Source organism: Argiope bruennichi, chromosome 7 (assembly GCF_947563725.1).
Source record: "Argiope bruennichi chromosome 7, qqArgBrue1.1, whole genome shotgun sequence".
Lineage (NCBI taxonomy): Eukaryota > Metazoa > Arthropoda > Arachnida > Araneae > Araneidae > Argiope > Argiope bruennichi.
In genome coordinates, this window is record NC_079157.1 from 68,038,771 (window position 1) to 68,176,115 (window position 137,345).

Consider the following 137,345-nt stretch of genomic DNA (forward strand, 5'->3'; position numbering starts at 1 on the left):
AAATATTTCTTAGTTTTAAATCTGACTGAACAAAAGCTCGAATTAGACAATATTTTAACATAATGCCGATAAGAAATACCAGGATCTAAACAAATAAGAATTATCGACAAATTAACGAGGTTCCACCATACTTGGGGATTCTTTAAAAACTTCAAGTTTAATAACATATTAAGCTTGAACAGAACTTTCGGGGGAAAAAATTACAATTCAAGAAACGAAATTTATTTTCCAAAATTTAGCATCGTATTAAAATAAGTAGGAACAAACAAAGTGGTTTACCTAATTATTATTTCAAGTTTGAAGCGAAACTAGGTAGATTTCTTCGGTCTTAAAAGATATCAAAACACCAGAAAACTTAGCCAGTGCAACACTATCGCTCAAGTTCGTTGCTTGAATTAATAAGCAGTGCACAAAAACTTTTTTTAAAAAAATCTGTGAAAAATATCGACCAAGTTATATAAAAAAACACTAAGAGGAAAGTGCTACGCTTAATGGAATTGCTTTTTATAAGCTTGTCTTCCTTCATTCAAAACCCTTCAGTTCCTTCTTCCAAAAATGTTTGCAATTGGAAGGTGTACAGATAACAAAAAACACAAAAAAAAACCAAAACAAAAACCGAACATCCAGATTTGATTCCAGAAGAAGCGTACACCATGATACTGAAAGATGAAAAATATTTCAAAACGGGAAGAAATAGCATGAAAGAGAATATTTAAAAATATTTTAGCTATAAAATAAAATAAAAATAAATAAAATGATCCTCTTTCGAAGAAAAATAAAACGAAAGAACATCTAATTTGCAACACAAACAGCATATATAGAGGTGATCTCAAATGTTATCCTCGGGTTCTATTTCAGAAATAGAAGATACCGGTCCAGACGCATAGAGGCTAATGAAAAAAAAATCATAAAACTAAATTTGAACTCTTGTTCTCTCAGATTGTTTGTTACTTTAACTAATTCAAAATATAAAATGAGAAAATATTGCACTCGTCAAAAAATTCATCTCAACATTTTAATTAATCTCCTCGTTTCAAATCTACTTGAGTCCGATAACTGTGTTTATCTACACGTGGGTCTCTGAATACGACAGTTCAAAAACCGAAGGAACTAATGCCGTGGAGCTGGTGACAATCGCCTTTATATCAAAACAACATATTTATATTTCTATTTACTCGAAATCTGTCAGCAGGAAATCTATTCGTCCATCCACGTCCATGTAAATGCGGTATATAAAAACTAAAACAGCTGGATGGAGGAAATGAAAGCTCATGCAATGATAAAACATATTCTTATGATTTGGATAAAATATTTATTCGCACTAATACTTGAATTTTTCATCTGTTAAATATTGCTCTTTAACCCGTTAGCCAAAAAAAAAAATCATATAAATAATTTCCACCTCTGGTTCTTAATCCCAACACAGAAAATAAATCAATTTGACCTATGCAAGAATAGAAGTATTACATAAAGTTGAAAGAATGGAAGACTATTTGATATCTCTTGTTGTCAGATCGAACAATAAATTTCATAATCAACATAAAATTTAAAAGGTAAATCATATTGAAGCATTTGTATTATAGAATACTTACGTATTATCTATATTTGGAATTCGTACGAAAAATACATGAAATGACGACGAAGAAAGAGCTTTAGCGATATATATGAGCGAGGATAGAACCTGGGACCTTGTGGTTCGCAGTCCAGTAACATAACCATTATACCAAAACAATTGTTCGGGTAGAAGAGCTGTTGTTTTTCAATAAGATCCTGGTCATGGTTCTTTTAGACAGTACAAACATCGCAAACGTACAAATATATATAAAAACATATTTTAGCAGTTGTGTGGCCAAACAGAAGAAACTTTTAAAATTTTAAAAACTTCGATTTATTTCACCACGGGAGGCATAATTTGCTTGTAAGTAGTAAGTAAGTAAAAAATATGTCTATCTGTTTCGCGATTCAAGAGCGAGAAGATAGAAATTTTCCTCTTCGATCGTTTTACTATGAGATTTTGGTAGGGATTTCTCTGACTTCGGTAAGGGAATTTTAAGTATCTTTAACAGAATGTTGTAAGCATTTTGGATTTTTGTCTCTTTGCTCGGAGCGTGAGAAAATGCTGAGACCATCAGTTTCATAAAGCAAGTGCAGAATTAATTAAATAAAAAGTGGGAAATGGATAAAAAAAATAAAGGAACATTTTAGAATGAAATTAATATGGGCTGAATTAAAGATAAAAATTAGGAAATTTTTTAGGATTTAAATTAGATTACGAGATAACATTACATATATAGGAAAAAAAGATTACACAACAGTTCAGTATCATCAGCATACAGCTACAACTTCAAAGGTTTGTAGGGAGAAAGAATGTGAGCGAGAGGTAGGAGAGAAACGAATCCCATAGATATACATCAACACAAAAATGAAAGAAAAATAATTCACTTCTTTCATCCCAACACTCCCTCCTGTGATTATATGTTTTTAAAAATAATTTAGTATTAAATACACAAAGTATAAATGCACGTAAATATACAAAAATTATGAAATCAGAGAAATATTTTATATGGAATATTTTAAATTTCCATCGTTAACAGTCTTTGCAAACAGATCTGAAATTAATATTTCACTTTGAGCATATTCTGATTTAATTACATTGTCTTCCGAAATCTCTTTCACAAAATAAAAACGAAAATTCATATTTTTTATATATTTAAAAACCAAGCGCATATAATTCACCGAATTACTGCCTCACTATTTGAATTTAAGGTTACAGCATCATTTATATACTGTTCATATTTCAACTCAGTTAATAAATTAATACTTATAAAGGAATAAAGGAAAGAAGAAAGAAATTCAGAAATTGGATATGGCTCAATTTTAAATTTTGAGAGAATGGTTTTGTTTATGATATTTCCAAAAATTAATAAATTACTAAAAAAATTACGCCGCCACATACATTTTCTATATTTACCTATCATATCATTCTACATTTTTCATTCTACACTTTTACCCTACATATCATCCTACATTTTCCAATCATATTATTTATCAAAATTTTATGAAAATATCTTCAATAATTTAAATTTTTGTAGTTTATTTACTATGCACGATTTTCCACTTTTTTGAATACAAATTATAATAATTTTAATTAAAAAAATTTATTATTTTCTTTTAGAAATTATATTTGGTCTAAATATTCTGATGTCTGATAAAGGTATGTCTGTGTAATAAAGAGACTGACATAAATATGTACCCATATTCATTCTAATTCTTAGTGCAAAATCTTACTTTGTGAATTAAAATTGTTAATTAAAGTCTAAATATTCTACACGTAAATTTTTGAAATCGCACGTATAATTCTGAAATGAAAAATTTGCTATTTCACATCTGATTTGCAGCGTATTTTTTCTTAAACCCATTTTAAATCGAAAATCCCTTTTTTCCTTCTGAAAACCTATTACAATGGAACAAAAAATTCTCTCCTGAATCTTATCCGTAATTCGAAACACTTATTAAGCGAACAAATTTTCTCATTGAAATTCAAGTAAAGTAGAACATTGCGTTCTATTCCGAAAAAAAAAACACCCAAATAAATTTGTAATAATGTAATTTATTATTTATAATGCATGCTTTCATTCTTTCTCGTTCTGCGAAGCCCCATTAAGCGAGTCATTTTTTTTTACCTTTTGTTTCGCTTGTTCATTATACAATCTTATAAAAAATATCATTCGAAAGGAGTTGAAGTATTCTTAAGATTTTAGATCTAAAAATTTCATTAAAAAACCATCTATATAATGAAATAAGAACTAGTTTCACAATTTTCATTGGAAATATCCATTATTTGCTTTACCAAATTTCCAAAAGATATATATAACAAAAATTATTATTAGAAATCAAATTTTATTAATCCAGGCCAGGACTAATCAAAACGCGGCATTTACTAAGTTGACAAATAATTAATTTTTATCAAAAAAAAAATTAAGAATAAGATAAATCTCCAATATTAACTGGAGGTTTATTGAATGATCGTGAACATGAAAATTGTTTAACGTTACAATATTTTTGCTTACCTATAAATTCTCTCTTTTGATAGCAGCAATCGATCAACTTCCAGAATCGCGCATTCGAAAAAGAACATTCACTCTCACTGAATGGCGCGAAAATACCAAATGAGTCATCTGTTTCGCACCCACTCTGCTGTCTTAACTGTGTCTGAGTGAAGATCCATTTAGCGATGGACTATTCTATAACATCCGCAACTACGTGGTAAAAAAGAACCTGGTGTCAGTGAACGACCTTGAGAAGCAAAAATAGTTTTCTTTTTGCTCGCCTGCATATTTTCTCGAGTTTAGCTTATGAGATATTCAATGTTTAATGGAAAAGTAAACAGAATGAAAACATTGATGATACAGAAGTGAATGGACAGAATTTTTCCCAGTTGTGTAAATCCAACATTTGCTAAAATCTTTATGAGGGAGAAAAAAGAGCAAACGCTGGAAAAGAATTTCAGCAGGAAATGAATGTAAGTAGAACTACTTTTTTTAAACCTATTCAAGTCCAGAAATATCGTAACAACTACAGCTGAAGAAAACATGAAAAAGGCATTTATAAATGGCGATTTTGTGAAAAATTATTTCATTAATACTGACACTACCGAAACCGTCATTTTGAAGGTTTTCAAATTTCATGCTTTTAAATTTTAATATAATTTATGTATTGTTCTAGAACTTTATGATGACTTTAAATGAAATATGGGAATAATTAATTTCTATATTTCATTTCAATTCCATTTAGTTCATTTCAATTGAAATATTCCCATTCAATTTCCATTTAGCCATTTTAATTTCCATTATCTGTATGTCTGACCTATATCTATTTATACAAAAAAAAAAGCCTCGCAGTATGACTGTTTGAGCAATTTCAAAATTTATAATTTTTTATGGATCATCTATGCAATGGTAGAAATAAATACATATATTACATTTATTTATAGATCACTTTCAAACATTTTCTGGAAAGTTTTTGGCAGCCGTTATAATGGGATCTATTTTATTCAGATTATTATTGAGTTTAGAACTAAAATCTCTAAATGGATATCCTATAAATACAAGTACAAACTGTTTTTCTTTTTTTTTTATTATTATTATTATTATTAACTAGCTGGTACCGGCGCGTTGCTGCTGCAGAAGATAAAATTCTGGAAATATCGTTTGAAATTTCAAATAGATGTCTTGTTTAATTAGGAATGATAGAAAAATTGATATTTATTTTCTTATCATCAATGAATACATTCATTGAAATTGAATGATATATAAAGTAGAAGTACAAATAATATTTAATCATTTTTTTTGATTTTGTTATTCAAGTGCTTTAGAATAGACAAGATTTTTTTTGTTGTTGTTTTTCTGTCTTCAGCAAAAACAAATAAATTTCTTGTCTGTCCGACTCGTAAGCATCCAGCATACAATGACCATGTGAAAAACATGAATTTTGTAGGTTTAATCCGCACACTTGAAGTGATTTACTTTGAGTGTTTTGATGGTCATTGAGAATGTAAGTCAAATGGGGTGGTTTACTCTCCTGAAATCAAAAGGCTTATCGGTGGGAATAATGGGAATGCGTGGAATGGGCAATTCTTCTCCAATCGACTTTCCGTTAAAAATAGTTACCTCGCTTTTTGCCCCATATTGTTCTTTTGATTTTGATGCGCATGATCAGGTAGCATATAAACGTTGTCTTTCGATTCTTGCTGAATATTGATCTTGAGATTCTGATGCTTGTGAATTTATAATTCGTAAATCAACTGCTTCAATCCTCACTTGTCGTTCTCGTTTGTTTGAATGACAGTTGAAGTGGCTTATTCGAAGTGACCGATGAAGCACCAAGTATGAAAAATGAAATGGAAGATTTTGTCTTGGAGTTATTTCTTTTTTTGGCACCAATTTGAAACGTCATTGGGCGTGAAGAATTTTCAACCCCAAATGATAAAATGAATACAGGAATTTAAGGATCCTTAATTTCTATGCTGCTCATGATTGCTAATATACATTGAAAAGAAAATCTCATTTATCGCCCTATTATTTAAAGTGATAGTTCGTGAGAAAAAGTTTAGAGGGTTTTTTTGAAAATTATGAAATAATTACGATTAATTACACTATTGTTTTTATGTTAAATTAGACAGATTACCTCGCGTTTGCTCCTGAGAATTTGTTATTAAATACTTACATAAATTTAAAACAAACGAAATGAAGATTATTTTATTTTATTTATTTATTTTTTTTTGTTATGCATGATTTTACTTTAGATTTCTTAATTATATTTTTTTCTTCTTATGCAATCGTTAGACTTACAAATAATTATTCAGTTTTTTTTATTTGATTTGCTTTATACTTTGTATACATACGACAGGAGTGTAAGATATTTTCAATATTCCGAGTATTCAAATAATTTTCAGCTTAGCAAATTATTTTTTAATTTTTTTAATTAAGTGCTATAATAGCAAATATGGCTAAATTGGCGCTAACCGTGCCAATGTAAGAAATTTGAATGAATTTCTACATATACGAAATGAACTCTTCCTACTGTAACTTGTTTCTTTATCGACCGCCGTAAGCATAGACATTTGTTTGGAAGTGTTCTTGTGGTGGAAACTGTACAGTTTCTGCATATCAGTGGTCTTACTGAATGGATTATAACTGGCTGAGTGTAAACCCACCTTTAAAATTAACAGAATGTCATTTATTTGTCTTTTGAGTTTTAGAATTTTCTCGTTTACGTGCATGAAAAGTACAGACCAACAAACGGTTAATACCGTAACGGATCTGACTAAAGGTTTATTACATACCTACAGTACCCCCGGGGGGGCACTACGAAATGAGGATGAGATGCCTTCGATATGGTAGTTGGATCTCGCCACCTTAGTGGGTACATAAATAGGTGGGGGATCTGGCTTCTCCCATCGATGACGGGAAGTACTTCCTTCGGGAAGGGTTGTACCGTGGCCGGTGATGGTCGTTAGGACTCAGCCGCAGTTTCCGCCAATGTTGCTGTTGCGGCTGTCCGGTCATTCAGTATTCTTTATCTGTGTGCTTTCGGATGGGTCGGAGAGTCGGTGATATGACTTAAATACCTACACTTTAGATGCAGATTCTGTGTACCAAATTTTAAGTCACCAGCTGTCTTCGTTTTGTAGTTGTTGCATTAAATTATATTCAGACAAGCAAGCAGACAAACTTCCTTTGAACGGATTTCGTTCAAAATTTGATAGAAATCTACAAATGTGGAGCAGAGACCATATACTAAATTTCATTCTTCTAACCCAAAGCGATTTTTTTACTATCGTATTCACAGCCAGACAGACAACATTCCAAAAATGTATTTTCCGATTTTTGAGAATTTTATGAAGATTTGTCAAAAGCTGGAGTTTTGATTGTTTGACGATTACAATATTTTTTAGTTTTACAGTGTACAGGAGAAAGTAAAATTAAGAATAGATATGGATGTTGTCCAAATTGTGAATAAAATACTTGCAAAACTACTATATTATCTACATTTTTATGAATTTCTTGAAGAAATGCAGCTAATATACTTATTGATTTGCTTTTAGCTCAGTTGTACATTTCTGAAAAATGCATAGCAGCAATTTTATTGGTTTATGCTCTTGAGTTGATTATTCAAAATAGGTTTCTAAGATTTCATTCAGATATGTTATCAGATAAGGGAAGAAGGGGTGGAAGTTTTAAAACCGGTTTTTCTCATTTAAATGAAATTTTTTAAAGTCTATTTAGATCTATTTAAAATGAAAAGTCTATTTAAATTTTTTTTAAAGTCCAGATAGTATATAATAAGCTATGTAGCATAATAAGTGTTTAACTGAATCAAAAATAAATTTTAAAACATACTAATTTGAAATATATATGTTTAAAAAATTTTTTAGCTTTATTCCTGCAATGATATTCAGATATGTGATATATAGTATGGAGAACCTGTTAAAAATCTGCATTAATCTGCAGGTCAATATCTGCATTAATCTGCAGGTCAATATCTGCATTAATCTGCAGGACAATATCTGCATTAATTTTTGAAGAGCGAGACGTTTTTGGATAAAAAAAGAGTCGTCGAAAACATCTAAAATTCTTTCTTATTAGTCAGAAGTCGAGGACCCGCCAAAAGAATTATATTTTAAAATTGTTGCTGTACGATTTAAAATGACAGTGAAAATCAGTTGTGAAATTCACATTTTGTCACAATTATCATGCCTGAATTTGTTTTCTGAAGACCATTGAGGTCGCCAGTCCTATTTTTTAATATTTTAAGAGAATAAATGGCCAAAAAGAAAAACTTTCTTTGTTTGAAATATAATTTTTAATACTTTTTTTCTGAAGTTTTGATTCCATTTGAAAACATAAAACAACATTTTCTTTTAGTGGGATATCTTTTTTCAGTCCTCGAATTCTGATTGATAATAAAAAGATTTAAAGGCATTTCTATTCCTGTCTTATTCAAGAAAATAATACTAGTCTCTTTTCAAACCAGTAGGAGTGGTCTCACTCTAGTTTCACTCCCAAAACTTTCACGCGTACTCTCGAACCCCATAGGACGCCTTGCATGATATTGGCGCACAATAGCTACGAAATATTAAACAATTGGCGGGAATTTAGCATGTAGGATCTGTCGTGTATCAATCTTGGCGAGTGTTTTCGCGAGTAATTCTTGGCAAGTGTTTCATAGATCTAGAAATTAAATTTATGCTTTACACCCGTTTTCTCCAACCAACTGAAACAAAAATTTGGTACAGAACTATAATTGTAGTAAAAAAAAATCCCATGTCAAATTTGATGCATTTAAGTGTCTGCATTTTTCAGTTATCGTGTTTACATGTTTCTGAAAACACAGACCGACAGATGATCAAACCCTTGTTGGATTTGGGTAAAAATTTTATTAGTGCCAACTCTATAGAAAAATCTGTGTGACGAATTGTACCTATCTAGCTCTCTTCGTTTTGTGGTTATCATGTTAAATTATATTCGAACAACAGGACAGACAGACTTTCTCTGAAGGAATTTTGCTAAAAATTTGATAGAAACGAAGGTATTAGGTTTAAAGACCATGTACCAAATTTCATCTGTTTAGCTCAAAGCGTTTTTGAATTATCATCTGATACAGAGAGACAGACGGACATTTTCCAAATATGGGTTTTCGCATCCAGAGAGGTCTGAAACATGGACGTCAAAATCGCGAGTTCGAATTTTTTGACGATTACATTACTTTCTCTATACTTCGTATGCGAGAAAGTAAGAATAATCCACATATTAATCTGAAATTTTTACTTGTCATTCCCTTCAATGTGTGATGTATTTAAGTGATGTTATAGAAATTTTGCTTAAATAATAAGATTGAAGTATTCTATCAATGCGATGATGGAATTGCAACTTTACAGAACAGAACAACAAATGACCTGTGCATTGAATTCACGTCGTTGTATAAATGGTAGCAGTAGGTGAAACCTCCAGCGCCATTTCACTAGAAAAAACATTTTTTATAAGCATGCATTTCACAACCTGTATCCATATTTTTGTCCAATCCCTATATTTCTACAATTCCGATAATTAAATTTCTAGAGGGCAATAAGCTCTTAATTTTGAAACATGAAAAATACCAGCAGCTTTGTTTGCTTTTAGAAATTTGGTTTGATCCACCTACATGACAAATGTCTGAATCTTTACGGGAATTGAAAGGAACAGTAAGGCGCAACTCACATCAATGGTGGCAACATTCGGCGAAGAGTAAATAGGAAACTTGATCCACCTATATAACAAATGTCTGAATCTTTACGGCGACTGAAATAATGGTAAGTCGCAACTCACATCACTGGTGGCAACGTCCGGCGAAGCGGAGATAGGAAACTTGATCCACCTATATGATAAATGCCTGAATCTTTACGGTGAGTGAAATAATAAAAGTCGCAACTCACATCACTGGTGGCAACGTCCGCCGAAGCGGAAACAGGAAACTTGATCCACCTATATAACAAATGCCTGAATCTTTACGGCGATTGAAGTAATGGTAAGTCGCAACTCAAATCACTGGTGGCAACGTCCGGCGAAGCGGAGACAGGAAACTTGATCCACCTATATAACAAATGCCTGAATCTTTACGGCGATTGAAGTAATGGTAAGTCGCAACTCACATCACTGGTGGCAACGTCCGGCGAAGCGGAGCTAGGAAACTTGATCCACCTATATGATAAATGCCTGAATCTTTACGGCGATTGAAATAATGGTAAGTCGCAACACACATCACTGGTGGCAACGTCCGGCGAAGCGGAGATAGGAAACTTGATCCACCTATATAACAAATGCCTGAATCTTTACGGTGAGTGAAATAATAAAAGTCGCAACTCACATCACTGGTGGCAACGTCCGCCGAAGCGGAGATAGGAAACTTGATCCACCTATATAACAAATGCCTGAATCTTTACGGCGATTGAAGTAATGGTAAGTCGCAACTCAAATCACTGGTGGCAACGTCCGGCGAAGCGGAGACAGGAAACTTGATCCACCTATATAACAAATGCCTGAATCTTTACGGCGATTGAAGTAATGGTAAGTCGCAACTCACATCACTGGTGGCAACGTCCGGCGAAGCGGAGCTAGGAAACTTGATCCACCTATATGATAAATGCCTGAATCTTTACGGCGATTGAAATAATGGTAAGTCGCAACACACATCACTGGTGGCAACGTCCGGCGAAGCGGAGATAGGAAACTTGATCCACCTATATAACAAATGCCTGAATCTTTACGGTGAGTGAAATAATAAAAGTCGCAACTCACATCACTGGTGGCAACGTCCGCCGAAGCGGAGATAGGAAACTTGATCCACCTATATAACAAATGCCTGAATCTTTACGGCGATTGAAGTAATGGTAAGTCGCAACTCAAATCACTGGTGGCAACGTCCGGCGAAGCGGAGACAGGAAACTTGATCCACCTATATAACAAATGCCTGAATCTTTACGGCGATTGAAGTAATGGTAAGTCGCAACTCACATCACTGGTGGCAACGTCCGGCGAAGCGGAGCTAGGAAACTTGATCCACCTATATGATAAATGCCTGAATCTTTACGGCGATTGAAATAATGGTAAGTCGCAACACACATCACTGGTGGCAACGTCCGGCGAAGCGGAGATAGGAAACTTGATCCACCTATATGATAAATGCCTGAATCTTTACGGCGATTGAAGTAATGGTAAGTCGCAACTCACATCACTGGTGGCAACGTCCGGCGAAGCGGAGCTAGGAAACTTGATCCACCTATATGATAAATGCCTGAATCTTTACGGCGATTGAAATAATGGTAAGTCGCAACTCAAATCACTGGTGGCAACGTCTCGCGAAGCGGAGATAGGAAACTTGATCCACCTATATAACAAATGCCTGAATCTTTACGGCGATTGAAGTAATGGTAAGTCGCAACTCACATCACTGGTGGCAACGTCCGGCGAAGCGGAGCTAGGAAACTTGATCCACCTATATGATAAATGCCTGAATCTTTACGGCGATTGAAATAATGGTAAGTCGCAACACACATCACTGGTGGCAACGTCCGGCGAAGCGGAGATAGGAAACTTGATCCACCTATATGATAAATGCCTGAATCTTTATGGCGATTGAAGTAATGGTAAGTCGCAACTCACATCACTGGTGGCAACGTCCGGCGAAGCGGAGCTAGGAAACTTGATCCACCTATATGATAAATGCCTGAATCTTTACGGCGATTGAAATAATGGTAAGTCGCAACTCAAATCACTGGTGGCAACGTCTCGCGAAGCGGAGATAGGAAACTTGATCCACCTATATAACAAATGCCTGAATCTTTACGGCGATTGAAGTAATGGTAAGTCGCAACTCAAATCACTGGTGGCAACGTCTCGCGAAGCGGAGATAGGAAACTTGATCCACCTATATAACAAATGCCTGAATCTTTACGGCGATTGAAGTAATGGTAAGTCGCAACTCACATCACTGGTGGCAACGTCCGGCGAAGCGGAGCTAGGAAACTTGATCCACCTATATGATAAATGCCTGAATCTTTACGGCGATTGAAATAATGGTAAGTCGCAACACACATCACTGGTGGCAACGTCCGGCGAAGCGGAGCTAGGAAACTTGATCCACCTATATGATAAATGCCTGAATCTTTACGGCGATTACTTGGAAAATTAACCATAATCGTGCGTTACTTTTGCTAACAAATTCATTCGTTCTTTGCATACTTTTGCTAGCAAATATTCATGGTCCGTCAGATTTTAAAAAAAGCCTTGATATGCATTGCACCACCACAGCATTTCCGCCTCTTTTATATGCATAAATTTAATCACTTATTTAATATTTGCTCGTAAAGTCTAAATTCATCATCAAATTGATCTTTTTACCCATCCATCTGCAGTTAGGAAAAAAAATCAAGATTATTTAAGGGAATTTTTCCTTTCCATTGTTTCAGTGAATACCTCTTCGTGTACTGAGGTTTCCCTTTATTTTAATTCCTCCTGATTGAGCATGGATATTAACAATGCAGTCTCAATTTCTTTTATTTTTCTAATAAGGCATTTAATTAAAAAATGTACTTCTAGTCAAACAGCACCTGCAGTATTGAAATTGAGTTGTAATTATATTTCTATTGTTGAAAATTGGCTCGTAAGATGAAATTTGAAAAATATGTAATACGAAAATGAGGAAAAAATTAGGAAGACAATTTTAAAAAGTATTAAGAAGTAATAATTAAATTATAAATAAGTCATAAATTCTTTTTTGAAATCACTTGATTCCCCTCCCCCCCCACACAAGCACATAATATTTTTACTTTGAAATGACTGAAAAGAATAACTCGTAAAATTTTAGCAAATACAGCATTAGTTAGTATGATTTTAGTTTAGATCGTGAAGATAATGCTGTGACATAGATTAACTAACTACGGACGACTTCAAGGAATACAATTTCTTAAAGATTATCGAATGCTGCGGCTGAAGTGCCACATCTTATTATCTATTCAGAACAAACGACAAAAAGTTTGAAAATGAATGCAAATTTTTGCACATGATTAGATAGACATTGATCGTTATAGATCCATTCCAGATCGTTATAAATCATGAGATTTTCCGAAGCATGTCCGTTTAGAGCTCCTGGGAATAGATAGTAAAAATAGAAGTAAAAACGGCTTCATTTAAGTTATCCAGAAATCATCAATATAGAGTGTAGAATATTAAGTTACAGCAGTTGCACGGTGATGTAGCATGAAAAGCAAATGCCTTGAATTTGCATTAAAATAAATGTTATTTCCATTGAACATTGCATTATCTATTGGACACTGGGACATTTTATTTTTAAAATTTGAAAGTTGTAAATCTGTATCCTCTGGAATATTTGAATGTATATAAATCCTGTCTATTATTATTTCTATTATCTAAAATAGAAAAAGGATCAATGATTTTAAAATTTTCATCCTAAAAGAAAAATATATTCATTCTTCATGTAATTTCAAAAGTTAAAAGAGAGAAATGATTCAGGCAAATAGATAAAATATAAAAATGACAAACCAAATAATACTTCAATCAAGATTTTATTAAATTTGTACTTTAGGATATATTTCGTACATTTTATAAGCAAAATTATATTTTACCAAAAGCTTATGAAAAATATTGGCTAATGGTTTGAGTTGTCTGCCCCACAGAGTTGTAATCAACTGAACCAATATTAGCAGAGCCAAGAATTGCCACCAAGGCAGATACCAATTCCAACAATGCTTGTACAAGGACATCACATCCTGATAAGCCTGGATTACTTGAACTGATCTGAGACACCAAGCCATTCAAAGCTCCAGAAACCGCTGCACCATTGGAAGGTCCACTAGAAACTAATGAAGATACAGTGGATGACACTCTGGACGAGGCTGCAGGAGAAGATAAGCGAGAGGCTGCAACAGATACTGAAGCTGAAGCAGATGGGCCATAACCACCAGCACCACCAGGTCCAGATGGTCCTTGGCTTCCAGGTCCAGATGGCCCTTGGCTTCCAGGTCCAGATGGCCCTTGGCTTCCTGGACCATATCCTCCGGGTCCACTAGCTGCAGCTGCTGCGGCTGCGCTTGCTCCTCCAGGACCTTGACTGCCAGGTCCATAACCTCCAGGTCCAGATGCTCCAGGTCCGTATCCTCCAGGTCCAGATGGTCCTTGGCTTCCACGTCCAGATGGTCCTTGGCTTCCAGGTCCAGATAGTCCTTGACTTCCTGGTCCATATCCTCCAGGCCCACTTGCTGCAGCTGCTGCGGCTGCGCTTGCTCCTCCAGGACCTTGACTGCCAGGTCCATAACCTCCAGGTCCAGATGGTCCTTGGCTTCCAGGTCCAGATGGCCCTTGGCTTCCTGGTCCATATCCTCCAGGTCCACTTGCTGCAGAGGCTGCTGCTGCTGCGCCTGCTCCTCCAGGTCCAGATGGTCCTTGGCTTCCAGGTCCAGATGGCCCTTGACTTCCTGGTCCATATCCTCCAGGCCCACTTGCTGCAGCTGCTGCGGCTGCGCTTGCTCCTCCAGGACCTTGACTGCCAGGTCCATAACCTCCAGGTCCAGATGGTCCTTGGCTTCCAGGTCCAGATGGCCCTTGGCTTCCTGGTCCATATCCTCCGGGTCCACTTGCCGCAGCTGCTGCTGCTGCGCTTGCTCCTCCAGGAACTTGACTGCCAGGTCCATAACCTCCAGGTCCAGATGCTCCAGGTCCGTATCCTCCAGGTCCAGATGGCCCTTGGCTTCCAGGTCCAGATGGTCCTTGACTTCCTGGTCCATATCCTCCAGGCCCACTTGCTGCAGCTGCTGCGGCTGCGCTTGCTCCTCCAGGACCTTGACTGCCAGGTCCATAACCTCCAGGTCCAGATGCTCCAGGTCCGTATCCTCCAGGTCCAGATGGTCCTTGGCTTCCAGGTCCAGATGGCCCTTGGCTTCCTGGTCCATATCCTCCGGGTCCACTAGCTGCAGCTGCTGCTGCTCCGCTTGCTCCTCCAGGACCTTGACTGCCAGGTCCATAACCTCCAGGTCCAGATGCTCCAGGTCCATATCCTCCAGGTCCAGATGGTCCTTGGCTTCCAAGTCCAGATGGCCCTTGGCTTCCTGGTCCATATCCTCCGGGTCCACTAGCTGCAGCAGCTGCTGCTGCGCTTGCTCCTCCAGGACCTTGACTGCCAGGTCCATAACCTCCAGGTCCAGATGCTCCAGGTCCGTATCCTCCAGGTCCAGATGGCCCTTGGCTTCCAGGTCCAGATGGTCCTTGGCTTCCAGGTCCAGATGGTCCTTGACTTCCTGGTCCATATCCTCCAGGTCCACTTGCTGCAGAGGCTGCTGCTGCTGCGCCTGCTCCTCCAGGTCCAGATGGTCCTTGGCTTCCAGGTCCAGATGGCCCTTGACTTCCTGGTCCATATCCTTCAGGCCCACTTGCTGCAGCTGCTGCGGCTGCGCTTGCTCCTCCAGGACCTTGACTGCCAGGTCCATAACCTCCAGGTCCAGATGCTCCAGGTCCGTATCCTCCAGGTCCAGATGGTCCTTGGCTTCCAGGTCCAGATGGCCCTTGGCTTCCTGGTCCATATCCTCCGGGTCCACTTGCCGCAGCTGCGGCGGCTGCGCTTGCTCCTCCAGGACCTTGACTGCCAGGTCCATAACCTCCAGGTCCAGATGCTCCAGGTCCATATCCTCCAGGTCCAGATGGTCCTTGGCTTCCAGGTCCAGATGGCCCTTGGCTTCCTGGTCCATATCCTCCGGGTCCACTAGCTGCAGCTGTTGCTGCTCCGCTTGCTCCTCCAGGACCTTGACTGCCAGGTCCATAACCTCCAGGTCCAGATGCTCCAGGTCCATATCCTCCAGGTCCAGATGGTCCTTGGCTTCCAGGTCCAGATGGTCCTTGGCTTCCTGGTCCATATCCTCCGGGTCCACTTGCCGCAGCTGCGGCGGCTGCGCTTGCTCCTCCAGGACCTTGACTGCCAGGTCCATAACCTCCAGGTCCAGATGCTCCAGGTCCATATCCTCCAGGTCCAGATGGTCCTTGGCTTCCAGGTCCAGATGGCCCTTGGCTTCCTGGTCCATATCCTCCGGGTCCACTAGCTGCAGCTGCTGCTGCTGCGCTTGCTCCTCCAGGACCTTGACTGCCAGGTCCATAACCTCCAGGTCCGTATCCTCCAGGTCCAGATGGCCCTTGGCTTCCAGGTCCAGATGGTCCTTGGCTTCCAGGTCCAGATGGTCCTTGACTTCCTGGTCCATATCCTCCAGGCCCACTTGCTGCAGCTGCTGCGGCTGCGCTTGCTCCTCCAGGACCTTGACTGCCAGCTCCATAACCTCCAGGTCCGTATCCTCCAGGTCCAGATGGCCCTTGGCTTCCTGGTCCATATCCTCCGGGTCCACTAGCTGCAGCTGCTGCGGCTGCGCTTGCTCCTCCAGGACCTTGACTGCCAGGTCCATATCCTCCAGCTCCACCAGGACCAGATGCTCCAGGTCCATATCCGCCAGCTCCAGATGGTCCTTGGCTTCCAGGTCCAGATGGTCCTTGACTTCCTGGTCCATATCCTCCAGGCCCACTTGCTGCAGCTGCTGCGGCTGCGCTTGCTCCTCCAGGACCTTGACTGCCAGGTCCATAACCTCCAGGTCCAGATGCTCCAGGTCCGTATCCTCCAGGTCCAGATGGCCCTTGGCTTCCAGGTCCAGATTGTCCTTGGCTTCCAGGTCCAGATGGTCCTTGACTTCCTGGTCCATATCCTCCAGGTCCACTTGCTGCAGAGGCTGCTGCTGCTGCGCCTGCTCCTCCAGGTCCAGATGGTCCTTGGCTTCCAGGTCCAGATGGCCCTTGACTTCCTGGTCCATATCCTCCAGGCCCACTTGCTGCAGCTGCTGCGGCTGCGCTTGCTCCTCCAGGACCTTGACTGCCAGGTCCATAACCTCCAGGTCCAGATGCTCCAGGTCCAGATGGTCCTTGAATTCCAGGTCCAGATGGCCCTTGGCTTCCTGGTCCATATCCTCCGGGTCCACTAGCTGAAGCTGCTGCTGCTGCGCTTGCTCCTCCAGGACCTTGACTGCCAGGTCCATAACCTCCAGGTCCAGATGCTCCAGGTCCGTATCCTCCAGGTCCAGATGGCCCTTGGCTTCCAGGTCCAGATGGTCCTTGACTTCCTGGTCCATATCCTCCAGGCCCACTTGCTGCAGCTGCGCTTGCTCCTCCAGGACCTTGACTGCCAGGTCCATAACCTCCAGGTCCAGATGCTCCAGGTCCGTATCCTCCAGGTAAAGATGGTCCTTGGCTTCCAGGTCCAGATGGCCCTTGGCTTCCTGGTCCATATCCTCCGGGTCCACTAGCTGAAGCTGCTGCTGCTGCGCTTGCTCCTCCAGGACCTTGACTGCCAGGTCCATAACCTCCAGGTCCAAAACCTCCAGGACCTTGACTGCCAGGTCCATAACCTCCAGGTCCAAAACCTCCAGGTCCAGATGCTCCAGGTCCGTATCCTCCAGGTCCAGATGGCCCTTGGCTTCCAGGTCCAGATGGTCCTTGGCTTCCAGGTCCAGATGGTCCTTGACTTCCTGGTCCATATCCTCCGGGTCCACTTGCTGCAGCTGCTGCGGCTGCGCTTGCTCCTCCAGGACCTTGACTGCCAGGTCCATAACCTCCAGGTCCAGATGCTCCAGGTCCGTATCCTCCAGGTCCAGATGGTCCTTGGCTTCCAGGTCCAGATGGCCCTTGGCTTCCTGGTCCATATCCTCCGGGTCCACTAGCTGCAGCTGCTGCTGCTGCGCTTGCTCCTCCAGGACCTTGACTGCCAGGTCCATAACCTCCAGGTCCAGATGCTCCAGGTCCGTATCCTCCAGGTCCAGATGGCCCTTGGCTTCCAGGTCCAGATGGTCCTTGGCTTCCAGGTCCAGATGGTCCTTGACTTCCTGGTCCATATCCTCCAGGCCCACTTGCTGCAGCTGCTGCGGCTGCGCTTGCTCCACCAGGACCTTGACTGCCAGGTCCATAACCTCCAGGTCCAGATGCTCCAGGCCCGTATCCTCCAGGTCCAGATGGCCCTTGGCTTCCAGGACCATATCCTCCAGTTCCAGATGGTCCATATCCTCCAGGTCCAGATGGTCCTTGGCTTCCAGGTCCAGATGGCACTTGACTTCCTGGTCCATATCCTCCGGGTCCACTAGCTGCAGCTGCTGCGGCTGCGCTTGCTCCTCCAGGACCTTGACTGCCAGGTCCATAACCTCCAGGTCCGTATGGTCCTTGGCTTCCAGGTCCAGATGGCCCTTGGCTTCCTGGTCCATATCCTGCGGGTCCACTAGCTGCAGCTGCTGCGGCTGCGCTTGCTCCTCCAGGACCTTGACTGCCAGGTCCATAACCTCCAGGTCCAGATGCTCCAGGTCCGTATCCTCCAGGTCCAGATGGTCCTTGGCTTCCAGGCCCAGATGGTCCTTGGCTTCCTGGTCCATATCCTCCAGGTCCACTAGCTGCAGCGGCTGCTGCTGCGCTTGCTCCTCCTGGACCTTGACTGCCAGGTCCATAAGCTCCAGGTCCAGATGATCCAGGTCCGTATCCTCCTGGTCCAGATGGCCCTTGGCTTCCAGGGCCGTATCCTCCAGGTCCACTTGCTGCAGCGGCTGCGGCAGCGCTTGCTCCTCCTGGACCTTGACTGCCAGGTCCATAACCTCCAGCTCCTCCAGGTCCAGATGCTCCAGGTCCATATCCACCAGGTCCAGATAGTGCTTGGCTTCCAGGTCCATATCCTCCAGGTCCAGATGGCCCTTGGCTTCCAGGTCCATATCCTCCAGGTCCAGATGGCCCTTGGCTTCCTGGTCCATATCCTCCGGATCCACTAGCTGCAGCTGCTGCGGCTGCGCTTGCTCCTCCAGGACCTTGACTGCCAGGTCCATAACCTCCAGGTCCGTATGGTCCTTGGCTTCCAGGTCCAGATGGCCCTTGGCTTCCTGGTCCATATCCTGCGGGTCCACTAGCTGCAGCTGCTGCGGCTGCGCTTGCTCCTCCAGGACCTTGACTGCCAGGTCCATAACCTCCAGGTCCAGATGCTCCAGGTCCGTATCCTCCAGGTCCAGATGGTCCTTTAATTCCAGGTCCAGATGGCCCTTGGCTTCCTGGTCCATATCCTCCGGGTCCACTAGCTGAAGCTGCTGCGCTTGCTCCTCCAGGACCTTGACTGCCAGGTCCATAACCTCCAGGTCCAGATGCTCCAGGTCCGTATCCTCCAGGTCCAGATGGCCCTTGGCTTCCAGGTCCAGATGGTCCTTGACTTCCTGGTCCATATCCTCCAGGCCCACTTGCTGCAGCTGCTGCGGCTGCGCTTGCTCCTCCAGGACCTTGACTGCCAGGTCCATAACCTCCAGGTCCAGATGCTCCAGGTCCGTATCCTCCAGGTAAAGATGGTCCTTGGTTTCCAGGTCCAGATGGCCCTTGGCTTCCTGGTCCATATCCTCCGGGTCCACTAGCCGAAGCTGCTGCTGCTGCGCTTGCTCCTCCAGGACCTTGACTGCCAGGTCCATAACCTCCAGGTCCAGATGCTCCAGGTCCGTATCCTCCAGGTCCAGATGGCCCTTGGCTTCCAGGTCCAGATGGTCCTTGACTTCCTGGTCCATATCCTCCGGGTCCACTTGCTGCAGCTGCTGCGGCTGCGCTTGCTCCTCCAGGACCTTGACTGCCAGGTCCATAACCTCCAGGTCCAGATGCTCCAGGTCCGTATCCTCCAGGTCCAGATGGTCCTTGGCTTCCAGGTCCAGATGGCCCTTGGCTTCCTGGTCCATATCCTCCGGGTCCACTAGCTGCAGCTGCTGCTGCTGCGCTTGCTCCTCCAGGACCTTGACTGCCAGGTCCATAACCTCCAGGTCCAGATGCTCCAGGTCCGTATCCTCCAGGTCCAGATGGCCCTTGGCTTCCAGGTCCAGATGGTCCTTGGCTTCCAGGTCCAGATGGTCCTTGACTTCCTGGTCCATATCCTCCAGGCCCACTTGCTGCAGCTGCTGCGGCTGCGCTTGCTCCACCAGGACCTTGACTGCCAGGTCCATAACCTCCAGGTCCAGATGCTCCAGGCCCGTATCCTCCAGGTCCAGATGGCCCTTGGCTTCCAGGACCATATCCTCCAGGTCCAGATGGTCCATATCCTCCAGGTCCAGATGGTCCTTGGCTTCCAGGTCCAGATGGCCCTTGACTTCCTGGTCCATATCCTCCGGGTCCACTAGCTGCAGCTGCTGCGGCTGCGCTTGCTCCTCCAGGACCTTGACTGCCAGGTCCATAACCTCCAGGTCCGTATGGTCCTTGGCTTCCAGGTCCAGATGGCCCTTGGCTTCCTGGTCCATATCCTGCGGGTCCACTAGCTGCAGCTGCTGCGGCTGCGCTTGCTCCTCCAGGACCTTGACTGCCAGGTCCATAACCTCCAGGTCCAGATGCTCCAGGTCCGTATCCTCCAGGTCCAGATGGTCCTTGGCTTCCAGGCCCAGATGGTCCTTGGCTTCCTGGTCCATATCCTCCAGGTCCACTAGCTGCAGCGGCTGCTGCTGCGCTTGCTCTTCCTGGACCTTGACTGCCAGGTCCATAAGCTCCAGGTCCAGATGATCCAGGTCCGTATCCTCCTGGTCCAGATGGCCCTTGGCTTCCAGGGCCGTATCCTCCAGGTCCACTTGCTGCAGCGGCTGCGGCAGCGCTTGCTCCTCCTGGACCTTGACTGCCAGGTCCATAACCTCCAGCTCCTCCAGGTCCAGATGCTCCAGGTCCAGATGCTCCAGGTCCATATCCACCAGGTCCAGATGGTGCTTGGCTTCCAGGTCCATATCCTCCAGGTCCAGATGGCCCTTGGCTTCCAGGTCCATATCCTCCAGGTCCAGATGGCCCTTGGCTTCCAGGGCCGTATCCTCTAGGTCCACTAGCAGCAGCTGCTGCGGCCGCGCTTGCTCCTCCAGGACCTTGGCTGCCAGGTCCAGATTGTCCTGTCGTAGGTATAAATTTATTAACTAAGCGAGAATAAATTCTTTAACTGATTAAATCACATACTTCATCCTTAAAATCAAATGATTCCGAATGCATATAAAATGAATATTTCATTGAAAATCATGGTGGTTGAACACTGGATTTGAAACAGAAACAAAATTGAATGTAAGCATATCAGAATGAAGAATAATAAGGATGGCTAAAACAACAAATATAATGTAAATAGCGCAGTGAAAAGTGTAATAAATAGTAATAGGCATTAAAAAAGTAAGTACTTTAATATGCTTAATGAATATGCTTTGATATTTGCAATAATAGAAAAGATTGTGACAGGCACTCTGATCAATTCTCTTTAGTTCTTAGGAATTCTAAATTTGCCATAAAAGATCATTGGAATTTGAACTCATTTTTGCTGTTAACAAATTAAATTATATAATTAAATTCTTGTTGAACATAAAATTATTGTATTTTCTCAATAATATTAAATATAACATTAATTTCAGATGTAGGCCGATGATTCCGGAATTGATGATAATGTTACGACCGATCTGTACAGTTTAAAAAATAACAAACTTATTAGAATTCACTCTTTCATATTAACCATAATTATTTCTTGTTTCAGCTGACAAAAATATAATGTCTGGCTTTATTTTGGAAAATGGTATTAGAATCATCATTTTTCACAGGTTTTGATACGTCAACATTCGTTCGTTGATTTTAAAAAATATATCTTATTCCAAATTTATTAACGACATAAAATAAATAAAAATATAAATATATAATTATGCTTCTTACGGAAGAGTCAGTCTAGATGAAAGTACATGTCGATGTTCCGAATTACGAGCTAGGCGACAAATATGCTAAATCTTCTACAGTAAAAGAACCAGATGCCTTAACCTTATTTAAAAACAGAATTTTTAAAAAAACTTATTTTGAATGACTGGCAGCTGTAAAATATTAAGTCAAGATATATTTCCAGAATTGATATTTGTATTTTAACGTATTACAAGTAGTTATTATACAGTACACTTCCCAATATGCCACCCAATGTGGCGGAAGGACAGGTGGGTAACAAAAAAGCCGGAGTTATTTGAACTCATTTCTTGCCCATCAGTACCAGAAAACAAAGCTTTTACATCAAAATTCACTGTTACAATATGTATTTTTTCACTTTTTATTGAGTACTAAGCCCTCCGTTCATCTCAAGCTGAGTAAAATATGAACGCGACAAGGTGAAACATAGTAGCAATTGTTGGTAACTTGTCGAGTCAAAATATATTAATATAATGCACTGCAAGAATTTATTAGAGAAAAGTGAGTTAAAGGAAATAAACTGTTCACATTTTGACATGAATTCTGTTCAATTCACTGTGGCATAATTAAAAAATATTAAGTGTACCCAAAGAACTTTTACGAATCCTGTGTGAACTGTGCAGTTAAAATCAGGAACTGCGGCAACAATTGAGGTCCGTTACAAACTGACGAAACAATGAGCAACGAGCAGAATATTACTCTATTTCTGTAACAACTTGTATTTTGCACACGACACGTAGGAGGATCATAGCAGACGACCGCTTCCAATGCCTTGGCAATGATATCAATGCCTTTCTTAATTAATTGCGATGAAGAAAATTAAGTCAGATAGTCGCGAACCGGATACTCGGTAGTGTACTGTACTTTGTTTTTCACCATGGTCGTTTTTCTATTTATTTCCATAGATTCATGTTATATATAAGTAATCATTCATATTTCTGATGTGGTCAGTGAAACACCGACTACTTCCCTTTCGAATGTAATTTACACTAGTTTTTATCACCTCACTCGCTCCACTAATGAGTTTAAATCTTGTAGTTCCTTAGTGCATTCGGGAACGAGGAATCGTTGAGCAGGATAAGAAAGATTTGTGAAATGTCAGTGGATATTTGTGATGAAATTCAGAAAAGTATAGGGAATGATTTTTTTTTTTTTTTTGGATAAATAGTAAATTTCTTTGTTTTCTGGTCTTGCTTTGTCAGTCACCTTTTTCTATCTCAGTTCTGGTGGACATTTCATAGAAAGAGACAATTTATTAAAGTGACAATAATAATAATGTTCTGTATGGGTCTTATCTTTATATTTATATTCCGAATAATAATGACAGTCTGTTTCAGAGGACACATGCTATTCTTTTTTATTTTGTTACTTTCATTTTTTAATTTTATTAAAAAATGAAAAACGTTAAAATTCGTTTCTTGTTAAAAAAACCCAAAAAAACACTAATTTAACTCCCGTATTAAGTCTCCAAAAATTTAAGCATGGTTTACTTTTTGGATAATGGCTAATCATGGCTAGCTTTGATTGTTGACGATCGTTAAAGTGTAAGTATCGATAAACGAAATCTTCATTTTTTTATAAATTTTTGATTCTGAATCAAAACCTTGAATACCGAATGAAAGCATAGGAATCAAAACTTAATTCCCACATACATACCAAAATTCGCTAAACAATACCTGAAAATTGCTATTTGAATAGGCCATGAATATAAAGAAATAGTTAGTTATTTTAATTTTCATATTAATAATGAAAAGTGTGCCTTACGGATTAGCGAAAAAAGAAATAAAAAATTATTATCCTTATTCATAAGTTACCGTGAGAATAGCATTACAACAGAAAAAGCTTCCTTTACTAACTAAGTAATCATAAATCTTTTCTTATACTCAGCAGATAACAAATGCAGTAAAATCCTAAATAAGATTTAAAAGTAAAAAAAAATTGATAATATCTTTCTCTAATATAATAAAAGTATACAGAAATGTATTCTGACAAATACATAAACAAGAAACATTAAACAAATTGAACGAGCAAAACATTATTGTTAGTAGAATGACAACCAGTCTATAAAAAACAAATGCATGATCCCCTTAGTCATGAATTTCAAGAAATAACAACGAAGAAAGAGAAAGAAACCGTAAGTTCAATGAAAGAATTTTAAAAAAATCATGCAATTAAATTAAGCAGACGAAATATGATAATGTCTATTTAAAATTCGTTGATTAATCACAAAAAAGTTTAAACATACCTTGACTTTCAGGTCCATATCCTCCAGGACCACTTGCTGCAGCGGCTGCTGCTGCTGCTGCACCTGGCCCTAGTTGTCCTTGACTGCCAGGGCCGTAACCTCCAGCTCCACCAGGACCAGATGATCCAGGTCCGTATCCGCCAGGTCCAGATGGTCCTTGGCTTCCAGGTCCATATCCCCCAGGTCCAGATGGTCCTTGGCTTCCTGGTCCATATCCTCCAGGTCCACTAGCTGCTGCGGCTGCTGCTGCGCTTGCTCCTCCAGGCCCAGATGATCCAGGTCCGTATCCTCCAGGTCCAGATGGTCCTTGGCTTCCAGGTCCAGATGGCCCTTGGTTTCCAGGACCGTATCCTCCAGGTCCACTTGCTGAAGCGGCGGCTGCGGCTGCACTTGCCCCTCCAGGACCTTGACTGCCAGGTCCATAACCTCCAGCTCCACCAGGTCCAGATGCTCCAGGCCCATATCCGCCTGGTCCAGATGGTCCTTGACTTCCTGGTCCATATCCTCCAGGTCCACTTGCTGCAGAGGCGGCTGCGGCTGCACTTGCTCCTCCTGGTCCGTATCCTCCAGCTCCACCAGGTCCAGATTGCCGTTGGCTTCCAGGTCCAGATGGTCCTTGGCTTCCAGGTCCGTATCCTCCAGGTCCACTTGCTGCAGCGGCGGCTGCGGCTGCGCCTGGACCTTGACTGCCAGGGCCATAACCTCCAGGTCCAGATGGTCCTTGGCTTCCAGGTCCAGATGGTCCTTGGCTTCCAGGTCCAGATGGTCCTTGGCTTCCAGGACCGTATCCACCAGGTCCACTTGCTGCAGCGGCGGCTGCGCTTACTCCTCCTGGTCCTTGATTGCCAGGTCCTGATGTGAATTTAACTTTTATATAATTAAAGTTTTTTTTATTACTTTTCTCTATTTATGTTCGACTTTTTGTTTTGAATGAATGTAGTGTATTGAACCAAAAGAACGATACTATACAATATTTGCAACTTTTCAAGATATGTTTAGATTAATTTTCCAATTAATTAGAAGTTAATTCATAAATTTCTTTCCGCCTCTAACTTCAGGAGAAATTACTTGGTGTCAATCTTTTTACCTTTTCATAGAAGACAATCTTTTATGTTTCCGACGCTATATTGCATTTCTTTATTTCAAATTATCCTCACGGTCAAATTTTGTTTAAAAAAATTAACGCAGTTAGTATTGAAAAATGAAAGATACACGATTGCTGACAACGGTAACATTCGAATTATTCTGCCTTGATTTTTACTAATTTTTTGTTTTATTTCATTCATACCTTTTCACATCTTATTCCGCTGGTATTAATGTATTGATTTAAAAATGCTTAAAACTTATATAATTCAATCAGTCAAAGCGAAGTTAACTTGTTTGACTGCAGCGGCTTCAGATTATGTAAAATTAACTGAAATTTTGAATTTTTTTCTTGAAATTCAAAATTTTAGATAATTTCTCTATTTGTAATTCATGAGAACTATCATTGATTCAAACTACATAAATCGTTTTTTAAATTTATTTGTTAACTTCTTAAAAATGAGTTTCTTTTAAAAAGAATTTTTTTTCAACATGATGGCAACGCGTAGATAAAAGCTGATTTTTCTTATACACGCGTGGCATGCTCGTGTGGGCTAAATTTTATTTATATTTTATACTTAGTATCTGCTGGAAAATATGCTTGAATTATTTTTTGAAAATTAATTCTAATTAGAAAAAGATTCAATGTCAAAAAAATGGAATCATCGAAAGGATAATTTTCAATTCTAGAATAATGCAAAAATAAGTTTAGTGCTGTCATATATTTGGAAGTTATTACGGATAAACGCCAAAATTTTGAATGTTCGAATTAATTTTTTTAAAGTAATTGCTCGAGATGTACATTTATACTCTCCAAAGTAAATATGAGCCAATTGTCGCAACTCTAGGTAAAACGATTTTGTCTGTAGAATATCAGTACACACAAACAAATGGGTTTTAGCCGTTTGGCTAGTAATTACTTGTTTCAGACCTAAAGTCAAATAATTTCAAATGCATACAAAATATTTAATGTATTAAAATCAATATAATAAACGATGAAAATGATTGATATAGCTTTGTGGGAAGTCTTGGGAAGAATTTTTTTTACAAAGGTTCTCGAGATGATAAGATCAATGAAAAGAATTTATAAAAAACAGTTATTGCGATAAAAAATTTAAAATGACGAATTTACTATTGATATCTTTCCTAGTATTTTTACATATTTTATGACTATATTTGAAACTGTCTTTTACTCAGATTATAGAAAACAATTTCAAAATTTGAGTTAAACAAAACATTGAGAGAGATTTTAAATCAAAGAAAATATAATATCCTATAATAAATCTTAATTGACGAAAATGGAAATATCATAGAAGAAAATTAAAAATATGCTGTTGTTACTTATGGCACTTGCCATAGGCAAGCCCGCTAACGAAGTCGACGATTTAAGCCGAGTTTCTCAGGGTAAAGGCCCCTGAGCACCCGAGGGCAGACATCCGATTTGTAGCTCATATGAAGATGACATTCACACACACGCTTGCACAACCCCTTTTTACAGGGGAGGGGGGCACTTCCATAACCTCACAGATAGAGCAAGGATAAAGAACAACCATGCTTGAACCAGGACTCGAACTCGGGAAGCTCAGATCACGTGGAAGAAAACTTTAAAAGTAGATTATCCAAAATTTAGGTGAAAGAATATTTATTTTATACGTGCACAGTGTCAAGAGAGTTAGAAAAAAAATGTGATAACTTCAGGAGTTAAATTTAAAATGCAGTTCAAATATACGGTATTAAAAAAGATTAGATTAAAGAAATGATTAAGTTGAAATTAAGTTAAGTTGGGCAAGGTTGACTCAGCCTTTCATCTCTTCAATGAGTCGATAAACTGAGGACCAAGCTTGCTTGGAAATTAAACACTGAGAGTTCCATGTTAGGCTGAACACCTAACCGGACATATGCCTTACACCCCAGAGCCCTCGGTCAAGAAAGCAGATATGGGTACTGTAGGCCTTGGCCCACATGGGCTATTGCGCCACTGAATTTAATTTAGTTAAGTTGGAATTATTACATGTATATTAGCTTCACATTAATTAACAACTGGTTTTCAGGTTTACCTTGGCTTCCAGGTCCACTTGGTCCAGATGGTCCGTATCCTCCTGGTCCACTTGCTGCAGCGGCTGCTGCTGCTGCTCCTGGCCCACTAGGTCCGGATGGTCCTGTTATAGAATAATATTGAATAATAAAGAGCTAATTAAAAACTCGTGTAATTTAACTTAAATTAATCAAAACTCAACTTAAAATGTTCGGTGTTTTTTCAGTTCTAGATTTTTAGAAGCGGTTTTTAGATTTAAAAAATCGTACATTATATATAGAAATGATAATATGATGGAAAAAATAAAGATGGCTCATTTAATGTTGAAATTTTTTAAATATAATTTAAATATGATCTAAGCTGATGTATATTGGTAATGCTGTATAAATTTTAAAATTTTCAATAAATTAAAAAATAATATAACATTCTGAAAGAAGGAATGTAAGGATCTTTCTTTAAATAATTCTCACTTAATAAAGAATAGAATTTTCAAAATAACGTAAAGCGTTGGGAAATATGCATGTTTATCTGTATGTTTTTCAGATTTGGCTTATAATTTCCGGACATACCTTGACTTCCAGGTCCATATCCTCCAGAACCACTAGGTCCTGCTCCTCCAGATCCAGAAGGTCCATAGTTTCCAGGTCCTTGACCTCCAGGTGCGGCAGCAGCGGCAGCTGCACTAGATCCAGAAGGACCGTATCCTCCAGATCCAGATGGTCCGTAACTTCCTGGTCCTTGCTGTGCAGATCCAGCTCCAGCAGATGATGCACTAGCGGATATTGAACTCACAGAAGATGGTCCGTAACTTGAACCGCCATATCCTCCTCCTGCGGATGCGGAAGCGCTTGCTGACACTGAATTTGTATTTGCTTGAGCTATCATACTAACTAACGACGTAATTTCGTTTATGAATTGCTCATTTGAATATCCTGTTGTTTGAAGGAAGGCGCCTCTAAGAGCGCTGGCAATGGCGCTCGTTTTTGCACCTATACTTAAGCCACCTTCTTCCGTAGCAGCTATTTCAGCCATGGATGAAGCAAATGCCATATTCAGAGCTTGAAGCTTTGATTTCGAGATTCGTCCACTGCTTGCCAATCTATTGACAGAGTCGATCATGGTATCGCCAATGGTACTCATGTCATCGATTTGACTCGAAGAGAATACTCCACTGGTACCTATTCCATCCATGAAACTTTTCATGAAACTGTCTGCCAGGGCTAGAGAATCCCAAGGAGTCGTACCACCAGCAGCAGCAAAGAGAGCATGGGTACTGAGAAGAGCCAAAAAGGCTAGTACAAGACGAGGGCAACTCATTTTTGATGAGAATTGATCTCGTCGGATTGCTGTTTCTGTGAATTCCGTCCCTTTTTATACCATATTTTTGCGTGTTCCTTGACAGCTGGTTCAATACTTCGAACCTATTTTTTGCTTCTGGTGACGCACTAATGTTTCATAGCGTGAGAAACCTATTTTCCAGAAAGTTCTAGAATGAGTTGCGTAACGAAAAATGACACCTGCGTTCGTGACAGAGAAAAGAAATTTTTATCTCTATTTTTCAACAAAAAAAAAAATGTAACTTCAAGCTGTGATTGAATTCTTATTTATTTTAAAAGATATTTTAATGCAAGAGGTAAAATGTTAAAAAAAATATTATTCAGTGTTCTTCAGTTCACTCTACATTTTAGAATACAGACATGCTTCCTCGAAAATAAAATACATAATAAAATTTTGATTTAGAATTTTCGTTTAAGTAAATTCTTCGCATTCATTCGAAATCAGAACATTGACTTATTTATTAGAATTTTCATCTTAATAAATTAACGTTTGCTTGACGATTTTACAAAAACTTCATATTCTCCGAAATTGTAAGATAAATAATTTATTTTATTTTATTTCATAGAAGTAAACTAATATTTATTTCATTGATAAAGAATATTTTAACCTTAAAAGAACCCAAAATTTTAGTATGACACAGTCAGAAAGTAATAATAATAATAATATATATATATATATAGATTAATGCAACCATTTTAAATAATTAGTACTACGAAATTTTTTCTAATAAATAAATTGTTTGCTTTTTTCAGTCGTATGAATGATTAATATCACTTTATTTTTGTCAATTTTGCTTTTATCTCGATTTGTTTATAATTTTGTTATAGCTGCGATTGAATGATTAATACCACATGCTATATTTGTTTTAAATTTGAAAATAATGAGTTCTTAAACGTGAAAGAAGATGTTCTATGCTAAAATCCAAACTATACGAAGTATAAAAAAAGTATTGCAATCGTCAAAAAATTTAAATTTGAAATTATGACGAATTACTGCATTTCGGACTTTTCTGAGTTCGAGGAACATATTTTTGGCAATATGTGTATGTGGGAATACGAGAACTCAAAACCGCTTTGATCTAGATGAATGAAATTTTGATATACGGTATTAACAGTAAATTTATCAACTATTGTAAAATTTTGAACAAAGTCTATCTATGGAAAACCAGTCTGTTCAAATACAATTGAAGAAGATAATAGGAAAAAGTAAAAAGCATGATAAATTAAATTAAGTACACAAATTTTGCTTTTAATATTCAGGTTCTTATCAAATTTTGGACCAAATTTGTCAAAGAGTTGACAGTCTGTCATTCTGTACTTTCGCATGTATGTAAATTCAATAACTCATAAACACAATGACTGAAATTTGGTGACTAAAACTGAAATTTATCTTGTGACTAAAATTCTAGTTCCGAGCCCAGCTCCAGTTCTAATTATCAAAAAGGCATTCAAAATATATATTCGCAAGATAGATTCAGGCCAAAATTCTACATTTCTTAATTATTGTTCATCAATGCTACGCAAGGCATTTGCGGCTTTACAAAATGTCCATAATTTTAATGGGGAGAGGATCTTTTATAAGACCTTTATTGTAAATTAAACAAAGAAATTTCGGCAAGAGCACTCTTTCTGATTTATAATTGTACCAACAACAATGTAAATTTTTCATAAAAATTAAAAAATTGCATTATAGCAGTAACATATAATTTTGCTTCTCTATAATCAGAACAATAAATTATAACTTTTGAAAAAAATGCGGCTTATTTAATTATTTTTCCACGAATCTTGTTTTGCGATGACTCATAACCTTCAGATAACCTCCAAGTTACAAATTTAGTATACTTGAGGATCTTTGCGTGAGATTGTTAACGCCTCCTTCTGATATGAGCAACCAATCAACGATATATTTTTCCAAATCTGGAGCCAATGGTCTTCGATGTCAATAATACGTAATCATCTCATTTCCATATTGGAAAAACGATTTTCTTTATGACATAAGTAGTTTTGATAATCATCAAGCGCAGGTAACATCTTGCATCTTATTCCCTATTTGACTGTTCTGAAAAATATTTAAAAGGCAATGTGGTTGATGACAAATTTTTTTGCGAGCATTTCTTTTATTTTATTCCGTTTGTTCTTTTAAAGATGGGATTTTGTAATCGATTTTTTTTCCTGACCAAAAAAAAAAACGTGCTGGAATCTGATGCGCATATTTAGAGTTTCTGAATTCCAAAACAATATTTTCAGAAATATGTACCTTCATATGATTTGAATGGCTGATTTTAATTTGATTCTATAAGAAGGGCACTATTTAGTGATGAATTCTAGAAAAAGTGATTTAAAAAATTTCATAATTATCAGTGGCATATTCCCTATTAAGCAGATGCCTAGGCCGCTGAGTTGAAGAGGGTCCGCAGGCAAGTTAATTAAAAAATATTACTACCCTTAACTGTCAAAAAATTATTTTGTAAGAAATAAATTTTTTAATTATAAAATATTAGGACCTATCAAAGTGCATGCGCATTCAATTATTAAAATAATTTATTAAAGTTTAAATATAAACTTTCTTATTTTATACTTCAATATTAATTATTTATTAATTGGTTATGTTATATTCCACTCAATAATTCACATAAAATAGCAATGTCTAGTGTTAACATTTGTTTAAAATTTAATATTTTTTATAACTATTTAATTATAATTAAATTATTCTTTTTGTAAGTGAAGACATCATTAATTAATAATTATGGTTAATTTTTCTAGATTTTTATTACTTTAGTAATTTAAAAAATAATAATTTTCAAATAAATGAAAGCATATTTTTTCACAAATTCATACAAATAAAGAAAAAATCAAAATTGGCTAAAATGAGTAGTTAATATGTTGATTTAATTAAAACTTTGAAACTAAAACGATCAATTATTATTATTATTATTATTTATATTATGAGATTGAATAATACGCCTTTTATATGTCCTAAATTTAGAAAGCGAAATAGGATATCATACACGGAATGAAAAATTGAATAATAAATTATAAGGAAATTAAGTTACAATTAATTATAAAAAAATCTCTCTATGTATATTCAATAAAAATTAAAACATATTATGAATTTTATTAAAAATCTAATTCATTTAAAATATTATATCATGCTTTTAAAATTTTTGCTTTGACTTTCAGAGTTTTGATTAAAAAAAATATTTATTTACGCAATTTTAATATAGTTTAAAATGTAGATATATTTCTAAAGAAGAATTAATTTCAATTTGTTTTTTCCCTGAAACTATTCTACTGTACTCTCTTCTCGCAAATTCTCAGTATGAAGTAAGTCAAAGACTACCTTTTTACCATGTGTCTGACGCAGTATAGTCAGATATGGCTCTTGCGCCAATAAACGCCAAATTCCACTCCACTCCACTCCTCAGTATGAAGTTTTCAAATTTCATATAACTTTTATTTTTCTTCGAAGTCGCAGAAATGCAATCGATTCGATTGTCAAAACTGAATTCTAAGTATTGGCAGATTTGAACATTTTGCGATCCCGAGATTGTACATTATGATGATTTTCTTTTAATATTTAATTAATTTCATTTCATTTTGCAACAATTTTTTAAATAAACCTGTTAATATTTATTTTCATTTAATTCTTTATTTTTTTGTCAATTTAATTTCACTTTGCAATATTTTTAAAATAAAATTGTTAATAATTTATTGGCATTTAACTCTTTTTTTTTTGTTTAATTCTTTTATTGAAAAACTACGTCAAAATACTTGAAATCTTAATAATTAGTTAATGATTTCCTTATCTTCTTATAAATAAAAGCAAGTAATTATTAAAACTGAATTGTTAATTATTTATAGCAAAATAATAAGAGAAAATAAATATAAAATTAAAAATAATTATTTTACAAAGCGTATCAAGTGAAATATAATATGACCAATGAAAAGCATAATTTATAATCCAATAAACTTCATTTAATATTTTCTTTAATAATTCAATACATTTTTTAAAATAAAATGAAGTCATAGAATCTTATAATTCATCTAATCTATTTTTTTATTTTTTTTCAAATTTGCTTATTTCGCAACTGGAATAAAAATATTCTTAGCTGACTTGCCTGCATCCCCCTTCCCTTCCCAACCTAATGGAAATAAACCCCATTCTAAACATTAATATAAATTGCCGACATTCTAGTAACACATCGTATTTATATACGATATTAATCAATCACCACATAATAGTAGTATTTAATCACTATTTTAAAATCCATTACTTGTTCCTTCTCTGATATTCTATATGAATTTTACGCATTAAATAAAATCGCACATACATTCTTCTGACATGCAAAAATTTTCAAATGAATGTGACAACTAACCAATCATTCAATCGCACATACATTCTTCTGACATGCAAAAATTTTCAAATGAATGTTACAGCTAATCAATCATTCAATCGCACATGCATTCTTCTGGCATGTAAAAATTTTCAAATAAATGTTACAACTAATCAATCATTCAATCGCACATACATTCTTCTGATATGCAAAAATTTTCAAATGAATGATACAACTAATCAATCATTCATTTGTATCTCTCATTAAATCATGTTACAAAATTTAATGATAAACTAGATGATATACTAGTATACTAGCTACTATGCTGAAATGTTACATTTGACCATGATTAAAATATCTCCTTTTATGCTATTTTTAATGTAAATTATTTTTGTAAAAAAAAACATTTAAACAAAATCTATTTATTTTCTAAAACATTTTTTTAATTCAAATGAGAATATCAATTACACCAGATGAATTTTAAATCTCTCATTAAATCAAGTTTCAAATTTTAATGATAAACTAGATGATATACTAGTATACTAGGTACTATACTGATATATTACATTTGTCCATATATAAAATATTTCCTTATATGCTATTTTTAATGTAAATTATTTTTTTAAAAAATATTTGAACAAAATCCATTTATTTTCTGACACATTTTTTATTAAAATGAGAATATCAATTACACCAGATGAATTTTAAATCTCTCATTAAATCATGTTCCAGAATTTATTGATAAAATAGATGATATACTAGTATACTAGATACTATACTGATATATTACATTTGTCCATGCTTAAAATATACTATTTTATTACCTTATATACTATTTTAATGTAAATTATTTTTATCAAAACAATGTTTGAACAAAATCCATTTATATTCTGAAACAATTTTTTTAAAAATTAAAATGAGAATATCAGTTAAATCAGGTGAATTTTAAAAATCACTGTCATTTAACTTTTACATAAGTTCTTCTAGAAATTTGTTATTTGTGCTAGCTATAATTCTTCGTATGTATCCTTGCTTTTCAATAATAAAAAAATATTCTGACAAATTATATATAAAATTAATTTTGTAGAATTTATTAAAATGAGAGGAACAAAGTATATGGAAATAAAATCTGTATCACTGAAAAAATTCATTTTTTGAAGTATAAAATTCACATTTGTATTCGTATTCAGTATTTAAGTATGGTGTAAAAATGGTTTCTGAGAGATAATGTTTTCGAATGATATTGAGGAAAAGTGAAAGTTTTTAGATTTAATGAACTGAGGTTTGAAAAATTGATGGTGCTTTTCTTTTGTTTTGAAGGAAATTCTTCGAGATTGAGTAAAAATTGTATATTTGAGTAATTTTCTCGTATAGCTGAAATTCTTAATTATAATATTGTTTGTTAATTTACAGAATACGCAGGTATAGACGAAAAGATATTATAATGACAATTATTCTTTAACCAAATTATAAAAACTTCAAAATTCTTCTGAAACTAAAAAAAAATCCAAAAATATTTTTTAAAAATAAAACAGAAATATCCAAAAATAAAGATGCATCAGTTCAAAATCTCACCGTCAGGCTAGCAACAGAGTATTTGTTATTCAATTATTTTAAAATCATTGGCATCTGATAAATTATTTATTAAATTTTGAAAATGTAATAAAAAATTTAAGGAAACATTACATAGAAATCAAACTGATATCATTAAAAAAATTAAAATTTTGAATTTTAGGATGATATAAAAATATTTATTTCAAAATAATTTGCTACGAAGCTAGTGCAGAAAAACAACCGGTTGATTTACAATCAATAGAATAATTAGTTAATTGTCAAGCTGCGTAAAGTTGGCTTTCTTTTCACTTTTCTTTAATAAATGTGCAAAATTTAGTTGCCTTTGACCTGTTGTTTAGGAAATATAGGGAAATATAGTGTATATATATATATATATATATATATATATATATATATATATATATATATATATATATATATATATATATATATATATATATATATATATATTACAAATATAGTCACAATAATTATTATTTAATACATTAATATTATAATATCACAGGAAAATAGTTTCAGTAAAATCTGAAACATACACCGTTATTGAAATTACCTGACATCATTACGAATATCTAATACTATTACACAAAAGAGATTACTGTTACACAAACAAAAGTGTACATTTTAAGGAGAATCTCGTACTTCATATTTATTTCAATTAAATATTACAGAGAAGAATATAATTAGTTAGCTGTTTATATTACTCTGTATTTGTTCTTCTGTTTTTCCGCTGGCTTTTTAAGGAGAGAGGTTAAAATATTGTGTAATACATTATTATACTGTGGTTGTTTTTTCATAGCATCAATATGCCACGTAAGCCGAATAAATGTTCTTTCTCTTCAACACATGTATACTCAATATAAATTAACGGATAATATTACTTTTCATTTTTTAATTCTGTTTAGCAACTGGTTAAGAGAAGAGTTATTTAAATATTGTGTTATACTCCATTAATTTCGTTATCTTTCATAACACAAAAATGCAATTATCAGCAATAGAATAAATACAAATTAATTAACGATACCACTCTGCAATTTCAATTCTATTTAGCAACTGGCTGGATAAAGAGTAGTTAAAATATTGTGTATTATAGTCCTTTAATCTCGTTATCTTTCATAACGTAAATATGCAATTATCACCCATGGAATAAATGTAAAATTAATTAATGATACCACTCTGCAATTGCAATTCTATTTAGCAAATGACTGCATGAAGATTAGTTAAAATATCGTGCATCATGATCTTTCGTAATCTTTCATAGCATAAATAAGCAATTACGTATAATAAAATAAATGTCAATTAACTGACAATACTACTTTGCATTTTTAATTCTACTTAGCAAATGGTTAGGAGATGAATTATTAAAATATTGCGTAATACATTCTTTCAATTTCATTATCCTTCATAGCACAAACATTCAATTATCAGCCATGGAATAAATGTAAAATTAATTAACGATACCCCTCTGTAATTTCAATTCTATTTAGCAACTGGCTGGATGAAGAGTAGTTAAAATATTGTGTATTATGCTCCTTTAATCTCGTTATCTTTCATAACGAGCCATGGAATAAAAGCAATTATCAGCCATGGAATAAAAGCAAATTACTTAACGATACCACTCTGCAATTGTAATTCTATTTAGCAACTGGCTGCATGAAGATTAGTTAAAATATCGTGCATCAGGATTTATTAATTTCATAAGCTTTCATAGCATAAATAAGCAATTATGTATAATAGAATAAATGTGAATTAACTGACAATACTACTTTGCATTTTTAATTCTGTTTAGCAAATGGTTAGGAGAGGAATTGTTAAAATATTAAATTGTTAAAACACAAATATGCAATTATCAGCCATGGAATAAAAGCTAATTACTTAACGATACCACTCTGCAATTGTAATTCTATTTAGCAACTGGCTGCATGAAGATTAGTTAAAATATCGTGCATCAGGATTTATTAATTTCATAAGCTTTCATAGCATAAATAAGCAATTATGTATAATAGAATAAATGTGAATTAACTGACAATACTACTTTGCATTTTTAATTCTGTTTAGCAAATGGTTAGGAGAGGAATTGTTAAAATATTAAATTGTTAAAACACAAATATGCAATTATCAGCCATGGAATAAAAGCAAATTACTTAACGATACCACTCTGCAATTGTAATTCTATTTAGCAACTGGCTGCATGAAGATTAGTTAAAATATCGTGCATCAGGATTTATTAATTTCATAAGCTTTCATAGCATAAATAAGCAATTATGTATAATAGAATAAATGTGAATTAACTGACAATACTACTTTGCATTTTTAATTCTGTTTAGCAAATGGTTAGGAGAGGAATTGTTAAAATATTAAATTGTTAAAACACAAATATGCAATTATCAGCCATGGAATAAAAGCTAATTACTTAACGATACCACTCTGCAATTGTAATTCTATTTAGCAACTGGCTGCATGAAGATTAGTTAAAATATCGTGCATCAGGATTTATTAATTTCATAAGCTTTCATAGCATAAATAAGCAATTATGTATAATAGAATAAATGTGAATTAACTGACAATACTACTTTGCATTTTTAATTCTGTTTAGCAAATGGTTAGGAGAGGAATTGTTAAAATATCAAATTGTTAAAACACAAATATGCAATTATCAGCCATGGAATAAAAGCAAATTACTTAACGATACCACTCTGCAATTGTAATTCTATTTAGCAACTGGCTGCATGAAGATTAGTTAAAATATCGTGCATCAGGATTTATTAATTTCGTAAGCTTTCATAGCATAAATAAACAATAACGTATAATAGAACAAAAAAAAATTAAATGACAATACTACTTTGCATTTTTAATTCTGTTTAGCAAATGGTTAGGAGAGGAATTGTTAAAATATCAAATTGTTAAAACACAAATATGCAATTATCAGCCATGGAATAAAAGCTAATTACTTAACGATACCACTCTGCAATTGTAATTCTATTTAGCAACTGGCTGCATGAAGATTAGATAAAATATCGTGCATCAGGATTTATTAATTTCGTAAGCTTTCATAGCATAAATAAACAATAACGTATAATAGAACAAAAAAAATTAAATGAAAATACTACTTTGCATTTTTAATTCTGTTTAGCAAATGGTTAGGAGAGGTATTATTAAAATATTGCGTAATACATTCTTTTAATTTCATTATCTTTAATAGCACAAACATTCAACTAACATCAATGGAATACATGTAAATTAATTAACGATACCACTCTGTAATTGTAATTCCATTTAGAAACAGGCTGGATGACGAATTATTAAAAAGTCGCGTTATGATTTTTTTAATTTCGTAATCTTTCATAGTACAAATACGCTATTACCTATTATAAAATAAATGTGAATCAACTGACGATATTAGTTTGCATTTTTTATTCTGTTTAGGAACTGGTTAGGAGAAGAGTTATTAAAATATGATGTAGCACATTCTTTTAATTTCATTATCTTTCATAGCACAAATATGCAATTACCTATAATGAAATAAATGTGAACAACTGACGATATTATTCTGTGTTACCAATTCCATTTAACATCATTATGGGAGAAGAATAAGCAAAATATTTTGCATTACATTATTTAAATGTTTTTATCTTTAAGAGCATCAATATTCAATTATTCAAATGTAATAAATAAATTTAAGTTAATTTACGATACTACTATGAGTGTATAATTCTGTTTAACAGGTGGTTAGGAGAAGAGTAGTTAAAATATTTTCATAAATATTCTATCATATTAAATGGAATAAAAATTCTATTTTGGGAAATAAATATTCAATGTAAATTAAGTGACTCTGCATTTATAATTTTGTTTATTCACTGACTAGAAGAGAGAAAGTTAAATCATTGTGTAATATGGTCTTTTAATCAGTTGCCTTTCATAACAATAACATGCAATTTCTAAGGATGGAATAAATATGCCTTTACAGGAAATAAATATTCAGTGTAAATTAACTTATGATACTACTCTGCATTTGTAATTTTGTTTATTCACTGGTTAGGAGAAAGAAAAATCATAGTGTATTATGGTCTTTTAATCTATTTCCTTTTTTTGCATGAGTATGTATTTACCTATAGTGATGAAAATCAGTATGTACTTACCTATAAATGATGAAAATGAGTATGTACTTACCTCTATGATGCAATAAATAGTTTTTCGAAATGACACATTTAAATTTTAATCACTAATATTATGTTTATAATATCAGCAAATATTTATTCCAGATGTGAAATTCAACTACTGCTTTCTACGTAAATGAATTTCAATCTTTACATGTTGTTGCTTTATGCCGCAGGCTTGTCTTTCGCGTTTGTAAAATTATCGAAAATATTTTCAAATTCTCTACAATTGTTGGCTAATTTTTCTTCGATTATTTTTTCCGCTCGCACTGTTTTACGTGGTAAGAAGTAAAAACTATCATAACCATAAACCTGAAGATGTTAGTAAACATACCAAATTTAACATACGTAATCAATCAGCAAAAAAATGTTATAAGAGATGAGAAAATATTAAATACAGAAGAATTAAATCAAAATAATATTATACATTCTATATTAATTCAGGTAGTACAATAACCTGTCCAGTATTGGGTGATGTCTTGCAATATTATGCCATTATAAATGCTATACAATACCATATATTGCACAATATTTAGATGCTAACTGCGGAATTACAGTCAATGAAAATTCAGCTAAATGTGTTGTTGTTCTTTGCAATGAAATGCTAATCTTACTTCAGCGTCATTTTTTTTCTTTCTTTTTGCACTTGAAGAGGTGAAGTTATTTTTTGTTTTTCATAAATTATTTATCGTCTGCTCTCTGAGGCAACCGAATTTTATTTTAACTTCGTAATTTGGATTGTTCTTGCTTGCTCAACTCGGATTTTTTATTTTATTTTCTCAATTTGAATTGTGGTTTGAATTGTTTTATTTTATCAATTTATATTGCAGTCTGGATTCTTTTGCTGTCATAATTCTGATATTTCCGATTTTATACAATCTAGGATAATTGCCTCTTCCCAAATTTTGTTTTAGAAATCTATATAGTTTAGAAATTAATTATATATATATGATGAATATGATATAATGTTAGAATATAGAGCATCCTTGAATATATATAATTTAGATATTGTGCAGACAAATAAATATTACTTTTTTCTCTGTAAGCAAAAATAAATCTTTAAAGAATTAAGTTTCGCCGTCAAAAGGCTAAGAGCCTCTAAGAGCTTCACTGATATAAAAATTTTAGGATTAATTTTTGAATAACTCGGGAGCTTACCGAAACTTTTACGTTACAAAATCCGTTTTCTTTCTTTTCATCCCCAATTCTTGCAAATATGCATATTTCAAGTTCTAATATTTGAAAGGTTAAAATATTACATATTTTCAACAAAGGAAAAATCAAAATAATAATGTACAATATTTTACAAATTAGCACAATACTTTGTGCCACTAACATTGTCTACATCAACACGTCTTGCGTGTCATAGACTTTCAAATATTTACAAACAAAAATATAACTTGGGAAATACTGAGAATCTGCTTCTTTCCTAGAATTATCTATCCTGTTGGTCATACTGAATAAAATATTCTTCACAATGTAATATTTTTTATAAAAAAATTGCGCTCTTTTATAATAAATACTGTCTGATTTACGATACTCGATTTTAATTATTTTTAAGAAACCAACAGCCACCCGAAGCTAGTGAGATGGGCACTGAAATGATTTAAATGATGATGTTCAAAGCTTCATAGCTCAATCAGTGTCAGTCGCAGGAGAATGGAACTTTTTGTTTAAAAAAATTAAAAGTTCAAAAATATTTTACTAAATATGGCTAATAGAAAAAGGAAAACTGCATAAAAATTTAGACTTCGTAATTTTTTCGGCCGTATAGTTAATGACTCAGTTGGAAGAATTTGTCACTTTCTATTAACATAAATATTAGTTAGGCTAATAGTTTAGACATAAGCTATTGAATTAGAGTGAACATCCTGTAACAGAAAAGTAGAAAGAATTAGTCTTTTTAAAACTTAAGAATATCAATCGCATTTCTAAAGTAATTATACTGTTAAATAAAAAAAATCTTAGATAATTAAAACAACTTTTACATTATCTCAAAATATTGGCAAAATTTTCTTAGATTTGATGGAACATATCAATTTTTAGGCCACATTCTAACATCAATTTTTGCATATATTTGTAATAATTATATATGAGATTTTAACTTGATTAGTTTGGTCATCCGTTTTGAAATTTGAGAACAGTCTGCAGCAAAAACTATTCAGCAGAATTTCATGAATTTTGTAGACCAGTATAATGCTATATTGTGAATTTTATTCAGTACATTCAAAAAATTAGTTCAACAACTACATTTAGATAGTGTATAAACAAAATACAAAACAAAAAATTACAAAATTTACAAATATTTTACAGCATAAGTGAATCAATAACATAATTTAAAAGTTTCATTTTCACAAAATTTTTCACAAAATTTTCGATACGTTCCTATTTGGAAGGGTATTAGGAATCGAGGCTGGTTCCAGAATATTCAGCGTCCAGTGTGAAATTATTGTACATATCATATATGTACAAAGGGGGCTTTCCGTTCAGTACATATGCTTAACTTTCATAGAATCAAAGCACACACATATTTTTTTATGTAATATATTCCTTATCTGCAATAATGCTTTCTATTGTATTTAGTCGGCAGGCATATAACACGCATGAGATATCCAATTTATGATTCGAAATTGATGCCCCAACAAGCTCAGAGCTGGAACCAATACTGCAAAAAATAACATGTGCAAACTTTATAAACCGTTGAAAATTGAATTCCAGGCTGTGCATATTGTCTTTAAGGTCGAAGAGAGATGTTGTATAAGTTCCTGAAGTATCTTCTCAGTCATAAATCGCAAGGGTTCAATTTCGGAAATTTTGCTGACCAGGTCATGGCTGATGATACGTTCTTCAGTAAAATTTGAACAGAGTACCAGTTTCACATGATGAGTTATGCGTTGATGAATATCATTTTTATAAAAAAGATAAAATCCATCTCATTCTGCTTCTTTCCAAATTTCATAAAATTCTGAAGAAAAATTTTTGTCACGAGTTGCTTGCAAATTTCTAATTATGCAAAGTGAATTCAGATCTCACCACCATCAGTGTAACATACCTTCCAAAAACTGGCAATATTTGAATAATGTTGGCTGAATACACCGAATAGCTGATATAAAACTGAATATGCATTATTGACGATCAATTTCTATTTCAAGCTAGCTGCGTAGAATTCTTCAGATCTTGTCAAAATCAATATGACCTCTTTCTCGGGTATGTTAAATAATACCAAACATGCAGAACTGCTGATTTCATACTGAACATGCATTATTGATGATCAACTTCTATTTCGAGCTACTTATACCCTTCAAACAACCTTAAGCCACAAACAGCTTCTAAACTTTTTTTTTGCGTGTGTTGTTAACTCCCCTTTCTGACCTAGCTAACTCGGAATTAACCAATCAGAGCACTGCTGCCTGAATAAACCGTCCACAGATCTTGACGTCAATATTCAAATAAGCTCATTTCCATATTCAAAGCTGAATTCTTCGAGCAGTAGTTGAGAGTAGCATGCGGCGCAGGTAACATCTTTTTCAAAATTCTCCTTCTATCTTAAAAGTTCGTATTAAATGGAACTGATCCTAAGATTTAAAAATTGAATTTTCTTTGAAATATGTAAGCAAATATTTCTTAATAGGTATCGAATGTTATTTTTAATAACCTTACTTTTGAATTTAATATTACTACACTTTTAATGATTGTTTGTTGCTTTTTTTTAGAATTAGAAATTTTTTGCTTCATAAATCTTAGTCTTAGTTTCAATTCAGAAGATTCTAGGGAGATTGAACGAAATATCTATTGTTACTCAAGAATATTAATATAATTTTGGATATCGCGATTCCCATATTTAAAATTTCTTTTGAATTTTTTAAGCTGCATTCCGATTAGTATTAAATTTAAGAAAAGACTTTTTCTGTATTTGATTCATGTTTTAAAAATTGATTTATTGAAATTTATTATTCAAACTTTATTTTTTGTTAATTTTATTGTTTTAAATTAATAAATTAAATATTAAAAATTATCTTTCAATCAAAATATGTAAACAAATGCTTTTTAATAAGTATTGAAAACTTGCTCTTGTAAACTCAAATTTATTATTTCAATAGCCTGAACTATTATTTGAAAATTTTCGAAATTTTGTGTACTTTGTAAACAATATTAAGAATATAATTATCGATGTTGAGGTACCAGTATTTAAAATTCTCTTTGAATTCTTCGAGCTGCTCATTATCAATATCATAATTATTCAAAAATTCTGTTTTTATATTTGATTCCTATCTTAACAAATTACATTTAATAATTTACTTTTTTGAATTGAAATCCCCACTGTTTGAAATTTTAGATTTCATTTTTCATATAAAAGATTCGCGTTTTTCTATGAATCTTCAAAATTCAGTCGCTAATTTGGCTATATGTGATTTAACGAACTAACTGCTGTTCTTCAAAAAATATTCTAATGGTATTTTCAATGTCTGTAAAATTATGTAAACATTGCTCAATATACGGGATAAAGTTATGTTACGCATTTACATGTAACGATATAATGCTACATCTAATTTCTAAACAGCAATAAATATGTCTTCTTCTATAAATCTGAAATATTTTTTTCTTTTCAAAAGAATTACATTATTTCATTATAAAGAAAAGTCTGAAAGCAGCTTTTAATCTAAATTTTTAAAGATAAAATAATTGCAGTTGTACTTATTGCTTGAAAGGCATTTAATTGCAAATAATATAATAATTAAAAATTTGATTCATTTTCTATTGCTATAAATTCATTCTGGCTTCTTTTTTCGCTGTTAAATCTGAAAAGTGAAATACATTTTATTGTATTATATTGTCTTTGCTAAATATTCGATTTGGAGAACATATGAAGTTTCCCGTTTAAAATTTTGTTAAAGCGACCAATTTTGAATGTTTGTAAATTAAAGATTTTTTTTACTAATATAAAAGGTAGAATTTTTTTAAATTATATCTTCCTTAATTTATTCGTATTTGAGAAGTAACCGATTTTGTATTAGATTATTTTCTGTGTTATTTTTTTATATTATTCTTTGGTGAAAAAATGTCGTTTAAGAATATTATTAACTCTATCCATTTGTAAGTCAAGCCAGTTTCTTTTCTTCTTCTTCTTTTTTTTTTCTGCTATAAAATAACAGGAAAGATTAAATATATTTCATCCTCGTTTAATATATCTGTATTTAATTAAGTAGTGTTTAACATCTGTATTTAATTAATATCAATATTTAGTTAATAGCAGTGTTTATCTATTGCATTAAAATATATCCAACTTTAAGCAAAAACAGCAATTCATTTTTATTTTTTAAATTAATAATTTGTGTTGCATCTTTTACTGTTGAAAAGGCTGAAAAAATGTTTCCTCAATAATTTTTCAATTTATTCGTATTGATTTAGAATAAATGAAAGGAATTGAAATTTGTAAATAGAAGCAAAAATTAAGTTTTAAAAGTGTAATTGATTTTAGAGCTTACAAAATTTTTACCGTAAAAATATTGAAAACCAAAAGTAATTTTTATTATCACCATGTAATTGTATTTATATTTATATATAATACTCAAAAGTATTAATAATTTGAATAGACTGAGATTTCTATTTTAATTTGAAACGATGATTTTAATTAAATAACGCTTAAATAGCATATAAAAAAACTATTTGATCTTTACTATTCTACCACCGTTTCAATTTACATGCTTAGAACACATAAAAAAATCAGAAACTGATATACTAACTGTGTATATCTATAAGATTTACAACCCCAAACTTTTTCTGAAGAATATAGTAAAATGGACGTAATTACATAATTTTATAAATCATTCGTACTTATATAATACTTGTGCAATTAAAAAGATAAGTTCAAGAATTCATTTTGATTTGAAACCAGCAAATGTTCCCAATGGAATAATGTTTAAAAATCTAACAAAATGTTGAATGATATTTCTATAAGAACTAGGACAATTGCTTTAATATTTATTTGAATGTGAAATAATTTCTAATAATAATACAATTTATTCTGTTAATATGGAACAGTTAATTATAAAATACTCTTTAAAGTGAAAATTTAAATCTGTTTTAGTAAACAGTTTTTAAAAAATAAATAATAAATAAGTAAAACCTGTTTAAATAAATCTTATTAAGGTGTATACTTAACACGAAGTCTTTTATGTAGAAAAAAACTCAAAAATAGTCCTGTAATGGTTTTTCTTTAAACTCAGTGTAAGAAAATTACACCAGGAATTATTGTTGTTATTTTGTTTATTTTTTCCCCGAATGAATCCGTTCTGAAAAGTGCATAATCTTTATATTTTTAAAACAAGCGAAGTCTTATTAATACATTATATAATTTACAATTTTATCGAATTATTATCAAAAACAAATTTTAGAATATATTAATAAAAATGTGGAAAAAAAGGGTTTTATTTTCAGATTTTGTTGCATTAATGTCCATTCTTTTATTTTGTTGTAATTAAATTATGGAGCATTATTTTGTAGCAAAATAATTTCACGGAAAAATCAACATTATCATTAAACTGGATAGCACAAACTTTGTATTTTCCGAAAATTTTGATTTTTACATAAATAAAACTAAATTCCATTATCATTTTTACGTTTAACTTTCACACAAAAATCAATTAGATTTGAAGAAAAGTTTAAAAATTCTAAATAACATGGAAACTCACACAATGATTAACCTTGTTAAATTCGATGATCCGTCAGAAGCGTTTTTTCATTTTCTGATAAGGACATTTTATTTTTAATAAATATGCATCTTTTTTTTATGCAAAAGTTTTAAAGTTTAATTTCTTATACAGAAGCGTTATTTATTTTTGAAAACTGTTATAGAAGCTCAACAATATCTAAAATAAAAAGTAAAATAAAAAAAGTGGTTAGATAACAGTACCAAATAAGATAGATAATAATAATAAATTCAAATGACAACTTACAAGTTTCATTACAATTTCCAAATTTCTCTGAATCATCCTTTCAAGTAGCCAGTATGCATTTATTTCAATCTGAAAAGAAAGAGTATGTATTATATTTTCATAAGAAAACATCTTTTAAAATAATATTTGCACAGAATTCCTTTTCCAGGCTTTAATAAGAATCATATTTCTATGATGTTTATTATCATCTGTTAAACGTTTACATCTTTTGGCAGTAAATGATAAATACAAGACAATAAAAAAAAATTCTTTCCTTGTTTAGAGCCATTAGCAACTAAAAATAATGACTGGATAAAACGAAATTCCGTTTGAAGAATGTGAAAGATATGGGGATATAAATTATGCAAAAAAGAGAAAGGAATCGGATGTTGCAGTAGCAATACTTTATACATGCGAAAGTTCAGACATTATAAGACAGTAAGTGAAGTAAAGACAAGACTTTATACATGGGAAAGTTCCGATATTAAAAGATAGTAAGTAAAGTAAGTACATGGGCAAGTTCAGACATTAAAAGACAGTAAGTGAAGTAAAGACAAGACTTTATACATGGGAAAGTTCATACATTAAAAGATAGTAAGTAAAAAAAAGAAAGACTTTATACATGGGAAAGTTCATACATTAAAAGATAGTAAGTAAAAAAAAGAAAGACTTTATACATGGGGAAGTTCAGAAGACAGAAAATGTTATACGTGGCCCAGGGGATGTTAATAAATAAAAATTTATGTTCTGTGAATTTGAAACTGTACGTCATTTATTGTTGTATATATATTTTTTATCATTCGAACATTTGTGAAATTTTGAATTATCTATTTTCCGTGCGTTCAGTGAGACCTGTTTCCATTTCCATAATGCCAAACATACTTATTTTATCGGTGGTATTTGTAACTTTTTTTTTTAATTTATTTTTGCGGAATTCATTTTTGTATCCATTTAATAGTTTGTATAGGAAATTTGGTTTCATTCTGCTCATTAATGTTCGCTACTTCAGACGGAGAAATTTTCAAATATCATCAAACAGAGAAAATTATTTAATGATCGTCTTGCATATTCTGATATGAAAATCCAGCCACCGAATACAAATTCACATGAAATCGGAATAGTCAAGTCTAGTAAGTTTCATTTCCAAAAATTAAAACAAAATAGTGTGATATTTCTAAGAATTAAATCAAAATTAAATTTACTGTACTTTAAAAATAATAATTCCGTGTTATTTAAACTAAAATTGTTTTTTTACCACTTTATTTATATACATATGTAATCGATATTCTTTCCTAATTGTGGATTTCTTGCCTACGACCGCAGTTAGGTCGATTAAAAAATATTAGCCTATTTACCAAATAAACAATTTTGAAATAACCAAATTTATGAATTATCTTATTGCAATAATATCAAATATTTTGACAATGCTGCATGTTCACATTGACTTATTAAGTATTAAATATAAATTTAAGTACAATTAATTGCTTATTTATCATATGTTAAAGTATTAATTATTCATTTGATTATATTGTAATCCCGTCAATAAATCCCAGAAGGTGTATCAAAGTAACTTATATAATTTTGTATGCAATAATAAAAAAATAAAAAATGCATGACAATACGGTATGAAAAAAGTATTAGCGAATTGCGAGATGAAAAAAGTATTAGCGAACTTTTTTACCTAATTGCCATTCATGTTGAAGCATTTGTTCTAGCGCTCGATCAGTTTGAAAATCCCAGTTCAATAGAGCGCCGTCGACCCGCCTGAGATCTTTTCAAACTTCTAACAACCGAGGAACCTTTTCAAGGGTGCAACTAGCTCAGATGTTCAATTTTTCATCCGTTTGGATGCATGAAAACGTTTCTCGGCGGTCAGAAGTTTGACGACAACTTCAAACAGGCCATATGACAGTAGCTATATTCGCAACCGCCGATGTTTTCTATGAGATTTCATGTCCTCAAATTGATCCAGCGCTGAGACAAATGCTTCAACATGAAGGCAGTTAGGTTAAAAAGTAATAAATTAGTCATTCGCATTAGTTTCATTTTGCCATGTTTTGCATTTTTTGAAAATTATAATTGTGTTTAAAATTATGTGTTATTTGTTAAATCTAGTATCTTATAATTGGTTGATGCTTTTATTTTCTCATAATCTATGATAATAATTAAATGCTTTTATATGTAAGTTTTTCATATAGTTTTTTCTTTTCTTTCATATTTAGCAATTAATTTATAATCGTAGCTAATTTTTAAAGAATGTCTTATTTATTGGAATGTCTGTTATATATATATATATATATATATATATATATATATATATATATATATATATATATATATATATATATATATATATATATATATATATATATATATATATATATATATATATATATATATATATATATATATATATATATATATATATATATATATATATATATATATATATATATATATATATATATATATATGTAAAAATTGCATTTAATTCGCTTTGTGATTGTTAGCGAGTCCCTGATCCATGACATCTGAGATTTGTTTTACTAGTATGTTACAAATATTTAATGAAAATTATTATTAAGTCATAGTAAATACTTGTATCGCACTTGACGAAACAAGAAATTTAAGCTTTATTTAGCACCAAATGAATTTAAAATAATATTATTTGTTAATTCTACTTTTAGGCACACAGTTTGTGGCAACACTAAGGAATAACTTCCCAGCTTGTTTACCTTATTCGAGTAACTGAAATGCGGAAATAGTATTTTGGCTAACAATTGCCAGAATATCTAAACAATACACGTGTCAACTTTGCATTGTTTCTTTAAATAATAATAGGGCGTCCAGCGATGGCAAATGAAGAAAAAAAATGTGAGAAAAGACCGAGCGTGAATCCGACAATTTGAAAAGAAAACCTTATCGTGAAGCTGCTAAGTTGGTTGAAAAATGTGAGTGACTGATTCAATGTTTAGATATTGGAAAAATAAGCAAATAATGTTCTCAATGTCGGGATTAGAATCTTGAATCGGAAAATATATGTTCTCATCATGGAAAGACTAAACTTCCAGCACTGAACGAATGGGCAGCGGAGTTTGAAACTTGCTAACTGGAACTGCCGAACATCGCTTAAAGTATCGTGGTAGGACATCATCGGGGTAGGAGACCGAAAGTGAGCAGGAGTAAAGCCCCCAAGTGTGTGTGTGTGTGTGTGTGTGTGTGTGTGTGTGTGTGTGTGTGTGTGTGTGTGTGTGTGTGTGTGTGTGTGTGTGTGTGTGTGTGTGTGTGTGTGTGTGTGTGTGTGTGTGTGTGTGTGTGTGTGTGTGTGTGTTGAGTATCGATCAAACAATTTCGGATACAGGGAGATAAAAATGGAAATCAATATAGAGAAAATTCGGTTTACATTTATATTTTACAGGTTTTTCTTTGATAAAGGCAAAAATACAAGCCAGGCAGATGAGATTGTAAATAATGTTTATGGTACCGATAACCAGCCAAATTACCTGCAATTTTGGTTTCGTCGATTCCGCTGAGGTATTTTTAATGTTGCACCTCGCACAGGTAGGTCCGTCGTCGAAAAAAAAAATCACAGAAATAATATAAGTTGACCGACATATTAGCAGTCGAGCATCGTCCAGGAACTACAGATCGACCATAAAACAGTTTTAAACCATTTTCACAAAGCTGTATTCAAAAATAAACTTGATGTTCGGGTGCCACATCAATTAACACACACACACAAACACAAAAAAAAAAACATGATGGATCGAATTTCCATCTGCGAAGCCTTTTCCAAATGGAATGAAATCGACCCATTTCTTAAACGGATGGTGACTGGGTATCAGAAATGGGACACATACAACAACATTGTGCGAAAATAATCGCGGTCAAATTATCATTTGTAATGTATGTTTTTTTAACAAGAAAAACATTTGTTGCTAGGCTTCAAAATTTTCTGAAAATAAAACACAGTAATATCGTTAAATGAATTTTAGTGCGCATATCTATCTTCTGAATTAGGGTAGCACTATCTAATTATTGAATTTATATAAGATACAATAATTTCCTATGCTTCCAATATCTCCCTCATTTTGCTGGAATGTTGTTCTCTGCTGAGGCTATTATTTCCTCATCTCTTGACCAAAACGCACTCGTAATTTTTTGATATGATACAGAATGCAGCCCCGTAAGCTCCTCGGTAGTTTAGTATACGTTCTTCACTAACTCATCGATGTCGTTGCTATTGAGAAACACAATCTCGTCGATCAAGGCTTCATAGCCACTTGCTCAAAATCTCAAAGTTCTCGGAATCGCATTCGATAACGCAATCCGGCCAAAGTTTCTTCCACGCAGAAATATGGATTCTTTTCGAAGAAACTACCCAAGATACAGGTCAATCATGCGTCCTACGAAGCATCGCTCGGTAAGCGCATCACGTATTTATATTTTGTTTTGCTAATTGTGCGAATCATTCGCTTTACGAAGTGCTCGTTAAGCAAAATTTAAGTGCTATGTAAGTATAATTTAAAAAAATTAAAGATTAACTTTAAATAAATCATTAGTATTTCAAAAATGTATTTAAATGTGAAAATAAATTCAGTAGTTGTTTAATTTACTTAATGAGGAGCTTCATATTAAATTCTATCTACAGCCATCAGATGCCTAAATCTACTACTGCCGTAAACATAAATTTTACAATAGACAATAGATTTACTTTCCTCATCTAGAGTCGCTATCGCTGAATCAAAATAAAGAACGGAATAGCAATCGCTGGTTTTAAGTGCCCACTTCTACGAATGAAAATATACATTGAAAGTTTTAAGTTAATGTAATACTACTTTAATTATTTGATCGTTTATCCCAAATCACAGTTAAATGTGATTTAGGATAACTTTTGTGATTAATGGATTAAAAACCACTTTAATCGCAATAGTATTGAATCGATATTCGTAGATAGACGATAGCACTAATTCCGATGTTTTGTTATGAAACTAGAAGGGCTGGAAATTTAACTTCGTCTATAACACAAAGTTCGCATAAATGAATGAACGTGTATTAAAAATTTATTTATTTTCTTATTTATAATCTTTTTCTGTGTTGATTTAACATCTAAAGATCCAATATCCGTAATTCTTTATTGTATGGCGCATATTTTCTATCAATAAAGCATTCATTTCTTGAATACATTTAAAAATATTTACATACCTCTAGAATTTGAGATAACATTCTTCATGAATAAAATGCGAGATAAAATTCTTCTTAAAAATAAATTTCCAGTTATATTTTGATCTCGTATGAAAACTTTTAAAATAGACTGGTTAACTTTTTAAAAGAAGTAAGTCACTCATCATTTCCAAAATCCTCTGGTTATCTCTGAAAATATAATAAAAAATAACCAATTATACTTTAAATTCAACCTATGTTTAAAAAAATTAAAGTATTAAATAGATTTTGAATCAATTATTAAAGAGGATCATTCGTATGTCTTATGCAAATCTATGGCTTTTTTCCAAACTTGGTGACTTCGCATGTTACTTCACAAAAACAAAATTACCTTTCTAATGTTAATTTTATTTCTATACAATTTTTTTAGTAATTTTGATAAATTTTTAAAAGTGAAGTTGGTACATAATATATAGAAAGTTTTATACCAGGCATCTACAACACCAAATGCTTTACCTGGTATGGTAAACATGAATTCGACATTCGTTTCTGAGTAATAATTGAAATAAATTAATTAAATTTCTACGAATTAAATTAAAATGAATTAATCAAAATAAATGTCTTAGAATAGTTACATTAAAAGGAATTAATTCAATAAATGTCTTAGAATAGTTACATTAAAAGGAATTAATTCAATAAATGTCTTAGAATAGTTACATTAAAAGGAATTAATTCAATAAATGTCAAAGAATAGATAAATATATTATTCATAGCTTACTTAATTAGTATGCTCGTTCAAAATATTTTTACAACTTTTCATTAAATTATCAAAAAATAGAGGGAGATTTAAAATAATTGTTTTTCACATTAATAACTTGACAGCCGGAAAAGCCAATATTCCGGGCGACAATCTGGTCATCAAAGGAGGCTAGTATTAAATAAATATTAATTATTTAAATTAAATATTAAATAGATTTTGAATTGAGCTAATGAATATTTTTTATAATTAATATTTATTTGAATTTATGTTTCCATAAATTTCAATGAATCGAAGCCCCGTCTGGAATGTGACAAATGCAGATATGTAAAGCAAACTAAGTAAAGGAATTTTCAGGTTTCTAGAATATTTCTTTTAAATCTGTATATGTTCAAGTAACAATATTTTGAGATAAAATCCAATCTTCTAATTCATGAAAATTTAAATTTCGCTCAAGAGACATAAACACGAGATTTGTTCGATGAATCGTGTAAAATAATATGGAACAAAAAATTATAACTCCCCAAACATTTTAAGGATATCATATAAAATGTCATTCAGATATAACCGTATTTGGCATTAGTTTGAATCAAGTAAGTACTATTATTTCTATAAGATGAAAAATAATTTTGTTCATCATATTTATGCCCCATTTTGAAACAACCTGAGAGCTATTTTAATGCGAATCTTTTTATTTTGACCCGTTATCTAGTGACGAGTACGATATCTAAGGCAGCATTCCCACTCCAAGCTTCCTTGTCCCATTAGAAGGACCCTCAGCATGTACCACACCAGCGGGTTTCGGAATTGAATCTGTAATCTTAGCCGAGACCTTATCACCAAACCACAGCGGTTCAGAAGATGGATGAGAAAAAACTTCTTGTAGTAGCAAAACATTGTTTTCAGAAATGGAAAACGTCTTTAAAAAAATGAACGATTAACTTGATTAAAACAGTTGATAAGATATTTGATATCTTTCGAAGGTGTTATACCAGCACATGTGACGCTGAACGCCCAGAAAGCTCACGTTGAGACCACTGTTTAGGAAATTAGAGTAAAAATTGATGATGCCGTGGCTGATGAAAAACGAGGGTAAGTTCTGGAAATTGCTAAGTCAATGGGATATTCATATAGCTGCGTGCATAATATTTTCCTTGGATATATGAAAATTTTCTTCCCACAACATGAGTGTTGCGATTGCTCACTTTGGATGAAAGAGCAGTCATCAAGAAAATTTGAGGCCATATAAATCCAGGGAATATATTTGAATCTCAATGGACTCTTGAAAGTTGATGAAACTTAGATTCATCACTAAGAATGCAAGTTCCAATAAGAGAAAAAGACAATCAAAAGATTGGGCCTAAATGGAGAATCTACCACCTCTGAAAAGCCATTCCTTCTAATGGAAAAATTATGGTCACTGTCTCCTGGAATACTGGTGAAGTCATCTTTTATGAATTTTTTTAAAGGAGAAAAAAAGCTATTAACAGTCAGAATTATGCATCTTTGCAGGAATATTTAAATAATGAAATAAAAGAAAAATTTCCACAAGCGAAAAATATTTTTTTTTAAATCAAGATAACGCATCAGTTCCAACTTTGACAATTTCTAGCCCAAGGACATGTGATTTTCGCTATAGAGTCTTCTGCATTACTTCCATTCTCCCACTTTGGCTACAGTTTGCTACCTATCGAAAGCATGAAAAAAGAGCTTGTATGAAAAAAAAAAAATTGAAAGAAAATATACTTACCTTGGTGGTTTGAACAAATCTCATTACATGGACAGGATAAAAAAAATTTCGCGTAACATTGAATTAAATGTACGGCCTTCAAAGGAGATTATATTTAAAAAAAAATAAACATTGTTATTCCCGAAAAAAAATATGTCGTCATATTTTTTGTCCGGAAATATCGAATGATTCTCAACAGTAAATCAACAAGTTAACCCTTTAAAGGGCCATTTTTTTTCTAGTCATATTATGTTAAAATATTTTAGGCTTGAAATTAGAATAAGAAAAGGGATTCATTTAGCTTATTAGATAAATTTAATTTGATTGATTAATTAATTTGGTTAATTAATAATTAAGTATCAAATAAGTACACAGCATTTTGTGTAAAATAAAGAACTAAAGTATCTAAGTTTCTGTCTTTCTGAAAAAATTTGTCAGAACTTATACCAACCTACATAAATTCATACAAAGATTGGTAAATTTCGTGGGAAGCATACTTTCCATGGCCCTAGAAAGGGTTAACCGAGTTTCCTAACTAGTAGAACAAATTTAGTTAGGAAAAAGCAACTATTGCTAAAAAAAATTTCGATCTGAATTTTATAAATAAGGGTAACGGAAACAAGTAATGTAATATGGCAGAACTATAATGCCATCATTGCTTATATGGGTCAAATCCGCAATCTGAATTGCATCGATACGCCAGTTTCTATTATTACAAATTGTAACATATTTGAACAATTACTCTATCTAAATATTTACAATGCAACAAAATATTATTTTAATACGATTTAAGTATAAATAAAATTTCATAACAATTCACGTTTTGCGAACATTGATTTTATAGACACCAATTCATCATAATCAATCGAGCATTTATTGCATTCTTTTAATCAAAAATAGAATTATAATTAAAAGTAGTAATGAGAAGTAACATTTATAAAATTGTTTAAAATCAAATCTTTCATTTACTTTAATTTATTCCTATTGTATTCCTCCTCGTATTAATGGTGTTGGATTAATTCACTCTGGCATGATTATTGATTATTTTCGATGTAAAACGCTTTCGCAATATATCAAAATCGCTTTTAAAAGAAATGTTAAATAAGCAGAAATCGTGCGTTTTTGATGAATGAGCTTTAATGGTTTTGTATTTCTGTATTGTTCGCTCAAATTTGGAACTCTGCAGTTCTGTTTAGAGTCCTCACCAAAAATAGTTGTAGAATTCTTAAACAAGAGAAAAAATAAATACTTTTCTGGTTATGCAGAATTAATAAAAAAATTTTATGGATGTATTTTCTATTTATTATCGTAAAAATTACAAATTTCATAGTTTGCAATCATCGTATGTTATTTCCTTGTAAAATTATTAATAACACACCGAATAACATCTTGATGTTTATATACATGATTTTTTACGTTAAATACCCTTAACTTTTAAAATCTTCAACGATTATTGTGTTCTTATATTTGATACATCTATGTTTATGATTAATCTGTTGTTATTAATAATAATTGCGGTTAGATTATTAATAACTGATAATTATTAACAAATGCGATAAATGTGATTAATTAATTAATCATTTCTACTGGTAATTATTAAAAATTGCTGATTAATCACACTGACCCTATCATCTATATACAAAATTTAATGTCTACCTATTTGTTTATTTAAACGTTATTCAATTCCCTCATTCCTTTACGGACTCCAACGGCACATATTCCTTAGCATCTTGAAGGATTAACTAAATTAAGAAATTTGTTATGACCACTAAAAAAAGATAGTGAAATGAGAATTTAAAAAAATTTTATGTTGTAACTTTGAAGCATATCACTGCACAAAAACTGTATTCACAATATTGTAAAAAACCCAAAAAATTAGTTTTTTAGAGACACCAGTTCCATTTCAGAGACACCAGTTCCATTTCAGAGACACCAGTTCCAACTATTTCTCTCATTGTGAATCAATTTTTGAAAATTCATTTAAAAACTATTTGTAACCATTTCTTTCTTTTTTTTAAACGTTAGACTTATTTCTTTGTTTAATCACATTTATCATTTGCGCGCTTTTGCCAATGTTAATATCAAGTTGATATTATCTTTTTAACTTATTCACTTTTACTTATTTCGCAGCACAAACATATTTTATTATGTGCAGCAGCAATTTACCTTTAAACTCTATTTTTGCTTAAATGTTTGGGATCCCATTTCTTATTTAGCTTAAATTTATCCTATATTTTAACACAAATTTTATTGTATTTTGTATATATTTTTTTCTTTTGAGGCATTGTATTGGATATTTGTTTGTTTTTTTCTGATATGCGCATTTCCAAATAAATAAAATGGAAAACGCAGCAATGAGCGAGTTTGTGTTTTTTAAGAATATTTTTTTAGCTCTAATTTAGAACTAATCAGTTAATTATCATATTTTTTCAATCTATTCCTGTAAAATCTTTCATAATTTGGAGCTAAATGTAATTCACAATAGAGAGCAAACTTCTATCTAAATAATAATATCTAATCCACATAAATATCTAATAAAAATACAAATTACATACGGAGTTTTACCATACGTGGTCAGAAAAAGTATTCGAATAAGAATTGCCTCGTAAATAGCATGCTTTTCATTAATTTAAAAACGGCACATCTTAATATATTACTGTTTCGAAGTTTTATAATGCCGATAAAGAAATGAAATCACCATTTTAAGAACAAAATTCTTTAAAAATTTTAACAGTCTTATCCAATACAATAATATTTTACCTTAATTTCCAATTTCATTGCAGAGCCAAGTGTTTGCACCAGGATTGTTGCAGTTTACCATCAGCAGGCCTTAACAACTTGTATAAACAACCGGTCTGAACAACTACTAAGAAACTGAATCATTTTTTTCTATGGAATTTCTTTGTCCATTTTCAAACGGTAAAACCTTAAATTTTCCTTTTTTTTCCTGCTTATTTTAAGTGTTTTATTATCTATTAGTAAGTGTTTAACTTAATAATGATTCCATTTAATATAATAGACATTGTACAATGCTGACATCATATTTAATCACTATAATTGAAAAATAAACTGCAATGGATGGAGAATATGCAAAATGTAAAAATCTTGAAAATATTTTTAAATATTCAAACAGTTTTTTCTCCTGATTGTTACATCAACATTTACGAAACATTTATTTTCTTTCTACAGTTTCATTACATTTCTTTCTACAGTTCTACATTAGCTGATTTTGATGATCAATTAGTTCGCTGCAAATATTGATAATGTTTAGTTTTAATTAAATCTCCAACAATTTGTTCATAGTTCTGTTTTATTTTAATAACCTAATACATTTTCTGTTTATTACGCAAATGCACTTACCCACTGGAATTAATCCCATGACATCATAGCACTGCTAAAAGTTTAACGTCTAGGTAATTTTAACTTATTATCTGGAAATTTCAAATTGTATGTTGTCTTTTGCAATACTGAAATAAACTTTCTGATCATGCAGATACAACAGAACGGGTAAGTATTTCTATTTGAATAGAAGCTAATCTCCTTTCATAACCAACTTCTTTATTTCAATTTGTGGAACATGACATTAATGGGAAAAAAAAAAAAACAGGAAAATGTTTATATTATCTACTATTAATTTTTTTAAGAGCTTCTGCGAAATGTTGAATTTGAAAGCAAAAATAAAAATTCTTTAAGGAAACATAAAAAAATAGATATCAATCATTTTTCCACATTATCACAGTAATATAGTTTTAAATAAAAGTTAGTGCATTATTTCAAATGTTTTGTTCCCCCTTTTTTATCTTTCCTTTCTTTTCTTTTTTTCTTTCCTTCTTCCTTCATTGTTTTTTTCACTCATAAAAAGTGCAAAGAGTTTAAAAGTCTACAAAATATATGTACTTGACGCATAATTTATATTTTCTATATTACGTACGATATTTTTGGAAGACTATAATTTTTCTAATGATCAATCAAGTACATTAAATTACAAATATATAGTATATTCTATAAAAGTTTTTTTTCTTATTTTTTTAAAAAAATATTTAATTTTTTTTACATTTTTGTTTTTAATTACATTTATTTTTTAGTAATCTTGCAACAAAAAATGTTAAAAAAATATTTATTATTATTATCTAATATATTGTTATATTAATCATCGATCAAAGAAATGAAATTTTTGTTATGATATTTTAAAGCAACCAGAAGTACAGCACACAATTAAAATATATGTATATATATAGCAACAAACAGGGCAATTTCATCCCATTAACTATTTTATGTGTGTTTCTTAAGGACACACATAAAAATATAAATTTGTGCAATTTATTGAATCGGTAGCATAAAACATATTTCTCAGAAATATATACGAATTTTAGGCTGAATTTTACTTTTAGACAAAAGTTAATTTTGAGGATACACAAGGGCAATCTTGTGGGGATGGGATACTTCATCAAATGTATTTCTTTTCTCAGATACTGTATACTTTTTAAAAGAAGTATAACTGCAAGTTAATATAATTCATTGAGCCAGTAACATAAACAATACAAGAAAGAGGATTATATTTTTAAAAAATACAAATTTATATTTTAAATTTATTATTCATGATTTTTTTTTCCAATATTTTTTCCAACTTTTCTTTAGGGTATACAACTATAAATTAACAAAAATTTATTGAAACATTAACATAAACAAATACAAGAAAAATTATTGTTCTTAAACAAATTTCAATTCAGATGTTATATTTCAGTTCCAGATTTGACTATATATTATGGGTATTTTGGAGGGGATTTGATTTAAAGGTGAGTCGAAATTTTCCCATCACAGCAACATGTATAAAATATTTTAAATTAAATCATTGCTTGTAATTTTTCTTTTAATTTTAAAAAACATAAGTATTGCAACATTTTTGACATTTTTGGTGATTGCAACATTTTTGACATTTAAAACTGATATTAAAGAAATTCAACTTTTATTCATAAATAAAGTCTGATAAACATTTTCATACAGAAATGAAAAAAATTTTTAAAGATAATATATATATATATTAAAAAATTGTACTTGATATAAAATGTTCATCAGTATCTGTTTTTGTCTATTTTTTCACATTCTCCCAAAAACGTAGATAGGACGTTTTATTCGGACTTAAATTAAATTTTCAGATAAAATTAATGGTGCTATTTTAATTAACCAACGATTTCTTTTAAAAATAATCACTGAAAATAAATTCTACCCATACATTGTTTATTTTTTCCAATCGAATCAAAATTTGAATATAACTTTAATAAGAGTAAGCCCCTAATCTGATCTAGATATAAAAGCAAGAAAAATAATTAGAAATACCCATTCTTGTCACACGTTATGTTATAATAATAGTATAGTTGCAAAACAAAGTATTAAAGCATTAAAATATAGTATAAAATAATTAATAAATTCGCTTTTACATTTCAGACGGTCAAAACGAGAATTGATTTAAAAATATCTTTTGGACTGCTAATCTTTGCTCATATTTTGTGACTGTAATCAAATTTATATTTATTATTTGCAATATATAATCATAAGACTATACCTTGCATTATTGCGATCATTTCATAGGAAAGCATACTTTAAGTACTACAGCTCATTTATGAATTTGTAACTTATATTTCATTTACAAAGCTACAAATTTTGTTTATAAGTCGCGCAATAATAAAAATTACTTCAAATAACAGTATTAATGTTTAATTTTTCCCAAGTTAGATGCGGAAAATTGGCTGTTATTAATTTTTGAAGATATTATATATATTCTAGATATATATCTAATACATGGATGCAAAAAATTCAATTTACTCTCGATATTAAAATTAATTCTCCCTTCCATCCTCATCATTTAAATTCAAAGAGACTGTGGCGAATTGGAACGAGTGAGGATAGAACCTGGGACCTTGTGGTTCGCAGTCCAGTAACATGACCATGATACAAAAGCAATTGCTCGGGTAGCGTAGCTGTTAACTGGCTTATAAGCCATTCACTACAAGACAAACACTGCAATTTCTGAGTCCCGAGAGTGTTTGAAACATCTCTCAATATCTAATTACCAAACGTTTTAACAATCTAAGAGAGACTGACTTAGCATATCACAGAAAAATCAAAAGTCTCAAAGGTGCGCCGAGTTAGTTTTTATTTTATTATTATTAATCCTCTTTGATTGTGTGAAAATTAGAAATTTGCCACACTTTCTTTGTGCTTTCAAAAAAGTCTGTTTCAAAGAAAAGTCAATTCAAGTCTATTTCTTCAAAGAATATTTTGTGTGCGTGTGTGCGCGCGCGTGTCTCTCTCTCTCCCTCTCTCTCTCTCTCTCTGTGTGTTTATGCATGTCTGTGTGTATTGATTTTCTATTTTTGTTGTAGGAACAACTTTCATAAACATTATAGAAATACTATGGAAGAAAGCATTGTAATGCAATATAATGATATGGTAAGTATGAAAAATAGCATTACGTATATTTTATCTTATATACGTAAAGTGACAAATTTATATGTGGAAATGCATTAAAATATGATATAAACATGATGGATTTTACTAATATATAAATTTATAGTGTTATATTTCAAATAAGTGCCAACTTAAAAAAATAGAGAAAAATATAAGTTATCTAAACAAATAGAAAAAAGGTTATCTGTTGCTGAATAACACTGAAAATAATAAGAAAAATAAATCAACAACAAATTATAACCTATAAATGGCAACTCTTTTGGTTCAAAAAATACTTTTTTTCCCGCCCTTTTTTCTGACAGAGAAATAAAAATTCTTTATGCCATTTTTCTAAGAAAATATAATGAATATATATAGCTTAAAAAAATAGTGGAAAATAAATTATATAAGCAACTATAAAAAAAGATTATCTACTGCTGAATGACTCTGAAAATAACAAGTAAAATCACCAACAGATGTTAGCCAATAGATAGCAACTTTTCTGGTTTTAAAAGACTTTCTTTTCCGTCATTTTCATTGACAGCGAATTAAAACATTTTATATTATTCTTTATGCCATTTTTCTAAGAAAACATAATCAACAAAATATCGAAGTTAACAACAACGACATCAAAGATCCACAGGTTACAGATTAGAGACAGACTCAAATTGACTCTTCTTCTTCTGAATGAAAATGTGGATCCAGATTGTCTACGACCTACGTCTTCTATTACAAAGGTCAAGAAAATTAATCCGCTGTGTTTTAAAAATCATCTGCTGAATAGGAAACAGCAGATTATCCGCATTTGTTTTAAAATCTGTAAATACCATTTTCTAATATTCCTCTCCAAAACCAGAGGATGTGGTCTTTCCAAAACTTTCTTGCATAAGCTGCACAGAAACTCCTTATCCCACGGAACTCCTTGCATAGCATTAGCATACGATCTTTGGCGTGAATTTAGCATTGTTACTGAATCTATCGTGTGACCTTGGTGAGTTTTTTGGCGATCAATCCCTGGCAAAATCAATCTGTGATTAGTAGTACTCGAAAAATGAATTTGTGTTTAGACGCGTTTTCCCACACCGATTGAAACAAAAATTTGATACAAAACTACACTTATAGTCATAAAATCTCACAACAAATTTGATATATTTAAATCAATGCATTTTTGAGTTATCGCGTTTATATGATTCTGAAAGTACAGATCGACAGACGATCAACCTGTTGTTGAACTTAGATCAAAATTTGGTAAGTGTCTACAATATAGACAATATAGATGTTAAATCTGTGTAGAGAATTTTATCTATCTAGCTCTCTTCGTTTTGTAATTATTGCGTTATTTTAAGTTCAAAAAGCCGGACAAAGAGATTCCCTCTTTCAGGATTGTAAAATTTGATAGAAATCTGCAAATTTGGTGTAAAGACCGTATACCAAATTTTGTCCGTCTAGTTCAAAGCGTTTTTGAGTTATCTTTGTAAAAGCAGATAGAAGACATTTTCCAAAAATGAGTTTTTCGAGCTCAAGGAAGGCTGAAATGTGGAGATTCGTCAAAATCTCGAGTTTGAAATTTTTGAAGATCTATACTGTCTCTATACTACGCATACGAGAAAGTAAAAATGATAGAATTTTAATAGGAATGAGGGAGTCAAAATGACTTTGTCATTCCAAGATTAAAAATGGACCCACATGGATTCATTTGACCATCTTAAAAGTTTAAAGTATTTTTCATCAGTGAAATAAATATGCTTCAAGATTTAAATAAACATATAAACATAAACAAAGCTTTTCATCATTGCTAGATCTCTTTCATTTGGAAAATCTTTACATTTACAACATTGTTTTCTTTCTTAAATGGTTTGTTAAACAAACAGTTTAACAAAAATATTAATTATTAATTATTATACAAATACTACTATATTAAAGCATAACAAATTTTTCAAAAAAAAATTATTATTATATTCATCAAACTTTAATTTCTAGTAATGCTTTTTAAAAAGATTTAAACAACATTTCATTCCATAAAAATATACAAAGCTCTTACCTTTCACTTCGCGTCATATAAATGCATGAAAACATTTTGTTTTTCTTCATAGATAACAACTGTCCAAGTTTGAACTGATGAACTTCTCGCATTCACTAACAATTTTACCTGCAAAAGATAACATTTAATCAATGCCAATTGATGTATTTAAAATATTATTAGCATATGAAATTTGCAAATATAATTCTTTAAAATCTTTGTACGCTAATTGTTTAGATTACTGTGTGAATTTTTTTATGAACTCTAACTAACACTACACTACTTAACACCTAATTATATTATATATGAAATCAACGAAAATTCGACTCCATTTACAACTTTACTCTATCATATTCGCCAATTACGATTTAATAAATGGTCATTTAAATTTACAAAACTATTAAAAAAAGATTCAACGACATACACACTGTAAATCATGAAGCTTTCCCTGTACTGAGAACTATATTTCAGTTAAAGTTTCGGAGTTAAATCTATCTATATAGAAAACTGTAGAAAAACTGTATAGTAATTAAGCATGCATTTGATTGCCAGCAGAATGATTATTTTAGAAACAATTTCCGTGATTATTAAACAATGATTATTTTAGAAACAATTTCCGTGATTATTAAACAATGATTATTTTAGAAACAATTTCAGTGATTATTAAACAATGATTATTTTAGAAACAATTTCAATGATTATTAAACAATGATTATTTTAGAAACAATTTCAGTGATTATTAAACAATGATTATTTTAGAAACAATTTCAGTGATTATTAAACAATGATTATTTTAGAAACAATTTCAGTGATTATTAAACAATGATTATTTTAGAAACAATTTCAGTGATTATTAAACAATGATTATTTTAGAAACAATGATTCGCTATTGTTTCTTAATTGTGGTGCGCCGAAGTGTCATATTTAACAACCACAGAAGAAATTTCCGAGAAAACTCTCTGATGACACATGGAGAAGAAAAATTTAGAGCATTAAGAAAATATACGAAATCGCTCCGATATATTATCATTTATTTAAATTTCAATATCGCGATATTTAATTTAAGATTTAAATCTATAAGCATGAATTATTTCTGTTAGTTTTTAAATCTAATCAAGAATCTTTCTTCTGGACTTTTCAATGAAATAATTGTTATATATAGAAAAAACTATAAGTTGGGAAGAAGTAAAGAGGACAAATGTTACTTTTGTTTCCTATCAGATAAAAAGTGAATGTATTTAAGTCGGCCTCCTCTAAGGTGCAACAAGGTGGTCCGCATTTCTGCTGTTTGTTTTTCTCTGATATTTCAAAGTTTTACAAAAAAAAAAAAAATATCCCTGACTTTATTTGGATGTGTGGTGAAAGCTTATAAGCCAGTTAACAGCTATGCTTCACGAGCAATTGCTTTTGTATTGTGGTCATCCTACTCGGCTGCGAACCACAAGGTCCCAGGTTTTGTCCTCGCTCATACCAATTCTCCACAGATGTATCTAAAATCTTCAAAGTTATTTTGCTCCCTCTTATTTGCAACACAAAATGTTTTTAATAATACTGAAAAAATAATTCTGCTCTCTCCAGGGGTAGGTATAAAAGGAATACAGGGACGGATACAATATCCGTCCACCCCCAAAATCTTAGATCATATTTAATAATCTGAAAAAAAATTATTGTTTGGTAATAAAATTATGTGACTGTCTTAATCTGAGCTTTGATCGAAACTGGTTTTTTTAAAAGAATTGGAAAATTTATTTTTATAATTTATCATTTTGTGGTGTTAAATGTCCAATCTTTTTTTTAAAAAAAAATTACATAAAATTTTATTGATAAACAAGCAATTCGCTGATGGGGACTAATCTAAAATCATTGTTATGAACGCTAGCCGAAATACATTATGTCGAGTCAAAATGTCATTTCTGTAAAAGATTATTTAAAGCCGGCGACTGGCAATCCAGGAAGCGTTAAGTAACGATTTATATTAGTACTTCTTTTTATGCTCTACGAAATTAATTAGTAATTGATAATAAGCACTAATTTTGTATTTAAAATAAAACCACCATTAATAATGGCACAGTGTAATCCCAAACGCCTTTGGAGCTTTTTATTGATCTCCAAACCGCTCTAGAAAATGTCCATGTCCAGGACTGTATTCTTAAGCATGACTCCTCCCATAAAATATTGGTATGTATCCGCACCAGGCTCTGTCTCACTGAATCAATATAGAAACGGTAAAATTAAATGCTCAACGAGCAAAAACGCCATATTCATGCGATTCCTTTTTATAAGCATTTCCTCGATTTTTGTAAACATATTAATCAATGTGTAATATTTGGGTAATACTAGAAGGTGCGGGACAATTTGGACAGACTTTTCTCAGAATTGATTGTCACAGATTCACAAATGAGAGATGTTATATACAATCATATACTTATGTCTGAGTGCTTAAGAATGAAATAATCTTTTTTCTTTTAATAGAATCTCATGTATTTATGCTGTTTACCGAAACTCTAAGATCGAAAAATAATTCTACTGACAGTAAAAGACGAAATTCACAAAAGAATAACGACTAAAAGAAAATATTACCTATAAGAATTTACACTTTTAAACTAAAAGTGGAAGATAATATATTTAAAAAAAATTATTTAGTGACAACAAAATTGCATTAAATTTTAGAGCACCAACCGTATTAAAAGAATCTCTTATGATTGGCTGCATGTTTAACCATTTTGTATCACACAGAGTAAAGTTACAAAATCAGTTCTTATAATTATATTTTTTTTCCTTCATGTCTTAAATTTAATTCATTAATTTTCACTTAACATGTTCTAAATGTTTTAAAAATATTTAAAAACTCTGCATGCAGCAATAAATTTTGTAAATTTTTGTGGCGATCGATTTCATATGCTGTCTTAATTCGGAAACACGGGAACTTGCCTCACTACAGCGCATGGACCCGGAGATATTGTTTTAACCAAGGAGGAGATATTTACAACCTATTTAACAATACAGTAAACTCGATTATCAATGGAATTAGAAAACACCGCAACCACAAAATTGAACAACTCAAATAAGTAATGAGACTCCAGTTTTCGAATCAAAATAGTGCGTACCAAAATGACAAGAGGCGGAGGAAAAAGATGTGAAGAAAAAGCATCTAAAGGAACAAAGTTGGGAGTAACACAGAAATATGGAAATACGCTCAACCTGTTATTCACTGCATATTATCTCTCTGCAAGTTAGGATCATCAAAAAATGTAAGAAAAATGTTACATTTCCTTTTTATTTCTTTTTTTTAACAAAATTACAGGAGTAATATATACTTATTATGTACCAAATAAAGAATTTATATAAAATTAATGAGTTAACTATTATTTTAACTTGAGAAGAAATTTGCTTAATGTAGGAAGAATTTTCAAGATACACAGAATAAAAAAAAATTGCTGGGAGAAAGTATTAGCAATAATGTCTGTGCTACACTTTCAAGGTACCAAAATTAAACAAAAGATCCATATTTATGTTTCCTAACACTCGGAGAAAAAAAGAAAACCTAAAAGTTGCTAAAAGAAAATATTTGCAATAACATTCACTACTTCATAATTCAGCAAAAAGATAACCAATAAAAAAAAAGCTAATTAATTCTGGTTTAATGTCCAATATTGTTATCTAGAATTAATATTTACAAAATGATTATAATATTGGGTCAATATGTTAAATCTAATTTAATATAACTTTGAATATTAATAACATAAACTGAGGCTGCGGTGGCCTGGTGGTAAGGCCTCGGTTTTGGAACAGGAGGGTTTCGAGACCCGATTCCACCGAAAAACCGTCGTGTAAACGGACCCGGTGCATGCAAAGCGTCCGGGCCAAACGTCCTCCCGCTGGTGTGAGGAGGGGGGGGGGGTGCCAGATCAGGCGTCGCCCTCGTCATCTGACCGCGGTTCAAAATGACGAGGTCAGTCTCAAATTAACCCTAGTGTTGCTTTAAAACGGGACGTTAATATTGTTACAAATCTGTAATTTTGCTACCCCGTACGAATAGTGTCACACTGGGAAAAACCGTTAAAATCCTTTGTAAGATCTGTCCTGTGCGTCAATGACCTGAGAACTTGGCGGCCATTTGACGACTTGGCGACGACTTTGGCGACAAAATGGATCATACTGGAAAGTTCGAGAAGTTGCACGATCCATCCAGTAGGAACGGAGATACATCCAGAGATGCCCTGATTGGTCAGAAGATTCTAGCCCCGCCTCCCGGAACTATAAAAGACGGGCACTCTGAAGCTGTAGAGAAGTTGGTAAAAAGTCGTGTGTGAGAGCAGTCGGAGTCGACGACAAAATAAGAAATTGGAAAGGATTAGACAGCAAGCAAGCAAGCTGCTAAACTAGCGATTAAATGTGTTGCAATTGATTAGCGGTATTTGTAGAAGAAAAATTTTGTAACAATATAATTAAACTAATAACATAAAATTCACGCTTTCATTTTCATAACACAGTACGATCCACTTGACTTCTTCTCGGAACTTTCTCAGACGGCAACTTCCAAGACATGGAAGACACTTTGAATTTTTAACCTCGTTTTATTTCATCCCGGGAGGCATGATTTCTGTACAAGAAGAAGCGACGAGCACATACACACAACACAGAACGACACAAGAGCGAAATGAGGAAAAGCTAATGAAAATTTTATCCCTGTGAATATATACTGTGAGATTTTGGTAAGGATTTCTTACACGTGTCGAACTTAAGTAAGGGAATTATAGAGATCTTTTAAAAGAATTTGTTTAGATCAGCAATTTTTATCCCTTCACTCGGAGCGTGGGGATTATATATATATATATATATATATATAACTTTACTTTCAATTTAATTAATTTCCAAGGTTTTAACTTAATTTAGCCCATAGTAACTTCATTCTAAAATATTCTCTTATTTCGTAATCCAATTCCACTTTCTCTGCTTAATTAATTCATGAGAGCTTTGTAAAATTGTTGAATCAACTAAACGCCGACACATTCTCACGCTCCACGTGAAGTGGTAGAAAAATGTCCAATAAGCACATTCTTTTTTAAAGACACTTTGTTTCCTTACTTGTGAGTGACATGCGTCAGAAATCGCTATCAGAATCTTATTAATATATTAGCACTATGAAGAAATATTTTCTCTATCAAAATCTCAGATTATATGAGACGAGGTATAATTTATTTCTTTCTGTTTTGACTTCTGCTTTTGTGTCGCGCTGTGGCGGACGTGCCTTGTCCGCGTCTCTGCTTGTAAATAATTATGCTTTCCCGATGGATTAAAATTAATTTAAAAATGTAAAATGTCTCATCTATGTCTTCAAACCTGCTTTCTGCTTCAAACAAAATAATGATTACTATATACTTAATGTACTATATACTTATGCTTACTTAATAATATATGTATATATATATGTAACATTATTTGTTGTGAAGCATGATGCAGTTTGAAGACAATGAAGAGACTTTTTATCTTTTTAAATTCTTTTTAATCCATCGGGAAAGCATAATTATTTAGAAGCTGAAACGCGGACAAGACGTCCGCCACAGCGCAGCACACAAGCGAAAGTGGGGAAGAACGGCCGAAATAAATTATCCCTCGCCTTATATAATCTTAGATTTTGATAGGGAAAATATTTCTTCATTGTGCTAATATATTAATAAGATTCTGATAGGGATTTCTGGCGCATGTCAATCACATGTAAGGGAAACACGGGGATCTTTTAAGAAAGTTCCCTGTGCTTACTGGACATTTTTTACCCCTTCACGCCGAACGTGTGAAAGTATCGGCGTTTAGCTGATTAAGCGATTTTATGAAGCTTCTCTTGAATTAATTAAGTAGAGAAAGTGGAATTGGATCACGAAATAAGAGAATATTTTAGAATGAAGTTACTAGGGGCTAAATTAGGATAAAATCTTGGAGATTAAGTTGAAATTAAAGTTTAAAATATCATTACATATATATATATATAAAGAGGGGGAGAGAGAGGGGAATGATTTATTTAGCTTATATTCCTTTTGATAAGTTCAGTAAAACAATATTTTTTAAAGTCATATTTATTTGAAGCTTTTATTTCCTTATAACCTATTATAATATTTAAATACTTTTATTTCTATGTAAGAGATTTACTACTTATATACGGTTAATTTGTGAAGAGTTTTAATATTTCAATCTTTCTTTCCCACATAATCATAAAATAAATATCACAGTATCTTAAAAAATATTATATTATTGAAAAATAAGAAGTCATTAATATGTGTATTGTCTAAAATGTATTGAAATATGAAACTAAATTTATCAGTTAACAAAAGTAAAGCCTCATAAAGTGCAATATCCAGGATAGCAAAACCATCCAAAAACAGCAAAACCAACCATTGGAAATAACCTCTTAATTTCTAACGGTGACCAAACGAAACAAAATACCGCCACTCTCAAACTACTATAAAGTTTGATCGTCATTAATGTGTCATAAAGCTCATAAACACGGTGAATATTCGGCGAAAGCGTAGGATTCCTTGGCCTTGAAGCTACTATCAAGCCGCCACGAACTCATTAGTTTCTATAAGACATATTCAGCTAATTGATGCGATTAATGCAAAAGCGATTGCCCCAGTAATGTAACAACATAAAAAGGCAAATAGCACAAATATCAAACTTGTGCTCATCTCTCTCGCTGTATATACAGTGTCTCACAAAAGTAATGGCACACTTGTGCTTTACAAAAGGAAACTGTAATAAAATAAATAAATAAACATGTACAAAAAATTTTTGGGTGTGTTTCATATTTAAAGTTAGTAACAATTATTACATAACATGCATTTTGTCAAAATATTAAAATATTAATTTAATAAAAATACAATTGTTTAGAACGGAGCAAAAAATGGCTCACATAAGTGATGGGACACTTACTTTTCCATCAAATATTTATCCAAAAATTTTACTTTTTAAAAGGTTTTAATATTTTGTTGGATTTCCTTTTACTTTTAAAACATGATTTAATCTTCTTGGGATGGATTCGACTAATTTTTGTGTGATTTCTGGAATGATTTTACCCCATTATTCTTGAAGCACCGATTTTGAATTGTTGTTTTGAAGAAATGGTGTGTTTGCGAATTCTTGATTCCAATTCTTGCCAAATATTCTCTATGAGATTTAAGTCTGGAGATTGTAATGGTGTTTTTATTATTTCAGGACAGTTATACAGCAACCAGAGTCTAACATTCAAAGCAGTGTGCTTGGGATCATTGTCTTGGTAGAATTTAAAATCGTTATGAAGGTTCAATTTTCGTGCTGAAGATTTCAAATTTTGCTTTAAGCTGTCAATATACTTGTACTGATCCATTATACTGTCAATAAAAACAAGATTACACACTCCAGCGGACGACATACACCCCTATACCATAACTCCTCCTCCACTATGTTTTACTGTTGGCACCAAGTTCTGTTTGCAAAATTCTTCCCTGGGTTTTCTCCACACCAAAATTCTACCGTCAGAACCAAATATATTAAATTTACTCTCATCAGCAAATATAACTTTATTCCAGTAATCAGAATTCTTATTTATGTTGGATTTTGTGAAAGCTAGTCTAAGTTTTCTATTCTTTTCACTTACAAAGAATTTTTTCCTGGCTACACTACCGTGATATCCAGCAGATCGAATTACCTTTCTAATAGTCTCAGGATTAACAATTATTCCATATAATGCTTGTAAATCAGCCGCAACTTTAGGAGCACTCTTTCTTAGATTTTTTTTAATATTTCGAACAATAATTCGCTTTATTCCATTGGATAGCTTTGATGGTCGACCAGGTCTTCTTTTATCCTGAATAATATGATTTTTTTATATCGTTTAATGATATTTAAAACTTTTGAATGATTCAAGTTAACTGTTTCAGCAGTTTTTCTAATAGATTTTCCACGTTCAGTATGCAAATTAATACTAATTTTCGAATTTCAGGCGAAGTTTCTTTTCGTTTAGCATTCATGGCTGCACAGAGCTAAAAAACACAAAAATTCCAAAACAAACTTGAGAGAAATACTGCAGACGATTTTATAAATTATTGCCAATTACTTTTGAGTAAAAATAAAACCATCAAAAATATTTTTATTGCTTATTTCAGACGGTTTTTGTTGCATATCTAATGGTGTCTCATCACTTATGTGAGCTATTTTTTGCTCCGTTCTAAACAATTGTATTTTTATTTAATTAATATTTTAATATTTTGACAAAATGTATGTTATGTAATAATTGTTACTAAATTTAAACACACCCACAAAAAATTTGTGCATGTTTTTTTAATTTATTTTATTAGAGTTTCCTTTTGTAAAGCACAAGTGTCCCATCACTTTTGTGAGACACTGTATGTATATATATATATATATATAATTTATGTAATATTTTGCAACTAATATGATTTAAACATACAAATAATTTCAAAAAGATTGTTATATATGGACAGCCCTTAAATATGAAATGTGTTATAAGAATATTTTTAAAAAATTCGGGAAACAAATTTTGAAAAATGTTTTATGCTAAACTTACACAGATAATTTTTTTCCTATTCTAATTTGAATAATTTAAATGAGGTTCAAATAAAAAAAAATATTTGTTGTTAGTTAGTTAACCGCTTAACTGTTTTGCCCACATGTCATACATGCGTCGATTTATCTAATTTTGATACTTGTAAGCAAAAGATAAACCATTCATAACGATTATAATTCAATATTAAAATTACTTCGAATGCATAGATAAGTCAAGTATTCAATGGATTTCCATTTGAATCAAAATAAGGAAATATTCCTAAAATAGAAGGTGCCATCTTATTAGATAGTAAAAAAAATATTATATCATACTTAAAATAAATAAATATGAACTTTTCTTTTAATCCACCGAAAAGGAATATATATGTACAAATAATGAAAAGTAATATCACTATTTTATCCTTAAGCAATATATGGAAAATCTGAATACGGAAATTTAATCCTTTGTTAACACATAAAAATTATTCAAAAGTCTTTGTAATTAAGTTATTATCTATAATAATATGCAGAATTATTTCACACATTTCGTAGCATTTATCGATTTAAATTTTCAATTAATAACATTTAATAATATACCTAGCACTCTGTAACGAAGTTATAATACATTGCATGAAATAAAATAGGTATGCACTTACATAAAAACTCAAAGATTTGATTTAAAGATGAATTAAAATTAACACATTATTAATTTGGCTTTGACATGTAAAATTTGCTATAATTTTAGTAAAAATTATTTATATATATATAAAAAGCAATACATAATAAATAATAAAGACTTTAGTGTCGGGCATGTTTTAAATTAGCCTTATGATTCCGTTGAAATCCAGTTCATGCCTTAAAGAACTAAATCACTGTCTCTTTTTTTGTCGTCTGAAGCAGTGAGATATAAAAATATACGCTTCAGTTAGCTAAAACATCTTTCACTTGATAATGTTATCTTCAAAAGCATCAGCAGAGCTGCCTCACCTAATTTAAAAGTAAAGAATGAAATTTATGAATGTGAGTGTTATTAAAAATATCCAATTCATCTTCGATTATTATATCTACACCAGCTTAAATCCTGATACAGATATTTGTTGCTCATAATTGCAAAGATATATCTTTTTTTTTAATGAAAATTTTTCCGGGTTTCGCATTCAAAAGTTTTAATCCAAATTCCAAAAGATCAATTATTCAGAATACTTTTGATCTTTTTTCCCTGATTGTTTCGAAGAATGAAAATAAATACGAGCTTCCGAGCTTATTTACATCTAATCTGGCGCCAAGGTTTTACTCCCATCTCCTACTGACGCTCCTAATAAGAAAACCGGGAAATTTGTTTTATTATGAATACTATCCATTCATTATTTTACCTTGATATATATATCTCGATTATATCAATTAGAAATATATTTTCTAGTATTTATGATGCGACGTTCAGGAAAACTTTGTTACCGATCATCTGTTTTGCTGCTCAGAGATCTGAAAAACTACTCTTTCCTGAAACACATATCATATCCTTATTGAAAGATTTTGAAATTTATACAGTCTCAAGTTATGCTGTAGTCCATTTTCTTTGCTTCCGTGAAAATTGAAAAGAAAATCGATATTAGTCGGTTGTAAAGGCGGCCAAAATGCGCCAAGAAAAGAATTTCGCCAATTTGGCGATTTCAATCATCAAATTATATTGGACTGTATGCACTTGAGTATATTTTTATAATTTGGCGAAATTTTTTCTTGACGCTTTTTGGTCGCCGTTACCGAACTGTACCAGAAAATCTACTTCTTTTAACATAAATCTGAAGATTTATAATCTCTACACCAGTGGCAATATGAGGCCACAGGAGCCAAACTATTTTGAGCCTAGGTAAATTCTATTTATAACAAGAAAGTAATATGAATTTAGCTTATTTTAGCTTTTAATTTTAATTTTGCGCTTACTTTTTAGAAATTTCTACATTATATGTATATATCAAATAGATGAAAAAAGTTGCATCTTTTTTATAAAAAAAATTAACATAAAAGGATAAAATGACAGTTCTTTTCAGTAACTATTAGGAGAAAATATTCTTATTTACATTCCTTCCAAACTTTGAATTGGTATAAACAGTGTCAACATCTTTCGACCGACGGACGCATATTGACGCATATTTTCTATTAACAATGCAGGTAATAAAAAAAAAACGAAAATATATAAAATTTCCTTTTCTATGACTTTTCTAATTATAGTTCTTAAAAATATTATCTAGTTGAAATTCTACAAAATAGATCATTAAAAACATTTTCACCTTTTCTTCTAAAAAGTCCTGTTCTTACAAAATTATGATATAAATTATTTTTAAAAAAGGCATTGAGCTCCAATATAAAATAATGAAACAAAAATGTATCACAAAATACAATGATATCTAAATTCAGTTTATTCACATATTTTTTTGATATAGAAAGTAAAATTATGTTTATATTTTTGGACGGTGAGAATAAAAATTATAATGCTAAATGATAACAAGAAATTATATGTTTCTAGGAAGGACAAAAATATATATAAAATAGTATTAAAATGATAAATGATAATAAAAGAAACTGACTCCAAAAATAACGGAAATAAAATTTCTACAAATACAGAAACAAGTATTAAAAGCCATAAAAAATTAAAAATATCACTTTTCTTGTTAACATTTAGCATTATAATTTTCAGTTGCAGAATTTTTGGAAAACTTTTAATTTGGAGAATTTGTCGATAAGTTTTTCATAATCTAATTCCTGTACTACCTCATTTTCAATGAATAATAATGAAAGCTCATTTAAATGCGGTTGATTCATTGTATTTCGTAAAGAGTTCTTGACGCGTTTTAAAACCGAAAACGATCTCTCTCTGCTTGCATTGCAAATTGGCATGGTGAGAAAAAAATTTTAAATTGTTTCCATGTTGGCAAATATTGATAGTAGGCCATCCACAATCAATTTATACATATCAGTTGGGTTCGAAATTTTTTCGTTTTTTGCATATTTAATAAAATGCTGTTCTTCATCTTTGAAATAATGTATTTCAATATCGTCACCATATGAGCCGTTTATTTTGAAAGTGGAGCAAGTCCATTAAAAAAAATGGAGTTATGGAGTTAAAAAATGGTTGTTATAGATAAAACTTGTTCTGATCTTTTTGTGCGTATACAATTTAAAGTTTAAAAAAAAAAGCCAGATTCTAGTATTTTGGAGATAGAAATTTTAGCTCTTAACAGTATTGAAAATCTGTTTATTTTGAAAGTGGTGCAAGTCCATCTTAGATTGAAACTATTTTTGACCGAATATATTACCGGATATAGCTCCGGTTGCTGTATGGTGAAGTAAATGTGGCCGTTTGATATCATGTCTGAAATCTAGGGAATTTCTATCTATCTATCTTTGATAATGAAAATCTGTGATTGTATAGTATTTCATAAATAATAAAAAGTATATCTTAATTTTGTGTTTCGATAATAATATATTTACTTCCAACACCGATTTTTCAGTCCAGTGACAATGAAATAAATATCATTGATCACAAATTTTTGTTGTCAGGACATTCAATTTTACCGAACGATCGTGATTTTGGAGTGATAGAACTGCCAATCCGGAAAACCAGTTCTCTGTATATTCGCCAAGATTATTATAAAGTAATACGAAATTGTCGAAAACATAATGAATATTTAATACATGAAATGAAACACGGATATTTATTTTCAACCCAACATCTGGAGAAAGCGGTTTTGAATAGAAATAAAAATACCGATGGAGAAACCGTGAATTGTTTAACTACAGTGGCTCCCAAAATTGAGTATACACTATACTCATTCTTCTTTAATTTTATTCTTTTTGATCTTAACATTCTTATTTATGGCTAATATTTATAAGAACGACAAAATATACATTAACAAAGGTATTAGGCTAAAAAACAAAACGGAGGAATCAATAATATTTTTATTACAGTAATTTGTATGTCAAAGTTACAAATTCCAAAGTCACAAAATTGAGTATACATCTAGCAAATCTATAAAGAAAAAGAGAAAAACTTAAATTAATATTTTGTTGCATATCCTTTTGCATTTAGAACAGCTTATAAACGGTGTGGCATTGAGTTGACAAGAATTTGAGTTGTTTCGACCAATTTACGACCAATCTTCTTGTAATACTATTTTTAAGTGTTCCTTGCCCCTAATATTGTGTTTTTGAACTGATTTTCCTAATTGTGCCACAAATTTTCAATCCCATTGAGACCTGGTGATTGAGGAGGGGTGTGCAATTGCAATTTACAATTATACAACAATCATAACTTAACTATTTTAGCTACATGCTTCGGGTCATTATCTTGTTGAAACAGAAAACTTGACCCTAAACCCAAATGCTGGGCACTTTGTTTTAAATTGTTCTTCCATATATCCAAATATTTGATTTTGTCCATGATTCCATCAATGAAAACTAAATCTCCCACTGCTTTTGCTGACACACAGCCCCATACAAGAAGTGAACGACCTCCATGCTTGACAGAAGCATTGGTGTTTTTAGGAAGAAGTTCAGAATTGGGCTTTCTCCAAACATAACATCGACCATCACTGCCAAAAACATTGAAATTACTTCGTCACTGAATATTACTTGATTCCAGAAGTCCAGAGGTTTTGAAATATGACTTTTAGTAAATGAAATTCATTTCTCTCCATTTACTTTGGAAATGAATGGTTTTGTTCTGGCTACGTGACCATTATAATTTGCTTTTCAGATTACTCTTCGAATTGTTTCTGCAGAAATAAACTTTCCAATTGTTCTTGAAGTAAATGTAGCAATTTTTGTAGCATTCACCTTAGGATTCTTTGCTACTTCTCGAATAACTCTTCTCTTGGTCGTGACACTGAGGATTTCTTTTCTTCCTCTTCCAGGTTTATTAACAATTTGGCTATACATTTTATACTTCTGAATAATTTTTTGAACGCATCTTTGACTGCGTTGAATTTCCCTTGCAATTTCTCGTAGAGATTTACCATCTTCAGACAATCGAATAACAAGTTTCCGAATTTCAACATTTGTTTCATTTCTGGAGCTGATTATGATAACCAAAACATTTGTTTTCGATTGGAAATCAATGATTGCCAATTAAAGTAACAAAACTGTTTTACTTATTCCTTTGAAAATAAATAATAGTAGTCAAGTCACATATTTTATAAGGTGTATACTCAATTTTGTGACTTTGGAATTTGTAACTTTGGCATAAAAATTACTGTAATAAAAATATTATTGACTTCTCCGTTTTGTTTTTTAGCCTAATACCTTTGTTAATGTATATTTTGTCGTTCTTATAAATATTAGCCATAAATAGGAATGTTAAGATCAAAAAGAAGAAAATTAAAGAAGAAAGAGTATAGTGTATACTCAATTTTGGGAGCCACTGTATATGCTGGATCAGATTTACAAGGATGCACCATGTACCATACAAAATGTTCTAACTTCGATAGAACGAGATGCTGAATTTAAAATTATCGATTTGCCACCACAATGAGGAAGACCAAAAATTGTCTTTTATGTATGAAAAAAAGGAGATCTATAACATCTAAAAAATGCAAAGACATGATGGATTTATTACCATATATAACTCCAGTTCATCATGAAAATTTTAAAATGCTAAATCCTGAATAAAATTCAATTTAATTATACCTACGTATAAACTGAAAATGTATAATTTCATTGAATTTGTTTTTTGTTATGTTTTCTACAAGAATACTCTTTGTGTTTTTCCACTTTTTATCAAATGAATAAATAATTATAAATTTTTGAATAGTATTTTGTTTTTATTATTAAAAAAATAGACTGATGTAACTGAAATATTTCCCAATTAAAAGAACGTTTACAATAATTCATTAATTTTGAAAGCGAGGCAAGTCCATTTAGTTATAATAAAACTCTTATTTTTTTAGTCAGCATTGTAAACATTATTGGATTATATACTTACATTATTTGGAATATACAAAATACAAAATATATATCTATTTATACTTACCAATATTTTTAAATTTATTGAAATGCAAACCTTTAAATATCTCGCAATAACAAAAAATTGACTTTTCCCCTTTTCAAAATAAACGGCTCATATATAAATATATCAGCATTAGGTGTGCATCTCTGATTAGATCTCCATCTAATTAGGCCCGCATCTAAATAGATTTGAATCAAATTAGGTCCGCATGAAACCTGCATATAATTACATACACATCTATTTAGACCTGCAAGTAACTAGATATATTTACATCTGCATCTAATAAGGGCCGCGTCAAATCTGCATCAAATTAGATCCGCATCTAATTAGAACTGCATCTAATTAAGCCTGCTTCAGATCTGCATTTGATTAGATATATTGCTATATAGATCTATATCTGGTGTGCATCTAATTAGGTCCGCATCTAAATAGATCTGCTTCAGGCCTGCATATAATTAGGCCCGCATAGGACCTGCATCTAATTAGGCCGTCATCAGATCTCCATCTAATTTTAACTGCATGTAACTACATCTAATTAGGCTTGTAGCAAGCTGCATCTTATTAGGCTTGTAGCAAGCTGCATCTTATTAGGCTTGTAGCAAGCTGCATCTTATTAGGCTTGTAGCAAGCTGCATCTTATTAGGCCTGTATGAGGTCTATATCAGTGTGCATCTAATTAGGCCCTCATGAGACCTGCATCTAATTAGGCCCGCATAAGATCTGCATCTAAGTAGATCCGCATTGAAATAGAACTACATCTAGTCTGTATCTAATTATGCCGCCATCAGATCTATATATAATTAGATCCATATCGAAATCTGCATCATGCCTACATCTAATTAGGCCAGCATCAGACTTGCATCTAATTAAGAGCGCATCATGTCTGCATCCAAATAGAACTGCATCTAATTAGGCCGCATCTAAATAGATCTGCTTCTAATTATATCGGAATCAAGTCTGCATCTAATTAATCTAAATCTATTTCGAATTACAAATAATCAGATATATTCAAATCTGCATCTAATAAGGCCCGCATCAGATCTGCATCTAATTGGATCAGCATCTAAATAGACCTGCATCTAATTAGGGTCGAATCTAATCAGATCTGAATAAGGTCAGTATCTAATTAGATCCGCATCTAAATAGAACCATATTAATTGATCTGTATCTAATTACAGCTGCATGTAATTAAGCCTACATCAGACCTGCATCTAATTAGACTGCATGTAATTTAATCTAATTAGATATGCATCTAATTAGGTGTGCATCAGACATGCATCTAATTAAGCGCACATCAGATCTGCATCTAAATAGAACTGCATCTGATTAGGCCTGCTTCAGATCTGCATTTGATTAGATCCATTTTTAAATAGATCTGTATCAGGTGTGCATCTAATTAAAATTGTATCTAATTAGGACCGCATCTTATTAGATCTGAAGCAGGTATGAGTCTGATTAGGCCCGCATCAAACCTGCATCTGATTAGATCTGCATGTAAATAGATGAAATTTGATCAGCATCTAATTAAGCTCGCATCATATCTGCATCTAATTAGATCCGCATCTAAATATAACTGCATCAAATTAGATCCGCATCTAAATATAACTGCATCAAATTAGATCCGCATCTAAATATAACTGCATCAAATTAGGCCCGAATCAAGTAAATATTCAACATGTCTGCATCTAATTAGATCCATATCTAAATAGATCTGCATCTTATTATGCCCACATCAGACCTGCATCTAATTAGATCTGCATGTAAATAGATACTTAGATCTGCATCTAATTTCAGCTACATGTAACTACATCTAGTTAGATCTGCATCTAATTAGCTCCGCATCGGATCTGTATCTAATTAGATTAGCATCTAATTAGGCCTGTAGCAAGTCTGCATCTTATTAGGCCTGCATCTAATGAGATCCATATCTCAAGAGATAGGCATCAGGCGGGCAACTAATTAGGCCAGCATCAGATCTACATCTAATAAGGCCCGCCTCTAAATAGATCTGCATTAGATATGAATCTAATTAGGCGTAATTCTAAGCAATTCTATTTAGATGCATCAGACCTGCATCTAAATAGAATTGCTTCTAATTAGGCCCGAAAATTAACATATCTGAATAAAGTCTATATTCTATTAGATCCGCATCTAAATAGAACTGCATCTTATTAGATCTGAATCATGTCTGCATCTGATTAGAACTGCACGTAACTGGATTTAATTAGATCTGCATATAATTAGGTCCACATCAGATCTCCATCTAAGTAGATCAGCATCTAAATACAACTGCATCTAATTAGGCCGCCATAATATCTACATCTAATTAGATCCATATCGAAATCTGCATCAAGTCTGCATTTAATTAGATCAGAATCGGGTCTGCATCTAATCAGACCTCCATCAGACCACCATCTAATTAAGCGTGCATCACATCTGCATCTAAATAGAACTGCATCTAATTAGGCCCTCATCTATTTATATCTACATCTAATATATCTGAATCAGGTCTGCATCTTATTAGGCTCGCATTAGAACTGCATCTAATTAATCTACATCTATTTAGAACTGCAAGGAACTAGATATATTCAAATCTGTATCTAATAAGGCCCGCATCAGATCAGCATCTCAATAGACTTGCATCTAAATAAAACTGTATCTAATTAGGCTCGAAACTAACAAATATGAATCAGGTCTGCATCTAAATAGAACTGCATCTAATTAGAGCTGCATGTAATTAGGCCTATATCAGACCTGTATCTAAGTAGAACTGTACGTAATTTGATCTAATTAGATCTGCATCAAATTAGGCCAGCATCAGACCTGCATCTAATTAGGCGCGCATCAGATCTGCATCTAAATAGAACTGCATCTTATTAGGCCCGCATCTTAATAGATATGTATCTAATTAGATCTGAATCAGATCTGTATCTAATTAGGCCCGAACCTAAATAGATCTGAATGAGATCTGCATTTAATTAGTTCCGCGTCTAAATAGAACTGCATTTAATTAGATCTGAATCTGCATCTGATTAGGCCCGAATCAGACCTGCATTTAATTAGAACTGCATGTAACTAGAGCTAATTAGATCTGCATCTTATTAGGCCCACATCAATTTCTGCATCTAAGTAGATCCGTATCTAAATACAACTGCATCTAATTAGGCAGCCATCAGATCTACATCTAATTAGATCCATATCGAAATCTGCATCAAGTCTGCATCTAATTAGATCGGAATCATGTCTGCATCTGATTAGGCCAGCATCAGACCTGCATATAATTAAGTGCGCATCAGGTCTGCATCCAAATAGAACTGCATCTAATTATATCTGAATAAGGTCTGCATTTTATTAAGCCCACATCAGAACTGCATCTAATTACATCTGCATCCCTTTAGAGATGCAAGTAACTAGATATATTCAAATCTGCATCTAATAAGGCCCGTATCAGATTTGCATATATCTAGATCTGCATCTAAATAGAACTGAATCTAATTAGGCCTGCATCAGATCTGCATTTGATTAGATCAATATGAGCCGTTTATTTTAAAAGTGGGGCGAGTCCATTTTTGAAAAAAAAATTAGATAATGGTTGTTATAGATAAAACTTGTTATGATCTTTTTATGTGCAAACAATTTAAAGTAAAAAAAAAATCAGATTCTAGTATTTTGGAGATGAAAGTTTTATCTCTTAACAGTATCGAAAATGTATTTATTTTGAAAATGGTGTAAGAAGTCCATCATAGATTGAAATGATTTTTGACCGAATATATTACTTCAAAATTTATCTCCGGTTGCTGTATGGTGAAACAAATGTGGTCGTTTGATATCATGTTTGAATTCTAGGGTATTTCTATCTATCTTCAGTAATGAAAATCGATGGTTATATAGTGTATCATAAATAATAAAAAGTATTTTCTTATTTTGTGTTTATGTATCTTAATTTTGTGCTTTAATAATAATATGTTTACTTCCAACACCGATTGTTCAGTCCACTGACTACGAAATAAATATCACCGATCACAAATTTTTGTTGTCAGGACATTCAATTTTACCGAACGATCGTGATTTTGGAGTGATAGAACTGCCAATCCGGAAAACCAGTTCCCTGTATATTCCCCAGGATTATTATAAAGTGATACGAAATTGTCGAAAACATAATGAATATTTAATACATGAAATGAAACGCGGATATTTATTTTCAACCCAACATCTGGAGAAAGCGGTTTTGAATAAAAATAAAAATACCGATTCAGAAACCGTGAATTGTTTAACCCTCCAAGCTGCAACCCCGGAAAAAGACGGAATCTTTTCTCCCTTCAAAACGGCGGACCCGTCTATAGACGGAAACAAAAACTCCCTTAAAACTGTCACTGCCCGTATTTTTACGGGTTCCAGTTTTTCCCTACCCCCCCCCCCCCCAATCTCAAGCTGTGAGATAATGAGAAGGAAATGTGAGATAAGGAAAAGTGAATCGTTATCAGTACACGATATGATTGACGTCTTCCTGCTCGCGCCCTTTTAACCATTTTAAAATCTCGCTTACGTTCTGAGGCGGTACTTTTGAGATTTTGATAATAATTACGTATCCAAAAGGAAATTTAAATAACGAGAATAAAATTGAACGTATGGAAATATATACCTGGAATGAATACATACATAAACGTATTATTATTAATAATTTAAAACATAAGATTTTAAAGCTTTCTAGCATAAGAAAATAGTTAATGTAAAAAATAAATAAAAAATATAATATTAAAATTTGACAAGTTTCTTTTTTATAGCGTGCTTTCATTTAAGGATTTTAGAATTGACATTGCTTATGCAACTTATTTTTGAAAATAAGACACTAAACTTATTTACAGAATTTACTTAACGAACGAAACTTTTTAACTTTTAATGAATTATTTTTTTTTAGTATTCATTAATAAGTGTATTTCAAAACTGGGAGATATATAGAACCAATATATTAAAGTGCGATTTTTCGGAAAGATTAGTATTCGTTACATTAAATCCTTATTTTTATAACGTAATAAACTATATATGAAAATTAAATATTTGTTTCATTCTTTAAACCTTATAGAATTTCACACTCTTTGACGAATTCGAACAAAAATGTAAGCATTGTAGAGATAAGTTTCATTGTTTTTATATTTTTACTCTGGTTTTTAATAATATTTTCAAAGTTAATATAAGCGCAATTTTTAAAGGTTCTATTTTTTGTATCGAAATATTAATCTTATTTCACTGTACAATCTTATATATACATCGCACGATTCTGTTTATATGAAACTGGTTTATATTGACATTTTTACTCTTAATGCTGAGTAATTTAATCCACGAATTTTAATCCACTTGAAAGTGAGTGAATGTGTGAGTTAAATGTGAGAATTAATAATTTTAAAATTGTTGCCATTATTTTAACTCCTTGATCTAATTTTATCTCATATGTTAGCATTTAAAATTTTTTTAATGCGTACAACTGGCATTTAGACTATTTTCTTCTCCTGTTTGGTCAGTTCGAGTTCACTGGATGTGATTTTTAACAAACAAGACGGGATATGATCTTTGTTTTATTTTATTTTTAATCACGAGAGTAAAAAAAATTCGGAAACACCCACTTCCATGTAATTTGAAATTTTTTATTCTTAATAACCTTTAGCCTCACATTTTCATTTTTTAAAAACAGAACTAGTTTGAACAAGGGTGTCAGACATGAAGGTTGCTTGCGAATATTTCTATTAAAGTAGCGAATATCTCTAATTATAATGAATATGAATGTTCGTATTGGCGATCTCTAGATCAAACTGTTTGACTTAGAGCGAACACACTTCGCCATTAAATAATTAGAAAACTGTTAATATTCACCTCGAGAGGAAATTTTCAAAATTTTAATTAAAACTTCTGTTAATTAAAAATTATTTAAAATTTTACCATTTATCAGCGATAAAATACGAAATTATTCTAATATAATTTATACAATGTGTCATTTATACATTTGAATGTATCACCAAGAAAATTCATTCTTTGAGGTAAAATTAAGATCTTGAACTTTTAGTGTCTTATTTATTGAGATGCTAATTATGGAGCATTCTCTTCAGCCACATGGTTTATTTGTATTTCAGTAAAGAAATTTTTACCCCTTTGCTTTTAGCTTAGATCTTTTTAACCTTTTAACTAAATCATCATCAATGGGTAAAAAGCCGGAATGAAATATAAGGATAACAATGAAAACGTTTAGTTTCAATTCAAAAATAAAATATATTTTTAAAATATGCTAAAATATTTTTAATTTAATTAAAAGTGGGAAAAAAATTTGAATTCACAATTAATGTACAAATTATTTTTCTACTGTGATATTTTCGAATGAACTTTAAAATTTTAATAATTTTTATTAACCCTTTAAAGGGCCTTTTTTTCCTAGTCATGTTGTAGTAAAATGTTTTTAAAATTAAGATTGGCCTAGGAAAAGTAATTCATTCAACTTATTAGATCAATTTAATCTGATTTATTAATTAATTTTTCCAATTAATAACTAAGAAATAAATCAAGGCACTTCATTTTATTTGAGATAAACAATTGAAACCTCTAACCTACAATTGAAACCTTATTGAAAAATTCGTAAGAATTTATGCCAACTTACATAACTTTATTCAAAAATTGTTGAATTTGGTGATGAGCATACTTCCCTTGTCTCTTGAAAGGGTTAATTAAAATTTTAAAGAAATGATCCCCACTGTCCAAAGTATGTAGGTGCAGATTTTGGTAATTCTATTTCAAACTGTCTAGTCTGAAAAGTAACAATACAACCAGACAAATAATGACACATACACTTGTCCATCTTTATTATTAACTTAGACGAATGTTTGTGCGTGGCGTCTATTAGAGCTTCCATATATATCTTAATGGAATATGTATCTTAGAAAATGAAAATGTGTAAAATGTTTTTTTTTCTGAAAATTTTTAAAAATTATGAATTAAAAATAAAATGAGATTTTGAAGTGTATTCCATCATAACTTTCAAAATTATTACAGAATAAGAAGGAATTTTTGGAAATTTTTATTGAATAAGAGATATAAGAAATCATCTGAGGCATTTCAAAAATTAAAAAGAAATATTCAGTATATACATAAAACTTTATTGCTGAATGATTCTATTCCCTGTATTTAGAAATTTAATAAGCCTGATTGGTTTCAACAAAGCAGGTTTTGCATTAATTGAAGTTTATTCACTCCCGTTTTAAATTAAGGAATTACTGTCAAGGAGCTGACAGAAAATTCAAAAAATCTGCAATACAGAATGGTACAATGAGTCTGCAATAGTATGAATTATATGACTATCAAAATTTGAAATTTCAAGATGTTTTGCTGAAGGAAACATTTAATTAAAAATTTTATATTGGCTAGTAACCTCGACGTAACACATGTGCTGATCACCGAAAGCAATAAATAATGTAAAAGTAATAAATAAAAAAGATCAATGCAATTGTATTTGCAAAGCTTTTAAATTCAGATTTTTCTTTTTAATGATTCGTTTACCCCACGCTTTGTCGTTATCCGATTGCAAAATAGTAAGAACTTTGATTCTAACCCGAAAAACTTAAAACTGAGATTTTTCCAAAATTGTAATTTATTTTAAAACAGTACTTAATATTCTTAGGAACTTGATTTGAAGGTATTCAAAAAATTCCAGTTGCAAATGGTTAATTATGAGTCTAAATAATCTGTATTATTTGAGTCATTTTTCCAGGCCAAATTTGTATCATGAATATTACAAAGAAATATTTTGACAATTATTTTTATTTGTTACAGTCATAAGGCGCATCGACCAGTTATTTCAGCATTACTGAATAACTGGCCAATTAGCTTTGCCAATTAAATATTGTAAAGTATATTTAATTGTAAAATTTTAATCATGCAGATAAATACTGAAAATCGATATATTTGAAAGTGAAACATTGCATGAAATTCCCTAATTACACAATTATTTTTTTCGAATACTGAAGAAACAAAGTTATAACGTAGTGTTACTTATCGCAATTAATGTTTTAAACACGCATTTTAAAATATTAAAATAAATTGGCAATGCGCTGAAAGGGTTTTTTTTTAAAAATTAAATCACTTGCAGGTAATGTCGAGAAATAATTTCACAGTACTACGGAATAAAATAATTTGTGAAACATATTGCAATGAAAAAAATATTAGACGAGGACTTTCAATTTATAAAAACTAGACTAGTATCAAAATAAACATGATAATAACTTATTCCTAACATAAATTTTATGTATTGTTTTATAAAATAATCGAAAAACCTCTAAAAAAAACCAATCACATTTTCGCATTTTCAATCGATGTTATTGTCAATCTCTTCCTAAGCACTGAAAGAAAAATGCTCTTAGAAACCGAAAGACTACGATAAGAAACACCTGCTACTCACAGCATGAAATTTGCTAATCACTTCCCACCTGCAGCGCTGAACTGACCGCAAAAGGGGAAAGCAACCATTTTGGCCAAATCGCGATATTTTTAAGGTTGAACATGTTATTCCGGCGTGCCGCTTTCGGTAAGGATAGCAATCTGAAAGCCGCCACCAGGAGGGTTAACTTTATGCTGGATCAGATTTACAAGGGATGCACCATACAAAAAGTTCTACAAAACTTCGATAGTATGAGATGATGAATTTAAAATTATCGATTTGCCACCACAATGAGAAAGACCAGAAATTATCTTTTATGTATGAAAAATAGGAGATCTATTACATCTGAAATTTGCAAGTTTTACCATATATGACTCTTGTTCATGAACATTTTAAAATGTTAAAACCTCAATAAAACAATTTAATTATACCTACGTATAAACTGAAAATGTGTAATTTCATTGAAATTCTTAATAAAACTGAAATGTTTTTTGTTATGTTATATTTTTTACAAGAATATTTTTTGTTTTGTTTCAATTTTATCAAATGAATAAATAATTATAAATTTTTGAATAGTATTTTGTTTTAATTTTTCAAAAAAAGGTTGATGCAACTGAAATATTTCCCAATTAAATGAACTCTTACAATAATTCATTAATTTTGAAAGTGTGGCAAGTCCATTTAGTTATAATAAAATTCTTTTATGGTTTTAGTCAGCACTGTAAACACTATTGGATTATAAACTTATATTACCTGGTACCACAAAATACAAAAAAATATATCTATTAATACTTACCAATATTTTTAAATTTATTGAAATGCAAACCTTTAAATATCTCACAATAACAAAAAATGGACTTGCCCCATTTTCAAAATAAACGGCTCATATTTTGTAGTTCGTTATGCAAATATCAAAAGCTTTTTCTTCTAAGTTGCCGTGAAAAAGAGTTGAAAATCATTTAAAATACTGTTTTATATATAGTGCTCCTTTGGAAAATTTCTGAAATAAGAGCATCACGTATTACATTATGAACATTAAAACATTAATCATGAATGACTGTTTTTCCTAGGAACAAACTTCTTCTCCTTTCTTTTCATCAAATTGATACTTTCTCTTCCTTTTTCTGCTTTCTTTATATCTCCTATTATCAGTAATCTGATTAGCTGCAGTTTCAATATCTTGGAAGTTTTTCCTAATTTCCAATATGAAATCTGATAAGGACTTAATGTGAGATGGCATTTTTGTAAATTTGCTAGCATATGTTGTAGATATTTGCTGACGCAATTTATTCCTTACAAAAGTTTGTTCCAAATCACGGTCAGTAATGCAGTTTCATACTCATCAAATTTCTTTGCAAGTGTTTTAGCCTCTAATTTATATACTGATTTTTCCTTTACATTATTACTTATTTCAATTAATGTATTTTTAATTTGTTTATAATTCCGCATCAATGCTGCTACTGCGTCGGTTCTGGCAGACCATCTGGTATCATTTACTCTTTTGATGCTTTTCAGAACACTGTCTCGTATATTTTTGAGCAGATAATTCCATCGTCTTGTAGACGATGAAAAAAATATATAAATATCTTTTGAATGAAATCAAAGTAACTCACTGCAGCCGTACAAGCTTCTGCTATATAATTTCCTATTAAATTCAAAGTGTGACTATCGCAGGGAATTTAGGTAGCCGTTTTACAATGATCTTTCAATCTTGCTAGTAAGCCAATATATTTTTTCAATGTATATAAATATTTTTCAATAAAAGAGTTTTTAAACAAAGAAAAATGTTAAAACAAGTTTAAATAACAGAAATATTTCATTTCCTGATACTGATTAATAAAGATTAAATTATAAAAAAAATACGCCATCTCATTAAAGATCCACGGGTGCAGCAATATAGAAATATTGAAAATTATTGCTTTAAAATTTGATTAATCTGTTACATGATTATGTAAAACCATTCAACTATCAATTCAAGAAGATTAAAAATAAAATATAATGTTTGAAATAAACTAACTCTATAATTACCAGAAGAAAACTAAAAAAAAGCATTAACGTGTTATTTTGGTGATAGTCTCAAAACCGAATAATTTGTAAGTTATAGTTATAAATTTAACAAATGGCAAACATTTCAAGACTTAAAATTTGATAAGCTAATAAAGCTTTCACTTTTAAAATTTTAAATGAATCAATTGCAAAACAAAAATTTCATGTCAATGTAAGTTCTTTATTGTTCTGCTGTTCAATCTGTTCTGCCGTTCAATCAACAATCTGTTCTGCTCCGGTTATTAAATTTATAATAAAATAATCATTTTAAAAGATTCATGGAATTTATCTTATTAAAAAGAGAAAGAGTTAATATGTAATAAATGTACGATTAATGAATAAATATTTCACCGATTTATACCAAAATCACAGTAATTGTTTTAATGATCGTGCGTTAAAGAGTAAAATCTTGTTAAATAGTTAAAACTGTCATATTAGAAAAAAAATTATCGCGACATATATATTTATAACTGCTTCGATATCCAATTCAAATTGAATTGATATTCATAATTAAAATGTTCACAATATTCAAATACATTAAATGCACTTTTCTATTTTATCATGAATATTTATTATTAATTTATATTTGCGGATCTTTCTTAGAAATAGTTAAAAAATCATATTTTCATAAGAAAATAATTAATACAACAAATTTGTGCAAAATAATAAGACTTCAGTTTCAGTTTTAGATATTTTTCAATGATTCGCATCGCCTTTATTTTTATCCTTTAAATTTTTGTTCTTAATCTTTGCTCTCATCCCTGTCTTGAACCGTTGGCAATGGTTAGAGATATTTGTCCAATGGAACAAAATGATATAAAGACACCTCATTTCCCTTGAACATAAATTTAGGTGGGTCAGAATACTGCTTTTTCACATATGTAGAGGTATCATCAAATTGCAAGACCCTTCCAGCTCGTAAATGTGCCCTTGTGTAAAAAGAAGAAATGCTCACGTTGCCTTGCCTCAGCTTCGTTTACTGTCAATGCTTCTGAACATTATTAAAAAAATTTTATTCGCCAAATGCGCACATTTTAATTAGGAGGACGAAAACACAAGAGAGTCAGAACTATATATTTTTTTCTAGCGTTATATAACATTGAATTAAAATTTAAAAAATAATTAAAATTTTACTACAGAATGAGTATATATATATATATATATATATATATATATATATATATATATATATATATATATATATATAAGTAACCAATGTAAAGTAAGAAATATTTTGAAAACGAAACGAAATAGTTTCGAAATCGCAACTAAAAATAATTTCTTATTCAAACTAAAACCAAAGGAACAGGAAAAACTTCATAGTATTTAGAGAGAGCAAATGCAGCTACTTCTAAAACACAGATGAATTGATACAAAAGTATTAAAATCAAGTTAATAGGAAAATCAAATAAACCAAATAAAAAAAGAATCCGGCCAGAAGACTTTTTCAAGGGTCACCCTCAGGCAGGGATTCAAAAAAAGGGATTTTTTTCTGTGAGGGAATGCAGACAAAAAGTCTAATAATGATTCCTCGTGACCCGAAAATCCCCTGAAATTAGGCCTAAGAGATATCTTCATATCTGTTATTAACAACATTAATAAAATTAATACTTATGATTTCGAAAATTTATATACCAATCTACCTCATGAAAAATTAATAAAGGTCTGTACCTTTTATATATGATGATGTTATTTAAATGAAGATGTTATTCCTAAAAATAACTGGCTAGAGTTATGTAATTTTAATATTACAGAAAATTACGTTTTTAATGGAATCAATTTTTATAAACAAGTATAGGGCTTTCCAATGGGAACAGCTTTCTCAAGTGTTTAGCTAATATTTTCCTACATTACTATGAGAATAAAATAATTAAATATAATTTAATAAACGGGTGGAGATATATTGATGACCTTCTTTTGATTAACTTAGACAATACTAATATTGTTACCAATTGCTATCCAAAAAATTTAATTCTAACAGAAACAAATAAAAATCAACTTAAGGCTACCTTTCTGGATTTAAAAATCGAAATTGCTAATGACAAAACAATAGTTGGTATCTACGATAAAAGGGATGAATTCAACTTTAAAATTACAAAACTGTGTAACTATCATTCCAATCTAAACTCTAAAATTTTCAAAAATCTAATTTTCTCACAAGTTAACAGGATCAAAAGAATTTGCAATAACAAAAATTCCTATATTGAGGCATCAAATAAACTCATTAAAAATTTAATTAAAAATGAATTTCCTAAAAATTACTGTAATGTCAACTTTTTTAATTAATTAAATTAAACAAGGTATGGTTTGGGATGCTTTCAAAATATTTAATGTCGGCAAAAATAAAAGGCATATTTTCAACGACATAAAAAAAAAGATTTAAAAAATCCCAAGCTTTTTTTTAGAGGAATGAAGTATTCGCGATAAATCATGACAGTTTTTAAATTTCCTGAAGCAATCTATGATTTGAATATTGTAAATATTAACGCGTCATACATAACACAGACTTGTTATGCACAACACGCATTGAATTATAACGCATTTAAAGAAACTAATACTTCAAAATGTTCAAAATGAATAAGTAATTCCCTAGATTTAAATATATCTCCAAGTCCACCCCCCCACTCCTGAATCTAAATAGTATGTGCGGAAAAAAAAGAGGAAGTAAAAAATTTCATAATCTAGTATAAGAAGAAAAAAAATTAATTTTTATACAAACAAAAAAGCACAGCAGAGAAAAGATTAATTCAGCGACTTTAATTATCAATTCTTTCACTTTAATAAATGTTAGTATTCCCGTAACTGAGTTCACTTTAATAAAAAAATCCACCATTTAGCTCATAGTAATTATTTTTCTACTGAGTAATAAATAGCATTCGCGAGAGTTTTGTATCAAAATAATAAAATTTTTGCAACCTTTTTTTGTAATATTAATTTTGATGAAAGCAATTGCATGAAGTGTATTTTTTAATTACTTTTTTCCTATGTTGGAAATAAATCCTAAGAATAATGCCTCATTTTCTTTTCTTTTGTTAAGTACGTTTTCAGAAAATTTCAACTGGGTGATTTTAAATAATTATATATTCCTTATTTTCAATGGAAATTTTTTAATAAGAATTTTAAAAAAGAATAATGTTTTTTTTTATTTAAAAATATTAAATTAATAAGAAAATGGCAAGTCACAAAATTAAAATTAACATTTCATTTTTTATTGATTTTGTTGTCAAATACATTCAATTTTTTAAAAAAAGTTCATGCATATAGAAAACTACAGAATGGATTATATTTAAATCATTACAAAATGTCACAGAATAAATATTTATGATAGCTAAGAAAAGCTATATTTTTAATTCTAAAAAAAAAAAAAAAAAGCGGCATTTGTTCGTTTTGATACTTGAAAAATTTGTATACAAGCTGCCATCTTGTATACAAATTTTTGTATACAAGATGGTATACAAATACAATATACATCTTGTATACAAAACAGCAAACAGAAAATCTCGTGATAATAAAATACTTTAATGGAAATGAAAATGACAGGAAACGAAAATAACAGAAATTTCTATAAAACAAAGTCATTCCCTCGGCTTAAGGTCAAGAGTGAGGTCAATGCCACACCCTTTTGGCGGTGCAGGGAAGCTTCTATGTCACTTGCGCTCAAGTGTCAAGAAAGACTACCACATTATAAACTTTATCTTTGCATGTAAGATTTGGCGATTTTACAATGTACGCCAAACTGTGCGTTCAACTGACCCATCAACCACCCCCAATAAAACGATTAACCAATAAAACTTTCCCTTACTCTCTGAAGAGGTCACTGTCTTTGTACATCACGAGAGGGGTTTGGTGGGGTTAATGAGTCACCCAAACTTTTTTGGAAAAAATACTCTTTGAGTTGGATATTTTAGATTTTCTCTGCTTGCACAGAAAATCATACTGAGGCCCGCGTGAATGTTAGAATAGCTCTTAGAACATAGAACTCATCACTGATTAATTATTGAAGCACTTCGATTTTGGGACATTTACTTGCTCTCTATAATTCTGTTAATTAACATTACCGAATTCTGTAATTTAGAAGGAGTAATTCAATGTTTATAGTATTTCGTTTGACACGTTTTTATTTTTATCAATAATTGCTTTTATTAATTTTTCAATCCAGGAGAATCGGCCAACATCTATGTGCCTATGAAATTGTAAGACCTCGGATTCATCCCAAAAGAATGGCTCAATCCTTTCTCTCAATAGTTTTAGTACTAACAGCGAATTTTAATAAAATGTCCCTAATTTTTTTTCGAATTTTATAAGTAAATTATTTATTGAAAAAATATTAAATAGGTTTAATTGAGAAAGAAACGAACAAAATTAAATTGAATTTTTGTATATTTCGTTATTTCGTATTAAAGTTCTGGAATATTTCAGACTGAATATTCATCTAGGAATTGTTATAATTTTTACTTAAACATAAAAAAATAATATGAAAATAATAAAAAGGTGAATTTAAAAAAAATGAATATAATTTCTAAATAATTCTTTTTTTAATATGCATTCACAATATGCATAATATGGTCACTTACATTTAACAAAAATAAATAAAGAAATAAAAAAATAAACTAACTGCAAACATTTATCTCTCTGACATTCAGCATAGTCAAGACTGTTCCGCATTTCTGAAATCTTAACAACATTTTTTGTTCATTTGTATGTAATTAAAATTTAAAAAAAAAAGTTTTGAGAGATTCATTGAATAACTTGGTAGTAATGTTGCTTTTTTCAAAATAGAAATTATGATTACTCCTATATAACCATGAATTGAAGGAAAATAGTTGCAAAATATATTGTTACACAAATGCTAATACTCATTAAAAAGCATTTTTTTTTTTTAGTTTTTATGAAAGCAAGGGCCAACTTAGTTTTATAATTCAGATTTATGGTTGCTAAAGTTTACTTAACTTGTCATTGATCGCTTACTCACAAGAGCATATTTAACTTCAAATTCTATTGGACATGTAACATTTACTATTGTTCTTAAAACCGTATACTATTCCGCTTTTTGCGCAATGCATCTTTTTTAAATTTCAGTAATCTCAACAAAAAATGGAAACTTGAAAAACGAAAGTGCTTAAATTTCAACTAATACGAAAACTTTCTCAATCAGTATTGTTTATGAGCATTACAGATAATATACTTATCTAATATTAATTCATTTCACTGACATTGACCCTTATACATACAATAATTTGTTACATTAAGGAGTGACAAGATTTAAAAATGGATACACTTTCTAAAAATTACAACGCTATAACTTCCGAAAATATAAAAACACAAAATTGATTTTTGCATCAAGATAAAGCTAAAAAAATTATCTTTTTAATGATACCAATGCTTTAATCTACAAATTGTTTCGATTTTTAACTTGGTTTTTAAAGAAACATTTTAACCATATTTTTCAACAATGTACTTCGCACAAAATAATAATAAAATTTAATCTGCATGAGCACGTCAATGGGAAAAAATTAGCTGTTATCCACCTGTTGCCATCACATTGAAAGAAGTTCAAATTAAAAATATAAATCAAATATTATTGTAAATTAAATATATAAAAGTGTAAATTTCAGCTAGTGTCTGTATGAAGCGAACAAATTTGAAATATATTTTCTAAAAAGCAAATGGAGGAAAAGATTTCTATGAACTTTTACAATATCTATATTATTAATTAAATCAAACAATTAAATTTAAGGTAAACAGGGTTTATATATCTATTGGATAGTCACTGTAATCAGCGCCCATCAGTCAATTTTAATCAGGGGCACGCATCTACTAACAAAATGGTCTAAATGAACTAACCAATTACAATTTATGTTACTGGAGTCAATAAAAGCTCCGATGAATTAAGAATTTTAAATTTTTTCATAGGTCCTTTCAATTACCCTTTGCAATCCGTTTACATGTTTATCCTTTTACATTAACCTTTGAAAAAATTTTTACAAAAATTATCGCCATTCCATTATTACCAATAAGCCCGACCGGAAATGCAGCTATGGAAAACTAAAAACCGTCACCCGCGCCAAGTTTTCTTGCCAAAGGTCCAAATCCCAGTAAACCTATGACAGCAACAGGGGTAGGGAATGATTTACCGAACGCAAATGTTCCGATACCGCAGGGAATGGCATTGACATTTCTTGTAAAAGGGGGCTCTTTTTTTTTTTTTTTTGCTTTATATTATGTTAGCTGAGAATTGTTGACTTGTGTGTTGGTTAGCCAGCGAAAGGAAAAATTAATCTCACGGGTCTGCAAACAAATTTGAAAAAAATCATGAGAGAAATATTCTGAAATTTGACAGAAAGTTCATTTTAATTATAATGCATTTGAGTACACTATCCTTGTAAACCAAATATATAAAATTCAGTTGCTCCTGAAAAAAAAAAAAAAAAAAGAAAGCATTCAGTTCGTCCCTCGTCCCTGTATGCCATATCTCCATCAGTTAATAAGAATAGTCAAATCATATGATTTTAGTCATCATATTGCAGTTTATTTGGAACAAATCGTTTTAATGTTTCGATTTTTCCAAGATTTTCAAGATTTTATAATTTTTTTTGAATATCACTACTTTTGAAATTATTTATTTTTAGTTTTCCCGTACATAGTTACTTCCCCCTATGTTTAGTTTACTCTTTTCCTTTTCATTCGGTTTTTTCTTTCCTTGTTTTTTTTTTTTTTTTTTTTTTTCTGAATAAAAGGGAAAAAAATTTTGAGCAAATCTCCAATAAAAAAATTGCTGCCGATTCAGTACTACGATATAGGTTTTGAGTCTCCCCCCCTCCCCAGATCTCAAGTCACGAGGCGACCGCCTCCAACGCCTGTGCGGAAATCCGCCACTACTCTACTTACTTTTCATCAAAGAAGATTTTTTAAAAGCCAGACGTTATCCACTATGAATTTTGTTATAATTTATTCTGTTTAACACATAAAATAACCATTATCTCTAAGCAGAAAGCTAACAATTAAGAGTTTCTAATAAATAGCTGTACGAGCCCTGCTTGCCCCGCAATAGCTACGCCAGCTCTGGGTTCTATTTCGAGCAGAGGTTGTTTTTGATGATTAACAAATAGAAAATATTACATTTTTGCATATCAATTGTTTCAGTGGTTCATCCAAAATTATTTCCATTTTCAGGCGAGGTGAGCAGTTAAAAGATCTTGATGAAGGGCCTGTATTTGGTAAGTTAAGGCTTGCGTGCATGTAAAAAACAAATTTTTTGGAGACTAATAAAAAAATGTTTTTAACTTCATTTATTTATTTACTAGCCGCCTTTGACGACCAGCCGGTTCGTCAATCTTAATGCTCCTTAAAATTTTAATAATTAAATATTTTATGTAACTCCTATTTTAATAGCTTCTTCATCAAAATAGTTTAAAGCTTCAAATTTTGATAGTCATATAATTTATTCATAATATTATAAAGGCTTTCATCCATAACGTAATATGTATTTCTCTAATTTTCTGTTAGCTCCCGTAGACCAGATTTAACCGTTTCCACTTTAAATTAAAGTGGAAATGGTTAAATTGCAATTAATAAAAGAATATTTTTTACTGAAACGAAGCAATTTTTTTTAAATATGGGTACTGAAAACAGAGTCGCAAAGTATTTAAACCTTATGAGCACTAAAGAATATATTTCTTAATTTATGTAATATCGCAAGAAGTTTTCTACAAAATTTTCTCAGATTCATCATGAAGAGATCAATTAATTGACAATGTTTGGTTTTAAATGCATGAAACTCTAAGAAAATAAAAAAGAATCGTTTGAAATAATCGGTCGGAAACCTGTTAAGCCTTCAAAACCATTGAAAATAGAGTAGATAGTCCGTATCCGTTGAAAATAAGAGTTGTCAACAATCAAAACACAATGTGCATGCGTGAATTTTCAAAGCCAATCATGGTAACGTAAATGCGTGAATTTTCTACGCAAGTTGGGGTAACGCTACGCAGATTAGAAATTTTTAATTTCCTTTATTTTAATACAAAAGTACTTCAGAATCAATCTAAAAGATCGATTAATTAACAATGTTTAATTTTAAATGCATCAAACACTAAGAAAATACACAGAATCGTTTGAAATAATTCGGCCTAAAATATGTTAAGCCTATCCTCTTTAGCGTGGGAAAAATACTGAATCCTTACTCATTTGGCGGTGGGGAAATAAAAAGATTTTTTGGCGGGAAAGTTAGTTTTTAATTAATAATTAAAATTCTAATTAAAAATTCAAAAAAAAGGGACCCCAAGTGCACATTCCCGATCTCCAAGGTATGCATGTGCCAAATTTCGTAGCTGTAGGTCGAACGATCTGGCCTGTAGAGCGCCAACACACACACACATTGAGCTTTATATAAGTATAGATAGATATATTAGCCACCTCTGGCGACTAGTTAGTTTATCAGGATTACGGGATGCAAAGAATTTCTATTAATATTTTCATAAGTAAGTTATTCCAATGGTTCTTCAGCAAAGTACGTATTTTTAATCTTCAAATTTTGGTAGACATATAATTCGAATTATTTTTAAAAGTTTACGCAATTATGTTAATTCTGGTATGTGCCTCTATGATTTATTGTCATTTTATCTAAAATTTGATATTCAATTTTAAAAAGGAAGGGATTAAAATTCTACTAATTCAATTATAATCTTAAAAGATTGAAAGATATCATAAAAAATAGAAAGGTAGAAAGTAGGATCATTTAGCAATGGAATTTTGTGTGTACTGTAGAATATATTTCATGATTTGCATAAGATCTAAAGGACTGATCGATAAAAGTTCCTCTGATTCAATAAATAAAATTTAATGCATTAGGATTAGAAAGCAAAACAGTAAGCTAAAAGAGTGGTAATATATTTTTATACATTTTGTTACAGAAAAACAAACAGTTTTTAAAACCAGCTTATAAGAATTTTCGTCATTGCCTTAAGTTGAAGTTGCACTGCCGTACAGTGTAACTTTTACTACAAAATTTTGTTAAAAAAAAATCTTTTAAACAAAAATAACGTTTAATATGGAAAAATGGGTCGAATCTCTAGCACATCAACAATGGAAGAAAAATCCAGGATAAAATATTTATAGCAATAAAGAAAATTATTTAAATTTCGCAATGAAAATATAATTGCAAAACATATTTAAAATTGGACAAAATATTTATGACAGCTAAACTGATATTATTGAAAAGATCATTTCTTTAAATTTAAAAAATTATTTAAGTATTATTTTAAGAAGTTATGGTGGTAAATAGTAAAAATGTTTCTTAATTTTATTTAAAATTCTAATTTAAACTCGCTCTAAACAGCATATTCCCATCTTCCAAAATATATTTGTGCCAAGTTTTATAGCTCTATGTCTAATGGCCTTACAGAGCACCATTACACAAACACACATTCAGCTTTATTATTAGTAGAGATATGTAGATATTCGCTATACAGAAAATATCTGTTATTTTCAGGCAGCTATATCTACTATTTTGAATGTAATCTTATAGCATTCGTTAAACAATAATACATAGAAATAATTTCCAAATATCTTCATGAAACATTTTAAATATAATACTATTTACCAATATTCTTAATGTGCAATCGTGTTAGTTCTTATGAAAAATATTTATTATTATTGAATACAACGAATGATTGTTTGCATGAAACGTTTATATTAAGAAAAAGGAATATAGTCAATGGCATATTACAAATAAAATATGCAGTTAGTGGTATATTACAAATTAAAAGACTGCAATCAATGCCTTGTGATAAATTATATGGTATACAGAACATAATGAGTTATATGGAATACAATAAATGACATATAACAAATGGTAAAGAATACAGTCAATTTTAGATAATTAAAAAAACATCTTTAATATTTACTTTTTAAATGTGAGAGTACGTCACTGTTTTCCCCTTTGTAACAGATGTGGACGTTTCGCATTTAGCTCCATTCATTATAAAGGCATTTGTTACTACATTTGCTGAAATAAAGCATATGTATTAAAACAAAACTTAAAATTGGCAAATGCAAATTCTAGGTAATCATAAACTAATATGAATTTTAATGATAATTTAGGAAAGATTTTAATTACCATGTTGTTTATATTTATCTAATAATTTTAAAAATCAGCAACGATTGAACGTTAACCACTGAATGTTAACAATTTTTTTTTTATTTATCAACCAGTATCAAAAATAATTAAAGAAGATCATTTCACTCAAGATAATTTATATTACCTGTTTCAGAATAATATCTTAACATAAGTGAAGGCAATTTATTAGAAGGGACATTAAAAATTACGAATTTTCATGTTACTATTTTTGAACGTGGTGCTATTTATTTTAATAGATTATTTTTTTATTAGTTCGGTTACTCAAGTTTATTTTTACATGCTTTCATTTTACATGCTCTTCTTTCATAATAGTATATTTAGTAATTGTATTGTAATCATTTTTTTATTAATTCGCTCTACTCTACTACTAGATTCTAAAATTTTATAAAATAGCTTGCTTTTGAAGGCAATTTAACATTTTAATGTTATCAGTTAATGGATAATTTTAATAAATTTTTTATTCCTAATGAGTGACGTTAATTGGCAATAAAATTGAAAAAATTTAATTTTAAGATTTCTTAATATTTATAATTATAAATTACCGAATATATCAAAAAACGAAAAATAATAATAACAAACAGATTTTAGAACATGTTCTTATTAAGAATACAAAAAAAAAGCAACAGCTGATGCTTTATTAAAAATCTGTAAGTCAGAAAGGAAATAATAAAATCGCTAGACACTGAAAATAATACGATAAGCAAATTAACCTACAAGAAATTACAAGAAAGAACATTCTTTAAAATACATGTTCCAGAAGAACTCTTCTGAAATGATGAATTCAGATGAAATTTGCACTTTCTAATATGGAGTCCATTTTTAGGTCTTCTATGTTATTTCCAACTTTAAAAAGTAATTAAAGATGTTTAATTAAATAAATAACTTAACCAAATTCTGACATTTTTTCTTAATTTTCCATTGACAGCGTTTGAAATAATTATCGCAAAAATTATTATAATACCTACGATTTTAAGCAGCGAAACATTTTTCCCGGTAATACTTATATTTTGAAATCTTAATATGGTGTAAAAATGCGTCATCTTGGGTGATATGCTCCGACATTTTTGTGGGAAAGTGAAATTATTTCTCGATTCATTCTAATTAAAAATTTGAAAACTCCATTCCTAGTGTTACTATTCAAAGAGCAACTTTAACCAAGTCGAATAATTAGTTCAGCAACATTTGTTTAAGGAAATAGCCATTAGAAGTCCTCTGATCAAAGAAAAAGCCTTACAGATTGCCGAAAAGTATCATGTGAAATTCTTTTCTTCATCTAATAATTGAATTGACCGTTTTAAGAAAAGATATCAAATACTCCAAAAGAAAATAAGCGGTAAAAATGAAAAAGTAGTGAAAGATTGAGGGAAAACAGTTGCTCAGCTTGAGTGAAGGATTATTCACCATACAATGTTTATAACGCCTATAAACAAGATTATTTGATGACTTGCAATCCAACCAAACACTTTGACTATAGAAATAAAAAAGCTTTGGTGGGAAAAAGTGCAAAATGTGGATTACATTCTTGCTTGTGGTTGATGATGATGGACTGTTCTGTACTTTGCTACCAACGCGCCAATTTGGCGAGCTCCCTTTCTAAGGTTGCTCCCTTTTGTAACTGCGCGGGTCATGACCTACCAGGAATAGATCTGAACTCCGAAAGCGATGCATAACCATTGGTAACGGAGTGGACTCCATACCCCTTCTTATAGTTGAATAAACCGCATTTTATGGAAGCATCGTTTCATCATTTTAGCTACACTACAATTACTTAATTTATTTTCATTAGTTACACAGCAATTCTTATTATCATTTGTAGAGCTATCATCGGACTTTACAGGGACAAGTTGAAGCTATTTGTGATAGGAAAGGGAGTTAAGTGCAAAGTTTTAAGAACAGAAAGATCTTACCGACAAAATAAATAAAAAACAAAAAATGGATGATCCTAGATGGATTCTACTCTATTACGGATTTTTTTGATGTCTTTCAATAAATGTGGAGACACAAAAGATAAAATTTCTTTTGTTTATTGACCAACGTCCCATATATTCTGCAATTTGCAATTTAAAAACGACCAAGTCGTGTTTTTTCTCACATATGGCACAAATGTGCTTCAGTTACTAAACCTTTAATATCATTCATTCTGTAAAAGTTAATTGCAGAAAGTTGCTTATGAGAAAAATTATAGCATCATGGATGAAAATATGGAGAAAAGATGCAAAGCTAAAGTTTTGGAGCTATATTTTGCAACAATCTTGGCCCACATTTCTAAAAATATTATTGAAAAAAGCTATCAGAAAACGGGATTCCCAAGCGTAAAAGTAGAAAACGATAACGAAGTCAATTTTTTATTCGATCCTTTAGAAGAAGTCGCTCATGGGATGAACTTTAATGATTATGTCACACGTGATGACCGATTGTATTCGCGCAACTTAAGCTAATGAAATTATTGGTATATTGGAACCAATGACAAGCAATTCTGATAACGTAGTTAATGAATCTACCATTAAAACTTTACTTTTTTCTGATGCTTTGCATGATTTGGAAACTATGAAAACATACCTAATGCAGCAAGCACCCTGTAAATCATGTATTATTTTCTTCTCCCCTTAAAATTGAAAAAAAAACCGAGTCATAAACACTTTTTTTTAAATCGGAACTTGCTACCAAGAAAGAACACTTAGCCCACGGAAAATAGACTACTAAGACAATGACAAATCCTCCTTGGTACATGAGAAATTTAGTACCCCAAAACAATCTCAAAATTGCAAAAATAGATGATTGTATCCTAATTCTTTCCAGAACATTCTTCAACCAAATCGAAACCAATAAAAATTCAGCAATTAAAGAACAAGTGAAATATACTCACAATAATTAAAAACATGCCTACTTTTCTGCCACCACAAAATGTCCGCTTTTCACCAAAATCTCCTTACTTAATTCTTTGCTATTTTATCAATATAGAACTCAATATAAAACAGCTACTTTTCTACAAAGATTTATTTGCACTTTCCGCTAAGTTACCAGTGATGCATTTTTCCCTAAATGATTTTCTTGAATATTTTACATTGATACAAAATAGAAGTGTCCAGTAGGGCTCAAATAACATCCAATTTCAGACAGAGGTAATCGACCAAACTCTCTTGCTCAGTCTTATTCCAAGATTTAAAAAAAAAAAAGAAGAAGAAGAAGAAGAAGCGCACCATTATACATGCGAAAGAATCTTGGAATGAAAATATTGTAATGGCAACAAGCGACCTACACACATACTACTAGAAATTTTCTTCGAAGATGTGCTGAAAAGTACCAACACGTGTAAGCAGAAACCTTAAATACCCAAGACGTTAATGAGTTTTATGCGATGCTTGTAGCAAAAAAAGAAATCAAAATTTCAAGAATTCCGTTGACTTTTATAAACAGCAGAATTATTAAAAAATACAGCAAATATTGAAATAAAGACAACATATTATTCTGAACTCTCTCATTGATTAATTTTCCTTCCATAAGCCTTACTTCAATTCTTTTCTTACTCTCTGATTAGTTACCGATATTTCTCTCTCATTCCATTGCAGATTTTCTTCTAAATTCTTTTTCACTCTTTCAATTTAACTGACATTGGGTGGTTCCAGAAATGATATGGGATCATTTCTGGGCTTCCAGACATACTCCCATCCAAACATAATTCCTTAATGATCATCTTGCTGCTTATTTTATTGTTATGTTCTTTCTCTTTCACTTCCCCCCTTTTTTTATATTTTATTTCTTTCTGCCAGTCAAAATTTCATTATTTATGTCATGTTATTTTTCACCCAAATTTCCGTATTTGTCATGTTTTCTTTTCTTATTTTTGCAATGCCCAGAGGTTGAGTTCAAAAATTCCGACCACCCTCATGCAAATTGATGGAAGGGGAAACTTACAAATAAACACTAACAGAGCCAACTTTCGAATAACAAATAAGAAGCGCTTGGCATAAACAAAATCCAATGCTCCAATTATTCTCTTTTTTCTAAAATTACTAATAAATTTGAAAATGAATGCTAGAAAGGGATTATTTTAGCATTATTATTGCAAAGATAAATTGTATCAAGAATAATTGAACTAATAGAAATAGTAAAAATAATTCTAAAAGCATCAAACTCCAAGTTTTCCTTTAACTCTCGAGAAAACACCTGGAATAACTGCTGCTGGAATATTTTTAGATATTTGTTTATCTTTAGGAATAGCAGCTTCTTTCCATTCCACCACAACTCCCTCTCTAAAATCGGCAGGATTCTCCTGGTTCTGAAACATGTAGCTAACTGCATTCCCTCTGTTAATTGTTGCATAATAGGAGATTCTATTCCAAAAAATGGTTTTAAATTAGAATGACTCTTTTCTAATCCAAATTAACACAATCATAGAATCACCAAAATAATTTTTATTGCTGAGATCATTCGTTTCAAGTTAGCGTTGTAAGTGAAACAAAATTTTCAGCACAATTCTAATCTGAATATAGTCACTTGTTTGAAAAAATACAATCTTCACTCACTTGTCAATAAATTTGCACACAAAACCTGATTTTGTTACTGTTGGCTGTCTCGAAAGTTTCGATTCATAAATGATATAATTCAATCACTGTCATAACTTTTAAATGAAATACACCAACTGATAACAATATCTTTAATTAATCCATAAGTAGCCAGAATATATTTCTAGTCATTAGTTTCTCCTTCCCGCAAAATATCATTCTAGTCAATCAAATAAAAAGCAGGCATTTTTTTTTTTTTTTTTTTTGCACGAATTATAATAGAAACTCTTAAGCTACAGGCTCGAAAACTCTCTCTATGACTAGCAACACCTGATATTTATTTTAAATTGCATCGGTATCTATCTTACTGTTCAAGCGTAAACAATCTTTCTTAGCTGTTTCTTAATACTGTAGATTTTTCTGAATCATCAAAGAGAAAAATCTTGTAATAAATTGTCCGGGAATAGCTTGGCATAAATCTGGACATTATTATACCATTAGAGTAAATTCATGCCACCCCTGTTTAGAATTTTTGCTAATTGATTTTTAAATTTTTATGATGCAGAGTTAAGAGAGCTCCGTTGACAGTTGGCGAAGCATTGATAAAACCTGGTCCTTCATAGTCCGTATGTCATAATGGTCACTTCAAAAGCATTAATTGGTCGGTCAAATATTACCTTCCAAATTATTATTTGCAGCTTTCTGTGATTTGGATAAGCGAAAATAGCGCATAAATGTATTTTTTTTTTCGGATATCAGCAGTGAAAGCGGAAATGTGTTTTCTAAATCTTATCATAAATGAAAATAAATCTTCCTGAATCACATTACATTTCATTATTTAGAATTATGTTAGTTTCCTTTCGTTGTTAAGGAAGCAGTTTTAAATATTGCTCTTAAAGGTGTAATTTTACTTTCCATTATACATACACATTAGGGAACAAAATAATATCGCTTTTCCATTATCGTTTTTATTAATGCTAACTGTTGAAATTCTATTTTTTTTCACTCTAAATTTAATTGTAAATATTTTTTTTTCCTTGTTAAACGATTTTGTTAAAAAAAAATGTTATTAAATATGATTTGTTTGAAACTTCATAAAATATTATTTGGTTACCTGTTTTACTTCGTTTATAATTTTTTATGAATTTTATATTATGAGAATTAATGCTCTCTTATTTTGAGACTTTTTCAATTCCGATATTCTCAATCTTCAAATCGTTTTAAATGTTTTATCATCGAATTATTTTCTTATTTTATAAGATTGCAATGAACATTTGTTATTATAATGAATGAATGTCTATCATGTTTGCATCCCCTGTTAAGAAATTTCCTAATGCAACAATACTAAGCTCATTAAAAATTCCGCTCATTCCGCTTCTAGCAGAAAACTACATATTCTGGAGTAATAAATCTATCATTTGCTAATTTGATGTTAGAGAAATCCAGTGTTGAAATGTCAAGGACAAGCGAAGTTGTAAAATCGGCAGTTATTTTTTATTATTATTATTATTACTAGAAAATCCAAATGTTTATCATACTGTCACCCTCATTGCATATCGGTGAATTAACATTAGGTTTTATTATTAATCAAACATCCCTTAATATTGAAACATTTTTTTTTTCTTTTTTTTAAGTATAAAAGCTCATTTAAATCGAGATGAAATGATTACATACATTCCCTACGTCCAACAGATATTCACTCGGAGCTTACAATTTGTTTCATCAATTCTATAACACATAACTACAAAACTACGTGTTTTTTTGTTTTTTTTTGTTTTTGTTTTTTCATAGTTACTCATGAATGTTTTCTAGATGAACCATCTGCATTGAGGTTCAAGTTCGACGACTCATTTGTATGTCTACAATCAGCATAACCTTGAACTCTGTCTCTCCCATTTTTATTTTTTAACCATGAAAGCGATTCTTTTTCATTTGCAGGCCGTACTTCCGACAATATTAAGATTTTCGGAGGCATTCATTCTTTTACAAAGACAGTTCTTTTTTGATTTACAGTTCAAAACCGTATGTAGATGTTTAAAATTAAAGGATAATTTAATACGTTTACGGTCGTTAGCATATATAATTCACAGTAAAAATTTCCCTCTTCTTGAAAAATACAAGTCAGTTTCTCTACTTATTCATTTATTGGAACTAATTTATTTCCTTGTCTTACAATGATGCGGAAAGTTTTCCCTGTCGTCCAGCATGTAGTAAAATTTATCAATATTATACATTTTTAAAGAAAAACATAGTTGTATACATTTCTTAATTTTTAAATAGTAGTCCCAGTTTGTTACTAGACTTGAAGCAAATATGAGTTTCATTTGATAGTTTGTTTGCTTTTTAAATGCTTTAAGTATAGTTCTTTGTTGGCTGCAATTTACAGCGATTTCTTTTATTTTCTCATAATTCACGATATCCTTATCATTCAAGTAAATTACTATATCACAGATTCTATCTCCAATTAAGTTCGATAGAGTTTCCGCTTTTCAAATCTTAATCATAAGTTTTGCTGTAAAACTTTATTAAAATCAGTGGCGTATTTAGATGCCGTAGGCAGTGAATATGATGAGATCCATCTATTAATAAAATGGCGATTTAACTCCACATTTCAATGCATTTTTAACTTATTAAAGATGTATTTTAACCTTATGTTTGTTTTGTTTTACTAATGTTGGTAAAAGTTAAAAGGAGTAGTGAGAAATAATCACAGTCAGAGTAGTGAAATAGGTATAACTTAAGGAAGAAAACACCAGTGATGAGGGCTTTGACTGAGTGCACTATCTCCACGAATCACTGCTAACTAAATTAAACCTCAATGCTATTGATTTTGCCTTTTGGACATGAAGACTAAGAAAATTTTTTACTTATTTTATTAATGGTCTGAAAAGGAATCTTAAAATATTTCATAAGTACATCTACTAATCCTATACTCTTTCATACACAGCAAGAAACAACAACAAGCAAGGGAAAAAAAAGACTGATTACCTGGATTTAAGATTGATGTATTCAGCTCAGTTGGTTAAGGCTCAGATGGCTGTCGACTTTGTCTGCTCATCCTCCTTTCCCCACCTTTTGGCTTTCCTCATAAACTTTGAAAAGAGCTAGTAGCCCTCGGGGGTTCCAGAATGTCGTCGTTATTATAAGTGTTTCCATTTAGTAGGGAAGGGGGGGGGAGTGCTGCACAAAAGAAAATTCAAGTAGTGAAGAAGTCAAAAGTTTGAACACAGAAAATAAGAATAACCACACAGGCAACAAGTAATAATTACACAGTAAACTACACAGGCATCAAAGAACCCCAGAAAACCGCAAGAGAGGATCAAGGGGGAAAGCGTGCCCCGTCTGAAGAATCTCGTGTCGTTGGAACGGGGCTTAAGATGGAAAAAAAAATTATTTGGAGGCGGTTGAGCTGTTTTCCAGAGAGCTGATGTGAATTAATAGTTTATATCTAGGGTCATTTAAAGCCTTAAGCTAGGGTATAAGCTTAGATATACCTGCGATGTTTGCAAAAATTCACTTAATATCGCCAAGGAGTCAAAATACTTCTTTGATACTGCTAGTATCATTATCTCATTTCAAATGATTGGTACATTTAATTTGAATATTATGGTTTCTTTCATGATTAAAAGTGGGAGAAGATTTTAACTGATCTTGATTGGTGACACTTTTGCTGTTTTTAAATAGTGAAGCAAAAATTGAATCTTCCTATCCGTATTGACTTTGGGAAGCAGGGAAGAGAGACGCGGGAAAATATTTGGACCTTATTTCAGAAAAGAATTTGTTGGCTCTGCGATTTTGATTTGGGAATAGTACTCGTGAAGTGAAAGAGTGAAACCGGTATTTGAATAATTAAAAAAATATTTTTAGAACATATCTAATTTGAAATTCTATATATATACCAAATAGTGCCAGTTCTTATCGTCGACTAAAAGATAATTATCCGTTAGATATGTTGTTCCAGCTGGAAAAATGTTTTAAATGATGGGAAGAATTATACTTTAAACAATTTGAGTCATTAAATGTATTTCTGAAAAAGCTGCATATTATACGGTCATAGTTACTTTTTTATTGTGTTATATATCAATAGAGAAGCATAAAATAAATATTCAATTTGTATATAAACTAGATTAGAAATATAATCTGCATTGTTCGATAAAAATTATGACGGAAAATCTAAATAATTATTATTACAAATTAAAGTCATAATTTACAATGAATACAATCAACGATTATAAAGATTTTTAAAAAGGCCATTTAACGTTACCGTTTAAAAATTAATTACATTCGAAACGATTTAAATTCTCTAATTAATTTTTGACTAACTACCTAGTCAAAACCAAATTGTTAATAACAGTGACTCACATGGAAAATAAATTTTCCATATAAATGAAAATAGAAAAATTAAAAATAACATATTGACATAAACAGCTGAAATTTTGTATTGCAAAAGAAGGATTTAAATTTTCGTTTGCCTGTTGGCAGATGGTTTGCGATCTGTTAAACAGCATCATTGTTTCCATTTAGAAAAAGTTTTTTTTTTTTTTTTTTTTTATGAGTAGTTGATTCTCCCTTAATTTTCATACTGATATCAAATGTTTTACAATCTAAAATATTAAGTGTAAATTTTTTATTAAATTTACAACAAATATAAATTTTTATGAAATACAAATTCAGCTTATCAGAGGTTATTCTTTAAATAAAACAACGATTAAAAATAAAAAGCATGATTGATTAAAAAAATTATTAGACATTAAAAATATTTTCAAACTGGAAATAAAACTTCATCATGTAAAGTATTCGAAAAATCTAAGCTTAATAACATATTTTAATTTGGAAACGATCCATAAAGTATTCTAAGGAGGTATCAGAATTAGCTGCACAATTTATATCAGATATAGATCAATCGTTGCTTCATAATTCAATCAGTAATCTTTATAATTCAAAGTATAGAGAAATAATTCGAACTCAAGATTTTGACGAATCTCCACGCTTCAGACTTCTATGAGTTCGGAAAACGTATTTTCGGCATTGCGTCTGTCTGTGATAAAGATAACTCAAAAACGCTTTCAGCTAGATGGATGAAATTTGGTATATGGTCTTTACACCAAATTTGTATATTTCTATCAAATTTTGAATAACATCCAATTCAGAGGAAGTCTATGTGTCCGGTTCTTTGAATATAAATTAACACGATATCGACAAAACGAAGAGAGCTAGATGGATAAAATTCGTTAAATTTTGAGTCTAAAAAAATTTGGTAAAATTTAAAATTTAATAAAATTGGTTAAATTTTAAAAAATCCCGGACTTTTCAGGCAACGAATGGCATGCTTTGAAAAAAAGAAATTGCAATTATAATTTGCATTATATTTTTTTGCAATTATAATAAAGGAATTGAATAATTTTTCGATCTAAAATAAATAGACTTTTAAATGATCGAGCATCATATAGAGATATTTTTTGATAGAAAACACTCTGTACATATATAAACGGACTGAAACTGGTTAACTCAGAACTTACAATGATAAAATTGATGATAATAACGCTGAAATCCTGAAAATGGAAGATGGTAGATTTAAAGGTAAGTTTTCAGAAAATTCAATTCAGGCTTAATACTATAGCATAAAACCAGATTGAAAAAATAACTAAATTCATAAAACTAGAAATGATAATAAGATTCTTATAAAATCGCTTGATGTTAACAAACCAAATAAAAATAACGAGAAATGGCGAAAATATCGAGCAATTTTAAAACACAATTTGATGATCTAATAACTAATAATTCAGCATTCAATACTATCCAAAAATTGTTGCATGTTCAATCTATGTTAAAAGGAGAGGCTAAGTTTGTAAAAATATCTTAAATTAATTGATAACTGCATTAATTAATCGATATGAAAAAACGCGCTTAATTATTGGCACCTACACTTTGCAAATGAATTAGCACACCAACTTATTAATAATATTGTCCGAAAGCTAGGTAAGGAAACTCGAATACAATATGAAATTACTTTAATTATTAATGAATTGTCCCATTGAGATAAATTTATGTTCTTACAAAAACGTTCGAAAGTCATTTTCAAGAGGAAATATAAATGGAAATTAATAGCAGACACGAGTAAAAATAGCAAATCATGGTAAAAAATAAAAACTTAATGCTAAATTCTATTGTCAAAAGTGCATATATATTGTGCAAAGATCATACCATACATAATTGTCTTGCTTTTCTTGAAATGACTAACCTTCAAAGATTCGATTTCAGCGAAACGCGAAAGTTATGTTTAAATTGTCTACAAAATTATCATAAGCTTTCGGAATGACAGTCTAAATATTGCTGCCCATTATGTCAAAGAGAGAGAGAGAGAGAGAGAGAAACCCCTCCTCATGTCGTTATCAAAAATTTCTAAAAAAAAGTCAGAAATGCGCCAATTGTAAGTTAGACGCCAAGATTGCAGACCAACGGAAAATCAGTACAGTTGCATCCGGTAGTTCTTGACCTTTCGACCCTTGCTGTAGGGGGAGAGGCGACCTTGAATACTCTGTCATCAATAAATAAAATACACAAAACTGTACTCCTCTCTACAACTGTAGTTTGGACATCCCCTCCCCCTCAGAAATTGTTAAATTCAGGGAAGACATGTTTTGGATGTCGCATTTCAAGTTCATTTCTCCTATTTTTCTCTAAAATGTCCCCTATTTTTTTCCTAAAATTTTCAGAATTTTTTCCAGTTTTACACTAAAATTTTCACTATTTCTGTCTAACTTTTCCTCTATGTTTCTGAACATTACTTCACAGTTTGTGGCTGAATTGGGATTGTATATATAAACAATAAATATTCCAACAAGGAGCTTAAATGAAACTACCACAAATGTGGAATGGTCAGCCAGTACCATCATCAGTATTGGAAATTAGTCTTTAAAAAAATCTGTAATACATTAGTTAATTATTCCCAAAATAACAGATTTTTGTACCAACAAATGCTCTTAATATTGCAAATTTAAAAATACAGGAACATTCGGACTTAGCATATCCTAATTGTGATAAACAAAGGTTATGGCTTATAGAATCTCAATTATTTTTCAAAATAATTAAGAATTGTAAATTTGATTCGTATTCCAATTTGTTATTTCAAAATTCAGTGTTTAGTTTATAACAACTGAAACCATCGTATCGAATGTATCCAGGTATTTTTGTGGTTTCATTTCATAAAGAAAAAATATTGACGATAATTTGTAAAAATTTTGGGAAGTCAATCTGTTTGTTGAACGTTCCATTCAATAAAGCAGAATCATGCGAAGTTAATTAAAAAAAAAATCATCGTCGAGACGAAAATGATTGATCCAGTGTACAAATGTCCTTGATGAAAAAATATTTCATTACCTTAGGTGATTCGAGAAGAGTAACAGAAAAAGGTTTCAATAAATCATTAGGATTTAATGCAAATTAACTTTTAGATCTCATGAATTCATCTTTAAAATTTCTGTAAAAGAACAACAACAAAAAGTATGTTGTTAAAACATACTGCTTGGAACATATATTGAATATGTTGAAACATACAATACTATTGTTGACAACAGCCAATCTCTGTGATCAAACTGGATTTGTAAGTTTCGTTATCAGTAAAGCAAAAATATAGTTAGGTAAAAAAATTAAATTAGGATATCTACTTCTAAAACAGCTTGCGAGGGATTGGCCTCGGTTTACTGGTAACTTAAAGGAAATAGAAAAAATTAAAATTGATAAATATATTTTAAATTTGAAAATGAAACAATGGTACTTCTTGATTTCTCTGATTCCTCTACACATGCTTATGGCGCAGTTGTTTATCTTCAATTCTTTCCTGAAGGTAGTACTCCATTCTCCAAACTTCCCACAAGCAAATCTAGAGTCGCTCCTTTGAAGATAACTTCTATGCCTCATCTAGTGCTTGCTAAACCTGTAAAAAAGGTTCTTCTGTCATTAAAAATGAACAACGACTTGGTAATTTTATTTGATTGAACAATTGTTATAGCCTGTATAAAATCACCTGCTCATCAGGTAAAGATCTTGGTGGGAAATAGAGTCTCTAAAGTACAATGAATGACAGAGCATCATCAATAGAGATGCATTTCTTCTAATGAAAATCCTGCTGACTTTATGTCTCGTGATGTTGACTGGATGTTTTAGATCTCAAGTATTTGAACATTTAACTGTCAGCGCCGTTAATAGCTATAAAAGAAACGAACAGTGGCTTTTGTTCCAGTGAGTGTAAATTGGATTCCACCGAAAATTTGATTGAACATAAACAGTTATCTTTTAATAATTTCGCCATTTTTCTGAAAGTGATTTCATCAACAAAATTCTGTCTTTGAGTAATAATTTTCATAAATTAATTAGAATTCTTAGTTTTCTTTTCAAACTCCTACACAATTGTAAAACCAAAATGAAAAAGATTGGCTCTATAACTGTTGTAGAATTTCGTTATACTTAAAAATATTTAATTAGAACAGTATAAAATGTGAAAATTAGTAATACCTTAAATAGAAATAAAAACTTTAATGGAATTTAATGTAAGTAATTTAAATATTTTCTTTGATGATGATGATCTCTTTCATGCTGGAGATAGACGTACTTACTCTGTTTTATCATTTGATCAAAAACATCCTTTTTTGTTGCCTCGAAATCATAAGCTAACATTATAATGGAACATCTTCATATAAAAAATTTATATCTTGAATCTCAACCTTTACTTCATCTCGTAAAACAAGTATATTGCCCATAAATGGAAGAAATAATGGCTAGTAGAATTGTACATCAATGTATATGACATTCTTAAATGTTTTAAACAAAACCTAAAGTGGAAAAACGATTAATGACATATTTGTCTTGGAAAAAGAGTCATAGTAACGCTCCCTTTTATCAATATTGTTATGGAGTTTTGCTGCTCTTTTATATTAAATATTAAATTCAGGGCAAACGTATATTAAACAAAATTTAAGTAGCAGTTTTTATTTGCTTTTTTACTGGAACGATGCATTTAAAGATTTTCACCTTTTTAACTTTTGAGGCTTTAATTTCTGCATTAAAGGCACAATAGTAGTGGCACAACAATATTTTCAAACAATGCTTACTTGTTGTTAATTCGGAATTTAGAAAATTTTATCAAATGGTTAAACAAACTCCTGATAATCTGGCTTTGTATTTCATTTCGCGGTCAATTTTATTTCAAGTTTTTACCATCTAGATCCAAAATTCGGGGGGGGGGCTATTGGAAGGTAAATCGTTAAGCATTATTTGAAAAGAATTGTAGGAAATTTAAAATTAATATCCGAAATTTTTTTGTTAGTTGTAAATCAAATTGTAGACATTCTAAATAGTAGACAACTCATTCTATCATCATCCGATCCAAACGACTTTTCGACTTTGATCCTTGGTCATTTTTTTAGTAGTTTGACCAATTGGTTCTATTCTTAAACCTCAACTCATTAACATCTATATATATAAAACGCTAACGTGCGTGACAAAGAAATCGAGCCTATTACCAATTGTCGAATGACAACAGGTAAATATAAACAAAACATCATGCGAATTCCAGACTACTTAATTCATTGAATATTTTTTACAGCTGTTCTGATCAAACGCTTCGCTTTGCTAAATAATGGAACTGCAAAATATTATTAGAAGTGTTCTGAAGATAGTTCGCCATGTCACCAAAGAGGACATTCAATCAGAGGAAATAAGATAGAAAAGAAATCAAGAAATGGGTTTCAAACAAAAGTCCAATCAAGGGCAAAAGTAGACTTAAGCGAGAAGCACAAAAAGGGAATGAAAGTAGTCGCTCGAAGCGTCGGAACCAGTATCAGCAAAACGGCTGCTCTTGTGAAGTGTTTGAGAGCAGCAGTTATTAATGTGTAAAGAGAATTGACTACCAAGCAGAAAACCGGATCTCAAAGTCAGGTTTGGGGTCGTCGTATTAAATATCCATCAAATAAGTAGAAAGATTACTGAAAAATATGTTTTAAGCTAACATGTCGATGCATCATTTGGAAAAAAATACCATTCCTTCCCAAACAGGGAAAAGCGTTGTGACTTTGTGATACAACTCAACATATAAATGACAACGCTTATCCCTGGTGCCTCGCTCACTCAAACGGTCCTACCTATGAAAAGTACAGTTTGCAATGGATTCGTCCATCCCATAGGGATAAAAGTTGCGATTGAGACACTAGTGTCATATGCTACTGAATGCTCGAGCAGAAAGGAGACTTTCCAGAGTTGTCCACTCCAACAGAAGAGCACCAGTACGTCAAATAGCGGGGAATCTTAATGAAGGAGCAACTGCGAACGTCTCTGAACTGTGCGGCGTACATTACACAGTATAGGCTATGGGAGTCGACGACCTGTTCGAAAGCTTCTGCTGTAAGTCTTGAACTAGAGCAGACGTCTCCAGTTTGCTAAGGGCATAAGGATTGGACAGTAGATGGCTGGAAAAGGGTCATATGGCCTGATGAATCGCGTTTTCAACTACACCATGCAGATGGCAGGGTTCGAAAATGGTGAAAACAGCACGAAAGCGTGGACCCCAAAAACATTGCCACTAGACTCCAAGCTGGTGAAGGCAATATTATGGTTTGGAGGATGTTTTTTTGGCATTGCATGGGTCCTTTGATTACTGTGGAACCATGTCTGAATGCCCAAGGGTATTTAAATGTTCTCGCAGATCAAATACATCCTGTTATGTTAATCATGTACCCTGTCGGAGATGGATACTTTCAGCAAGACAATGCTCCTTGTCATACAGCTGGTATTGTCGTCAGATGGTTCGAAGAACATGACGCTGACTTTACCTGCCTTCGTTGGCCTGCACAATCATCAGATTTCAATCCAATTGAGAATTTGTGGGATGAGATCGAATGGGGCATCAGACAGCTGGATCCAGTGCCATCCAATCTGAAGGAAATGGAAAGTGCAGTTCCTTGGATATGGGATCAAATTCCTCCTACCATCTACCAACAGCTCACAGAATCTATGTCAAGGAGAATGCGAGCAGTATTACGGGTTACAAGTGGCCCAACACTGTATTGAGGGGGTGGTCATAATAATTTGGCCACCCAGTGTAAACATTTCATACTAAGCTTTTCGGTTCGTTAAAAATTAAGTTGTAGTTTATTGTTGAGATTTCATTTAGTGCTAATATTAAATATATTTTTACATTCTTCCCTGACATTTATTCTAACATAAATTTCAACAGTTCATATATAACTTTAATGTTTGCCATGTAATAAAGTTTTGCTCACAAACTTTGACGTATAAGCAGAAATAATTTTTCATTAGTGAAAGACATGAAAATAATTTTATCTCAAACAACATTGAATACATTATCAATTAATTGATTAAGAATAGTAACTAATCCGTATTAATTTAGTTAATATAATTAAATCGTCAGGAAAATTTCATTCAATATCTACTAATTAAGTGAATCTTAAAAAAAAATTTAATATTCTGTTTTTCCTGTCTCTATATGCATATATGTATGCAATTATTTTATTTAGAAATTAATTTGAATAAGAATAATATAGTAAATTATTGGAGTATCATATTTATATAACCATAGACTTTTTCGTGTTATGAATTCAAAGAGCACTTTTATTCATTCTTAGTGGTATCTTTACCATTAGATAGAAAAAAAAATATTGAGTTGGGCTTTTAATTTTTTTATTTTGAAGTGCAAAAAATCGCTGTCACCGGAAGAAATTTTTTTTTCTTATTTTTTTTTAAGATTCGTTTTAAATATATTTTCTTAAATGAGATTTTTATCATAAATAATATTTTCTTTTTTATAAAATGAATCATTAAGTATCGTTTGCATTTCATTTATAATTCCCTCGTAAACAATTCGAAAATATTTTTTTCTTACTCTTTCATAACTTGCCATCAAAAAATAAATCGTTATAAAAAAAGAAATACAAACTCTTCTGCAGTAAAGGGCAGATTGCGAAAGAAATGCCAACCGTAGACAAAACATAGATTACAGCCATGAAATAAATCAATAAAAAAAAAAAAAGAAAAGAAAAACAGACGAAGCATTTCGCGCCCTGAATGAAATAGATCTTGATGTAGCTTTTGGATGCTGGTGTCGAATCAATGGCAGTATATTGAGCGAATTTTAAATTACACGCGCAAACGATAAAAAATTATTTCTAGGAACGAAACAACTCAGCATTTTCCAAGACAGAAGACCGTGTTTGTAAAAAGTTACATTTTCTGCTAAAATTTATCTAATTTTATAGATAAGTATTTTTATTATAAGAATATATTCTATTCTAAATTATGAAAATTTAAAACGTTTATTTTATTCGTGAATATGCTCAAAGCTTTCTGAAAATATTTATTTTTCTTTATCAAACATTCGGCAAGAATTTAAATTCCAGTTTCATTTTCTTTAATTTTTTAAAATTCTACTTAATAGATATTTATATTTTTGCATCTTGCATTTGCATAGTGTGCACAATTTTATAGCTTATTCTTCATATGGATCGTTCGAATTTAAGTTTCGGTTACTTATAGTGGCTCAAAAAATTTAGAGTACATCTTACTTTTACTTGATAAATCAGACTTTCAATATAAATAACACATTACCGGGAAGTGCAAACATGTTTTTATTTTTACACATAACAAATGTTTTAATTTTGAGTAAAAATAAAGTAAAATCAACAGAAAACTTCTAAATTGAAAATTTTCATAAGCATTTTAAATAAACATACGCAGAATTTTGCCTCAAAAAATTGAGAATACACCAATGAAATTCTTGTAATATCTCGCATAGAAAGAACGTGTCAGTATTTAGTTGCATGTCTTTTGGCTTTTATAATGGCCTCTAAACGTCGTGGTACCGATTCGACCCATTTTTGGTGGTATCTGAAGATATTTTACCCTATTCTTCTTGCACCACTTGTTTTAAATGGGTTTTGTTTCTAATTTTGTGTTTTTGGACCACTGCTTCGAGTGTGACCCATAGATATTCAATGATATTGATGTTGGGGTAATGTGGTGGTGTGTGTAACTGCTGTTTACAGTGAAAAAGACACCATATTTTGACGTTACATGCATTCTGTTTGGGGTCGTTGTCCAATTGGAAAATGAAATTTCCATCTAAACTCAAATTTTTAGCACTTTTCTTTAGATTGCTGCGAAGTATATCCAAGTAAATCTAAGTAACTACTAAATATAGCTTTCTTCCAAAGGTTATTGGTCTTCTATTGATGAGTTTTTGCAAATTTCAAATGCTTTTTCTGAATTTACAAGCTGATGAACGGTTTCTCTCTAACAATGCGACTTTTATATCCAGCTTGTCTAATGGTATTTCACATAGTTTCAGCACTTACACTTCTGCCTATGATTTGAGAAGTTTTTGAAACAAGTTGGATGAATCATATGGTCGCAGAAATCTAAAGTAAAGTGTTAAAAATTTGGGTTTAGATGGAAATTCCATTTTCCCGCAGGACAACGACCCCAAACTGAATACACGTAACGTCAAAATATGGTATCTTTTTCATTATAAACAGCAGTTACACACACCACCACAGTACACCGACATCAATACCATTGAATATCTGTGGGTGACACTCAAAGCAGTGGTTCAAATACACAAAATTAGAAACAAAACCCATTTAAAACAAATAGCCCAAGAAGAATGGGGTAAAATATCTTCAAATACCATCAAAAATGGGTCGAATCGGTACCACGACGTTTAGAGGCCATTATAAGAGTCAAAAGACATGCAATTTAATAGTGACACTGTTTCTATGCATGATATTGCAAAAATTTCTTTGGTGTATTCTCAATTTTTTGAGGCAAAATTCTGCGTATGTTTATTTAAAATGCTTCAGAAACTTTTCAATTTAGAAGTTTTGATTTTTTCCTTATTTTTACTCTAAATTAAACCATTTGTTATGTGTAAAAATAAAAACATGTTTGCACTTCCCGGTAATGTGTTATTTATATTGAAAGTCGGATTTATCAAGTAAAAGTAAGGTGTTCTCTCAATTTTTTGAGCCACTGTAAATAAATTTGCTTGTGGTACATTCGATTCAAAGTCAGACAACAAAAAAAAAAAAAAAAAAAAAAAAAAGAGTATTTTTTAAAAATATTTTGATTAAACTTAAGAATGAAATATCTTTTAAAATTAATTAGTGGGATAAAAGGACAATTTCGAAAAGTGCAACTTTCGATACAAATCGCGCCATTTCGTATCGAATAAGTATTTTATTCCAAACTACTTTAACATATTACAAAGTTTAAATAAATTAATATTAGCTTTTACGGATTAACTTTATTAGACATTTTATGAAATAACATTTACATTTGGATAACATTTGGATGGATTCAAAATTTTAATTTTGTGCTTTTTGATTTAACTTCACTTGTTTTTATGCTAGAAATGATGGAAAATTGAAATCAATTTTTACCTAAGTTCTGGCGGACTAAAATTTTGATATTTTGTAATTTTTAGTTATCGTCATATTCTGGACTAGTCGCCTTTAGCGATCAGTTGGTTCGGCAGGAGTAATGCTCTCTAAAAATTTTAATTAAATATTTATGTAAATGGTCTCTTAATAAATTCTTCAGTAAAATATTTTTAAGCTTAAAATTTTGACAGTAATATAATTCATACTATTATGGAAGCCTTACGTTATTCAGTCATTATACTATATCTGTCATGTATATCTATACTGTAACTGAAAGAATAATATCAATCCCGTTTCCCATCTAACGTTAAGAATTAAAACTAAAATTCCTGCATTCAGCATTCTAATTTCATCACGTTTTTCAGATTTTTTCTTAAAACAAGAACAATGAAAATGCCTTTATTCATTGATCTTTATTTAATTATCTTAATAAATTCAAAGATTTTTTTCTTCGCTGATCCGTAATAGAACTTGTCGATCCTTTGTGAGAAATTTTATTTATTTACTTAATTGGTCAAGAGTCAAATTAGGAAATCAATAATCATGAAAATTGTTTTCATTTATTTTAAAATTTTAATGCCAACGTTTACAGACAATTTTCTAATTCAAATGCTTCTCTTTTTTTAAAATGTAGGTATTTTCATTCCCGTCATTTATTTGCTTCGTTCATTTCTTCATTTGTTTCAGTTTTTATCGTCTATAATTCACTAAGTAATATCTTTGTCATGAAGAAAAATAACAATGTAAAATCAATATTATTTTTTTATTTCGTTTTAACAGTTTTATTTTATGTTATTTTGAAAATACAAGGTATTGGTGTGTAGGTTTATAAAAGAGTCAATATAATATCATGCAATTAAAGCAAATTAAAATTATTACAGAATTAAGGATTAAATAAATAAATGAATTTCTAAAATTTATAAGAAAGAAATTCCGAAACAAATATCCCTTAAATATTATTCTATTACATTTTTAATTAAATTGTCTTGAAAATGATATATAACTTTATGATATTTCTTTTAATAAAATTACTGTTATGATTAATCAAATTTTAAAAAAATGAGTCAATTTTCCACAGTTTCAAATTTCCAAAAAATGTCTAGAAAAATTCATGTTCACAATAAAAAGAACATCCATGAGGTTATTAAAATAACATTTCTTTAATGCTTATAATGCTAAAAAATACTTTGTCGATGGAATTACAAACATAAATTTATGCAAGAGATTTAACTGAAATTAAATACAACCAAATTCCTGGTGAACTAATACTGAAAAACAAAAAGCTATGAGTAATAAATAAAAAAAATTTAGGTAGTACTTGTTTTAACAAAACGGTTCTTATGTTTCAGAAATGATTTATGAAAGAAAACCCATGGTCAATTCTTTAAAAAAAATTCTAATATCATGACAATTTTTAAACGAAGTTTTACAAATAAAAATGAATCAATTTAATTTCATAAACTGAATTTTAAATAAAGATATTTTTTTATAAACCAAATTTAAGAAACTCTTTTTAGTAAAGCACAAAAGATAAATCTGTTAGTTTATAACAATTTTAAACAATCTATTAGCTATTTCAAAGTAACAATTTTTATTTTTCTGATTGATAGATGTTTTGGGTGAATGGAAATATGGCCTTTTGAGTTCATTCTAAGCTCGATTTCAAGTTAATTTTATTTTATCAAACATTACTAACATTATGTTGTTTTTGTATTATAGCTATATATCTACTTTTTCTTAATAATAATAATAATAATAAAATATTTTCAAACTTACATGATTTGATAGTGAATGTTATTAACGACGTTAGGGCACAGAACTTAAAAAGAGATATGAATTTGGGTTATTTTTCACATGTTACCACTGCATACATTTCTGATACAAAATAAAAAGCAAAATTCCTGCATGTGTATTTAATCTCATTAGATCAGGAGCACTTCTGACTTTTGGTCCATTGGTTACAAATATCTAATTCGCTTCGGATTATAAACAGAAAATGTTAATATCTTCGATTTTAAAACTATGTAATATTTATAGGAAAGGGCTAATTATATTAATTGCAATGCAGAATTAAAGGCTACTATTCAGAATAAAAATTGTTTAATATATGGTATGAAAAACTTATAAATCTTTAACGAAAAACGATATCTGTATCGAAATGTCGATGATTTTTTAAATCTATCGAATTGTATGGACTTAACTACTTGAAACTATCGTTATCATACTTCTCCAAACATAATCGTTCACACTAATGTTCATGCAAAATGGTTTCCTTTTAAAGCAGAGACGTTTGATAAATATTGCCTTTCATGCAAACTGCAAATATCTGAAAATCGGTAGTAAACACATGCATGAAGTCAAGCATTTTTTTAATGTGATAATATTTATAATCTGGCATACCCTCCGTAAATTGCGTGATGCGACATGCGTGAACGTTTTTTAACGTTTGTAATCTGGCATGCTCTCTGTAGATTGCGTGATGCTGCATGCGTGAAATAAATATTATTCAAAACGCACTGCAGGACAGATCTTTGGACGTACAATTACCGCATTCGGCTAACAGTTATTTCTTAGGCAATAGATGTTTAATGTTAATAAACATTATCTTTTATGTAAACTACATATATCTGAAAATGAGTAGTAAACACATGCCTGGAGTCACGCATAAGAGGTTTTTAACGTGACGATGTTTGTAATCTGGCATGCTCTCTGTAAATTGCGTGATGATACATGCGTGAAATAAATATTGTTCAAAACGTACCTCAGAACAGACCTTTGGACGTAGAATTACCACATTCGGTTAGCAGTTATTTCTTAGGTAATAGATGCTTAATGTTAATAAATATTATCTTCTATGTAAACTACATATATCTGAAAATGAGTAGTAAACACATGCCTGGAATCACGCATAAGAGGTTTTTAACGTGACGATGTTTGTAATCTGGCATGCTCTCTGTAAATTGCGTGATGATACATGCGTGAAATAAATATTGTTCAAAACGTACCTCAGAACAGACCTTTGGACGTAGAATTACCACATTCGGTTAGCAGTTATTTCTTAGGTAATGGATGCTTAATGTTAATAAATATTATCTTCTATGTAAACTACATATATCTGAAAATGAGTAGTAAACACATGCCTGGAGTCACGCATAAGAGGTTTTTAACGTGACGATGTTTGTAATCTGGCATGCTCTCTGTAAATTGCGTGATGATACATGCGTGAAATAAATATTGTTCAAAACGTACCTCAGAACAGACCTTTGGACGTAGAATTACCACATTCGGTTAGCAGTTATTTCTTAGGTAATAGATGCTTAATGTTAATAAATATTATCTTCTATGTAAACTACATATATCTGAAAATGAGTAGTAAACACATGCCTGGAATCACGCATAAGAGGTTTTTAACGTGACGATGTTTGTAATCTGGCATGCTTTCTGTAAATTGCGTGATGATACATGCGTGAAATAAATATTGTTCAAAACGTACCTCAGAACAGACCTTTGGACGTAGAATTACCACATTCGGTTAGCAGTTATTTCTTAGGTAATGGATGCTTAATGTTAATAAATATTATCTTCTATGTAAACTACATATATCTGAAAATGAGTAGTAAACACATGCCTGGAATCACGCATAAGAGGTTTTTAACGTGACGATGTTTGTAATCTGGCATGCTCTCTGTAAATTGCGTGATGATACATGCGTGAAATAAATATTGTTCAAAACGTACCTCAGAACAGACCTTTGGACGTAGAATTACCACATTCGGTTAGCAGTTATTTCTTAGGTAATGGATGCTTAATGTTAATAAATATTATCTTCTATGTAAACTACATATATCTGAAAATGAGTAGTAAACACATGCCTGGAGTCACGCATAAGAGGTTTTTAACGTGACGATGTTTGTAATCTGGCATGCTCTCTGTAAATTGCGTGATGATACATGCGTGAAATAAATATTGTTCAAAACGTACCTCAGAACAGACCTTTGGACGTAGAATTACCACATTCGGTTAGCAGTTATTTCTTAGGTAATAGATGCTTAATGTTAATAAATATTATCTTCTATGTAAACTACATATATCTGAAAATGAGTAGTAAACACATGCCTGGAATCACGCATAACAGGTTTTTAACGTGACGATGTTTGTAATCTGGCATGCTTTCTGTAAATTGCGTGATGCTACATGCATAAAATAAATATTGTTCAAAACGCTCCGCAGGGCAGACCTTCCAACGTACAATTACCACATTCGGTTAGCAGTTATTTCTTAGGTAATGGATGCTTAATGTTAATAAATATTATCTTCTATGTAAACTACATATATCTGAAAATGAGTAGTAAACACATGCCTGGAATCACGCATAAGAGGTTTTTAACGTGACGATGTTTGTAATCTGGCATGCTCTCTGTAAATTGCGTGATGATACATGCGTGAAATAAATATTGTTCAAAACGTACCTCAGAACAGACCTTTGGACGTAGAATTACCACATTCGGTTAGCAGTTATTTCTTAGGTAATGGATGCTTAATGTTAATAAATATTATCTTCTATGTAAACTACATATATCTGAAAATGAGTAGTAAACACATGCCTGGAGTCACGCATAAGAGGTTTTTAACGTGACGATGTTTGTAATCTGGCATGCTCTCTGTAAATTGCGTGATGATACATGCGTGAAATAAATATTGTTCAAAACGTACCTCAGAACAGACCTTTGGACGTAGAATTACCACATTCGGTTAGCAGTTATTTCTTAGGTAATAGATGCTTAATGTTAATAAATATTATCTTCTATGTAAACTACATATATCTGAAAATGAGTAGTAAACACATGCCTGGAATCACGCATAAGAGGTTTTTAACGTGACGATGTTTGTAATCTGGCATGCTTTCTGTAAATTGCGTGATGATACATGCGTGAAATAAATATTGTTCAAAACGTACCTCAGAACAGACCTTTGGACGTAGAATTACCACATTCGGTTAGCAGTTATTTCTTAGGTAATGGATGCTTAATGTTAATAAATATTATCTTCTATGTAAACTACATATATCTGAAAATGAGTAGTAAACACATGCCTGGAGTCACGCATAAGAGGTTTTTAACGTGACGATGTTTGTAATCTGGCATGCTCTCTGTAAATTGCGTGATGATACATGCGTGAAATAAATATTGTTCAAAACGTACCTCAGAACAGACCTTTGGACGTAGAATTACCACATTCGGTTAGCAGTTATTTCTTAGGTAATAGATGCTTAATGTTAATAAATATTATCTTCTATGTAAACTACATATATCTGAAAATGAGTAGTAAACACATGCCTGGAATCACGCATAAGAGGTTTTTAACGTGACGATGTTTGTAATCTGGCATGCTTTCTGTAAATTGCGTGATGATACATGCGTGAAATAAATATTGTTCAAAACGTACCTCAGAACAGACCTTTGGACGTAGAATTACCACATTCGGTTAGCAGTTATTTCTTAGGTAATGGATGCTTAATGTTAATAAATATTATCTTCTATGTAAACTACATATATCTGAAAATGAGTAGTAAACACATGCCTGGAATCACGCATAAGAGGTTTTTAACGTGACGATGTTTGTAATCTGGCATGCTCTCTGTAAATTGCGTGATGATACATGCGTGAAATAAATATTGTTCAAAACGTACCTCAGAACAGACCTTTGGACGTAGAATTACCACATTCGGTTAGCAGTTATTTCTTAGGTAATAGATGCTTAATGTTAATAAATATTATCTTCTATGTAAACTACATATATCTGAAAATGAGTAGTAAACACATGCCTGGAGTCACGCATAAGAGGTTTTTAACGTGACGATGTTTGTAATCTGGCATGCTCTCTGTAAATTGCGTGATGATACATGCGTGAAATAAATATTGTTCAAAACGTACCTCAGAACAGACCTTTGGACGTAGAATTACCACATTCGGTTAGCAGTTATTTCTTAGGTAATAGATGCTTAATGTTAATAAATATTATCTTCTATGTAAACTACATATATCTGAAAATGAGTAGTAAACACATGCCTGGAATCACGCATAAGAGGTTTTTAACGTGACGATGTTTGTAATCTGGCATGCTCTCTGTAAATTGCGTGATGATACATGCGTGAAATAAATATTGTTCAAAACGTACCTCAGAACAGACCTTTGGACGTAGAATTACCACATTCGGTTAGCAGTTATTTCTTAGGTAATGGATGCTTAATGTTAATAAATATTATCTTCTATGTAAACTACATATATCTGAAAATGAGTAGTAAACACATGCCTGGAGTCACGCATAAGAGGTTTTTAACGTGACGATGTTTGTAATCTGGCATGCTCTCTGTAAATTGCGTGATGATACATGCGTGAAATAAATATTGTTCAAAACGTACCTCAGAACAGACCTTTGGACGTAGAATTACCACATTCGGCTAGCAGTTATTTCTTAGGTAATAGATGTTTATTAAAAAAGTGTTCTAAAATAATTAAATAAATTTTTAATAAATTAAATATTAATCCAAACATTAATATTTTTCTTTCATAATTCTGTACATTATCAGACAAATGCCATCTTCTTTTCACTTTACAATTAAAAAAAATATTTCATTTTACACATTAGTTGTATTTCTATGTAATATTTTCTTTAGTTTTAATAACTTTAAAAAATTTAAATGCCAGTTTTTAACATTGAATGCTGTTTGAATAATCAGTGTGAATATTTTAATAGCTCTCAATTATTAATTAATGGATTAGAATATTTCAAAACTTAGGATTATTTTAAACATAAATAGTGTCTTTAAACCAGCAATTTTTTTTTTTTTTTTTTTTTTTTTGTAAACGGCTTCGTATAAAAATCGGAATATAACGGCTGATATAGTTCAACCAAATGGAGTCCAAATGGTCGAATCAATGCTAAAACATTATCGTCCTACGATATTTCAGATTAGAAATTTGGATCTCTTTTCTGAACATCGTAAAAATACTGAAGAATACTGAACCAGTTCATTAATCATCAAATTTATTTTTTGAAGTCAACTTTTGCGTACTGAAACTACATTTTAGGTTAGTTTTGAGTGATATACTAAAATATTAAGCGTTAGTTAAACATTTCCTATTGTTTATTTTAAGTGTTATTGTACATAAAACGATTTTTCAAAGTTGGAATGACCGTTTTCTCTTTTGCTATACCCGTTTTTAGCTTTTTTCGGATTATCCGCGACTTTTTTTATCCGCGGCGGTCGCGCCACCCAATTCCGCGGATAATCGGGAATGTACTGTACTTAATACCCTTCCTCTTGTTTATATTCAGAGACCAGACGCAAACGTCGCTTTCGCTGTTTGACTGTCGCTTTCGCTGTTTTCGCTGTTTCGCTGTTCAAAATTTCGAAAATTCAAATAATAACAATAACCGGACCAGAATTAACCACATTTACCGTGCATGGATTTAAAAAAATCTCCTTTCTTTGTGTGTTTAAAAATAATGTTACAACCTATTGACCTAATGTTGTTTCTATCTATAGGTAATTTTTCATACAGAATATAATAATAATTTTTTTAAATATTTGCATATTAAAATATATCTGATATATTTTTGCGATTATTGCTATAGTCAATATGCAATACAAATGCCTGCAAACTTATGTACATAAATATTTTTAAGTATATTTTTTAGCATATTTTTTTTAAGCAGTAGTGTGGCCAAAGAGAGGATACTTTTGAATTTTTAAACGTGATTTATTCCATCCCGGGTGGCATAATTTATGTGCAAGAAATGATGATGAAAACTAACGACAAAACTAACACAAGCGATACAAAAGCAGAAGAAATAGAAAATTTTCCCTTCACTGATTTTTCTACGGGAATCTGATAAGGATTCCTTTTATACGTGTTGACTTCGCGAAGAAAATTTTAGGTAACTTTAAAAGAGTGTTGTAAGCATAAATGATTTTTATTCCTTCCCTCGAAGCGTGAGAAGATGCTGAGATCAGCAGTTTTATAGAGCGCGTGTTAAAAATAATTAAATAAAAAGTTGGAATTAGAATAAGAAATAAGATAACATTTTAGAAAGAAGTTAACATGAGCTAATTTAAAATAAACATTAGGAAATTAATTAAGATTTAATTTACATTTAAAATATCATTACATATATATGTAAACATAATTTTGCAGATACATGGACGAAAAGAAGAAAGTTATGAAATTTTAACTTCGATTTATTTCACCATGAGAATTACAATTTCTACAAGAGAGAAGCGATGATAAAATGACGTCTGTTTACATCTCGATTTAAAAGTAAAGCACCAGAAATGTTCCCCTTTAGTGATTTTACTATGAAATTCTGATAGGGATTTCTTTGAACGTCTCGACTTAGACAAGGGAATCTTAGGTATCTTTGAAAAATATGTGTTGATTTAAGAAATTTTTATTCCTTTGTTCTGAGCATGAGAAAATGCAAAAGTCATCAGTTTACTGGAGCGCGTGTTAGAAATAATTAAATGAAAAGTGGTGATTGGATCAGAAAATAAGAACATTTTAGAATGAAGTTAACATGAGCTAATTTAAGATAAAAATTGGGAAAATGATTAAGATTTAAATTAAATGTGTATATATATATATATGTTTTTTTTTTATGTTTGATAATAAGTTGTAAGTCAGCTAAAGAAAAGCGTATTAATTTCAAAAAGCAACAAAGTTGCAGATTATTAATAAAATCCTCTAAAAAATAATAGAAACATCAGCGTTACCTTCCGAAACTACCTTAACGAAATGGCGGCATATGTCATTTATACTAAGTATCGTGCGAGTGTACCATTTTGGTACGGTCCTGCCTGACCGAAAGCCATAAACAGTTCATAAAACGCATTTTTTGCATGCTGAGTAACTATACATCAAAAACCGGATAATGTCAACTTTTTAGTGTCATGCGTAGTTGTTTGTTGGTGGGATTGTTTTAACAGTTTTGTATATTCGTCAAATTTATTTCCTGAATAAATTATACGTTAACATTTGAACTTTCATTCTTAATGCTTTTTGATTCGCTGTCGAATGCTTATTTTTTGAAATTAGAATCCTTAACATTTTGGGAGTAGAAGTCATTGGACTAAATAAACTCGATTATACTAAATTGTGCACAGAATTTAATGCATTTGTATAATGATTTTAATTTAATTCATTTTTGTTAAAAATTAAATATCATGATCTGTTTCTGATGGTTGTAAAACATTGAATCACTCTTCAAAGATAACACACGGATTAGGTATAAAGTTTAAAAAAAGATGAAGAGAACTCGACAATAAATAAAAGTGAATTTATTCTTTAGAAACCTATTAAACTGTTCACTTTATTAATTAGTGCATAAATCAAATTCTAATGCGCAGCAAAAATTTTTGGAAGACACAATTTCTCTCTCCTGGAAATTAATGCTTTAAATATTAGGCATTAGTTACCAGGAGAATAAGGCCTTAAATACTAGGCATTCATTTCCAGGAGAATAGCGCTTTAAACATTAAGCATTATCAGTGGTAGATTTCAAACTAGGCAGACTACGCAGCTTCTGGCTAGGGCCGCTAAGATCAAAGGTGACCGCAAGCAGATCGATTAAAAAAACAATATTTTCCTATTTGTCAAATACAAAAGTTTGTAAAAAGGGAATAAAAATTATGTGAATACTAAAACATTAGAATTATATTAACACCTTGGCAAACCGAATATCAGCCTTAATAATATAGCATTCAAACACGGATGATAGTCAGTTGGAACCCTAATAGATAAATAAATGAAAAATAACATTTTTTCGCAGTTAATAAAAAAATGATTAATTTAAATCAGTTGCACGTTAAAAATGTGTTGCATTGTGAAACTAAATTGACCATTTGTAAAAAGAGGAGCATCATAGTGAGCACTACCTAAATTTAAATAATTTAAATGCATTATATTCTATTTAAAGCTCCTCAAATATGGCAATAGATACCTTTTTTTTAACATTTACAATCTAAACGCAGATTATTATTATTATTATTATTTTACAAAATTTCTTTAATTCTAATTCGCTAATGCACATTTCTATAAGCTTAAAAAACGAGTTGTGACGACATCTCTCTAAAAAAATATATTTTTATTTATTGCAGATAATTGAGATTTTCTTAATACTCGTCATTACAAATGCTTCGACTGAATAAATGATTTCCTTAAGTAAGCAAATATGGGAAGCTTTAATGAAAAGTATTCATAATTTTACCTTCATGTATAGCATCCATGAGAATTTGCTTTCAAAAACGTATTGAAACGAACTATTAAACACTAAGAGAAAAAAGGGACTTTCTATTTTATTTTAACATTAAAAAATTGGACAGAAGCAAATGAAATTAACAAAATCATTTAATAAAGTTAAGGGTTGCTCTTTTGGAAAATAATTTTTTTTCTAATTGATTAAGTTAAAAAAAAAATGCCTTAATTAAATTCAGGAGGGGAAAAAACCCTATGTAAAATCGAAAGTAAATCGATGTTTAAGATTTCTAAAACAACCATTTCAAGTAATAAGTTTTACAACTAAAAATATTAGAGAAGTATCCAACTTTAAAGTAGCTATAATTTTTAGATTTTTAGAAATGAAAGTTAGAATGGAATTGCAGATTTCACTCTTTGTTAAATATTAATAATTATATTTATAGTTAAACTTGAAAACACACATAAAAACTCTAAAAATATTAACTTTGACATTATTTTTGAATAACTAGAACTCTCAGACCTAAATTCATAATAAGTCTTGTAAAACATATATATAAAAAAAATTCGGGACTCTATTTTTAAAAGAAAAAGGGCTCAGGGGATAGAAAATACTTAAATCAACAAAAATAAAATTCCCCAGAAAAAAATGTTATTATAAAGAGATGAAACAAAAATTACGAATGTTTGTAGTGCTCTAATTTTTTAATATGCCATATGGCAACTTATAAAATTCATCAAAATGTTATTTTAACTCAATAGGTTAAATATCTTTTTCTTTCTTTAAATATTATTTTTCTGTATAATATTTATGATTATTAATTACGATAGCAACAGATTATTCATCTTTGAACTTAATAATTTCGTAAAAATTTTGAACGCATTACATTTATAGAAATTAATGATGATACAACATTAAAAATAACCAACATTTCATATAACATCTTCTATTTTCGTTTTAGTTTGAAGTCGGTGCAATTTAACTCGTTTGATTTTTTGTTATGCGACTTTTTACTTATTTGATACCATTTTGAAAATAAGTTATCCTATAATCAATGAAATTAGGTAAGTCTTTTGATGTGGAGTAGTTGAAGGCAATTTATGCATTGAAATGTTTTTAGGGTGCCCATTTCTTACACCTCTTTAACACATCTATTTAATGCATGATTTTAAAATACCTGTATAAAACAAAAGCACTATTCTTGTAAATAAATTTTTTAAAAATGTGCTTTAGTAAAAGACAGTCTTATTTAAAGCAAATATAAACTTAGTTGTTAAAAAAAAAGGTTTGTGGAGAGAAATTTAAATAACGTAACAAATTTTTTTTTTAAGAATTTCGATGAATAACTTGAATTTTGGGGAAAGCCAAATTGCAATTAATTACCTCTTGAAAATGTATTCGAGTTTTTTAAAATATAATCAGACAAATTCTTACTATGTAAAGAAGAAATTTTAATATTATATTTGCTGAGTCGATTGATAAATACTGCATTCTCAGTAACTATATGTCAAAAACTGGGAAATTAAAATTTTGCTGCACTCCTGTAACAGTTTGTAGTCCGTCAAATATTTTTTCAAAATGATTTTTATGTTTCCATCTATGATTTTAATTTAATCCATTCAAATTAATTACTTAATGTCTGCATATCTTCTAATTATTATCATATTATTTGAAACTGCTTAAAGATTTTTTACTAATAAATTCATTTTATTAAACTAATTTGGCCGTATATTCAGAAGAAAAATTAATATATTTATACGACTGTTTTAATTTAAATCATATTTTTTCATATTTATAAATTAAATGCACTTATCATCTGACTCTTGTTTAAAACTGCAGTCACCATTCAGTTTTAACTCAGAATCCTAATTTAAGAAATCAAATCACATTCATATTTTTAACTTTAATTTTGCATTTTATTGGATATAAACAGAACTCAGAACGAACTGTGCACGAGTAAAGTTTATAACAAAAATTTATAATCATTGACTTTTAAAATTGAAATATTTTATTTTAGAACAATATGAAAGTTGATATAGAATTATTTTCATTTTTTTAAATGATAGGACGAAATTTTTATCAGTATTTGTAAGAACTGCTAGTATCAGTTTCTACCAATGCAAACATTTTCATACAGGTATCAAGCATCAAGAAATTGAAATAAAAGTGACAATTAAAAAACAATATTTTTTTTAACTTTCTATCTGACTTGTTAATTATAAAATCTTGATAAGAATCTTTTGTCCCTCTTCACCAAATTGATTTTTTTTTAATTTTTTTAATTTCGCATACAAACATTTTTTTTTCCAAAACATTTTTAGTCTAATATTGTTGTGAATTACAGATTGATGATTTTAAAATCAATTATGAATAATTTTTAACTTCATATAATTAGGATATTATTTGAAAATACTAAAAATCAATGAAAGCGATTCGGTGGGATCGAAACACAAACATCATAAATTGAAAAATATTTTCCCTTCAATATTTAAAAAATTTAAGGGAAAGGATGAAAAATTAAAAAAAGAGTTCACTAAAATAAAAATGAAATTGTTTTTAAAATATTTTTTTTTCTTTAACGCTAAAGACATTTAAATGCGCACATGTTAAAAAGCACAGTGAGGACGGTTACAGGATGTTATAAAAGGTTGCTGTTTTTCACTCGGATGCTATACTTAGTTTTATTAATAAACTAATTATGCCTGTTATAAATAAATTTCGAAATTTCAATAGGTCAGGTGAAGTGTTTTATTATTTTATAATTACTTGATTTAAAGGTTTTTTCTAATTGTATTGCATTCAACTTATAAATACTATCCAAACAAAAGGATATTATAAGATTATACTCTACAATAAACATTTTTACTGCATTGAGCAAATCAATAAAATTTAACTACCAATTAATCTAGCTATTTATTAAATTAATTAATATTTATGTTTGCAGGAAACCATTTATGAATATTATTAAAATTTAGATATTAACTAATATAAATAGTATTAGATAATTTGAATTTGAATCCATATTTAATTAAAAAGGTTGCAAAAGAATTTTTTTTTTCCTGTTTCAGAAATTAGTAAATTATTTTATTAAAAAAACAACAACAATACATTTTGAACTTTTTAAAATAGGAGTAATGCTATGAATTAAGATACCAAAAATGAAAGAAAATACTTCTATAAAGGAATTTTTATTTATCTTTTTAACTGAATTGCAGGAAAATAAAAGAATATAAATGATGATGAATCATTGAAGAATGCAAATCTGAAACTTTTGTTTAGATCATTTATAATACACGTGTAGAATAAGGATGATAAAACTAATTCAGAAATTGGTGATTTTTTGTGAAAAAAAAATTTATAAACAATTTGATTGTATTGTATAAATTATTTGTAGAATTATTAAAAAAATATGCATTTATCAGTAAACGGTAAACAAGTATTTTGCATAGGATAGTTTAGATTTTGTTAATTATTCCTTAAAATTTCGGGGATTATATTATTAAATAACAACAACAATACATTTTGCACTTTTTAAAATAAGAGTAAAGCTATGAATTAAGATACCTAAAATGAAAGAAAATGCTTCTATAAAGGAATTTTTATTTATCTTTTTAACTGAATTGCAGGAAAATAAAAGAATATAAATGATGATGAATCATTGAAGAATGCAAATCTGAAACTTTTGTTTAGATCATTTATAATACACGTGTAGAATAAGGATGATAAAACTAATTCAGAAATTGGTGATTTTTTGTGAAAAAAAAATTTATAAACAATTTGATTGTATTGTATAAATTATTTGTAGAATTATTAAAAAAATATGCATTTATCAGTAAACGGTAAACAAGTATTTTGCATAGGATAGTTTAGATTTTGTTAATTATTCCTTAAAATTTCGGGGATTATATTATTAAATAACAACAACAATACATTTTGCACTTTTTAAAATAAGAGTAAAGCTATGAATTAAGATACCTAAAATGAAAGAAAATGCTTCTATAAAGGAATTTTTATTTATCTTTTTAACTGAATTGCAGGAAAATAAAAGAATATAAATGATGATGAATCATTGAAGAATGCAAATCTGAAACTTTTGTTTAGATCATTTATAATACACGTGTAGAATAAGGATGATAAAACTAATTCAGAAATTGGGGATTTTTTGTGAAAAAAAAATTTATAAACAATTTGATTGTATTGTATAAATTATTTGTAGAATTATTAAAAAAATATGCATTTATCAGTAAACGGTAAACAAGTATTTTGCATAGGATAGTTTAGATTTTGTTAATTATTCCTTAAAATTTCGGGGATTATATTATTAAATAACAACAACAATACATTTTGCACTTTTTAAAATAAGAGTAAAGCTATGAATTAAGATACCTAAAATGAAAGAAAATGCTTCTATAAAGGAATTTTTATTTATCTTTTTAACTGAATTGCAGGAAAATAAAAGAATATAAATGATGATGAATCATTGAAGAATGCAAATCTGAAACTTTTGTTTAGATCATTTATAATACACGTGTAGAATAAGGATGATAAAACTAATTCAGAAATTGGGGATTTTTTGTGAAAAAAAAAATTTATAAACAATTTGACTGTATTGTATAAATTATTTGTAGAATTATTTAAAAAAATATGCATTTATCAGTAAACGGTAAACAAGTATTTTGCATAGGATAGTTTAGATTTTGTTAATTATTCCTTAAAATTTCGGGGATTATATTATTAAATAACAACAACAATACATTTTGCACTTTTTAAAATAAGAGTAAAGCTATGAATTAAGATACCTAAAATGAAAGAAAATGCTTCTATAAAGGAATTTTTATTTATCTTTTTAACTGAATTGCAGGAAAATAAAAGAATATAAATGATGATGAATCATTGAAGAATGCAAATCTGAAACTTTTGTTTAGATCATTTATAATACACGTGTAGAATAAGGATGATAAAACTAATTCAGAAATTGGTGATTTTTTGTGAAAAAAAAATTTATAAACAATTTGATTGTATTGTATAAATTATTTGTAGAATTATTAAAAAAATATGCATTTATCAGTAAACGGTAAACAAGTATTTTGCATAGGATAGTTTAGATTTTGTTAATTATTCCTTAAAATTTCGGGGATTATATTATTAAATAACAACAACAATACATTTTGCACTTTTTAAAATAAGAGTAAAGCTATGAATTAAGATACCTAAAATGAAAGAAAATGCTTCTATAAAGGAATTTTTATTTATCTTTTTAACTGAATTGCAGGAAAATAAAAGAATATAAATGATGATGAATCATTGAAGAATGCAAATCTGAAACTTTTGTTTAGATCATTTATAATACACGTGTAGAATAAGGATGATAAAACTAATTCAGAAATTGGGGATTTTTTGTGAAAAAAAAAATTTATAAACAATTTGACTGTATTGTATAAATTATTTGTAGAATTATTTAAAAAAATATGCATTTATCAGTAAACGGTAAACAAGTATTTTGCATAGGATAGTTTAGATTTTGTTAATTATTCCTTAAAATTTCGGGGATTATATTATTAAATAACAACAACAATACATTTTGCACTTTTTAAAATAAGAGTAAAGCTATGAATTAAGATACCTAAAATGAAAGAAAATGCTTCTATAAAGGAATTTTTATTTATCTTTTTAACTGAATTGCAGGAAAATAAAAGAATATAAATGATGATGAATCATTGAAGAATGCAAATCTGAAACTTTTGTTTAGATCATTTATAATACACGTGTAGAATAAGGATGATAAAACTAATTCAGAAATTGGGGATTTTTTGTGAAAAAAAAAATTTATAAACAATTTGACTGTATTGTATAAATTATTTGTAGAATTATTTAAAAAAATATGCATTTATCAGTAAACCGTAAACAAGTGTTTTGCATAAGATAGTTTAGATTTCGTTAACTATTCCTTAAAATTTCGTGGATTATTAAATGTTTGATTTAAATTAGTAATAATATAATATGGAAACAATAAATAATATTGGACTATTATATGATAATATGTTGTTTATTAACAGCAGTTCGCTATGTTGCAGCATTATTTAGAATTGCTCACAAGTGTTGCATATAAATAAAGTGCACAAAAAAAAGTGACTTTGAGAAATAAGATTATAGAAATTGCCTTTTATTTGTGCGCATCGAAGAAGAGATTGACGGAAACGCTAAAATTAACTATTTCTATGTGTACTTTATTGAAATTATACAAAATTCGTGTGATTTTTATTATACTGTAGCCAGAAAATTTGTGTTTTCTTCCTAATTTTCAGATACGCAGAATAAGAAGAAAATATAAACATTATTTTAGGTCATTTCTTTTTCTTAAAAGCTTTTTTCTCTGTTATAAAAGCATCCTGCCAAAAAGGCACTTCCTGGAAAACCAATAATCAATTGAGAAATTTCTATTTTTCAAAATTATCTGTCCTTAAATTTATGATTATTACATAAAAAGAATTATATTTTCTCAACTACATGTTCAAAGAATTTTCTTGATTGAAACGTTAAAAAGCAAAATATGTTGAGAACATCTTTATATCCATTCAGAAATAAATCAACCAGTTGCTAACTACTTCATCATAATCTTACAAAAAAATGTAATTAATTTAAATGATTCAATAACAAACGAAACAGAACTTACCCGCAAATTAAACTTCTATCAAAATGCACTAATCAATTTTTTTTGGTCTTCACGCAAATGCATAAAAAAAAAAGTATCTTGCATCTCCGCGCATGTTCGCCGATCCTCCGCCCCCTTCATTTGCAATCAAACGCAGGCAAAGAAATCGGGACAGAAGTCTGCATTCCCTCTTCTTAATTATCATAATCGAATTCACAGTGGCGCAGCTAACCAAGCACACTGGTGGACTGGAAATTTGTCAAACCAACAAACTTTGTTTATTTGTGTATTAGGTGTGCTTGTTTATGTGGCGCCTAGTCTGAGAAAAACATGTTTTTCGAAAAAATTTTGGCGCCAGCTGGACGACTTTAAACAAAACTCGAATTTATAACGCATTTTCTCAAGACCTTCTTGCACGCACCAAAATTTGAAATTCCAAGGTGGATGCGATGTACTCGACGCAGATATCACGCAGAATAAAAATAACAGATGAGAAATTTCGCAGGCATTTCTGATGCAATTGGGACATCTGGGAATAAATTAAAGGAATGGCTTGTTTGTCAATCTTAAAGTGAATCACTACACATCTTTAATTTTTTAATTGACCATTTGTACAAAACTAACTAAAATACGTATATTTTACAGGCTTTTGATTTTCAGCGGAGCAGAGAGGCTTTGTTACTTTAAATTGCACATTATTTTCTTAAAATTCTCTAATTTTATTTCGCATTTCAACCAAATGCATAGTATTTGTATTTGCTAAAGTCATTTTATATCGTGATTAAATGTTTCTATAACACTTTAGATACATAAATTATTGAAATTTCTGTTATTCAATAATACTAGAATGTAAAATATTTCGACACAAGATATTAAAATATTCATTATATACTATATTTAACTATATATTATATAATCTCTATATATACTAGATTTGAAATTTCTGCTGCCGGCGTCCTGGCCTAAGATAGCGTCATCATCATCTGAGCGTCCCGGGTTCTATTCCTGGTTCGGACATGGTTGCTCTTTATCCTGTACACTATCTGTGAGGTGTGTGAAAGAGCATCACCCCCCCCCCTTTAAAAAGGGATTGTGCAAGCAAGTCTGTGAATGTCATCTTCATATGAGCTAGAAGTCAGACTTTTGCTCTTGGATGCTCAGGAGCCTTTAACCTCTGAAGCTACCGCACAAACTTTAAAAAAGCGTGACTTCGTCAGCGGGCTTGTCTATGACAAGTTCCATAAGTAACAACAAAATTTCTACTATTCGATAACACTAGAATATAAAATATTTCGATAATATTGAAATAAAAAATATTTAAAAGTATCTGCAAAAATATTCAGCATTCCATTGAAATCCTTCATTTCGTATGAAATGATGATAAAATTTGTAGCAATAAAAAAAATTATGAAATTGCTGCTTATTGCTCTGAGTGAAGGGATAAAAATCTTAATGTTTACCACATTCTTTTAAAGATACCTAAATTTCCCTATCATACATCGACACGTGTCAAAGAAATCCCTATCTCAAAATCTCGTAGTAAAATGATCGTAGAAAAAAATTTCTGTCTCTTCTGCTCTGGTATCGCTTGTGAACGGACGTCAGTTTTCATAATCGCTCTTTAAATATAAATTATGTGTCCTGGGATGGGATAAATCGTGTTTAAAAATTCAAAACCGCCTTCTCTTGAAACAACCCAAAGCAAAGTAGCCAGACAAATAACCCAAGTACCATGGTACATCAGAAATAAGCAAATCCTCAAAGAACTCCATTTACAAACAATAGCCAATTACTTTAAAAAATTAGCCATAAATTTCTTCCATACAATAGGTAATCATAATAACCCTTCAATAGCAAATATACCTACCTACAACCCAAGAAATCCTAAGAAGAAGAGAAGACCCAGAACACTCCTCCTGGAAGAGTAAAAATTAATGATCATCGACCGTACATGCCCTTATCAGGGCTATTAAGGAAAGTCGTGATCATTAACCCTTTTATAACCCTTTGACTACCTAACCGGACAGGACAGAATCGACGAAGGCGTGCCTACAGCAGGTAATGGATACCTAATTAAAATTAATCAGTTATATATCATAATTAGTAATATAAAATTTTTATGCATGTTATTCTTTTTTTTTTTTTATCTTTTTTTATCTTAATAACCATATTCCCTTACAGAGTCCAATAGATACCCAGGCAATTAAATATTCATGTTTAAATCATAGATGCTAGTAAATTATTAAAATTATTATAAGGTTTCGGAAATTAAGGACCTACGAGTCCAGGTGCTCCGTTGAAATACCCATCACGTCGTCGTACTGCTTAAAAAATATATTTACATATATACATATAAATTTGTAGACATTTGTATTCCACATTGATTATAGTAATAAACGTAAACATGTGTCAGATATTATTTTAATATGCAAATATTTAAAAGTGATAATTTTTATTATTCTATGTTTGAAAAATTACTTACAGGTAGAAACATTAAGCAAGAAATATGATATCGGAGCATTTTTTTTATGTCAATAGGTAACGACATTATTTTTAAAAACACAAAGAAAGGGGATTTTTTTTTTAAATCCACGCCTGGTAAATTTTAAACAAAAACCAACTGAAATCTAAATATTGAATTATTTTTATTACCTATTCCAGTTTATCTCTAAACCACGCTAACTCCCATCAAGCAGTTCAGTGAAATTTTTCTACTCTTTTTTGAGAAGTGAAAGCAAAAATAGTGCGTTTTATTTTCAAGGTTTTATTTCACCTAAAACACATAACATTTATTTTAAGGAACGCATAACATTAATTTACAGATATACGTAATGGATCATACACTCAGAAAAGGTGCTTTGATCATGAGATCAAAGCAGAAAATTAATATACCTTCTCTCCTTGTTCTTATCTAACCTTAATGATTTTGAGTATCATTATTAAAAGTAAATACAATACTTTCAGAAAAATATTAGTTTCCTTTTCTTTCTTTTGTTCTTCTTTTCTTTCTTTTGGCTTTATGCAAACATGCCATGAAACATTTAGTCAAGAAAGAAAAATTCTTTACGTGGCGCCATCTAGAAGTAAGGATGAACACTAAAAATTAAAATTTATATTTATATTTGCTGCACAGCGTCATATTTTTCAATAACTGACTGTATATATTAAAGAAAAATATGAATTAATCGAAAGTATATAAAATTGTTTTAAAAATGCTTGATAAAGTTTTATATACAGACACTTAACGAATTTTTACTGCTTAATTTCGCTTCATTTCAAAATATAGTTTTAAAATTTTCTTTCCATTAATTTTTTTTGCAAAAATATTAAAAATCCATAAAAATATGAAAAATTTAGCTTAATTTATAAATTTGGTTAAAACGAATGAAACACGATAATATAAAATGTAAGATAAAAAAAAGGAAGGAAATATTCATTATTTCAATGATCTCACCAAACTAAAAATAAGCTTACCTGTTACTGAGTTATAGACATTAAACACAAAATTCGTACTTTATTGAGAAATTTAATATTGCTGAAATCACATTACTAACCTTTCAAAATTCATTGAATTTCTGATTCCAGTTTATTTTACTTTAGCATCGAAGTTAAAATTCTTCATTCTTACAAGAGTTTAATATAATTTTTAGTTGTGCCACATTCACGAATTTTTATTCAATAATAAAAAAAAATCAAGAATATGTTAGAAAAGTTTATAAAAATATCCAAAGTTTAATTAACTGAAAATAATGCAGCCGTAAATAAAGTGATCTGTGAAGTTTTTTTGGAAAAAAATACATTCGTTCAACTCATTCTTTATTATAAGAATGTAAGTATATTTTTTAATATTATTTACTTCCTAATAACTTTTATTGTCTTCTAAAAATTACATCTAAAATTATGTTGTTGTTTTTCCAGAGAAATATTTTTAATTCAAAATTTAATTAACTGAAAATAATGCAGCCGTAAATAAAGTGTCAAATCTGTAAAATTTTTTCGGAAAAAAATACATTCGTTCAACTCATTCTTCATTATAAGAATGTAAGTATATTTTTGAATATTAGTTACTTCCTAATACTTTTTATTGTCTTCTAAAAATTACATCTAAAATTATGTTTTTTTTCAGAGGAATATTTTTAATTCGAAATTTAATTAACTGAAAATAATGCAGCCGTAAATAAATGTCCAATCTGTAAATTTTTTCGGAAAAAAATACATTTGTTCAACTTATTCTTCATTATAAGAATGTAAGTATATTTTTGAATATTAGTTACTTCCTAATACTTTTTATTGTCTTCTAAAAATTACATCTAAAATTATGTGTTTTTTTTTGCAGAGGAATATTTTTAATTCGAAATTTAATTAACTGAAAATAATGAAGCCGTAAATAAAGTGTCAAATCTGTAAAAAAAATTTTGGAAAAATGCATTCGTTCAAATCATTCTTCATTATAAGAATGTAAGTATAATTTTTAATATTACTTACTTCCTAATTCCTTTTATTGTCTTCAGAAAATTACATCTAAAATTATGTTTTTTCAAAGGTGTGTATTTAATTAGAAGCTAGCAATCAATTAGCAACAGTTTCAGGCATGAAAGAAAAATATAACAATGCTGGAAACTCCTGAAATAAATTATTAGATAACAAAAACCGGTTTTTTTAGTCCATTAGAGAGAAAAATTTCTAGTCAGAATTTTGGTATGTTTCAAACGACACTGA

At 30.9% G+C, this 137,345-nt stretch overlaps 1 protein-coding gene and 2 long non-coding RNA genes across 10 annotated transcripts; 1 reads left to right on the forward strand and 2 right to left on the reverse strand.

Moving 5' to 3' along the window:
- Nucleotides 1-13,602: 13,602 nt before the first annotated feature.
- Nucleotides 13,603-28,665, reverse strand: LOC129975096 (uncharacterized PE-PGRS family protein PE_PGRS54-like). Of its 7 annotated transcripts, none has more exons than XM_056088012.1 (6): nt 27,748-28,618; nt 27,201-27,302; nt 24,061-24,912; nt 17,504-21,001; nt 17,258-17,443; nt 13,603-16,951 (listed from the first exon to the last, which is right to left on the reverse strand). In XM_056088012.1, exons 1-6 carry the CDS (start codon nt 28,493-28,495, stop codon nt 13,689-13,691), a joined length of 8,649 nt encoding a protein of 2,882 aa, XP_055943987.1. In that variant the 5' UTR covers nt 28,496-28,618; the 3' UTR covers nt 13,603-13,688. The 7 variants fall into 7 exon arrangements, with proteins under 7 accessions (XP_055943987.1, XP_055943986.1, XP_055943990.1 ...); XM_056088011.1 differs by having other exon boundaries at nt 13,603-15,547; nt 15,578-16,951; nt 17,258-21,001; XM_056088015.1 differs by having other exon boundaries at nt 13,603-16,180; nt 16,655-16,951; nt 17,258-21,001; nt 27,748-28,617.
- A 10,515-nt stretch (nt 28,666-39,180) lies between these two features.
- On the reverse strand, nt 39,181-105,445 carry LOC129975097 (uncharacterized). 2 transcript variants are annotated; one of them, XR_008785014.1, is made up of 6 exons: nt 104,262-105,445; nt 96,536-96,636; nt 61,654-61,761; nt 50,722-50,889; nt 45,538-45,606; nt 39,181-42,156 (listed from the first exon to the last, which is right to left on the reverse strand). It is a non-coding gene; the product is annotated as an uncharacterized LOC129975097 (long non-coding RNA). The 2 variants fall into 2 exon arrangements; XR_008785013.1 differs by having other exon boundaries at nt 39,181-43,720.
- On the forward strand, nt 55,951-61,789 carry LOC129975098 (uncharacterized). Its single transcript, XR_008785015.1, has 4 exons — nt 55,951-56,084; nt 57,910-57,961; nt 59,549-59,615; nt 61,706-61,789. It is a non-coding gene; the product is annotated as an uncharacterized LOC129975098 (long non-coding RNA).
- Nucleotides 105,446-137,345: the final 31,900 nt, after the last annotated feature.

What these genes read in the sequence shown, in the direction of transcription:
- LOC129975096 (XM_056088010.1), bottom strand. Translation starts at nt 28,495, where the DNA reads ATGAGTTGCCCTCGTCTTGTACTAGCCTTTTTGGCTCTTCTCAGTACC. An exon ending in ATATGGACCTGGAAGTCAAG is followed by an intron (nt 27,303 to 27,747) that starts GTATGTCCGGAA and finishes ATTCTATAACAG; the next exon opens with GACCATCCGGACCTAGTGGG. An exon ending in AAGTGGACCTGGAAGCCAAG is followed by an intron (nt 24,913 to 27,200) that starts GTAAACCTGAAA and finishes AATTCACATCAG; the next exon opens with GACCTGGCAATCAAGGACCA.